The 144,179-nt window shown below is 42.4% G+C and overlaps 1 long non-coding RNA gene across 1 annotated transcript; it reads right to left on the bottom strand.

The window, feature by feature from the left end:
- Nucleotides 1–48,972: 48,972 nt before the first annotated feature.
- Nucleotides 48,973–126,034, bottom strand: LOC100584783. Its single transcript, XR_001115997.2, has 5 exons — nucleotides 125,651–126,034; nucleotides 57,310–57,487; nucleotides 54,784–54,896; nucleotides 51,907–52,164; nucleotides 48,973–49,265 (listed from the first exon to the last, which is right to left on the bottom strand). It is a non-coding gene; the product is annotated as an uncharacterized LOC100584783 (long non-coding RNA).
- Nucleotides 126,035–144,179: the final 18,145 nt, after the last annotated feature.

Below are 144,179 nucleotides of genomic sequence, written 5' to 3'. Positions count from 1 at the left end.
AGTTGGATTCCTAGGTATTTTATTCTCTTTGAAGCAATTGTGAATGGGAGTTCACTCATGATTTGGCTCTCTGTTTGTCTGTGATTGGTGTACAAGAATGCTTGTGATTTTTGTACATTGATTTTGTATCCTGAGACTTTGCTGAAGTTGCTAATCAGCTTAAGGAGATTTTGGGGTGAGACAATGGGGTTTTCTAGATATACAATCATGTCATCGGCAAACAGGGACAATTTGACTTCCTCTTTTCCTAATTGAATACCCTTTATTTCCTTCTCCTGCCTGATTGCTCTGGCCAGAACTTCCAACACTATGTTGAATAGGAGTGGTGAGAGAGGGCATCCCAGTCTTGTGCCAGTTTTCAAAGGGAATGCTTCCAGTTTTTGCCCATTCAGTATGATATTGGCTGTGGGTTTGTCATAGACAGCTCTTATTATTTAGAGATACGTTCCATCAATACCTAATTTATTGAGAGTTTTTAGCATGAAGGGTTGTTGAATTTTGTCAAAGGCCTTTTCTGCATCTGTTGAGATAATCATGTGGTTTTTGTCTTTGGTTCTGTTTATATGTTGGATTACATTTATTGATTTGCGTATGTTGAACCAGCCTTGCATCCCAGGGATGAAGCCCACTTGGTCATGGTGGATAAGCTTTTTGATGTGCTGCTGGATTCGGTTTGCCAGTATTTTATTGAGGATTTTTGCATCAATGTTCATCAAGGATATTGGTCTGAAATTCTCTTTTTTGGTTATGTCTCTGCCAGTCTTTGGTATCAAGCCGATGCTGGCCTCATAAAATGTGTTAGGGAGGATTCCCTCTTTTTCTATCGATTGAAATAGTTTCAGAAGGAATGGTACCAGTTCCTGCTTGTACCTCTGGTAGAATTCGGCTGTGAATCCGTCAGGTCCTGGACTCTTTTTGGTTGGTAAGCTATTGATTATTGCTACAATTTCAGAGCCTGTTATTGGTCTATTCAGAGATTCAACTTCTTCCTGGTTTAGTCTTGGGAGGGTATATTTGTCGAGGAATTTATCCATTTCTTCTAGATTTTCTAGTTTATTTGCGTAGAGGTGTTTGTAATATTCTCTGATGGTAGATTGTATTTCTGTGGGATCAGTGGTGATATCCCCTTTTTCATTTTTTATTGCATCTATTTGATTCTTCTCTCTTTTCTTCTTTATTAGTCTTGCTAGCGGTCTATCAATTTTGTTGATCTTTTCAAAAAACCAGCTCCTGGATTCATTAATTTTTTGAAGGGTTTTTGTGTCTCTATTTCCTTCAGTTCTGCTCTGATTTTAGTTATTTCTAGCCTTCTGCTAGCTTTTGGATGTGTTTGCTCTTGCTTTTCTAGTTCTTTTAATTGTGATGTTAGGGTGTCAATTTTGGATCTTTCCTGCTTTCTCTTGTGGGCATTTAGTGCTATAAATTTCCCTCTACACACTGCTTTGAATGTGTCCCAGAGATTCTGGTATGTTGTGTCTTTGTTCTCATTGGTTTCAAAGAACATCTTTATTTCTGCCTTCATTTCATTATGTACCCAGTAGTCACTCAGGAGCAGGTTGTTCAGTTTCCATGTAGTTGAGTGGTTTTGAGTGAGTTTCTTAATCCTGAGTTCTAGTTTGATTGCACTGTGGTCTGAGAGACAGTTTGTTATAATTTCTGTTCTTTTACATTTGCTGAGGAGAGCTTTACTTCCAACTATGTGGTCAATTTTGGAATAGGTGTGGTGTGGTGCTGAAAAAAATGTATATTCTGTTGATTTGGGGTGGAGAGTTGTGTAGATGTCTATTAGGTCCACTTTGTGCAGAGCTGAGTTCAATTCCTGGATATCCTTGTTAACTTTCTGTCTCGTTGATCTGTCTAATGTTGACAGTGGGGTGTTAACATCTCCTATTATTATTGTGTGGGAGTTTAAGTCCCTTTGTAGGTCACTCAGGACTTGCTTTATGAATCTGGGTGCTCCTGTGTTGGGTGCATATATATTTAGGATAGTTAGCTCTTCTTGTTGAATTGATCCCTTTACCATTATGTAATGGCCTTCTTTGTCTCTTTTAATCTTTGTTGGTTTAAAGTCTATTTTATCAGAGACTAGGTTTGCAACCCTGCCTTTTTTTTGTTTTCCATTTGCTTGATAGATCTTCCTCCATCCCTTTATTTTGAGTCTATGTGTGTCTCTGCAGGTGAGATGGGTTTCCTGAATACAGCACACTGATGGGTCTTGACGCCTTATCCAGTTTGCCAGTCTGTGTCTTTTAATTGGAGCATGTAGCCCATTTACATTTAAAGTTAATATTGTTATGTGTGAATCTGATCCTCTCATTATGATGTTAGTTGGTTATTTTGGTCATTAGTTGATGCAGTTTCTTCCTAGCCTCGATGGTCTTTACAATTTGGCATGTTTTTGCAGTGGCTGGTACTGGTTGTTCCTTTCCATGTTTAGTGCTTCCTTCAGGAGCTCTTTTAGGCAGGCCTGGTGGTGACAAAATCACTCAGCATTTGCTTGTCTGTAAAGTATTTTATTTCTCCTTCACTTATGAAGCTTAGTTTGGCTGGATATGAAATTCTGGGTTGAAAATTCTTTTCTTTAAGAATGTTGAATATTGGCCCCCACTCTCTTCTGGCTTGTAGAGTTTCTGCCGAGAGATCAGCTGTTAGTCTGATGGGCTTCCCTTTGTGGGTAACCCGACCTTTCTCTCTGGCCACCCTTAACATTTTTTCCTTCATTTCAACTTTCGTGAATCTGACAATTACGTGTCTTGGAGTTGCTCTTCTCGAGGAGTATCTTTGTAGCATTCTCTGTATTTCCCAAATCTGAATGTTGGCCTGCCTTGCTAGATTGGGGAAGTTCTCCTGGATAATATCTTGCAGAGTGTTTTCCAACTTGGTTCCATTCTCCCTGTCATTTTCAGGTACACCAATCAGAGGTAGGTTTGGTCTTTTCACATAGTCCCAAATTTCTTGGAGGCTTTGTTCGTTTCTTTTTATTCTTTTTTCTCTAAACTTCCCTTCTTGCTTCATTTCATTCATTTCATCTTCCATCACTGATACCCTTTCTTCCAGTTGATCGCATTGGCTCCCGAGGCTTCTGCAATCTTCGTGTAGTTCTCAAAACTTGGCTTTCAGCTCCATCAGCTCCTTTAAGCCCTTGTCTCCATTGATTATTCTAGTTATCCATTCTTCTAATTTTTTCCTCCCGCCTCGGCCTCCCAAAGTGCTGGGATTATAAGCGTGAGCCACTTTTTTTCAAAGTGTTTAACTTTTTTGCTATTGTTTTGAATTTCCTCCCATAGTTCGGAGTAGTTTGATTGTCTGAAGCCTTCTTCTCTCAACTCGTCAAAGTCATTCTCCATCCAGCTTTGTTCCGTTGCTGGTGAGGAACTGTGTTCCTTTGGAGGAGGAGAGGTGCTCTGCTTTTTAGAGTTTCCAGTTTTTCTGCTCTGTTTTTTCCCCATCTTTGTGGTTTTATCTACTTTTGGTCTTTGATGATGGTGATGTACAGATGGGTTTTGGTGTGGATGTCCTTTCTGTTTGTTAGTTTTCCTTCTACCAGACAAGCCCTCAGCTGCAGGTCTGTTGGAGTTTGCTATAGGTCCACTCCAGACCCTGTTTGTCAGCAGCGGTGGCTGCAGAACAGTGGATTTTCATGAGACCACAAATTCAGCTGTCTGATAGTTCCTCTGGAAGTTTTGTCTCAGAGGAGTACCTGGCCGAGTGAGGTGTCAGTCTGTCCCTACTGGAGGGTGCCTCCCAGTTAGGCTGCTCAGGGGTCAGGGACCCACTTTAGGAGGCAGTCTGTCCATTCTCAGATATCCAGCTGTGTGCTGGGAGAACCACTACTCTCTTCAAAGCTCTCAGACAGGGATATTTAAGTCTGCAGAGGTTCCTGCTGAATTTTTGTTTGTCTGTGCCCTGCCCCCAGAGGTAGAGCCTACAGAGGCTTGCAGGCCTCCTTGAGCTGTGGTGGGCTCCACCCAGTTCGAGCTTCCTGGCTGCTTTGTTTACCTAAGCAAGCCTGGGCAATGGCGGGCATCCCTCCTCCAGCCTCGCTGCTGCCTTGCAGTTTGATATCAGACTGCTGTGCTAGCAATCAGCGAGATTCTGTGGGCATAGGACCCTCTGAGCCAGGTGTGGGACACAATCTCCTGGTGTGCTGTTTTCCAGGCCCATTGGAAAAGCGCAGTATTGGGGTGGGACTGACCCGATTTTCCAGGTGCCGTCTGTTACCCCTTTCTTTGACTAGGAAAGGGAACTCCCTGACCCCTTGCGCTTCCCGAGTGAGGCAATACCTTGCCCTGCTTCGGCTCATGCACAGTGCACTGCACCGACTGTCCTGCACCCACTGTTTGGCACTCCCTAGTGAGATGAACCCGGTACCTCAAACGGAAATGCAGAAATCATCCGTCTTCTGTGCCACTCACGCTGGGAGCTGTAGACCGGAGCTGTTCCTATTCGGCCATCTTGGCTCTACCCCCCAAAATGTCAACTTTCACACTAGTGTGTAGACAGACCCAGCTACATGACTCATAGTGCCCAGTGCAAAATGAAAATGCAGGCCCCTTTGTTCAAATATTTTTAAGAATTCCAGGACAGTGACAGCAGAGCATTAAACCAAGGCACACTTCTGAGCATGGCTATACAGGTTGCACACCTGCAAAGCTGGATGTGTATAGGGCTGGGTAAGCCAGTACTTGCCATGTAGTCTCCGCAGTAAGAAACCACTGGGGAGCAGAAATCAGGGGGTACAATGAGTAATTTCACTTAAATCACAACTGCTCTGGAGGAGTGGGTTGGAGGGGCTGTGATAGGGAGGGATGGAAGCAGGGAGACCAGCTTGGAGGGTGTTACTGTCCTCTGAGGAAGAGGCAATGGTGGCTTGGAATGGGATCTAGTAGTGGGGCAGTGAATGGCCAGATCCATATCATTATTTGGAGTAAAGACATCAGGATTTGCTGATGGATGGGAAGGAGCTTGAGGAACAGAGAAAACCTGAGGCATCATCTAGGTTTTTGGTCTGGGTTGTTGGGTGGATGCTGATGCCATTTACTGAAACAGGAAAGACTTGGGGAGAAACAGTTTGTGAAAGAAAACACTCCTGGAATCCATATTAAATTCAACATGTGTATTAGATATCCCAGTGAGGATGGTAGGTAGGCAGTTCAGAGCAGAGGGAGTGCAAAGGACCACAGATACGATTTGTTACAGTGTATGAATAGCATAAACAGGCACTATTCAATAAGGAATGTATAAACACACAAACACACAAAGCTATGCTGTTGTGTTGAGTTCCAGCTCTGCCACTTACCAGTCATGTGCCCTTGGACACATTTCTTCACCTCTTTGCAGACATGCAATAAGAACAAGCACATGCATCCCCTCCCCTACGGCAGTTGTGGAGATTAAGTGGGACAATGTATATAATGCCTAGCACAGTATCTGGCAAGTGTGAAGGACCCTACCCACAGTTGTTATTATCAATATTAATGCAAATCAGTTTATCTGCAAGATGAGATCAGCTGTCCTGAGGATATTAGGCTTATGAAAGTTTAGTGTTCAAACAGAATAAATTAAGCTGTGCAGATAGGCAGGAAGTATTTAGAACTCTCTTCCTCCTCATCCGTATTTGACTTCATTTAAAGGTAGAATAGGTTTAGGAGACCAGATACTTGCATAAAAACTTTCCTTTGTTTTCTCTTTTATCTTCCACAAAATTGCTATAGAACACCTCTGTTGTACTTCCTCATTTTGTTTGTATATAGCCTTTTAAGGTCCTGGCTAAGAATCTAGTCTACCTGGTATATAAAAATAAATAAAATAATATCCTTAAAAGCCAGAGACAATCTTAGATCTATTAAGTAAGAGATGGCCAGAAATATCTGGGGTTTGATGTGGAGGTGCTGATTATGTTTTAAATCTCGAAGATGAAACCCAAGAAAATGAAATATGGTGAACCAGGAGGAGAGGCCAAACCTCATTCCTTAGAAAAGGGTGGAGACCTCCTGTCCTAGCCAGCTGAGGACCAGTGGTTTCACTGGGTCCTCTTACTACCCAGGCTCTGACAGCCACACATGCAAGCGTCTGCTCATCTTTAATTGCCTAAATTATAAAATTACACTAAAAAGTACAGAAAATGATAAATAAAAATTCTCCAATCAGATATTTTCTTCATATACTACTAAAAGATAAAATAAACAAACACAAATAAAATGGAAGCCCCTCCATTCAGCTCTTATCCCTAGTGGTAATCAGGTTCTAAAACTTGTGCCCCTCCTATTGAACCATGGCTTCATGTTTTTACTCTGTATGTGTGGTTCTGGAAGCAATACATAGTTTTGTATATGTTAAAACATTTACATATATATTTTTATGGTTTTATACTTACGGATTTTGTGATTTGCTTTTCTCATTCAATATCGTGTTGATAGATGTATGTCTAGCTCATTAATGGCTAGGTATTGCATTTTACAACTGTATCACAATTTATTCATTTCTCTATTGATAAATAAATAGGTTTATTTTCTTTTCTTAGTCTTCCCTCCACTCCCCTCCTCTTCCTCCCCTCCCCTCCTTTTTCTTCCTATTTTCTTCCCTCTCTCCCCGCACTTTCCTTCTTTTTCACTTGCTACAGACAATACTGGCTTTCCCACCCTGGGCATGACAGCTTGGGCACACCTGTGGTGTTCCCCCAGGGCACTGCTAGCACTGGAGTTGCAGGACAGTGGAGTAGGCTTATTTCAACATCACCAGATATCATCTTTCTGCTTTCCTACGTGGTTTCCTAGTTTGCGTCACTGCCCGTGATGTATAAAAGTTCTTTTTTCTCCTCAGTCTCACAAATACTAGGTTTTACTAGTCTGCTAAGTGAGAAAAGTAGATTCTTGTTGCTTTAATTTTATTTCTCTGATGTCTAGTAGGATGTACTTCTTTTCAGATGCTCATTTGGTTGTGTCACCCTGGTTGGGTTCTTATTTCATGCAGCCAAACGTCAGCCCTAACAGAGGCTGGCATTTTGGACCAGTGTTAACTAGCTTTCCAGGAATTGCCTTGGGAGCTCAAAATGGGAGAAAGGGGAGATGAAGATAAGAGGAGCAGGTGCCTTGAAGGACAAACTTAATCAGCTCCATAATTTTGCCCAGGGATGCTAAGAAATCTTGCAATCCCATTTCATAGTTAATTGTTCAAAAGCAAACCTAACAAATCTATGCTTCTCCAAGTTTGGATCTGTTTTACTTCTGACACGTGGATCCTTCCCACCACTCCTCTCCAGGTGATAAACTTGGAGGAACTCTCTGAGCTCGGGCATCTTGCCCAAGACTTCTAGAGAGTCAGTCTAGACTTAACGGAAACCTTTATGTAGTTCAATCCTGAAGATATTTATTCATTGCCTGCTATGAACAATACACTGTGTTCTCCATCAGGAAAGACTCATTCCCTTCACGAGCCAATTAGCAAAGTGACGAAAGAAAGGAACAGATGTGTTCGGCCCACCTCTCTCTCCTCTGGAGCTCAGAAACTTAAGAAGTGACAGTTTCTTTTCAGATCCCCAGACAGGGTTGACCCTACAGCCCTGAGTCACCAGGAAAGGTCCCAGACTCTTCAGCCTTCTGTTTCCAACACCTGGCCATGTCATTTCCTGGGATCCCCCTCAGGTGTCATCCTGCCTGTCTCTGCATCATCAGAAGAGCTCCTGCCGTCAACTTCAACCACATTTGGGTGTTAAAAAAACACAGATGGCATTGTGGTTCCAAGCTAATTGCAGCATATTTATCTGATAAGCGATTCTCATTATGTGCTTGTCAAATGATTATGGAAACAAGTAGTGGCTCCATCCTTGTGCCTGTCAGGTCTGGTTAATAAAAAATGAAAAAAAAAAGTGGAAAATTGCTAAGCTAAGAGTGGTCTTGGGACCAGAAGGCAGGAGGTAAAAAGAAAACAGCACTTCTAGGCAATTAGTTAGGATGGCTCTGGGCCCAACTCACTGTGCCTGACCAAAAAAGATTTATCTCTACCTGGGGCTTGAGGATCCCCAAATCCAGGAGGAGGAGCAGAGAAGAGCTGCCTGTCCAGTATCTGGCCTTTCTCCTCCTTGCACTTGACCCCCTCCTGCCACTGTAGTGGTAGTGAACTTCCTCACATAGACTTTGCTCTTGTGCCTTGGGGCATTGTACATGCTATTGAAAGGCTTTTGCTTTTGCTCTGGCTCCCATAGCCTCTTGGACTTCTCCAACATAGGACTCAATCTGGTCTAGGTTTTAAGAACATAGGCAGAAGACAGACCACACATGTTCAATCCCAGGTCTAACTGCAAGACTACCACTGATTAGCTGTTGCCTTACACTGATGGCCTGACCCTTCTGAGTCTCAGTTTGAATAATAATAAGACAAGAAATGATGGTAGCACTTGCTTTTGCACAGCCGTTGTGAGGTTGCAATAAAATGATGCACGTAGGGCCCTTGGCATGGTTCCTGGCTTCACATAAGCTTTCAATCTATGTTGGTTTCATCACAGCCACAGCTGTGGAACCATTTCCTCGCTGCCTGCTCATTGCTTACCTTCTTTGCTGGCTGGTAAGCTCCATGAAAGCAGAGACACTCTGCTCACAGACTATCCCAACACAGAGCACATAACAGACACTTAATGAACTTGTGTTGAGTAAGGAAACTGGTGAAAATCGCCCCTGAGAACTGGAGACACCCTCAGATTGAGAGGATGGAGCCATGAGTGACCAGCGATTCTCAAGAGGGGAAGGATGGCAGGGTGGGGGCGTGGAATTTATAGTTTATAAAATCATACTAAATATTATCATATAACTTTACATTTATGAAGTTAACATAATTTGGGAGGGCAGTACTAGCCACAGCAAAAGCAAATCTGGATAAAGTTTTGTGATTGGTGGGGCAAGGGTTAAAAAATCAAAAATTCTATCCACTTTCTTACTTTATAGATGAGGATACTCAGACTAGGAGAGGCCAACCACATTGAGCATTTCATGGCTAGTAACTGCTGGCTCTGAAACCCATCGGTTATTCATTCATCCAACAACTATTTTATTTTATTTATTTTATTTTATTATTTTATTTTATTTTATTTTATGAGACAGAGCCTCGCTCTGTCGCCCAGGCTGGAGTGCAGTGGCACAATCTTGGCTCACTGCAAGCTCTGCCTCCCGGGTTCATGCCATTCTCCTGCCTCAGCCTCCTGAGTAGCTGGGACTACAGGCGCCCGCCACCATGCCCGGGTAATTTTTGTATTTTTAGTAGAGATGGGGTTTCACCGTGTTAGCCAGGATGTTCTCAATCTCCTGACCTCGTGATTCGCCCACCTCGGCCTCCCAAAGTGCTGGGATTACAGGTGTGAGCCACCATGCCCGGCCTCATCCAACAACTATTTAGCCACATGTGCTCCAGTTTCTGTCCTCAGGAAGCCCCCATGCTAGAGGGTTAAGACCGCAACTACATTACTCCATCGGGGGAGTGGGTACAGCGTGTTCCTGGAGGGAGGCTCTGCCATCTGAACTTGAAGGGTGAGTAGCCTCCGTCCACTGGTAGAGGAGGGAGAGCACAGCAGCAGAGATTCTCTGCACAGGCACGGAATCCTAAAACAGTTGGTATGTTTGTTGAGTGAGACTCCTACAGCATTTCCTCGGGCCCACACTCTCTGGATTGTTCTGTCATGCTGTGTTTGATGCCGTGTTAGGCCAGAAGTCCTGTGAGGGCTGGGCCAGGCTTTCTATTCCTGTTTCCCTTACTGGGATGGACTAGTGCTCACATTGTTGGTGCCTGGCACCTGCTAACAGACAGAAGGCCCTAGCTCTGCCTAAGAGCTTTACTGTCATTTAGTAAATGGGGTAGGCAGGGACTGCTGAGGACAGCCTACCATGGCTCAGACGATGGATTTCAACCTTACAGAATCAGAGCTTCTATCTCCTTTGTTGTTTATTACTTTTATTTTAATATTTTCCATCGCAGCTTATTCCAAAAAGGACTTGAGACATCAATGCTTTCCCCCTAGGGTCCCACTGCAGCAGGTCAGATGATGGGATCAAAGCTTGGACCACCATTACAGATGCAGATAGTTGGTGCTATATTATCTTCCCTTCAATTCACTGTCATGGCCTAACCCATCCTTGGTACCCACCTTCAGCCCCTCTGAGTGTGGGACCTTAGCTTTGGGCTCTTTGGTTTCCTTTTACACCTCCTTTCCCCTTTTTCCCCCAACTCCTTTTCTCTGTTCCCAACCCATTTCTCATCCACCATCTCTGTCTGTGTTCTGAAAGGTCTCTCTCTGTTTAGCTTACGTTGAGATTAAAAATTTTCCTTCTGGGCTTCACGTTCATCCTCCTCTCCATTTAAGGCCAAGGTTTCTCCAGGCACATAGCAGTCCTGAAACTTTAAGGAAGCTTTCTAGTCCACTTCTGGATTCCCATCATCAATTTTTTAGGTTATGATTAACTGGTGAAGGCATTCATTTATTTATTTATTCATCAAATATTTCTCAATGATATTGTTAATTCTTTTCCAGATGGAATCTTAGAAAACAAAGGCATTACTAATAATTAAGGGATTAAAGTCTCTGGACAAGCAGAAAGTTCACAGTGAGCATAAGAGAAAAATCAGATGAGGAATTAACATCTAAATAGTCCTAAAATGCTATCATCGACTGGATAAAGAAAATGTGGCATATACACATCATGGAATACTATGAAATATTAAAAACGAATGAGATCACGTCCTTTGCAGGGACATGGATGAAGCTGGAAGCTATCATTCTCAGCAAACTAACACAGGAACAGACAACCAAACACCGCATGTTCTCACTTATAAGTAGGAGTTGAACACTGAGAACACATGGACACAGAGAGGGAAACTCAATGCACACCAGGGCCTGTCGGGATGGGGAGCAAGAGGAGGGAGAGTATTAGGACAAATACCTAATGCATGGGGGGCCTAAAACCTAGATGATGGGTTGATATGTACAGCAAACCACCAAGGCACATATATGCCTATGTAACAAACCTGCATGTTCTGCACATGTATCTCAGAACTTAAAGTAAAATAAAAATAAATAAAAATAAAATGCTATCCTCCATGTAATTTGGTTATTAATACAATCAAAGTCTTATGGAAGCAGCACCTGATCTTTGGAGAGGATAAGTGACTCTTCCAGGATCAACAGCTACCCTTTAGTTAACAGGGGTGGGAACCCCGTATCTGTGCAATTTTTCCATTAGAAGAGGTATCTACAGTTGGAAAGGCAAGGGCCCCTCATGGGCTAGAAGCAACTCATGTTGTCTTTTGAAATGGCAAAGCCACACAGGAGTGAAAGTAAACTATTTCCCTTTTGGCCTTTCCTTTTGCAGTAGGCAGAGTTCAGCGTAAAACACTACTTATAATCCTCCAACAATTTCTCACCCTTGTGTATTGATCTGACAAGGCCCTGGAGTACTTTGCCTCCCAAGGGCTCCAGGAACTGTTCTGAGCGTATCGGTAAGTGATGAAGCTGGCATCTGTCAGTCACAAACAGACCGGGAAAGGCAGGGAAATTCACAGGCAAAGAAGGAGAGAGTGGGTGGAGACAGTCCTGAGAGCAGGGGGTTCCTGGGTGCATCCTCTCCCTGACAGCCCCGAAGGAATTCTGAGCCAGTGAGGCTGTTTGTCCTTCCCTTGTTCACATCTGTGAAAAAATGCTTGCTAGCTGCAGGAGATGGAGTCCCAATCCCCTTGGGTGGAAGGCACCAGGGTCTGGTGGTCCTGTCTGGAAGGGTCTCTGTTTTGGGGAACCTGGTACTGTCAAGCACCTAGGTTTCCCAAGATTGCTGGCCCCTAGGTTCACTGGCTTCCTTCTGTGGCACCACAGCTCAGCCCCGTTCTACTTCCTCTGTCCCCTCCCAGCCCCTCCCGTCCTCAGTCCTGCTCTCTCTCAAGGTGGCACAGAGCATTGGCCTCCATCACTGTCCTATCCCTGCCACATTCAATGGCAGGGCTATGGGCCCTCCTGGTCCCAGGGGTCTTGCTTCCTGATGGAGAAACTGATGAGGGGGAAGGAGGAGTGCTCCAGAAGGTCCAGCCTGTGGTTCTGCTTTGTGATGCTCTCCCCTACCAAGTCTAGTTCCCTCTCTTCATCCTTTTAAAAGTCCTCATTCTAGGCCTGAAGGCAAAATTAGGGCTTATTTCTAGGGAGGGACAGGGAGCCCCAAACTTGTCCACGTACCAGGCACTGTGCTGGGTGCTGTACCTGAGATTCTCAGATTTTCAGACAGGATCCTCAGGAAGATGCACAGCAGCACTTGCACTATCCCCATTCTACGATGAGGATGGAAGAAGAGGTGAGGCAAACCAGGTGTCACAGCTCGTGAATGACGATGACCAGTGTTCCAGTCTCAGTCTGCCTGGGACTCAGCCTCTTTCCAAGTATCCATCCTATCTCCTCTTACCCCATATCTGGAGCCTTCCAATGAGGGGACCCCCATCTCTGAAGGGTAGGGTTTGGGGACATCTTCCCCACACTGGCCCACAGCATCCCATGCCTTCTATTATCTGCACAAGATGCTGGGGCTTGCCTGAGGCTGCAGGGCATGGGGAGCCCAGCAGGACCCTGAGCTGTTAATGGATTTTACAGCTTTATTGTCTACTATTAAGAAAAGCAATTAGCCAGGAGGCAGTGCCTAGACAAGGCTGCAATTCAGGACATGGGTAGGCTGGTTTGTATTTGTTTTCAGACCTCATTTGCCCAATGTGAGCAATTGGTACTGGGAAGCATTATGTTTGTGGAGCCGCACACCCACTCTGGTCCTCCGCTTCTCCAAAGCACAAAGGGCTTCACCTACCTCTCCTAAGCCTGTGTGCATACCAGGGGTCAGAACACAGAAAGCATGCAGGGTGGACCCGGGATGAACTGACAATTTCTGACATTTTCTGACAAAGGGCTTCTTGGAGCTACTTCTGACTTGATGATGTGCTGCATGAGTCCACGAGGCAGTGACGTTCTGGGTCTGGGAAGACCTCGGGCTCAGTGTAGGCTCAGCCCCTTGCTCACTTGTTGCCTTTGGATGCATGTGTAAAATAGTGATAATAATTAGGGAACCGGAGAGAATAGATGTACAATACCCAATACAGAGTAGCTTATAAATAATAATAGTAATTATTGTTACTATTACTATTATTTCATCTTGGAGTGGCCCAATTATCAGCCAAGGTCTAGCACACACCCTAGGAGGACAGCTGCTGAGAGGAGACAGGTGCATCCCTAGAGAGAGAGAGTTCCCAAGGAGGCATCAGACACCAGTGGGCTCCAGGGGAGCCCAGCCACAAGTCTGGGGTTCAGGGTCAAGAGTCTGCTCCAGGGCAGAGCAGGCAGAGCTGCAGAATACTTCAGCAACCCACAGCAGCAGACTTAATCTTTACTTGTGAACACCAATCCTGAGCACTCCCTTCATGCCAATTTCCCCTTCAGTTCCCAGACTCACCCCCTCAGTTAGGCACTGTTATGTTCCCATTACGCAATTGGCGACTGAGGCTCAGAGATGCCAAGTGACTTACCTGAGGTCACACAGCTTGGAAGCAGAAGATTGAGGATGCCCACCCAGGCTTGCTGGGAGAGCAGATCTGCATTTCCACATGGCAGGACCCCTTGAGACCTGGAGATGTGATTTCTCAACCTGCAGTCTTCTTTCTTATCCTAAAAGTAGCCAGCAGTTCCACAAAGTGAGGTCGGCATGTGAAACCCGTAACCATGTGCTTAATAACTCCTAGGTGGTCAGAACTGTGCCAGGTGCTGAGGGGCAGGTGACAACAGAGACTTATCCAGGTGCACACAGTGTGAGTATCTGAGGCTGGTTTGCAGCAGATAATCAGGAGAGATTTATGGCTGCCTTGCCCCTTACCCACAATCTTTACTAGCCTTCCCCTGAGGCCACCCCCAATAATAACATTTAAAACTAAGTAAAAGTTGCGGCTGGACCTGGTGGCTCATGCCTGTAATCCCAACACTTTGGGAGGCCGAGACAGGCAGATCATAAGGTCAAGAAATAGAGACCATCCTGGCCAACAATGGTGAAACCCCATCTCTTCTAAAAATACAAAAATTAGCTGGGTGTGGTGGCACATGCCTGTAATCCCAGCTACTCGAGAGGCTGAGGCAGGAGAATCGCTGGAACCCGGGAGGTGGAGGTTGCAGTGAGCCAAGATTGTGCCACTGCATTCCAGCCTGGGCAACAGAGCAAGACTCCCTCTCAAAAAAAAAAAGCTGCGTCAGGGCAAGGCTCCTAGACCCACTTTCCTTCCAGATGTAAGTCCCTCCTCATGGCCCTTGTCTAGGTTGAGTTCCCCTAGACAGACCTTGACACAAGGATATGATGCAAGTAGGCGTTTTTTTTTTTTTTTTTTTTTTCTTTTTGGAAGTGAATACAAGGAAGTAGTCATGAGGAGGGGCCCAAAGAAAGAGAAGGAAGCCAACACATGGTGCATCCATGAGCAGAGCACTGCTGTGGGCAACTAAAGCCCAATCCCATGGGGACTTCTGGGAGACCGGGCGGAATATGTCTCCGGTGTAGTCTACCCAAGGGGCGAGGAAGCTGGGGTACTTATCCACCAACTCCAATTCACATGGGTCGAGGGCCTCTCCTGGAATTCTTCACCCTCTGTACTTCTGGCCTGCCCTCTGCATAGGGTGGCCATGCTCTGAGTCCAGAGGAATCCCTCAGCCAAAGTCCCACCCCCTTGGAACAAAAAGTCTCCCATGGGGAAGACAAGCACTAATAGCACGTGGACAGGCCCCAAAGGTTTTTGTTACTGTCTGTCCTGTAGAAATGCTGGAGCTGCCATGCTGGGCTGCTAAAGAGGAAGGGTCCAGGGAGCCCAGAACCATGTCAGAGCTCCACTGTGAACAGATGTATGACCTCGGATGAGTTACTTTACTTCGCTCATCTTTAACTGCTTCATCCAGAAATGGAGTATAAAAGTACCTACATACTTAGGGGATTGAGAAGATTGAGTAAGATATTCTATATCAAGTGTCTGACTTCTGGAAGGCACTCAACAATGATAGGTATCAATATCATTTTTAACCACAAGCCAGATCATGTCATATAAGCCATAAATCACCTAAAAATTTGGAAAAGTGAGAGAGCAATGTAGCATGGGGGATTATTCTGGATGAGTGTCAAATGGAAGTTGGGCCTGGCATTGAGCTTTGAGAAGTTACAGGGTATTTTTAAAAGTATAAAATGAATATATCAACATTACAGAAAATTTGGAAGCACAGAATAGAACATCCTATGCGCCCACATCCCAGCAGTCTTCTTTACAGGCCTGGTCTTGTTTGCGTGTTCCAGATTATTGTCATGCTGAGCATCTTCTCATAGAGTTATGGGCCATTTGTATGTGTTTGGAGAAATATTGACCTATGTCCTTTACCCATTTTTAATTGGGTTGTCCTTTTCCTATTGAGCTGTAAGAGCTCTTTATATGTTTGGTTTAATGTTAATTTGCTTTTGTAAATTAATAGTGACATTGGACATTTTCCAAGCATCTATTTACTGGTTGTAATTAGTAAAAGAATTTAGATGGAAGCATGGTAGGGAGGATATCTTAGGCAGCAATGAGAACAAAGATGAAGGTGCCCAGGTGGGCATCATAAAAAGATAATTGTTCTATTATTCTTTAATTTTTTTCATTTAACACATTTGTTGCATACATTTCCTATTCCAAAAACTACATCATGTCACAAAATAGTACACATGATAAAAATAGCCTCTGCCTTCACAAAACACACAGCCTAGAGGGGCTGAGATTTATAAAGTTAAAAAAATGCGTATGGATTGGGCTATGTGCCTGACGTCCTGGAAACAAAAAGGATGCAGAGTTAGGCAGCACTGCAGAGGGACCTAGTTCAGCTAGTTCAGAGAGTGATTCACGATGGGTTTCCCAGAAACTGACCCTGAGAAGAGCTTGTGAGTGAGAGCCCTGTGTTATGAAGTCTTCTCAGGGCAACCTTGTGAGTGGGGAAGTGGGATGGTGGGTATAATGGAGAAGGGAAGGAAACGAGTAAGTGAGTGAATTCAAGCCAAATCCTTGTCAATCAACAGGGGAGCTCTGGACATAGCATAGGGCAGAGTTTTCCCGATTGAATGAGGGTGCTGAAGCAGGTACACTTCTGCACCCTTCAGCCCTGGGAACAAACATCCCCAAGCCCTTGCATTCAGACAAGGTGGCTTCTGGAAACCAGAGAGCAGACTGAGGCTGAAGAGGCTCCGGCGCTGGCTGATGAAAGTGAATACACCCAGGAAGCCAGTGTGCCAAAGACTGCCAAGAATCTGATCTAAGGAAATAGGAGCCTAAGGGTGGAGCACTGAGTGCATCTGCGACAGATGGGCAGATCAGGGAAGGCTCCTCAGAAGAAGTGACATTAAGAATGATGAGGAGCAGAAGAAGAGTCTAACAGGCAGAGGAAGGCAGGTAGGTGAAGGCCATCAAGTGGAAAGGGATCACGTTTCTCCAGAAACTGAGAGAACCATGTAGGGTGGTAGATTGGAAAGAGGCCTTAGTAAGTTTTGCTCAAGCCTTCTTGTTTTACCAAGGGAAGACAGAAGAGAAGAGGGAGGCTCAGAGAGACTGGGTAACTTGCCCAATGTCACACAGCTAGCGATGTAACAGAGAGCTCAGGGCAGACCTCAATTCTGACATGCATGACCAGTTGTGGGGAGAGCAGGATGCATGCAAGACCCCTCTGCCTAAGGGCTGTGGGGAACTGGAGAGGCAGCTCAGGGAGAGCAGAGAAACAGCATAAGCAAGAACATCCTGACCACACCCCCCGCCCCACCCCAGTGCACCCCCCATGCTTGCTGTGGTTCTTTCTTAGAGCAGAGAAGCTTCTCAAGTATATGGAAGCAACCGAACAGACACAGTTATAAATAAAGTGACAGATACCATAGCAACAGGGGAAGCAAAGTGAAATACATCATTTTATTGTAAAGGGCAAAACCTACGCTATATATACAAGCGAGCGTCTCCTTCTTCTTTCCATCGCTTTTCTGCACAAACATTTCAGACTTCACATGCAACAGGCCTGCCTCCTCAGCCAAGGCAATTCTGCTACAGAACGTATACTTGTCTTTATATGTGTCTCTATTTGTGTTCAGTTATATAAAGTTGTTCCTAAAGCTCTGTCTATAGAGATACACTTTATATTATTGATGTGTATATTTTATATCTGCAAAACACTGAGATGTAAGACATAGATTCTGTGGCAGATTATATTTTCCAAAAATGACAACAACAGTATTTTTAAGGGAAGCCAGCCCCCACGTAAAACGTCCATTTACCCTGAGGCCATCATACTAGAGAAGCCAAAGATCAGTACTCCAATCAAGAGTTCCAGCTGAGCCCAGGCTTCCAGCCATCCACACCAAGGTGTCAGACTTGGAAGTGAAATGACACTGGGTGCTCCAACCAGCACATCCACCAGCCAAGCACTTCTAAATAACCCCAGCAATGCTACAGAGAGCAAAGAATCAGCCAAGCCCTGCCCAAATTTGGGACCCATTGACTTTGTGAGACATAACGAAGTGGTTATTGCCTGAAGCCGCTTAGTTTTGGGGGAGTTACTTATACCACACTAGATAACTGGAACAGGTACCCCCATAAATATCAAGACTGCTGCCATGTGCTAAGTATCTAGCATGTGCCATAGTCTATGCTGAGACTTGACATGCACCATCTCATCTAATCCTTAAGTCAACAGCAAAAGATAAGAACAGCAACAGCAATCTCTACTTTTCAGATGAGGAGACTGAGGCTGAGAGGGTTCAGGAACTTGTCCATGGTCATGAGCAGGAACTGAGTGATCTAGATCCCCTGGCTACAGCCCTCCTTCATTACCACTGAGAAGACTACCTCATTGCTGAGGTTTGATTTCTGGGTCCTCTTAGTCTTTTTTATGTGGACTTACTTACACTTTTTTATTTTTTCAGAGAAACGAGATGCTATTATGCATACTGTTGTGTAACTTGCCATTTTCAGTTAACATATTTCTGAGTCAATACATATAGATCTATATTATCATTGTAAATGGTCACAGTGCAGTGCATCAGATAGATTTGCTCTAATGCATTTAAACAGCCCTCCTGGAGATGGATATTTAGGTTATTTAAAGGATTTTTTAACTGTTACAAATAATGTTTTAGAGAACCGCTTTGCACATATATCTTTGTGTACTGCTATAATTATTTTCCTAGAACAAATTCCTACACATCAATAAATTGAGTTCTGTAAAGATTGTGCTTAAATGCCTACAGTAGTACATATGAGCTCCTGTTTGCCCATGCCCTGGACAACATGGGAGTTTCTTCATTGTTTTTAATTTCACTGTCACCTTTTCAATGTTGGTTGAAAGTCCTGTGGAAGTTACTTTGGAGGTTAGAGTATAGACCTCATCCTTGCCTCTATGAAGTGTCAGGAAAGGCCCTAGAATGGAGTGGCATAAGCCCTGTGTCAGACAGTGCCAAGGCTGAATCTTCAACTCTGCTGCCTGCTGTTATCGTAACCATGGACAGGTCATGTGACTTTTCTGAGCCAGTTTCTTTGTCTATAAAATGGGGATAAAAATAGAACCTCCTCATAGGATTCATGTAGGATGGCACAAACAAAGCACGTAGCCTTGTACCTGACATATTGATAAATTATCATGGGATATCATTCTGTGTAAGGGGAATGCCTCTCAGCATATTAGATCACAGAGGGTCTGGAGTGCTGGAAGGAGGAAAGTAGTCTTGAGGTGTGGAAGCACACGAGGCAAGCAGCACTAGCTCATCCCCAGAGTTCCACTTTTCCTGAGGTCCCTCCACAGTCTCTGATACTATCCCTGATACTCACTAAGTTGCTGTTGAGGTCTGAGACAGCAGAATCCATAACATCACTTCATTTCACAATAGTTGGCAAATTGAGAGATTTAAAAATAAAGTTTTATTATGGAAAAGCAGGATTGAAGAATGGACATTAGCTGTGTGAACATGCCTGGGCTTCTTAATCTATCTCCCCTTGAACTGAACTTGAGAATCCCAAATTGCAAGAGCAGCATTTGACTTGGCAGGGTTCCCCGACAGAGGAACAAGATGCCCGTTGCCTCTACCCAGTCTCCCCAATTTAAATCTCTCTTCTGCCTTGGGCAGCAAACTGAGTACCTGGAGAGCAGCTGGAAGTGCATGTTTGACCCAAAAGGGGAATGCTTTTCCCTCGAACAGTTACTGAAGACCTCCTTGTCCTCCAGATCCAGTGAGATGATCAGACAGGGCCACAGCTCTCACATTTGGAGGAGGAGATCTGAAAGCACTGCCCCCATCTTTATAGGTTCCCCCAAATTCTTCTTTCTTCTTCCTCCTGGGACTGCTGGTGGAAGTTTAACCTTTTCCACAGAAGACCCAAAGTGAGGTTCCCTGAACTCTAGGCAAAAAAAATTTACTCTCTGTTATTCACTCCAGCATCTTGTCCAATGGAAAGCCCCAGATGTTCTGCACTGAGATTAAATGGTGACATAAAGACTCTGCAAGGGAGGTGACTTGGACACCTGAACCCTCTGGCACCAGCCTACCTGGGCTTGCTCCTCGGCAACTTTTCACTAGAATGGGTATACGCCCATATAGTCCACCACGTTCGTTGAAACCTAACTATCTTCTTAAATGTGTCTTACCATTTAAGAAGTCTAAATAGTTAATAAAACAACAACATCACAGTGCCAATCTCCCCTAACTGTTCCCCACCTCCACCCCACAATCAATTTAGAAAATCCTAACTCCTGTACTAGTTATTCCTAGAAAAATGATATTCCCAGGGCCTTGTTCCTAATCTAGACTATATTATCTCTGTTGTCAAAGACCAGAGGAAAATCTCAGGGATATCTTAGGGAAAGTGAAGAAACACTTGGTTTCTGGATATTGACAAGTCTAAGCCAGTTATCCAGATTCCTTAGCTGTGAGCAAAGAACTCTCCCATTAGGAGGTTAATTTTGGGGCTGTGTTAACCGTATCCCCTTATACACACTGCCTCTGCTCTCGGAAGGTGGCATCTGAGATATTTCTGTCTGCTTGTAAAGTTTGAGATATTCCTGTGGTGTGTCATACTTTTTCTTTTGCAGGCCACCTCCTAAGACTCTCTACTTTCTCATGCTGCTTTGCTTTCAGACTCTTCATGTTCATCCCTCTTGTTAGTTCTGGGGTAACCTTGGCCCACTCTGCCACAAGGAGTGTGAGCTCTGTCCAGGCTTGAGCTGCAGTGGCTGCACCCCTGCCTCCACTGTGACATCCCTTGGTTGCAGCTGCAGAAGCATCCTTAGCAGATTCCTCAGCTGGAGATGCAGGTCAGGCTTCTGAAGTTCTGAACCTACAGGCCTGGGGAGTTTTGGTGCCTCTGCCATGGCCTCATGCCCAGAGCTTTGCTTTTCCCTAGCTCTGCAGTTGTTCAGGTCTGGGTAATTGGTACGACTTCAGTAGCAGCTAAATATGCCCTCTCTCATGCATTCCCTGCAGTCATGGCATGTGCCTCCGATGGTCCACTTTCTCTTTGTTTCTAAACTCACTTCAGAATTGATTGGCTGAACTTTTAACATATTTAATCTTAAATGGATTCCTTTCCTTTTATCCTTTCTTGGCTGAAATTCTTCCTTTCGTTTTTCTTTTCATTGGCTGTCTTACTGACAAGGGAATTTGGTTTTCAAGCATCGTCTAGATTTTCTCCTGTGAGTACAGCACAGCAAAAACAATGAAGTCAAGGAGAGGGGCCTTCCAGAATCATCCATAGTTTGAACAACTCTTGACCAGATGCACCCTCCTGAATTTTGCATCCCTTCTAAAAAAGGTTCCTCCATCAGGCCAACAGGTGGCCTAAGACTTGATGTAATTTTTGATCACTTTCCAGTATTCCTATAATGATGACCTCTTCCCTAGGTCCCAATTCCATAAATTATTTTGATTTTCACCCTCAGGGCACATTTCTCTACACCATTTCTGCCTGAGCTTAATAGTGCCAGCTGCCTCAGTTTACCCCTTTCGGACCTGTGTAACCACTTGGCATGGCTATCCTGGAGTCCAAGAAATTTCCCCAATTGTGGTCTGTACCTGGAACTTCAGGAATTATATTCTAAACACTTTATTGGACCTAGAGTCCTTTTCTAAGAGTCACTCTGGTTTTCTCTCTCAGTTCTTGACTCTTTCTCTTTTTATTAGATTTATTTGGTCCTTGCTGCTTTCTATGACCTAGTAACAACAAAACCATTTATTTCCCATTGGCTCCATCTTTAAGAATGTTGGGCTCAGGTACATCTTTGCCTCCTTTCACACCTGTCCAGCTTGTCCTCTGGGACTTAACCTTCTTGGCTATCTAGACTTGACCCAGATCTCAAACACTACAAAAATCACCCGCATTTTCCCTGGGTTTTCATCACCCACATTTTTCTTTCCTGCTTGACAATAAAGAAAAATGATCATCCTCATTTTTCTTTCCTGCTTGACAATAAATCTGGTGTTTATTATCAAACAGTTGAATTCTTCTATGATTTTAGAAGGAAAGGGTCCTATACACAGAACATTTTAGTATCTTTATTGTCTATCAGATTTGTGAAACTGTTATTACATTGTCTTCTAATTCAACCTGAGACATTGACATTAACCCTATGCCTTACAGGGCTCTGCTCCTCCCTTTGTCACGGATGGATCCATCACTGGTTAGTGGGTGGAGCAACAATCTGGGACTCTGAAATCCAAATCACAGCCTGGACTAACGTATCTGTGTGAGGGTGCAACTGATTCGCAGAACATGCGTGGGGCAGCTGATTCATTTAGCCTCAGCATTTCCATTTTAAGGTCTAATCCTCATCTATTAGTGCCTCTGTCATCCATGTGGAATTTTGTAGCTTTTCCAATTTTAAGTCCTGGCTTAGAGTTCTTGCTAAGAAATATGGTAAAAGAACCATATATATATTTCCTCCCACTGCAGACTAAAAAGCCCATAAACTGAAGCTCTGCCTGCACTGAGCCAGGCCTTCCCTGAGCCTAAAAGTCTCCTCTTCTTATAAGTTGATGTTTGTCTCAGTGGTACTCCTCTAGTCAGAATCAGCCAGCAAGACTCCAGGATCAAGGTTCACCAATAGTCTTTGGCTGGTGTCATTTAACAGTCACACACAAAGCCATGGTAGAAAATGCTGCAAACCACAGGTGAAAATCCTGTAAGACCAAGGTTTTCTGAAGCACCAAAGCCTCCACCTTGGTTGTGCTAGAAACGGTGTCTCTCTGCACTATTTGGGGCTCCAAATGACAATTCCAATGACTATCCCTGAAGCTTCCACACAAATCTTTAACATGCGGAACTTTAAGAAGGATGACAGATAACACCTGTATATCCTTCGAATTTGGAATAGATCAGGAGGTGACATGCAAGAGTCAGAGAAATGAAGACAAAAATATCAGGTCTGTAAATGAACATGTGGGTTTGGAATCTGTGGCTGTGACAAACTGAGTTTCCTACTCCTTCCACTCCCATCAAAATTAACTTGGCCAGCCCAACCTTCAGGCCTTCCCACCACAGGGGCAGAGTCAGGTACTCTTCTGAATTAATCACATAGATTTGCAGAAAATGTGGGTGTCCTGAGGCTGCCAAGAAACTCAGTGGCCTCGCCCCATCTCACTCATTGGATTCTTGGCTTTCTCTCCTGAGTTTCCTCAAGGTGGAGGTGGAGGTTGAGGCTTAGGGTGGGTCAGAGAAATGCCTAAAGTAGAACTCAAAGAATGGGAGTAAATGTTCCTCCACCACCAGTCCCACGGCACTGCTGTCCTGTCTTCAATGCTCTAGTTTATGCCTGGCTAGAACTCCACTTCTGTGTTCAGAGCACTGCTGAGCCACAGTGGAATCTTCCAAACCTCCAATAAATAGTAAGTTGGGCAAGAGATAAAGACACAGAAAGAGTCCAGGAAGCATATAAAAACTTTCTGGCATACAGTCTGGACTTCTGCTCAAATGATAGCTAGCACACAGCCAGGGCTCCTTTGTCCTGCTGCATTCTGCCAGAGGGGTGCCTACACCCTAGCTCCTAAGAGTTGGTGCATCTGCCTGGAAGAACCAAGATGATAGTGGAGCCTTGGGGTGGACAGAGCATCATCCAGTACAGGGTAAGAAATCCAGAGCTCAGAACTAGGGGGAAGGACTCAAGTAGGTCTCATCAGGATGAAAATAGGGGTGGGATATGAGTGGGAGGAGAGTTTTAGAACAATGACTCAAATTTCTGCTATAGCAGACAGTATACTTCTACTGACTAGGATGGCATAGGAGTGGGTTTATTAGACTCTTCCAGAGAATTTTTGTTTGGTAGTTGAGGCAGAGGTGGAGTAAGCTGGTCAAGGTCACAGTGGCTGAGCTAGGATTTGAACGCTTGTCTCCTGACTCCGAAACTCTTGTTCATTAGTAATAGGAGGCACCTTTGGCCAAATTTGGCAAAGCCCCACTTGACCCTTCCATTTCACAGAGAGGTGCCAGGGACAGCCCTGGTCTCCTGTAATGCTTCAACATTGACTTGCAAATCTTTTTCTGCCAGACCTTGGGTGGCATACACACGTTCTTAAAGAACACGTGCATGTACACACAAATACTCCCCCATGTTTGGAGTTGGAAAGAATCCTTCTGGCATAAACTAAAAAGGAATAAACAAATATATGACATGTAACATCATCAGTAATAGAAAAACAAATTCTGATTTGTTTCTGGATTGAAGGAGAACAAAATCTTAGAACAGAACTCAAAACCGCTTGAAGAAAATGTCATAAAAACAGCATCCACCCACTGCTTGCTGCTTCCACTCTCTTCCTTTGTCAGCTCTGGCCAGATGGTATCTCTCTTGGCTCCTCTTGCCACAGCTTTCAGGCCTTGTTTTCCATTCTCTGTCAAACCCACCACCCAGTGTCCTGCAGTGTCCTCTGCCCTGGTCCTGGGAGACCGCGAGTTTTCAACCTCGACGTTGCTCTCCCCACGATGTTCCTGTGACTGACCCTCCTTGTTATTCATGTCTTAAGTTTAACTATCATACCCTCTGAGTGGACATCACTTCCTGCCCAGAAACGTGCTATGACATAGTATTCTGCAGATTTGTGTGCGTACATGGGGGAGGGGGTGGTGGTAATGTACATAAAAGAAATACTAATTCCCAGGAGCCAATGCAAACCCCTGTGTCAGGTAATTTTCCATTACTGACACCATCACTGAAATGGTGTGCAAGGGGCTGTCAGAAATGATTTTCAAGGGCGCCCTTACAGACAGTCTGTTACTCACAATGTACTGATATAGATGTGGAGCTGGATGAACATTTGTGCTCTACTAATGGATTCATTTCCACCTAGAAAGAGGCTTCATGTGGTGTGCCTCAACTATGATCCAGCTAGAGGCTTAGAAGACGTACTTAGTTTTGACCCAATGTTGGGAGGGGGAGATCATATGTTTGAGGCTGTAGCAAAACTCTAAAGGGCAATTATGGTGATGGGCTCACACTGGTAAGAGTGCATTTAACAAGGGTAATAAGGGTAACCTGATGTGCTAAATGAACACAGGCACAAAAAACCAATGGCACAAGTAGGGAGTAGGGAGGACTTGGTTTAACAGCAACCCATATGCAAAGTATTTGAAAAGTTTCAAAATTGTAGAGGTTGGAAAAAAGTTATTCAAAAATTTTTACCAATGCACATCTCCACCAGCTTTAGAACTTTTGACTGAGTAATCCACTCTTAGAATACGCTTCTAAGTAATAGATTTTTATAGAGATGTATATATAAAACTATTAAATTAGTGCAGCATTAAAGTAGTAGAAAATGGAAATAACCTTAATTTTCAATAATACAAATATTCAATGGAATATTATGCATTTATTAAATGTCACATTTGCAAAGAACATTTAATGACATAACATGATCTTTTCACTTTACAGTGCTGTCTTTCCAACTAAAGTTGTGCCTCTAATGACAACATTTTAGGCTTCATGGAGCAACTGTGGGGAAAGTTAGGGGGTAAATCACATCAGTCAGGAAATCACTTTCTTTGCCTCTGTATGAGATCATTCCCTAAACTATCCTCATGTCCCTGAAGGAAGTTAGGACAAGGAAAGGCATGTGGGAATAAATGGAGTCTTGGATCAAGCCTCTGCCAGTTGAGTAGGGTAACCTGCCTCATCTAAATATTCAGCCAACCATATCATTTCCATGGTCAGTGACCTCCAGGGGGAAAGATGTTCAGAGACATCATCTTTAATATTTATTCCTCAATTTTCCACAGTATGGAAATTGCTTTAAAAGCTAGTAGTTTGCCAGATATTATTATCTGCAGCTTACAGTTTGCATCAATCAAATGATGTACCTGTCACTCTCTCTCCGTCCGCCACCAATACCAGTGGAAATCACAGCTTCCACTTTTTCCTCCTGGTCTCTTCTGTGGTCACCTGCAGGCCTACTTATGGGAAAGGAGTTTAAGATGAAAAACTCCAATGGTGTCCTCTGATTCAACTCCAAGACACCTAGGTAAATGTTATTAAAGAAGGCATTGATCCACTAATGACAAAACACGAATGAATTTCTGGAGTAGAGTCTATAAAGATAGGCATTCAGTCCTAGGATCGTGCTTACAGTGAAAAAAAATAAGACAATTTCAAGATGAAAGAGAGAACTTTAGAGTTATCTATTTTGAGATTGGTTAAAGAACTACTGAGGAATGGTAAGAGCAGAGGTTTTGGATAAAACTAGAACTTATTTGAATCCAATCTCTACCACTCCTCAACTGTGTAACCTTAGACAAGAGCTTGATTGTTCTCTTCCTTAAATTTTTTAGTGTCATGTAAATAATAACAATGTCTACCTTCTAGTGCTTTTGGCAGAAATGAATGAGGTCATACATATAAATGTTTAGTATCATGGCCAACCTTGCTAGTGCTTAATAACTAGGAATCATTTTATCATTACAAAGAAAATTAAAGGGCCTTTAGAATCAACTAGGCTTGGGTTCAAATCCTTGTTCTGTTTATTAATTTTGTTCCAGCGTATGCAACCTACCGAATCTCCTGAACTTTGGTTTTGTAACCTAGAAAATGTGAGTAAAATACCTATTTTTTTGTAGTTCTTCTAAGGATAAACTGTGGTACATATTCAATGTATGTTTATTATCTGCCTTTCTGTGTTATTCTAATGAGAATTCAGGTACTGTGCTATCCTGTATGATATCTGCCCTCAGACCAGAACCTTTTGCTTTTCTAGGGTGCTCTTTGTTTAAATTGGACCACATTTTATTGACCCAGACTTCTGTTTTTAAGAGTGCCTGCCCATACTTGTTTTTATTGTTTGGAAAAAGTTCCAAGATAAAGTATAGTAGGAGCATTTAGGTGAATTTCCTTTAGGGTAGGAAAGAGAAAGATATTCTAGATAGAAGATTAATAATTTATTTATTTAGAAACTCATTCAGGACATTTATTAGGAAAAGCTGAAATGAGGTAAATTATGTACTCCCTAAACCTTTTTTCTTTCAGCCCAATTTTTGTAATTTTCTCGCTTCTCTTTTCCCAAGAGACACAGGTATTCTAACATGGGAAACCTGTATGTACAAGATATCATTACATTGTTACATACCCTAATTACATAAGACCTGACTCAGAGACAAAGACTTAGAAAACAGGGGTAGGCAGTAGGCTGAGCCAGACAGAATCATTAGCATATTTTTTTCAATTATAGTCATATATAAAAACTAGGTTGACCACCTATTTCTTTCTAAGATACAGCCTCAGCCTTTAGCAAACTCTTGTGGTTAAGAGCCGTCACAGAGTGGGGTCAGACAGGAAGGTCTCTGCCAGCAAAACCAGGATCTATGGCAGGAAAGACGCCAGAGGGGCTTCTTTTTCAGCACCGAGGAGAGCTCCACAGTGCCTCAGAAGGTTTTATTGTGAGGGATCTGGTTAGATGCTCCTGAGGAGACAGTAACTCATTTCAGGCTTAAAAGCTTTGGTCCTCTAGGACTGGGGGATTTTACTCCTTTTTAAAATCTATGCTATATCTTCTGATAGAGCCTTGCAAGGTTTTAGATTTAATCCACCTTCTTTGCCAGGTTGGGTCTAAGCCAAGAATAATTGTCCCCTTCAACAATCTGGGACTGTGGCTGGAGTAGAGGGAAGGACAGAGGGATCAGCTCAACAAACACCTAGAGTATGAGGCTACTTTATATCACATTGATAGTGGGTCAAAATCCCTTACATTTGCAATAATGTTTAAAATTAAGCCTTATGGACAGTTAACATATTAGTTCATATTACACTGACATTATCATTCAGTTTAAGACTCCATTCCAGTTTATTTTTCCTCTTGTTCCTCAATCTCTTCATTCCCCTTGAACGTTACAGTTACCCACCTTAATGTGTGATACATGTTCTTTAATTATGCTTGTATCCTTGCAAAAAATGTATAGCATTTTGAGTGTATATATTTTAAGTATATAAATGGTATTGTGTTGTAAATCTTGTTTTTCCTTTTATTAAACTGACTACTTCTCTACTGTGTTCTTAAGACCATCCATGTTATTGTAAGCCCATCGAGTTCATTGCTTGCTACCGATTATAATTTTGAAGCATGTATCCACTATATTATATTAGTTCATTTCCTTGGTAATACACACTAAAGTTAGATTCAGCTTCCCATTAGCAGAACACTGCCAAAATATTGATAGGTCATGTGGCAAAGGCATATCGAATCTTAATATTTCAAGGTTGCTAAATCATGATTAGGTTATAAAAACTGAAAGTATTGCTCTGAACTCACAACAACCAAGCCCATATATGCAAGACATGGGGATGGAATGTGGATTGACAGTCCAGTAGGAAAACACAGATTTCGATGGAGGGGCCTCCATTCTGCCACAGTCACAATCTTCATTTTCACTGAGTAATGCCTTTCTGCTATCCCTTGGCTGTAGAGCTATTACCACTGGAATGCCCAACTTGAACCATCCCTCTTCTGAGGAACAACATTTTTATGCCATCTCATTCATCACATTTACCAATTTCGTGTCTCATCAGAGCCTCAATTACTGGTAAAAACTAAGAAATTATTAACTTCTTATTTATTCATCTCACAAACATTTATTCAACATTGACCACGTTGAGCTCAGTGTGGGGGCTGTAAGATGAATCAGGCGTGGTCCCTTTCCTGCATGATCTGCGTAGTTTTGTTTACATAAGCCAAGTAAACAGAGACAAGAATAGAAGTGTGAACAAGCCCAGCAGGTCATAAAGTAGGGGAAGAGGTAGGAGAAAAGGTAACATTTAGGAAGGCAACCACAAGCCTCTGGTTTTCCCCCAGGAGATTCCAAATTATCGGGGGTAATGCCCATGTTAGTCTTGTTCAACAACGTGCTCCTGGTGCTGGGTACAGGCCCTGGCATTTAGTAGATGGCCAGTAAATACTTTTATAAATAGGTGAGATAAATCTTTGAAGACAATGTGGTGTTTACAAGCCAGGACAGAGAAAACAAGGAAAGGCGAGGCCACTGCAGGCAGAAAGAGTCATATTTTTAAAAGCATAAAAAAGCCCTGCAGCCCTGAAGTATCTGGGAACCTAAACATGAGATGTGAAGAAGGTAGAAACTGACGAACAATGAAGCTGAGGTGATGACTCTGTGGGCCCGGTCTCAGAGGTGTCTGTTTGCTGTGTTGAAGTGGTTATATTTTATCCTGAAGACAATGGTTATCTACAGAAAGATTTTAACTGAGAAAGAGAAAAGATCAAAGAGATATGGAAGCAGAAAGATGCTTCTTGGGTAGAAAACAGGCCAAACTCAAGACAGAAAAATATTTGGGGAGGGTCTTGTGATAGGAGCTTGATTAAAAGATGAGAGTCTTAGCTGAGCTGCAGTGGGATTTGCAGACTACTAAGGGTTGATGGGACTTTGTCCTCATGTGGTATTGAGAGATCAGGAGGGGGCTTTCAGTCATTTAATAAATATTTGATAAGTGTCTGTTCTGGTGCTGAGAACAGAGCTATCACCCTACAGACAAGCCTCCTCTTCTCATTGAGATTACTATCATGTCCAGGCTTTGGTCAGTAAACAGTAGCAGTCTGTTAAGCTCTGTGACAGGGAAGACACAGAAGCATATGAGAACAATTAACAGGGCACCCAGTCCAGTTTCTGTGTGGATAGAGTTCCTGTACAAAGCAGAACTAAATCCAAGACCCGAAAGACAGGAAAAATTAGCTGGGAGAAAAAGAATTGAGAGAAAGGAGAATGCACCCACATTTAGAGGTGAGAAAGGGTATGAAGAGCGTTTGAGAAACAGAAAGATGTTTACTATGCTGAGAGCAGCCTGTGTGAGGAGGGGTAGTGAGAGCTGAGGCTTCAAAGGCACCTGCTGTTGTTCCTGAAGGGTCTTCCTTGAAGGCAGGCTGAGAAGCTTGGGCTTGATCCTAGGAACAGTGGAAAGCCATAGGAATGTCTCTAGGAAAGGAAGGTCGTAATCAGATTTCCATTCCAGATCTATCACTCTACTCCCGTGAGAACAGTAGATGGAAGGGACTCAAGCCTGGGACAGTCCTGGGAGACTGGGGTAGTGCTCTGGGTGGCAGAGGACAGTGGTCTGGGTTAGGATCATGACAGGAGAATGTACAGAAATGGAGGGACATTTCTGCTGTGGTATCCATAAGGCCTGGTAATCCATTTGTTATAGGGAGAAAGGGAAGGGAATCAAGGGTGAGAGCCAAGTTTTGACAAGTAACTGGGTGAATAGTGGTGACTTCCTCTGAAAGGGCATGCTGGAGGAAGCCCAAGTTCTGCTGAGTGTGACTCTGCTTGCATGGATGTCTGTGTGTGTGTGTGTGTTTGTGTGTGTGTAACAGAGACACCACAGTGGTGTTTAGTTTGGCACATTTGAATTTGAGGCAATTGGATAGCCTGAATCAGGAGCTTAAGCCTGGGACCAGAGACACAGATTTGTGAGCCACTGGGATGAAGACATAGATTGACCCATGAGAGTGGATGAGCTAACTAGCATAGAGTAAGAATACAGAAATCAGCAACTAGAGAGTTGGAGATAGACTGACTCATGGCTGAACCCATCCAGCATTCTGAAATTCATGGCCTCTGACTTTGCCTTTAAATAGTTGTATTCTTGGAAAAGCCAGTAGATTTCTGGCCCCCAACCTTGATAACAGTGATGTAAAAGGGATGGGAGAAAGAACAGAAAGTATAAATGATGAGGACTATTATATTTTACAGCATTCCAAGGAAAGAGATTCAGAGATTCGCATCACTTTTTAAAGGTGTAATGGCAAGTACTGCCAGATCCAAGGTTCACATCAAAGTTTCAGATGCTCCAGTCCAGAGCATTCCACTCCCTCATGATTTTAGCTCTGGTCACTTCCTATAGATTTAGGGTTGGGAGAGGAGAGTTTGAGGAGGAATGGCTCAAAAGATATACATAGGCAAATGGTACCCGATGCAGAGCTGGGAAGAAAGTTCTTGAGAAAAGTTTACATCTTGGCTCCACTTCTTGCTTTTTCAGTATGACTCAGTTTTGGTGAGAAATGCGTGTTTTGGCTGCTCCTCAAGAACAGAGCCTGTTGTTGATGAGGACTTGGGACAGCGTGCTCTCCTTCCCGCCAAAGACCGCTGTCCTCTCTCCCCAAATCCGTCTGCTCTGGCGCAGGAAGGAACACTAAGCCCAACACGTATGTGTCAGATATGCGGCACTATGTCTGCAGCAGCCCAGCCATCTGCAGGAGGCCGGATCTGCCAGCTTGTCACCAGGCAGGGAAATCCATTTCACACTCGGTGAAAATTTTCGCATCCTCCCCCACTTACCAGTTGGAAGTTCTTCTTTCTCTGATTAAGCGTTCTGGGGGTTTATGACCGATGTAGCCCTATTTGTCAAGTGAGAGTTAAGATCTCTTGTTTCACAAAGTAGTCCCTTTGTGTGACCCTTGAGTATTTACTGAGGACAATGCACATAGGTCGAGGTGAGAAAGAAATTTTATCAGGCAGTGCTTACACCCCAGGAGGAGTTTTAAATTTAATTGTGTCTGTTTCCACTCTCAGATATTCTGGTGTAATCGGTAGGGGCTGTAGCCTAGGCATCAGGATTTTTAAAATTCTGCCCCTTCCCCAACCCAGGCAATTCTAATGTACCACAAAATTTGAAAGCCACTAGTTGAGAAAGGGCTTCTCAAAGTTTAGTTTGCATAGGCATCACCTGGGCATCTGATTTAAATAAAGATTCTGACTCAGTGGGCCTGGGGTCAGCCTGAGAGTCTTAATTTCTAATAAGCTCCCAGGTGATGCTGATACAGCTGGTCTGCAGACCACACTTTGGGTGGCAAGGCTATGAAGTAGAATATCCTTCAAACTGGAAGATAGGCCTCCTCCTTCTTTGCTCAGAGAATGAATTCAAGGCTCAGGTTAAATACCCGTTGCTTCTCAAAGACCTCCTTAGCTTCTTTTGCCATCCCCTTCCCCTCAGTAGAAGTGGCCACTCCCTTCTTTCGCCTTTACTTGAACTGGCACAAACATCTCCTGCAGCCCTTGGTCTCTGCTCCTCCCAGCCTCTGAGCCTCTTGAAGTCCAGATGTGTTCCCATTTCCTTCTGAGTCCCTGTGCAGCCAGTGCTCACAACTCTATTGAATGAATGGGTATGACTCACCAGCTCTACCTACCCGGCCTCATTTCTCTTCATAACTGTTACAGTTATTTGTTTATTTCCTATCTTCCCACACTAGAATGCAAGTCCCAAAAGGAAAATAATTTTTATTTTTTTTGTTCCCTGTTCTATCTGCAGTGGCCTGGAACGTAGTAGATGTTCAATAAGTATTTATTGAATGAATGAATGAGCATTAGACAGGCACTGAATCCAATTTAAGGTAATATCTAACCACAGATGATCAGGCACTTGTCATTTATTGGGTTGGGGAAGATGACAAGTGTAACGGGAGTGGGAAATTAGGTGGGAGGCGGGTGCAAGAGAGAGGGGAGACAAATCTATAGGAAACTGCCACGCAAGACCAAGGAGTCTAAGCTCACTTGTGCATTTTGAGAGCTGTCCACATGTTTTAGGGCCAGTTAGGGTCTAGCACCCAGATCAAGGACTGACTAGAGGGAGACCTTCATCCTCAGGGCCTGAGGAACGTTCAGATTCCTCAAGTAGACTTTGAGTGAGAACCAGAGGGGAGGTGGCAAGTTGCCTCTAACAGAATGTCATAGAAGCCATCACCAATTCATTCATTCACTTTTTTGTCCTTTCAATTAATATTTGTTGATCTCACTGGGGACCATGACTGTGTCTTGTCTGCAGACATTCAGCTGCTAGGAGAACACCTGACTATTCTACATCATTGACCTTGTCTTGCCACATGGCTCTTGTAGTGGTTTTATATAATCACACTTTGCATTAGTTATTGGTAAAAAGATAATTTTTGAATGTCCTTTCAGTTTTGTTCTTTCTGTTCCAAACTTAAAATTCACAGGACAGAGGGTTAGATATTCTCTCTGGGATCAAAAAGCTGTGGCTGGGACTTAGGGTTATATGATATAGACATGGCCACTGGGCTTTCATCTAGTATGCAGTGGTGGAGGAGAATATTTGTGAGCTACGTAGTCATCGACAGCATGGGAAATTCTCAGTTCATTCTCTCAAGGAGCTTTGAGCCTGGTGGGAAATTAATAAAGTGGAACTTACAATAAACCATGATATACCAGCCTGAGCAACATGGAGAAACCCCATCTCTACAAAAGATACAAAAATTAGCTGGGCATGGTGGTGCATGCCTGAGGTCCCAGCTACTCAGGAGGCTGAGTTGGGAGGATCACTTGAGCCCAGGAGGTTGAGGCTGCAGTGAGCCATAATTATACCGCTGCACTCCAGCCTGGACAACAGAGAGATAACCTGTCTCAAATAAAGCAAAACAAAACATTATGTATGTAACCTTATATTAAACTTACATAATTTGCACTGACCTGTTTTGTGTATTCCAGGGCGATTTTCCATTTCACTGGTACTGGGATATATCAAAGGAGCTCTGATAGATATGAGGGGTATCACCAAAATGTTCCAACTACTTAGCTTTATTTTTCCCATGGAGCCACACTGTGGAAGGAAGGATGAGTTTACCGAAGATTTCTGTCAGACTGGGAGTGAGAAGTAGGGTTGTTATAACCAGATGGACACTGAATTCAATATAAACATAGTATCAATGACTGTTATCTACTGTTGAGTTCCCTAGAAAAAAAGTGCCACAGACTAGGATTAAGTATTAATGCTTTATATTTGGAAGTTGCACACTCATGGCAGTAACACTGAGGACAAGGACAGAAAGGTAGAAAGAAGGATAGAAGCAATGCAAAGCATGCAGTAACATAATGACCATTGCATTTAATTATCTGCATGGAGGTGCAGCAGGTTGCTTAGCAGGGGATCTGCTCCTCTTGTTGGTTATCTTGGGATGATGGGTGATATGGTTTGGCTCTGTGTCCCCACCCAAATCTCATCTCAAATTGTAATCCCCATGTATTGAAGGACGGGGTGATTGGATCATGGGCACATTTTTCCCCGTGCATTCTCATGATGGTGAGTGTGTTCTCATGAGATCTGATGGTTTTATAAGTGTTTGGAAGTTCCTCCTTCATTCTTCTCTCTCACCTGCCGCCATGTAAGATGTGCTTGTTTCTCCTTCACCTTCCACCATAATTGTAAGTTTCCTGAGGCCTCCTCAGTCATGCAGAACTGTGATTCAATTAAATCCTTTTTCTTTATAAATTACTCAGTCTCAGGTATTTCTTTACTGCAGCATGAAAACAAACTAATGGGATACTGCTATAAAAATAATCTGAAAATATGGAGGTGAGTTTGGAACTGGGTAATGGCAGAGGCTGGAACAGTTTGGAGGGCTCAGAAGAAGAAAGGAAGATGTGAGAAAGTTTGGAACTTCCTAGAGACTTGTTGAATGGTTTTGACCAAAATGCTGATGGTGACAAGGACAATGAAGTCCACGCTGAGGTGACCTCAGAAGGAGATAAAGAACATTTTGGAAACTGGATTAAAGGTAACTTTTGCTATGATTTAGTAAAGAGACTAGTGGCACTTTGCCCCTGCCTTAGAGATCTGTGGAACTTTGAACATGATAGAGTTTGAAATTGGAACTTATGTTTAAAGTTGAAGCAGAGCACAAAAGTTTGGAAAAATTACAGCCTGACCATGTGATAAAAAGGAAAAAAAAACACTTTCCAAAAAGAAATTCAGGTTGGCTGCAGAAATTTGCATAAGTAATGAGGAGTCTAATGTTAACCACCAAGACAATGGGGAAAATATCCCCAGGGCACATCAGAGATCTTCACATCAGCCCCTCTCATCACAGGTCTGGAGGCCTAGGAGAGAGAAATGATTTTGTGGGCCAGGCCCAGGGCCCCCCTGCTCTGTGCAGTCTCAGAACTTGGTACCCTGCATCCCATATGCTCCACCTCCAGCCATGGCTAAAAGGGGCCATGGTACAGCTCAGGCCTTTGCTTCAGAGGGTGTAAGCCCCAAGCTTTAGCAGCTTGCAAGTGATATTGGGCCTGTGGATGAACAGAAGACAAGAGTTGAGCTTGGGAGCCTCTGCCTAGATTTCAGAAGATGTATGGAAATGCCTAGATGTCCAGGCAGAAGTCTGCTGCAGGGGCAGAGCCCTCATGAAGAATCTCTACTAGGGCAATGCAGACAGCAAATGTGGGGTTGCAACTCCCACATAGAGTCCCCACTGGGGCACTGCCTAGTGGAGCTGTGAGAAGAGGGTCACTGTCCTCCAGATCCCAGAATGGTAGATCCACTGACAGTTAACACTGTGTGCCTGGGAAAGCCACAGGCACTCAATGCCAGCTTGAGAAGGAGCTGCCCAGGGTTGTGGGAGCCCACTGCTTGCATCAGCATGCCCTGGATGTGAGACATGGAGTCAAAGAAGATCATTTCAGAGCTTTAAGATTTAATGAACGCCCTGCTGGATTTTGGACTTGCATGGGACCCTTTGTTTTGAACTAATTTATCCCATTCTGAATAGGAGCATTTATCCAATGCCTGTACCCCCATTGTATCTTGGAAGTAACCAACTTGCTTTTAATTTTACAGGCTCCTAGGTGGAAGGGACTTGCATTGTCTCAGGTGAGACTTTGGACTGTGGACTTTTGAGTTAGTGCTGAAATGAGTTAAGACTTTGGGCGACTGTTGAGAAGGCATGATTAGTTTTGAAATGATATGGTTTGGCTCTGTTTTTCCACCCAAATCTCACCTTGAATTGTAATCCCCATGTGTCGAGGGAAGGAGGTAATTGGATCATGGGGGTGGTTTCACTCAGGCTGTTCTCATGATAGTCAGTGAGTTCTCATGAGACTGGTGGTTTTATAAGAGTTTGGAAGTTCCTTCTTCATTCTTCTCTCTCGCCTGCCACCATATAAGACATGCTTGCTTCTCCTTTGCTTTCTGCCATGATTGTAAGTTTCATGAAGCCTACTCAGCCATGCATAACTGTGAGTCAATTAAACCTCTTTCTCTTTTAAAATATCCAGTCTCAGGTATTTCTTTATAGCAGTATAAAATGAACTAATACAATGGGCTTTGTAGGACAGGTCCCATTGTGGAGCAGCTTATTGTAAGGAGGATACAGGGATAATTTATTAGCTAGGCTTCCCCTGTCTTTTACCTCTGTATGGTAGATGGACTTGACAGCAATAACTTGACTTGAGCATACACTGAGAATGACCCTGTATGGCAGATGCACCTGAATGTGTGTTTGGAGTTCTGAGCTAGGCAATCCAGGTGTGGCCAACTCATATATCCAATGTTTATCTATGAGGAAATTCTGAGCCCCTGGCTCCTCCCATGGAACCTGGGCAGTACACAAGATTGAAGCCCTTTGTTTTGGGTTAAATGAAGGTTGCCAGGTGGAGGTCATTAGGGGAAAGGTGCTAAGTGAAAATGCTATATAAACTGCATGTTTTTTGCAGGCAGGTATGGTTCTCCTGCCCAGCTCACCACCACTGGACTTCTTTGCATGTCCGTTTCCTACTAGTAAAACCCTGTCTATACGCTGACTCTAGGTCTCTTCTTCACCCTCCTGAACATGGTGCCATCCCTATTGGAGTTAATAGGGTCAAATGCAACAACCTCCTACTGGATTAATATTCCCACAGTACCAGTGAATGGATAATTTAAAAAACTGTCCCAGAAAGTATAAAACAGGTTAGCACAAACTATTTAAGTTTAATATAAGGCTATATTTATCATGGCTTTTGGTAAGTTCTACTTTTGTAATTTCTTACTAGACTGAAAGCTCCTAGAGGCAAAGGGGTGAGGATTTCTCATTCTTTGGATGACTGTATAACTCACAAATATGCCTCCCACCCCCATTACTGGATGAAAGCCCTAGAAGCTAACTAACCTGCCCTTCTGAGTTTAGCACCTGGCTTCTTTAGTGGATGTTCAAAATGACAGATCCCTCCTCCTAAGGGATGGTGTCATTTCATCCAGTGTAGAAATGATGGAAGGAACCAGAACCCCATGAGTGCAACTGATCAGACTGGCTGTGTGGGAATGGCCAAAGCAGGGGTTGAGGTCTGTGCTCTCTGTGACCAGTTGACCCTCGGAACTACAATATGGCCCAAGAGGCATGTAGCCAAGAACAGCAGAAGTGGTGCATGAGATCTGATTCAGTACAAATGTTTATAAATCTTAGAGAGATTGCAGTTCCATTTCTTTACTTTATGAAGAATCAAATCTCAAAAAGGTATGCTTGTCCAAGGTCCTGAACCTTGTCAATGTCACAACTGGGATATGAATATAAGGTTTCATGAGCGTGAGTTTCATGGTTTTTTTCCCCATTGAACCAAGGGCTCTGATTACATGATGGATGAGATCTATTGTATTTCAGCAAAATAAATACCAATTATCATTTGGTAGAAGACAGTAGGACTTTATGGATAAGAGCCTGTGCTGGGAGAGGTGGGGTGGATATAAACTAAGATTAAATTCTGGCTCTGCCAATTACTTGCTTTGTAATTTTGGTGTTACGCAATCTTTGAGTTCATATTTTCTTATTGATAAGAGAGTACAATAATGGTACCAATTTCTGGGGGTTATTAAGAGTCCTGTAAAGCCTCAGACACCATCCCTGGCACATAGTAGACACTCAAGATAACTAAAAATAACTGTAGTTTAGTGATATTCTAATAGTTTTTTCTCTGAGTCAGTACCAGACTTCAATGCCTCGGTAAACCTCAAGCTCCATTATGTATATCCCTACACTCACCATCCGTCCATCTGTATATTTTGATAAATGTTCAATGATAGGGAAAAATTTTGTTTTGTTTTATTAAAGCAAGGGAATCTGCTGATGTTCTTTGTTCTATTGTTAAACACAAACAACAAATGTATTAAAAAGCCCTCTCTCCTTGATTAGTGAAAAATGTAAGCTCCAAGATCAATCAGGAAAAACAGGTTTTCAATGTCAAAGATACAGAAACAGTTCTACCCTTTCTTGTATTTTCCCATCAGCCTTAGCATACATATATGCTAAGGATAAATAAAAATATATATATGTGCTAATAATATATATATATATCTTCCTCTTTGTTTATAATATATAATATACTAAATATAATAATATATAATATAATACATATAATAATATATAATATAATACATATAATAATATATAATATAATATATGCATATCCCTCTTTGTTTATAATAAACCAGAATTAATCAGAAATGAAGTATGTGGCTCTTTGAAGAATTTATCTTGAAGTTCTCCTGGACAGAGTGGGAGGAGTGAGGAAGCAGAGAAAGGAAACAGGATTAACTCCTCAGGCAGATCCAGGGAAGCACCTTGTGGTGAGATGATATTGAGTAGATGGTTCCACAGAGACCTGCCAGTAATAGGATTGGAGGTAATCGGGATGGACAAGGCTTAGCTGGACAATCATTTGTACTGCTCCCTGGTCTGAAATTGTTCCCTGAGATGTGCTTTCTAGTTACTTGTCCAGATTTCTATGGTCTTAACTGATTGCTCCTGGGTAGAAAATAGCTTGACTTTCCCAAGTTCTGACAACCCTTAATTCGGCCTTGTTAATTCTTTTGTAGCCTGTATGGATTCCAGAGGGAGTCACACTTATCTGGCTGTTTGATTTGGTCACTGATTTCTCCAGGATGGCCAGAGAAGCTGTACTTGAGGAATTCTAATGCTGCAGAATTGCCAGAGGCAGAGACTTTTGCTTCTCATGGGTGCTTAGCCTTTGAAAACATCAAAACCATACTGACGATATCCCCAAGGGATAGGCCATCCAGGCTGTTTTGCCCACCAGAGCTGGTGGCCTAGGGATGGCTCAGACAGAAGAGCATCAGTCAGGCCTTGTTGGGACAGTATTTGGCAGCTTCCAGTAGTTATGAGTAGTCGGTTCAGTTGCCATCCTCCTCTTTCTCACTATTCACACTTGTCTTAATACATCTCCTTAAAAATACTAGAATCTTTATTTGCCAAAAAAGTAGCTATTTGATCATCTTGACTAATGAGACAAAGAAACTGCAAACTTGCCCTTGCTCCATCACTAACTAGTGAGCAAGCCTGGCTAAGTCCCTGTGCCTGTCTATGTTTGTTAGCTCATCTCTACAGTAGAAGGGATGTGAAAGTGTGGTTATAAGCACAGACTCTGGATGCTCTGGGTGCATGCCCAGCTCTGGCCTTTAGTAGCGAAGTGACCTCTGTTAGTTTCTCAATTTCAGTTTTCTAATCTGTAAAATGATCACAGTGGTATCTACCTCATAAGGTTGTTGTGAAGATTAAATGCATTTTTTGTGTAAAGTGCTTACAACAGTGTCTGGTACATGGTAAATGCAATGTAAACATTTGTTATTTTTAAAAACTGAGGATCTCTATTTAAGGTTGCTCCAGATTTAAAGGACAAGTTATTACCTTAGTAAGTATTTTTGGCTGCTCACCCAGCACGTCTTTATTTTCCCTTTTCCAAAGCCCAAAATATTCTTTGGGGAAATACCTTCGAATATTCTCCCTATATGACGATGGAATGTGATTATAGATTGCACTGGCTCTACTCTAATGCCAAGCAAATGGCTTATTAAGTAAACTTATTAAAAATAAATAAGGCGAAAATATTTAGCCAAAGCATTCTTAACAAATTTGGAAAAAAGTCGTCCCTGCACTCCTTTATCAGGTTGTTTCTGATGCACATCGTAAGCTACGCCATGTCAGAAAACGTCCCCCTTTGTTCCCATCAATAGCTTCACTTCGTTATGGTTTCAGTAAAACAAACAAACCATGAAACCAAAGTCTGGACACACAGGCTTTCTGGAGGGCATAATGATGATCTCTTTTATTCATAAAGCAATTTACAAAGATATTCCATATTCATTCACTGATTTTATTCTCACAGCAAACTTCAGGAGTCCTATTTTTACAAGAACAAATTAAGCCACTGGGAGATAAACCGAGTTCCTGGAAGCTAGTGATCTATTTCCCTGAAGGGGAGTAGTGAGGCCAGAATTTGCATCCACATCTCCTGACTCAGAGGATTGCTCTCTTTATTTTGAAACACTCATTTCGTTGGGTTTCTTGGAAACTCACCTCTTGGTCCTCCTGTTATCCCATGGCTGCTCCTCTCCAGCCCCATTGCTGGATGCTGTTCCTTTTCCTAATCTCTGAATGTTAAGGGCTCAGAACTCTGTTCTTTCTCTTCCTCCATTAGAATGTTCTTGCCACTGTCATTAGATAAGCTCCTTCAGTTCTATGGCTTGTATACTGCCTACCTACCAGCTGGTGTTATTATTGGCTGATGTATTTATTGATGGTATATTAATTAGAATATCAATTCCAAGGCAACAAAATTTTAAGGGTTCAATTCTGTACCACCAGAGTCTAAAACAGTGCCTAGAAGTAGTAGCACTCAATACATGTGTGACTAGTGAGTGAATGCATACTTTCAAATACAAAGCACTTGCTTCAAAATGTATTGTTTTTGACGCCAGCAGTGTAGACCAAGGCTTCTCAACCACAACATGGTTGTCATTTGGGGCTGGCCGATTCTCTGTTAGTGGGGGCTGCCCTGTGCTTTGTAGGATGTTTAGCAGCATCCCTGGCTTCTACCCACAATATGCCAGTAGAAACATCAGTTGCAAAATATCTCCAAAGATTGCTAAACACACCTGGGAGGGAAAAAATCACCCAGAATTGAGAATTCTTAGGCTAGTGAAAAGATCAATTTGCTAGAAATAAAAGATCAGGATTTTAGTTTCACTTGTGTGACAAGTTATTTACCCTTCTGAGCCTCAGTTTCTCCATATACATGTCAATGTTTAGAATACCTAGCCCACGATGCATTTGTGAAAATTAAATAAATTAGCGCATCCAAAAATAACCAGCATGGTGTCCAGTTCATGTTTGTTTTCCTCTTAGCTCTGGGACTGATCTGCCTCCTGTGACATGGCCTTATTATTGATTTCAAGCCCCACTTCTTCTCATGGTTTTGTCTCACTACTCTTGGCTGTTTCCAAGGTCTTAGGACTGCCCTCTTTGTTGCCAGTACCTGGGTCTTCTTACCAATTTTTTGACCATCCTCTTCTAACCTCTGGATATATCTCCATTCTGAATTCTTCATCTGGTTCTGGAAGATCCATCTCAACTATTTTCTCCAAGGCATTTTTTATACTTCAGTCATTCCTATCCTTCCCCCTTTCCAACCACCTGAGCTTAAACACGGCCATCCTTATGCCAGCAACTCACACTGCATCAACAGCTGTGGGGATGGGACAGAAATCTACGTGCCTGGGATTAATTCATGGTCTTCAACATACACAAAGACATTACCTCTCTGGGCTCTGGACGTCTCATCTCATAAATTGGAAGGTAAGATTAGTTAGCTGTTAGGTTGGAATTACCTTTCCCACTGGCCATGCAGTGGGAACCAGGCCATGCCTTCTTAGAACCAGATAATCTCTAAATCCCCTTCCCATTTTAACGATGTATGCCTAGATTTTAAACATGGGAGTGAAAAAACAGTTAAAGGAGATACAGCTTCCCACTCAGAATTATGGCTTCCTCCTCTTCCACTATTTAGTTGCTTCCTGGGGATAGTGTGACCTAATGAATAGCGTGTAGGTTTGGGGGTCCTCTGCCACTCACTAGCACTTGCAGTGTGAGCTTGGGTAGGTTAGTCAGCCTCTCTGAGTCCTCAATGTTCTTCTGTTTTCCACCAGCAGTGACTCTTACGAGGGTTTACTTGATAATGTATGGGAAGCACCAATCAACAGTATCTGGTACAAGATAGGCCTTCATTAAATGTCTTGTTCTCCTCCCTTCACCCCACAGTCTACTACATCTATTGAATCCTCATACCACCTAGTATAAAACTGTGAAACTGTCAGCTCCTTCTGGGCAAGGATTCTGTTTTATTTGACATTTACATGTAATCCATTCTATTATATTGTGTTTACACAGTTATGACTCAATTAAGCATCCATTGGGTTAAACAGACTTAATTTGGCATGTTAGAGGAAGGAAATAAAGATATTTAAAATATAGTTGAAAACAATGAAAATATAGTTGGAAATAATAATTAATACAGAAAAATCAGAATCCTAGAGAAAAAATAGCCCAGGAGTGCAATACATGGTGTTTTCAACTGGGGCTTTGCATGAGTGAGTACTGATTTGGAATAAAGACAGAGCTCAGTTTGGAGTTGAACTGATCTAGTATCTAGCAGGGTATTTAGCAAACAATAAATGCTCCAATACAAGCTACTTAATGCACCCTGTTTAATGTATTAACATGTTTGAGTCCTAATTATATCACTTAGGAGCAATTATTTACTTCTCTGAGACTTGTTTTTTTTAATCTGCAAAATAGGAATAGTAATGAAGATGAAAGGAAGGAATGTAAACAAAGAAAGTATCTCGGTCCCTGGAACACACTTTTTGTGTTATACATCATAGATATTATTGTTCCAGGGTTTCTTTTTTACCTTAAGCTAACTGACATTGGTGTTTCTGAACATAGTTAATAAATACTCCTGGATGTTAACAATCACATCACACCACACATTGGTCAACCTTTCAGACAAGCTGGAAGAAATGGTGGTTGTGGAATCAACAGTTGGGTATAAATCCTACCAGCTCTAATGCCTATAAGCTGTGCAATGTTGGGAAAATCACCTTTGCTTTCTGATCCTTTGTGTCTATCTGTGTATGGAGAAATTATGATCTAGGATCTCTTCCATTTCTAAACATCTCTACGTAGGATTAATTGACCTTAAAGGTTTGTTTCATTCTTAAGAGTGTCTGATTAGAAGATTAGGTTCTATTTTCCTGATTATTGACTAATGAAAAGAAAGTTAACCATGTGTGTTTAGGGGGAGGAATGTGTTTAGTGATGGAAAACGGTAAGGGAAGTGGAGTAACATGCTGATTATCTACTGCACCAAGTATATCTGAATCACTCTTCCTATATTTTGTATATTTCCCACAAAAACCCTGTAAGTATAGTGTTCTCAGCTCTGCTCTCCCAATAAGGAAACTAAGATTGAGTGAGACAACTTGCATAAAGTCAGAGAACGTAAAACTCTTTTCTTTCCTTCTGTGCTGCCTCTTCCTCAATCCAGACTCTCATCGACTAGGGCCTGGATTGTTCACTCAGCTGGAGTGGCTGGTCTCCAGGCCTCCTCACCTGTGACCCTCCAGTCCAGTCTCTGTGCTACTGCAAATTAGATCATTTCATGTTCCTTCAGGAACCTGGACCAGCTCTCAAGGAAAAGTCCAGGCTTCTTAGGACAGCTTACAAGATCCCATGTCATCCTCCTACCTTTCCAGCCACATCTTCACATTCAGTAAGTGTAGCTTTCGGTCTACATTTATTAAGCACCTTCTCCATTCCAGACACTTTTCTAGGCTGCCTCCATAATAGTAACATGTGTTCTTGCCCTTTCTTATATTGTAGTATAGTAGATATACTTAGTCAACTAATCTCACGAATTATTCATCTATCTATCATCTGTCTCTTTCTCTCTAAATATAATCTATCTGTATATTTTCTATCAATCTACCTAATAATAGCTAAAATTTACTAAGCACTAATGATCAAGACACTATTCTAATCACTTTAAGTGATTTTTTTCATTTTGGCCTTCCAAGAAGTCTATGAAATAGACACTTTTATTTTCATGTTCCAGATGAGAAAACTGCCTTATAGAGAGTTTAAGTGATTTGCCAGAGGTCACACAGCTAGGAAGTGTCAGGGCCAGGATCTGTGCCCAGGAAGTGGGCCTGCACTCTTAATCTCCATGCACTAATTCACAATTGTATGGTTAGAAATGGTAATAGGCACCATATAAGAAAGGTGTGAGCTATTAGCATTATACCTGATGGGGGGCTTAGAAGGGACTGTGGCATTTGAGTAAGTACATTTGAGTGGTGGTCTTCTTGACCAGCCGCCTTCATTCCCTCTGCCCCAGTATGCACACTGGCCTCCAACAGAGATGAATTTACCCCACCTCCCATATCTTTCCTGATGCTGTTTCCTCTGCTTAGGAGGCCAGCTCCCCTTCATCCGACTAACACCTGCTCATTCACTCATTTGCCAAGCAATTATTGAAACTGCTATTGTGCCAGGCCCTGCTGGAGTCTGAGTCTATGGAGATAAACAGACACAACCTGTGCCCTCTGAGGCTCACCATCTGGAAAGGAGATGGACATGCAAACAGCACAGACACCTGGAATAATGGGATGAGTGTATGAAAAGGGCGTACAAAAAGAGAAGCATAGCCTGTTTGTTCCAGAAAACATCACCACCATTTTATTCAATAATAAAAATACTGTGTATAGAAATAGTATAAAGTCTAAGGTCAGTTATAATCATTACCAGGTCAGCAATCTGAAAGCCTCCAGTGACTTTTTAAAAATGCAGTAGATTCTGTTTTCCCATTTCTTCCTCCTCCCTTTTTTTCTTCCCACCTTCCTTGCCAGGCACTATGCCCATTACTCATCTTTCAAAGTTCATCTTGAGATCCTCCTACAAAGGGCCCTTCTTGAACTATAAGAAGGCCAAAAAGGTGGAATAGGGTCCCCTTCTTTCTGCTCCCACTGTCTTCTATGAGAATAGATTATCTTCCACAGGAAGATCTGTTGTCTGCCTCCCCAATAGAGAGTAAACTCCCAGAAGGCAGAGCCTCTTTATATAGAGTTTAAAACACTGTCTGTGTACATAGTAGATGTAGGTGCTCACTAAATAATTAATTCTATATATAAATAAATTCAGGAAGAAACCACAATGGATGCTGTAGAAAGACTGATGGAGACCAAAAGGACTCAATTATACAACTCTTAAGTTCTCTTGCAGCCGTACATTCTATTAGATGTTCTAAGTTCTGTAAATTCTGTAGTTACACAAGGCAGCCTATAAGCCAAATTCCCCTTTACTTAGCACATCTCCTGTGACAGTGGGCAGCTCTGACACATCTCTCAAGACTTACATAGAATCCCTGATTTTGGCTAAGACTCTCTGTCGCCCTGGTCTTCCAAAATGTTAGAATCTCTGATTTTTAGCTGAGCTCATGGCCACTCAAAAGAGTGTCTGCATTTTCCACTCTTTCAGCCAGGTGTAGTCAATAGGAAGTTAGCAGCAGTGCTATGTGACATTTCCACTTCTGTCTTTATAGATGGAGGCCACTCCCCTTACTTACCCTCCCCTATCCCTGTTCTGCTGGCTGGAATATCCATTGAGCCATGTGGTGAAATATCCACTCAGATAAGGGCCCTGCCCAAGGGACGGTGGAGCAACGAGACAGAAGCAGCTGGAGTCTCTGGCAGCTTGGAATCCCTACCAGCCTTGGAATGCTCACCTCCAGACCTATAGGGAACAGGAACAGAAATGGTCCTCAATCTTGTTTAAGATACTGTCGTTTGGGGTCTGTGTTACATGCAACCATATCTAACCTTGATCAGTACATGGGCCTTTTATACAAACACAGATTATCAGAGGCCTATGAGACTTTAAAGTTAACCTAATCCAATATTTCTTAACATTTTTTGGAGTAAAAAAACATTTTAAAATTTGAAAGCTAACTACCCTACAATAAGATAAGATGGACATCCATAGGGGTCATGGTCCTTGTAGTTAAGCATCCCTGAGATGGTTGCAAACCCTCATTTTAACTACAAGGAAGCTAAGGTTCAGAAGGACTCTGAAATTTGCTGAGGGTCATGTGGGAAATTGGAAACAGATCAAAGACCAGGAGAACCCAGGCTCTCTTACTTCCAAGCTTTGCTTTGTCCTCGCAGAGACAATGCCTGACTTCAGAGCAGACTCCTGGTTCTACAGGCAATGCCCCAGGGAGAGCCATCTGATGGGAGTTTGAAGATATTTTGGATATCCGCGTAAATATTGATGACTTAGCCTCCTTCATTTACTCATGCATTTATTTAGTCATTTATTCATCCATCCATGTATTTAAGAAATAATTATTGTACATCTTCCAGGGCCAAGCACAGGGCTGTGCACTGTTATGATATGGTGAACAAACAGATTTTACTCCTGTCATTGTGGAGCGCACATCCAATGGATGAGTCAGACACTAAACAAGTCAAATCATAAATCAATTTACAATAACAAATTAGGGTAAATACTAAAGGAAATGAATGGAGTGGTAGCAGTGAATGATGAGATCTATTGGAATCAAGGAAGACCACTTTGTGGAGGTGACATTTAAATTGAGATGAATGATAAGAGGGAACCAGACATGTAAAGGGTAGGGGAAAGGGTGGTTCAGACTGAGGGAACCACTATGCAAAGATCCCGAGAAGGAAAGAACAAGAATATTAGAGAGCTGGGAGAAAGTTCAGTACAGTGGGGTTAAGTAACTAGAGATGAGGTTGAGGTATATACAGGCCAGCAGGAGAGCAAGCAGGTCCAAGTGGACCCCTGATGACCCCTTAACAATTTTGAGTTTTTGTCTTAACTACAATGATAAATCATTGGAAGGCTTTTCAGTCTTCTTTTCAGAGAGATATGTGATGTGGTTCTGGGTCTGTAAAAAACCACTGTAGTTGCAATGTGAAAAAGAATTGGGATGGTGATGAAAGTAGATGCAGGGAGAGCATTTAAGAGGCTGGGCATGGTGGTGGCTCATGCCTGTAATCCCAGCACCTTGGGGGGCTGAGGCAGATCACTTGAGGTCAGGAGTTCAAGACCAGCCTGGGCAACATGGTGAAACCCTGTCTCTACTAAAAATACAAAAAAGTTAGCTGGGCATTGTGTGGTGCATGTCTGTAATCCCAGCTACTTGAGAGGCTGAGCCATGAGAATCGCTTGAACCTGGTGAACCTGGGAGGTGGAGGTTGCTGTGAGCTGACATAATGCCACTGCTGGCAACAGAGTAGGACTCTTACCTCCAAAAAAAAAAAATGGCTGTAGCTGTAACCCTGTAACCCAAGTTGCTGCTGATGGGGTTGTATGGATGGATTTGAAATGTGTTTTGGGTGCAGCATGTACTTCGGCTTGGTGGGGACTGATTCTAGCATGTGAGGAAGACAGACAGAAGTGGCGAGAGCTCACAGGTCTCTTTCAAATCTTGAAGGATTCCTCTATGGGATTCTCTAGCAAAGAGAGCCCTGATTTATTCCAGTGTTGTTGGAAGAGCTTTCTCAAAAGCTACTGACCTGCTCACAGACCTTTATAGAGATGTAGAAACAAAACAACATTATACTGTAGATTGCTTGGGTAAGCCAGATTCTACTCCTAAGGAGGAGTGGAAGCTGTACCTTCAGAATAAGGCTGGAGAGGATTTCATTCACTTGCTTCTGATAAGATTGCCACAAATAACTCACTGATTTGATTTGGAGCAAAACAAGATATGTGCTGCAGTGTTTAACTTATGCTTATATGAATTGAGTGAAAAGGTAGATATTTAGACTTTAATTCAAAAAGATTTTAGAAAACACTTCCATGTAATTACTCATAATTATGTCTCTATGGCAATAACGTAGTGTTTCAGTACACAAGATAAATGACAGTTGATTATGCTTTTGTCTTTAAGCAACATGAGGGTGAACTCATAACATATTTCCAAAATCAACTATATTCCAAAATAAAATTTGGGGCAGTCTGGAAATTGTCTTGAAATATTTTTCCTGCATATTCGCTCCTTTGGAGGCTTCAGTTATGCATAAGCCAGAGTATAGACTCTCTGTCATCTCTTTTTCATTTCAGGAAAGCTGAGTCCTTTCCTGACTGAGTCCAAGGCTCCCAAGTTTGCTGGAAAATTAAAGCTCCCTCCACCCTCCCTGCCTCTCCAGCAAGATAGATGGGGAAACAGACATTGAGAACATCTAGTACCAATATGTAATATGTTAATTTATGTTAATTTTCACAACCTGCGTAGATTTTATCTTGCCTTTACTTTGGACAAAAAACACTCAGAAGTTAAAAGACCTGTGACAGGGTCCCCAACCAGTAAGTGGGGGAAAGTAGGATTGCTAAAATCTATGCTTTGTATCATAGCACTCTCATGTTGATTTTCAGGTTTAACTCACTTCTCAAGTGTTTCTCAGTTCTAAAAGGAAAAGAATACTCAACTATTTCCAGAAAGTCAAATATTCTCAGCAACACTTAGTTCTTAGATAGCTCTAATAACTTTGTGCCAGCACATGGTAGATTTGTTGGCCACAATTTTTATTCCTTTGCTCATGCCCTTTCTTAGGTGACTTTAAAGATCCCCCGCTGGAAACTGTGTATTTCCCTGCTCCTGGCTTTAGACTCACCCATGTTATCTGCTTTGGCCAATGGGATGGTAGCATTCACAAAGCAAGAAGACTTGACATGCATTGCGTGGTTATATTGTCCCTCTTGTGCTTTTACTATTACCTGAGAGGAGCTTCTTCAGAGTGGACACTGCCCCTCAGCCTGAGTTCCAGAATGAACCCAGGTGGCATAGACCTGGGTCTAACTTGCAGCAAGAAACCCAGCCCAGCTGACCCTGACCCTGAAGTGGAGCTGTCCAGCCAACATCAACCCATTCTCAATTGACCTGCAGACCCATGAGCAAGAGAATAAGTGGTTGTTACATGGATTTAAGTTTGGAGGTGGTTTCTTATACACTATTATTGGGGAAATAACTGATTGATATACCTTATGACAGTTACCTTTACTTTCTGGCTGTTCTGCTTTGTAAAATGTTTGTAACCAGCAAGCACGGCTTGAGCCCTGGCTACGTGAAAATCAATGTGAACTTCAAACTGTGCCCGTGAAAATTTTAAAGAAGATTAAAGCACCGAGTTTCTTTAACAGAGCTCACAGTCTAATGGGAAAGGAAAGGGAAAAAGATACTAAACACATGAGGTACATATAACAGTGATGGGAGAAGTTATGAAATGTAGGTTGATTATTGAACTTACTAGATTCAGGTGCCTAAATTAGAAGGTGCCATTTTCAAAAGTCAGATTTACAGGAAGACTGTAAGAGTGCTTAGGCAGACTATCTGGCCAGGATAGTCTGGTCCCTGCTTCTCTCGAAATAGTGATGCTGGAACACCCTCCTGCCACTTGCACGAGGGGAGGGCTCTGTGGCCAGCACAATACTGCAGAAGTGATGGCATGTCACTGCCAAGATTAGAGTATAAAAGTATAAAAGACACTGCAGCTTCCATTTTGGTTTTGTGCTTTCTTTTGGGCTACTTGCTGTGGGGGAAGCCAGCTGCCATGTCGCATGGACTCATGGCAGTCTGTGGAGAGGGCTAAGGCCTCCTGTAGACATCCAGTGAAGGACTGAGGCAGGTCAACAATCATGGGGCAAACTTGGAAGAAGACCTTCCAGCCTTCAGATGACTGCAGCCCTGGCAGACAGCTCGACTGTTTGCACTCCCAAACTCCTGACCACAGAAAATGAAAGAATAAAATCTGGTGTTTCAAGCCACTTAGTTTTGTGATTATTTTTATGCAACGATCGATAATGAATACAAATGGTCACGGTTTCCAAAGCCCATAGGGTGCAATACTGCCTTAACAATTTGTAATAATAACATTTAAATATAATTATACATATTTGTCAGTTTTATAGTTTATAAACAGCTTGCTCACTTATGTTCATTTAATAGAAGAGTCCATTCTTTTTTTCTCCACAATGCACTGCCTCATTTCAGGATAGCAAGATTTCCAGGTATTAACTTTTGCCTCATATTCAGCATAGCATAGTAGAACAAATGTGGTCCTTGGAGTCAAACAGACTGGGTTATCTTAACTGAGACAAATTTATACATAAGAAAACAGATTGTAAAAGGTATTTTTTAATGAGTTGTGTCAAATACATACCCCCCTCTAAAAAATACCAATAAAAATAAAGGATGTTTTAATCATCCTAGAAAGTTATCTCATGGTTCTTCTCATTTAATCCTCACTACCCTAAAGGCAACCAGTGTTCTGATTTCAATCACCATAGATTAGTTTTGCCTGTCCTTGAACTTCATATAAATGAATCATGGAGTATGTGCTCTGTCTAGCTACTTCACTCAGTACAATGTTCTTAAGATTCATTCATGTTGCTGTGGATATCAGTACTTCACAGCATTTATTGCTAATTAGCATTTCATTGAATTAACATAGTACATGCTTATACATTCTCCTATTGGTAGACATTTGGGCTGTTTCTAGATTAGAGATGTTAAATTTAGCTTTATAAACATTCTTAGACAAGTCTTTTTGTAGAAATGTCTTTTCATTTATCTTGTGTAAATACCTAGGAGTGGAACTGCTAAGTTGTAGGACTGATGTACATTTAATTTTGTGAGAAATTCCAGAGTTTTCCAAAGTCTGTCATTACATCTCCACTGCATGTATGAGGGTTTCCATTGTTTCTCATTCTAGCCCACACTTTTTTTTTTTTAATTTTAGCCATTCTAGTAGGTATGTGGTGGTATTTTACTGTGACTTTAATTTACATTTTCCTAATGACTAAAAATAGTGAGCTTTTCCTGCAACCTCAGTGCCCATTCATATATCTTTTGTGAAGTGTCTACTCAAGTCATTGGCCTATTTTTATGACATCATTTTTTTTTTTGAGATGGAGTCTCTCTCTTGTCGCCCAGGCTGGAGTGCAATGGCACGATCTCGGCTCACTGCAACCTCTGCCTCCCAGGTTCAAGCGATTCTCTGGCCTTTGCCTCCCAAGTAGCTGGGATTACAGGTGTGCGCCACCACACCTGGCTAATTTTGTATTTTTAGTAAAGACAGGGTTTCTCCACGTTGGCCCGGCTGGTCTCAAACTCCTGACCTCAGGTAATCCACCCATCTTGGCCTCTCAAAGTGCTGGGATTGCAGGCATGAGCCACTGCACCCAGCTGACATAATTTTTTAGATCATTAATTTGCAGAGATTATTTTATATTATTAATATGAGTCTTTTGTAAGATATAGGTCCTGTGAATAATTTCTCCAAGTCTATGATTTGCCCTTTCATTTTATCAACAGGAGTGTGTGTGTGTGTGTGTGTGTGTGTGTGTGGTGTGTGTGTGTGTGACTAAGAGTCTTCAATTTTAATGAAGTTCAATTTATCAGTTTTTTTCTTTTGGGTTATTTTTGTAGAGTTTCTAAGAAGTCTTTCTATCTAGAGCTTGAAAATATTCTTCCTTCTCTTAAAGAAGATTAATAGGACTGGTTTTTGCATGTATGTCCATGATCCATCTTAAATTGATTTTCATGTTTGATTAGGAAAGTGTTAGAATGTCTCTTTTCTCTCTATTTCTTGAAAGGAATTTTCTTACCCTGTTAAATTGCTAGCATGATTTTTTAAAAAATCAATTGATCTAAATGTCTAGATTTATTTGTAGATTCCCTCATCCTGTTCTATTGATTTAATTGTCCTTATGCCAATACTACACTGTATTTATTGCCATAGCTTTACAGTAAATCTAGAATTCAGACAGTATGAGTTTTCCAAATTTTCCAAGACTATTTTGTTTTTCAGGTCCTTTGCTTTTCCATATACATTTTAGAATAAATTTTCAATTTTGAAAGGACTTGTGTGACTTTTGTTACATTATGCTTTCCAAAGAATTTGTCCGTGTCGCAATTTTAACTAAGTTGTTGAATTTATTACTAAAAATATGCTTATAATATTTTTTGTCAGCTCTTTTGTGTCTTTAAAATCAGTACTGTTATACCATCTTCTACTACAGGATTTCTTTGTATTTACCTTGATTTATGTTTGCTGAGATTCTTAGGTCTATAAGCTGATATTTTTATAAAATTTGGGGCAGTCTGGAAATTGTCTTGAAATATTTTTCCTGCATATTCTTTCCTTTGGAGGCTTCAGTTATGCATAAGCCAGGCACTTGATATTATCCCATGTGCCAATGAGGCACTTTTCCTGTTTTCAAGCTTTCCTCCCATTTATTCTTCAGGTTAGATTATTTCTATTGATTTTATCTCAAGTTTATTAATCCTTTCTTTTGTCATCTCTAATATACTGTTAAGTCATTACACACATTTAATTATTATAATTTTCAGTTTTAGAATTTTTCAGATCTTTCCTTTATAAAATTGGTTTTCTAATTTGTTGAAGCCTGGTTTGTCTTCATTTTGCCCTTATCCTAAGGATTGATCCTGAATCGAGGGCTGGGTCCTTATTCCTATAGTTTGGTCCTTCTGAAGTTGGTCCTTGAGGTCTCAACTGAATACCTGAGGTGCTTAGTGAGGTCTCTACTCTGGCTGGGCTGAACTTCCAATGTGTCTCAGCTCTCCATGACCTCAGCAACTTCCCTTCAGTTTTCAGCTCTCAGCAGCTGCTCCCTGTTGGGCTTTGTGTAGTCTTGCCCTGGTGCACATGCAACGGGAACCCCCAAACATATGTCTCACCTGTGTGCCTCTTACAGCTCCTACCTCTTGGGTACTCTTTTGAACAAACATGAGGTCTGCCTCCTTGGTTTAGCAATACTCTTTCACTTGGGTCCCACTTCTCTGTATTGAAGTTGAGAGAGTGCTCTGAAGCAGAAAGCCAGGATAAATATGAGGCTCATCTTGTGTGATTCTCTTTCCTTCAGGATGATAGTCCTGTGCTGCTTGACGTCCAATGCCTGAAAATATTTGCTTCACACAATTTGTATAGGTTCATCACTGTTTGGGTCAGGAAGGGAAATTTGTATCAGTCATTTTATTGTGGCCAGAGCCAGGCTAACTTTTGATCCCTTGACCTACCATTGTCTTACTGAGTATCTTGGGCAAGTGAATTCATCTTCTGTGTTCTCAACTTGTTTATTTACAAATGGAGATTATAATACTTAGACCATAAGCTCAGTGATAATGGCTGACTTGCCTATTTTTCTCATTTCTGTATCTCCACTGCTTAACAAAATACCTAGCGTGTGGAAAGCATTCAACAAGTGTTCATTATCTAACTATATTAATTTTTTAATGTGTTCATTCATTCAAGTAATGTTAAGTGAATCTCTGTTTTACAGAGATGTTGCAAAGAATATATTAAGTGAGAACATTTGTGTAACATGTCTAACATGAAACTTGTAGTAAGGATGCAGGACATTATAGATATTTTTAAAAAACGATTGCTGAATATAGTTATATTTCCAGATCCTAGGGTCTACAGATGTGCCATTTAAGAAAAAAATGAGTAATATTTTAGGAAAAAAATGTATAGACATGCCTCCTGTTAAAACATCACTGAATAGTCTATGAATGTCACTATTGACTTAAAAGGATATGAGGTCAGCTCATCCTCAAGGTTGATCCTGCCCTGGAGCATTTGTGAGCCCTGTACTTGCAGTGTGTTAGACAGGGTATTGACTGGCTGGCTGGTTGGTTGACCAAGTGGGTATTAGGGCTTTTGTCCAGGTGGGGTGAACAGGATGGCTGAGTTTATTTAGCTGAATGTCTGCAGTAGTCCCCAAGGATGGGTGTCATTGCCTGCATTAATGAGTCTCTGCATTCAAATAGCTTGTAAACAAGCCATGATTTCTGGCCCAGCAAGAACTACAGCCACAGTGGGGACGGTGGGAGGGCACAGAGTAGGAGGAAGTCAGATTTATGAAACTCCAGGGGGGTGTTCATGCCTCTGTTCTCTGGAAATGCAATGGCCACTTGATTAAACAGTCTCTTTTATGCATTCTGCTTTGCTTCCAAAGTGCTTCTCACATCATCTGTGACCTCATTTGATCCTTACCCCTGAATGGGTAAAAGGAAGAACTATGTGTCACCATTTTACGAATAAGAAACAGAACCCAGAAGAGATCATGTGACTTGGACAAGGCCACACAGCTGGGAAGTATGAAAGCCTGGTTTGGGATCCCTGTGGCAGAGGGAAAGCAGTTTTCCATGATCTAGAAACAATGATTTTCCTTCCCTTTACCCAAAAAATGGTCATTTGAGTACGCTGTTGAAAATTGAGGAAAATACTTAAAAATACAGCAAGACTTTCTGCCTCTACACAGAATCTTAGTACTTCAGAGCTCAGTGGAGCCTTAGATATCAACAGGTCTGGCTGCCTTAGTCTATGGATGCTGAAACAGAATCTCAGGACATGAGCCACTCACTGAAGCTCAACAGTCAGTTCTTAGTACAACTGGGCCAAGGGCTCACATACCCTGATGTGCCATTACTGATTTTGCCCTCACACCATGCTGTTTTCGTAGAAGCCTCTCTGGCCTCTGGATTCACAGAATCAAAGAGAATAAGACAATGACAACTTTGGGGCTTGAGTAGAGCTCAGGCCCTGACTCCACTAAGAGGCTGTGGATCAGTTTGACAGGTCACCATCAAAGAGACCCTTTATGAAGGAGGTGTTTTAGGCACCCTCTGAGCACCACAGTTGTGCTAGTTTCTCTAACCTTAAGCCAAGTCAAGCTGTATTGATCAGAACCAGTTGGGAAATGAATTACTAAGGCTGATCTATAAAGAAATTCCATCTGGAGATGGTGCAAACTAGTGTCAGGATTTCTTATTAGGCACTCTACCCCACAAGCTAAATAAAGCAAACAAACAGACACGCACACAAAGGGCAAACTTTTTCATGGGATGAAAGTGACATTGTGGTTGGGGAATATGGGTCCATCTAATACTGTGGTAATTGACCATTTTTTAATAACCAACAAATCGATTCTCTCTAAAATGTTTCCAAGAAATGAGAATAAGAAGTGTCTGTATTAACAAAGAGAGAGGCAAATGAAATTAAGTCCCTAGCACCGCTTTTTCAGTAGTCCTAAGACGATAGTATGATTCTGTCAGCCACTGCAGTCTACAAATAATACAAAATGGTCACCTCATTTAATTAGGAGAAGGAAAGTATGTTGGGAGACAGGGAATCTTCTGAGTGAGAAAAAGCCAGCAGAGAGATCGAACCCTCAATTTCAAAAATTGCTTAGCAAAAGCAATTTCAATTGCTGCCTTTGTTATAAAAGATTAAAGGTAGTTATGTCCCAGTGTACCTCACTTAAAGCAATCAATATGTTCCTGAATAGTTATGTGCAAATCAAATTTTTGTAAATCAAATCCAATTTTAAGTGCCATCAGTGAGCTTACTGTTTCAAGGAAACCCTTTGGTGAATCCTTTCATAAGGTCTAAAACCATCCCCTAATTTATTGGATTGGTTGGCTTATATCTTTATGATGATGATAAATCAGGTCAATAGAATTTTGTCCCTCTCTCCCATATTTGGGAGAAAGGGCTTAAAAATGGAAATGAGATAAGACGATGAACACACTGTAACAACAAATGGTACCTACCATGATAGGTTAACAAATAGGGAAATCTCAGCATTTACTTCTTGTATCTTCTATGTTTGAAGCTGTAACATTGAGCACTGAAGACATGTATCTGACATTAGGACAATGAGATTCTAAATGGGAATCAAAGTAATACTTAGAGCTTTAAGAATTATCTAGTCCAAACTTCACAGCAGAAGTTTCTCTTTGCAACATTTCAGAATGATGACTATTCGGCCTCTGCTTAGACACTGCTTGAATGTGCTGTGACATTCATTTATAAACTTATTCATTAAATATTTACTGAGCATTAACTATATGGGGAACTTGGTTCTGGAGAAATGGGGAGAAAACTAGACACAGTATTTACCTTTTATAGAATTTAATCTTCCTGAGAGAACAGAAATAAAATGGTAACACAAATAATTGGTATATTCAAGTTGTGATAAACATTATGAAGACTAGATGTAGGATGCTATAAAAGTTGTCATGGAAAATTGACCTGTTGCAGTTGTGTTTAATCTAAGATCTATAGGATGAATAGGGACTGAGACAAAGAGGAGCAATTGGAGGACAGCATGTGTGGGATTGACCTTGTATTTTGAAAAGATCACTCTGCCTGCTATGAGAAAAATTGGCGAGAGCAAGGCAAGAATGGAAACTGGTAACTCTGCAGTTGGGATGAAAGATGCTGGTGATTTGGGCCAAGGAGCTAGCAGTGGCTATAGAGAGAATCAGATCACAATAATTATCAAAAGTAGAATCAATAGGACTGGGTGATTAGATATAGGGGTGGGGGTAAGGAAAAACAGACTCAGGCATGGCCTCTGAATTTCTGGATTGGGAAAATGGAGAAATCGTGATGCTATCTACTAAAACTGAGAGCACTGGAGAAAGAGCAGGTTGGGAAGAAGAGATTTGGTACATGCAATTAATTCTGGGCATGTTGATCCAGGGGTGGTATTGGTGGATATGTTTAGTAACTGAGCTTGGGACTCGATGACTTTTACCGATACGGCAGACTATCGTCATCCTGCAAGAATGCCAGCACACAGTAGCTCTCCAGCACTGGCTGGGGGTTCAAGGATACAGCTTCAATCTCTAGGGGAACAAAGTCCTAGGGGGACTTATGTATCAGGCCAGGAACCAAAACTATAACTGAAACATTGGACCAAATGACCTAGACTGGGACTGAGTGATAAGAATAGAAGCCTAGGTCATAGGAATGCAGCAGAAGCCTAGTTATTACTGTCCTCATGTCATATCTTTCATGTTTCTTGAATCATTGAGAGTAACCAGGAGATTTTTTTTTTAGAGATGGGGCCTCACTGCCCAGGTACTCTAAGCATGTGCCATCACACCCAGCTAATTTTTATTTTTTACCTTTTTGTAGAGACTGGGTCTTGCTATCTTGCCCAGGCTTGTCTCAAACTCCTGGGCTCAAATGATCACCCTGCCTTGACCTCCCAAAGTTCTGGGATTACAGGTGTGAGCCACCATACTCAGCCATCAGGAGGCTTTTTTGAATTTTGATGCCAACTAGCATTGTGGTAGAAAGCAATGCAGTATCAATCTCAGTGCTCATGTGTAAACTTCTACAAAATGTTTAAACCCCAAGCCCATTTGACCACCACAGGGAGGAATGCACAATACCAGGCCGGTGCAGCAGTTGACAGAACTTCCCACTAATGCAATATTAGGCAGCTAGTGACTTTTTCTAAAGAGACGAGAGAGGTGAACTGGGGTTGAGTTCTGTCTTTTTATCATCTCCCCAAATTTGCATGTGTTTATGCTCTGGTATGTCTTCCGTTAGCCTTAATCTCCTTCCTATGGGTTCTTGATATGCCAAGGTCTAAGTCAATGACCCCTCAGAAAGGAACCTATTAGTCCATCTCTCACAGTTGCATATGACAGAATTCCATCTAAAGGTGGCTTAAGCTGTTTGGTTGGTGTATGAGGATTCTCCAGAGAGACATAACCAGTAGGATACATGTACATATAAAATGGGGTTTATTGTGGAGAACCGGCTCATATGATTACACAGGTGAAGCCCCACAACAGGCCATCTGCAAGCCAGGGAATGAGAAAATCTAGTAGTGTGGCTTAGTCCAAGTCTGAATGCCTCAAAACAAGGGAAGCCAATAGTGCAGCCATCAATCTGAGGGTGAAGACAAGAGCTCCCAAAAGGCTTCTGGAGCAAGTCCCAGAATCCAAAGACCAAAGAACCTGGTGTCTGATGTCCACAGGAAGGAAGAGAAAAAGCCTCCAACTGGGGACAAAGAGGAGACTCTGCAAGCTGAGTGTTCCCTTTCTTATGGCTGCTTTGTTCTAGCCATGCCCCATGCAGGCAGCTGATTAGATGGTGCCCACCTACACTAAGGGCAGGTTTTCCTCTTTCAGTCCACTGACTCACATGTCAATCTCCTTTGGAAACACCCTCACAGACATACCCAGAATAATGCTCCACCAGCCAATGTGGCATCCTTCACTTCTGTGAAGCTGACACCTAATGTTACCCATCACAGTTGGGATTAGTCATAGGCTCACTTGCACAAGCTGGGCAAATGAGAGCCAGTCCTGGGACTGAATGAGTTGGAGAAAAAGTGCTTGGCTTCCTCCAGATTGCCAACATGATGGACCCAAGCCTGGTGCTGTCCACGGGCATCTTTGCTATCATGTCGGGAGGAGCCACATGACAGTGAAGAATGCGGACAAATGCAGAGACCTGGATATGGGGGTGAAGGAAAGGACAAGGAATCCATGGAGAGAGACCCATACCTGACCACATCCTCGAAGTCCTTGATTTGACTCTTTCGGAAGTAAATCTACTCTTGGTTTTCAGTTTACATAGGCCTACGTGTTCTATTTTGGGGATTGGAGATTTTGTCACTTGAAACTGAAAAACTCTGGCCGGTTATGAGCATGTGACTTGATTATCCTCACTTTAGTCCTGTGAAATGCTTGTCTGATTCCAGAGGTGGGGTTGTGCTCACATGGTCACACTGACGCTTGGAGGTGCAGAGGATGTGTGACTGTGACTGGCATTCCCAACAGAATGACATGAGATGAGAGAAAGACAATGCAAGAGAAAAGGTGCTGCTCTCAGAATTCTGGCAATAAAGGAGTATTGACCAGGCACCCTTACCTAGGCAGGGCATCCTCTATCTGCAGGAATGAGGACTTCCTAAACAGTGTGCTTCCTCCCTTGAGATTGGAGCACCATGATTCTGCAGGCTTTCTAGATCAAAGGGAACACAGGATACTACTCCCAAATTAAAGATTTTCCAGGTGCCAAAAGGCCCTTTTGGGGGGATATAAAATATGAGACAAATTATTTAGATAGATTGAAAACATCTAAGGCAGACTTTTGTGTTAGTGCTCTGATTTCCAGAAAGAAGGACCCCAAGTATATTTGCATATCCCCATTCAAAGTTCCACAACAACCTGAGCTGAGCCACAAAACCAGAGATCTGCTAGATAAATATCTGAGTTTTGCTAGACCTTCTCAGAACCCTTTTATTGGAGGCAGGATTGACTCTGCAGGCTGGTGCCTGGGCTACCTTCATATTTAGGGTGAAGGAAGTGGTCTGGTGACTGTTGCTATGGGGAAGAGAAGGAAGACAGGCTGGAAGCCAGGTAACACCTGGCAGAGCAAACAGGGAATCAGCATCTTACAGTCCAAAAACAGTTCATTTGATGCATTGGGGATCCCATCGGACTAATGATCTGCCCCACTGCAGTCCTTCTTTGTATATTGTTAACCATGAAGAATGCAAAAGATAATATTCATTGTAGAGAAGCCGACACTAAAGTTCTCCAACGTGTCATGTCTCCCTTCCTTTCTGCCACTCGTCTTTTATCACATCTTACCAGAGCTATTTCTGTCTATGGGGAGTTAGCAGGAAGATCACATATTGTACAGAGAGCAGGGTGTTAAATTTATGCAAAGGGAGGAAATGTGTTATGGCAAAAATTATTTATTGCATGGTGTCTCCCTTGAGGGTTAGTCTCTTGTTAGAGCTTTAAGGACAGCAGCTCTATATTTGTCACATGGCAGAGCCGCACTCCTGCCTGCCTCCCGCTGTCAGTGCCAAGAGCATTTATGTAAAGTCGTGATGCAAACTTGCCACCTTTAGGAGGCACGATCTGGTCCAACAAAGTGCCTTGCCTCATAGCCATTTGTGTTTTGAGTAGAGTGAGGCTTCAGCCAGTGAGAAGGAGGAAAGGCAAGAACAGAACAGTGTTAAATATCTTGAAATTGGACAAAACAAATTCATAGAACAATGGGACTTTTTATTGAGCTCTGAGGATTTTAGAAGGTGGCGTGCCATAGTGTAGCATCAAGAATCCATCAGATCTAAGACTGAGTCCTGCCATTTACTCACTGTGGGTCTCAGAAAGAGTTAGCTGGCAGCTCTGAGCCTTCGTCTTCTTGACTGGGAAATGGGAGCACTGTACTCATTTGCACTGTGTTGTGAGGAGTAAGTGAAATGAAGTGTATGCTCAGTGGTAGGTGCTAAAATAATATTAGTTTTCTCCTTCCTTTTATAAAATTAAATATCGGTCCAGTGTTTCTCCAAGAAGATCTATTCTCTGGATCATAGGGGTGGCTTTCCTTAGGACAGGGATGACAAATGCTTGGTATATATAAGCATAGCTTCCTTCTTCCTTCTTTTTATCAGACATTGCTTGTGGGATATGCCACTGGATTATGCCTCCAGATCCTCTTTAACACAGGGCTCAAGTTGGTCACTTATAAAATATCAGTTTATATATAAAACGTTTTTTACATCTGTGATCCAGATCATGTCCATAAATTTCTCTGTTGATGACTACACTCAGAATGTACAGTTTTAATGTACATTAAATGCATAGAGGGCCTCCAGGTGCTTGGAGGACACTGCATTTCTGAAAGGTGTGCCAACATATTCTTATTCTTGATTCAATTGTTGTATCACAGAATTTCTATCTTACTTTTGAACATTTACATCCCACAGCATATGCTCTTAAAAGGAGAAAGGCATCAACTCATCTCAAGCTTCTCCTACATATCCGGGGAACAGAGCTACACAGGGAGACAGTGCCTGCTTTGGAGGTTAGGAGCTGAGCTTTATAGACAGCCCATAAAGCCGAGCTTTCAGACAGCCTCTGCTGTGTGCCAGCTGTGTGACTTGGTTAAATTAATATAGTTTGCTGAGCCTCTGTGTACCCATCTGAACATTTGTACAATGGGAATAATAACACCTATCCCCAGGACTGTTGTGAGGGTTATAAGAGATGATGCCAGTAAAGGACAAAGTGTAGCCACAGACATATTCACCAGAAGTCATTATGGTTATTAATATTCATATTAACTGGAGCATATCCAAGGAAGAAAGATCCCAAGAGGCTCAATATCATGTCATAAAAGAATAGAAAAAGAATTGAAAATGAGAGAAGCTGGGGAAAACAAGGCTGTGGAGCACATGGCAGCTGTCTTCTAACGTTTCTGACACAGAGATTTGACTATGTGATTGACTGTATGGTAGTTCTTAAATATCAGCCATCCTGTCCTCGGAAGGCCCATGCCTTCCCATCGTCTGATAATCACCTGGGTCACATGACTTGCTTTGACCCAGGAAATGTGAGAGAACGTAGTGATTGCCACAATTAAGCTTTGATAACCATGTGTGGGTCCTCTATCCATTTTCTCCTTGGCCACAAAAACAATACAGAGGGTGCTTCTTCAGTGTGTGTCCTGAAATAAAGATGATCAAAGAGCAGAGCTTCTACTCACCTGCAGTGGATACATACGTGAGCAAAAAAAAAAAAAGTTTGTTATAAATCACTGAAATTTAGTGGTCATTTGTCACTGCAACATAAATTAATCAGGTTAAGACATTTTCTTTGTAACTTTACAAGGTACGATTAGTACCAATGGGTAGAAGATGAAACACTTTCCTTCAATATTAAAAAAAAAAAACTTTCAATAAAAGCCATCTAAAAACAGAGAGGCCTACCTTAGCCAGTAACGAATTACCTAAAAATTAAAATATTCAAACAAAGTTGAATAATTATTTGTGATATTGTACAAGGCTGTGACACACAGTCTTCCAAAAGTCAATAGTTGATGGTATTTGGGGAGAAATGGGTTCTGAAGTCAAACAGAAGTCTTTGTTCCAGACATATCAGAAAGTTTAATACACTAATATTTCGTATGCCTCTACAAAAAGATATGCCATATATATTTGTTTTCCAAATTTATTTGATCAGAGAACTCTCCCCACTCCTACTTTTCACCACCCTCAAAAGAACATCTTATGGAACAAATTTAACAACAACAACAACTACAAAACCACACATTTAGAAAATGTTGGCTCAACAGCTTCATGATTGTAATTGGATTTGAGCCAGATAGAAATTGACTCTTGTTACAAAACTAAGGGTTCCATGAGTTAGTCACAATTTGAGCTCTCAAGGAAGATACCAAAGATTTGCTTGCAGTATAGGAATGCTGGTTAAAATGCAAAACTCTGCATTCAGACTGAGTCTATATGAATCAGACTCCACTGCTTATTAGTTATTTTGCCTTGAAAAGATTCATCTAATCCTTCTCACTCAGGGCTTATGTTCTAAGAACTTACATCTTATTCACTCTGGAAAGTTCGTAGTTGTGTTAGTAAATATCACCTTTACTTGATCTCTTTATTTTCTACTTCTACAAATCCTACTAGTGAAACAATGGATTTTCTTATCCTACCCACTAGATTTTCTTATGCTTCCTTCGTATGCTTCATGTCTTGATTCCCTGTGTGGCATTCTTCAGACCTTCAAGTTCGTGTATTATCTCTTCAGCTGTGTCTAATCTGACAGCCAATTGATCCATTGGATATGGAATTTCAGGAACAGTTTTTAATATCTAGTCATTTAACTTCCCAATCTTTCAAAGTAATCTGGCCTTTTAAAAATATCTAATTGTCCCCTACAGTTTACTTGTTTAATAATTTTTAAAAGTTATTATTTTATCATCCCTTTGGACTGTTCTATTGTCTCAACTTCTTGGGAGCATTGGTTCACCTAATGATTGTGATCATTAAAACTCCCTGTGCTGTGTCACTTCCTCATATGTTTTGTACATTTTTATTGTTAATATATATTTAGTAAGAGTTAATTTTTCTGCCTTGCGGGACATTCATGCATTTTGGGGAGTAAATTTGTGTTTTTGAGCACTTTGTTTTGGCTCCAAAGGTACCATAAACCAGAAATTATTTTTTATATTAATTTGATAGTTTGAGATTTCTGAACTATTCACACTGTGTAGTTCAGTTTCCAAACCCAATTGCAATGAAGTGTTAGAGTTTTTATTTTCCATAGCATCCTGGATGGAGAGAGGCATTTTTTTTTTTTTGTAAATTTCCAAGGTTGGTGGTTAGAGTTTTCCTCTTTCTTTAAAATTGTTTATTTTTCTTTTTTTAAACTGATTTAATTCTTCTTATTATTATTATTAAGGCAAAGTCACACCCTGTTCCCCAGGCTGGAGTGCAGTGGCTCATTCATAGCTCACTGCAGCCTCAAACTCCTAGGCTCAAGTGATCCTCCTGACTCAGCTGTCCAGGTAGCTGAGACTACAGGTGTGTACCACTATGCCTGATTAATTTTTTAAATTTTTTGTAGAAAAGGGGTCTCACTATGTTGCCCAAGCTGGTCTCAAACTCCTGGGCTCAAGTGATCCTTCCACCTCAGCCTCCCAAAGGGCTGGGATTATAGGCATGAGCCACCACACCCAGCTTCTAATTCTATGTTCACCAAGAATTCAGGCTTGTTTTTTTGTTGTTTTTTACGGTTCCAGCTTTATGCAGTCTGGGTTCCAACTTTCCTTCTATCACAGACTTCAGACAATATCTCCTATGTCTACATGAGATTGAAATCTAGGCCTATAAATATTTGGGCTTTTTTCTGAGCCCAATACTATTCCCTACCCTTCAGTGGCCACACTATAAGATTTTATATTTTACACTGGAGCTTTTGATTCCTTCTTTGTTTCTGGTACTTGCTGATTTTCTTGACTTGAAAACCAAGCTCTGTGTATGCGTTTTTTTGTCTTTTAAATTATAACATTTTATCGACCATTTCTATTTGTATGTTGTATGTAGTAGCAGGAAGGGTTCTGGATTATTTCAGACTGCCAAGTAGCCACCACTAGAACAATGTTTATATATATATATATATAAAATATATGTTTATATATATGCACATCTCTATATATGTGTGTATATACATGTATATATGCATATATGTGTTTATATGTGTGTGTGCATATATACGTATATATGTGTATGTATATATGTATATCAGTCTTTGCTCTATAAAATTGATATAATAACTTCTACTTCATTGGTCAATGTGGAGATAAATAGTGGATCTTATGCACTCAACATAAGGGCAAGTACATATTAAGTGCTCAATAAATGTTGGACATTATTGTTTTTATTGAAATAATATATAAGCACTTAGAAAAATAATTATAAATATGTCCTAGAAAGGGACAAAAGGGGTCTGTCCTTCCAGCTAACAAATCTGGACTTTTTACATAAGGACAGTGACCTCCTGGAAAAAGTCATTCAAGGAGCTTAAAATTGCCCATTTGTCCTGGGCAACAAGGCTCCAGAGTTTCAGATCAGAGGGAAGTAGAACAAAGTTCACTTCATGACCTCTTGGGGATGCCTGTGGGCTTAGAGCTCTCCTAAGGCAGACAACCAAGGCCTTTCCTTGACCTTTGTCCCAGGATCTCACTCTGTTTTTTTTTTTTTCTTCTTTGAGATGGAGTTTTGCTCTTTTTGCCCAGGCTGGAGTGCAATGGCATGATCTTGGCTCGCTGCAACCTACACCTTCTGGGTTCAAGTGATTCTCCTGCCTCAGCCTCTCAAGTAACTGGAATTACAGGCAAATGCCACCACGCTCAGATAATTTTGTATTTTTAGTAGAGATGGGGTTTCACCATGTTGTCCAGGCTGGTCTCAAACTCCTGACGTCAGGTGATCTGTCCACCTCAGCCTCCCGAAGTGTTGGGATTACAGGTGTGAGCCACACTTGACTGCAACTCCACAGGCAGCAGTTCCACAAATGCTACTGCTACCCAGAGACAGCAGCTCCCAGAGACCCATCCTGAGCGCCCCTTCATGGTTTTACTTTAGGCGCCTGACATGCTTCTGAATTTGGGTTTTTCTGCCAGCTCTAACCTGTCCACCTTGCTGGAGTTTCAGTGACTGTTGCTGTCATTCTTCAACTCCCTGCTTATATACGTCCAGTTCCCAGTGCCTCCCACATGTGTGTAAGGAGCAACACCTATACTAAATTCCATATTTCCTAATACTTGCAGTGGCTCTACTTCCCAACCAAACCCTGGGAGGAATACCTGGCCCTCTAAGTCCCACACAAGCAGGACTCAACCTGCCTCTCCAGCCTTACTCTGAGCCATTTTCCTCTTGCTCACAATATTCCACTCTCCCTGGAACATGCCAAGTTCTTTACCAATTTAGTCATTCATGCTGATGTTTTCCTTTTCTGAACATTCTTTGGGATTGTTCCTGGAGAGCAAGAAAATGGCAGGATGAAGAAAAGAGTTTAATGCTTCACTTCATCCTTCAGATTTCAGCCTAACTGCCCCATCCTCATGGAAGTCCTTCTTAACCACCCTGTCTAAAAAAGTTTCTCCTATTTCCTATCAAAACACTATTTCTTTCCTACACTGAAGTCCATCTATACATTATTCTACTTCTGCTTGCCAGTTTCTATGCACCAGAATGTGAGATCCATGTAGACACGTGTTGTTCAGTCTTGTGCTACTGACTAGCACAGCGTCTGGCATAGATTAGATCTCTCAGTAAATATTTGTTGAGTAAATGAATAAATGAGTAGACCCAGGCCACTGAACAAGCTTTTAGAGTCACATCTTTTTGCTGTTGTCTTGGTTGTGAGGATAGAGGTGATACTGATGGTGGAACAATTGGGTAGAATTGGCTCAGAATGCTCCTCTCTGTTCTACCTTGGAGGTTTTATAGGCTCAGCTCTTAAAACAAAAAAGTTTTAATATAAAGGTCAAGGATTTAAGAGGAAGGAGCTGAATCACTCTAGATGATAGAGGCAAGATGAATTTGAAGGACATAGTAACATCTGTCAGAGGTGAGAAAGGATCCAGAGAGACTGGGTGTAGTGGGAGGAAATTGGAGAGGGAAAAAACTCTCAGAGATTCTGTGAAGGAGTTGGAAATTAGAAAAGAGAAATGTCTAACAGGGGATATATATTTCTTCTCAATTTTGCTGAGGGTTGTGCTGTATAAATTTTTTTTCATTTTGTAATTGTCAATTAATCCACATTGCTCACTAATGCTTTGGTACAAGTGGATTCTTTAGGGGTAATGGAACAGCTGTTCAAGTCTGCAGCCAGGTGGGTAATGAGATAAACTCAGAGACAGTACATGTGGGCAGTGGATTTGAAGGATGACAAATGGCTTACACTCCATAATGCTATGTACTAGGGAGAAGTTTGGAGAAATCTCACAGTGAGAGGCACAGAGACTTCTACTCTAACTTATACCAAAGAAAGCCAATTATTGAAGGCTTCCTGATGTTTTCCCAGTCTAAGCATCCTAGTTACTTCGTATCTCCAAACCAGAAGTAGCCTGGGATGTGAGAGTAAGCAGATCCCAATGGCAGGAGTAAGAACCAAGAACTCCTTTTCCTTACCAAAGTTATGGGTGCCCACAACTTCTTGATGTTCCCCAAAAGACTAATATTTCAGGGAAAGTAAAAATTTAAGCTTTGAAAATAATATGAATTTTTAGAATCCAGTTGCCATGTAAAAGGCTTAGTCTAGATTCCTGGCTGATGAAAGAACATCTGGAGAGTATGATACTTGGTAGAGATGAAGCAAGGCTTTCAACTGCATGTGAGTGAGGCCACCTTGGATCCTGTAACCCAGTGGAGCTGCCTGAGCTGATACCATGTGAAACACAAATGAACCATCCCTGCTGAGCCCAGCCTGAACTCCTGATCCATGGAAGAAGCATGAGCAAAAACAAGTTGCTGTTTTAAGCAACTAAAATAAACAAACAAAATTACATAATAATACAACAAATGTTGTAAGGCCACACATGCTTTTTTCCCTAAGCATCTTTTGCTGTTCTGAGTTCCTTCACATGCACTTGTTGTGCCATCATTTGCCTCTTGCTCTTTGATAGGAGAGCTCTGAAAAGCTTACTGAAAATTGAGCATTCTGTTCAACTGGGGCCCAGTTAATCAAGAGTTCATAGGTTCCTCCTAATAATGAGCTTGAGGAAATCGAAACAACAAAAGACCAACTCCAGAGAGTTGACCTAGATTATGGAATCAGCTTCTGGTTAGGGTCCCTCTCCTCTTTCCTCCAGAGGATAATTAGCACTCAAAGTTGTGAAGTGTTCTTCACACAAGGTTACCATGCAAGAACATTCCTCAAGACACCACAGAGGAGGTGGTTTCCAAGGAAGTCCAATTAAAAACATGTTTGGTTGTAAAAGCAGTCAGGATTTAGTCATTAAGATGCCCTCCAGCACCTATGACTTTGTCTTTCTAACGGATTTTTTATCAGGAAGATTGCGCACAGCCTCAAGGACTCCAGGTAATGAGTGGCTTTCAGGTGCAAATACTTTGAAATGATGGTTCATGCACATTCTGGGTAGAAATTTTAAGCCATTATTTAAACTATGTACACATTTGAAGGCAACCTGTGGAGGTGGTACTAATGTAGTCAGAAGAAGCTAGAATGGCCAAAATTCTTTGACATAAAAAAGCCTGCTTTTCATAGAATTAAAAAGCACGTTTACCATGGAAAGAATTTTTGACATTATTGATTCAAAAATGCCCAGGTGATCTCTGGTAGATTTTCAAACACAATGTTGAGAAGGGTTCTGAGGCAGAATCTGTGCTTAGTGGATGAGAGTGCTTTGACCCAATGACAATGCCCATCTTTGCTATAAGAGCACAAATGTTGGAATCTATTCTATGCATGTACCATATTCTATCTTGTACCAATCCTTTAATTTTACAAGTGGGGAAACTGAAGCCCAGTGTGTGGAAAAGACTTGCCAAATACCACTTGGAGAATCAGTGGGAGGGCCAGGTCTTGCCTAAAGGACACTCCTTGATTTGTTTTGTACTATTTTCCCATTCATATTTGGCATGGGGCTCAGATTTGGGAACTTACAGATGCCTATTACTCTGAGATTGATTTCCTTGGCTTTGATTGACAGCATGTTTTAAGGACCTGGGTTCAGATTGCTCAAGTCCTGGAACTCAGAGAAGACAGCCTATTCTATCTCCAATCTTGGGTAACATCTTTCTTTGTCAGAGCTTCTCTCAGGTTTTTGAAAAGGGAATTCTCTATTTGAGACTTTTTTCCTTCATCTTCAGACTTGATTGATTTCGGAGTCAATCTTTATAATTTCCAGATGAGTACAAGTGCATAAGTGTGTATGGTCAGACTCATCTCTAGATGAATTTAATATGTCACCTATAGGATTCAAACAGGCTCAAAGACTTGGAAATACTGCAGGTAGAACTGTTTTATTTCAAGTGCTCTGTTTCTTTTCCCTTGAAAGATGGGCTCAACTACTGTTGTCCCACATGGAGGGACCAGACTGAAAAAGTAAGTGGCTGTTTTGTTAGTATCTGATTTCTCAGGGACTCCAGGCAGCGTTTGGAGAAGGAAATGTTCTTACCATTTTTCTAGTCTAACCTCTAAACAACCAAGCAGATCCAATTGACATTCTACCTCTGGGCTGTTGACTCACACTCAACCTTTGGGGACCTGCTTCTCATTACAGATGGAAACACTCTTTCTGAGTAGAGAAACACCCTCAAGCTCTGACCCCACAACCTTCCTTGGGAAAAGATAATCACTCCTTTCTCTAAACTCCTTCAGCTTGCCTGGTCTCTTACACTCATTTAAACTCTTGCAACATAATGTTTTTCAGTTCTAATGCACACATTAGGGATAAAAAGATAGACAGGTAGATAGATAGATAGATAGATAGATAGATAGATAGATAGATAGACAGATAGATAGATAGAGAAAGAGAGAAGTGTGTGTAGAGATGTAGCTCTATACAGAGCATTGAAGCTATAAACTTCGTGGAGTAAAGTATCCCCAGTCATTCTCTCTTTCATTACTCTTATTTGAAGCATTTGTAGCACTGGTTTTTGTAGGCATTGTGACAAAGACTATTAAAACCGTGCCTGCTACAGAGAGTGAATAATACACAGCAGCAGGTCTACACCAATTAATACCAGCAGAGCTCCTCTGGGTAGGGATGGAGACACATGTGCTTACTTTCCTCGTTGCCACGTATGGGAGGAATCTTAGCGTCAACATCTAGATTGACTCAAGACAGCTCTGCTAACAAGAAACTGAGGCACAGATGTTCTGTTACCTGCCCCAAGTCACACACCTGTGATAAAGTCAGGACCAGATCCAGTTTGTCTGACTCTCTGCCAGAGACCTCATTCTACCTGTCCACCATCTTGACCTTCTTCTTAGGACTGGAATTTCATTACTGTGCACTGAGGGGTGAACCACAGTCGATCATTTAAAATGAATAGTTAATCATTAAGATCATATGACAGAAGGGTTGATGTTAATGTAGAATTACTAACTGTATTAGTGATTAAGATAAGAATATGAGTTAAATATTTATGGTGATGAAAAATGATTATAGTAATGAGTGGATGGCTGATATCAGCAGACAGAACTGCATTCCCCAAAGTATCCCACCAGACCTTTCTTTTTTTTTTTGAAGATGTAAAACTGTATTTATTCACAGATTGCATCTGTTATTTATTCAGATTGCATGACCATTTATACAGAAAATCCTAGGAAGACTACAGAAACTTACTAGAACTAATAAATAGATCTATCGAGGCCACAGGATAAAAGCTCAATACATAAAAATTTATCGTATTTCTATATGTGAGCAATGAGCAAAACAGCAAAAGTATAATTGAACTTATAATACATTCCTAAAATATGAACTACATGGAGATAAATTTATCAAAATTTTTGCAAAATCTATACACTGAAAAATATAAAACACTTTTTAAAAGGAACTAAAGAGATAATATATGTATATGGATTGAACATATATTAATATGTCAGTTTCCACTTAATTACCTTTTGATTAGTTTTCAATTATCATATGATTATTGATTTGGTTATAGTTAAGCTTACCATTTATATTTGTCTGATCTGTTTTATTCCACAGTTCCCCTCTTCCTGCCTTTTGTAGTGTTAATTTAATTTTATTATTATATTTTAATAATATAATTAAATTATAATATGTATATTATACATGCGCACAGTGTGTAGGTTTGTTACATATGGATACATGTGCCATGTTGGTGTGCTGCACCCATTAACTCGTCATTTACATTAGGTATATCTCCTAATACTATCCCTCCCCCCTCCCCCCACCCCAAAACTGTCCCCGGAGTGTGACGTTCCCCTTCCTGTGTCCATGTGTTCTCATTGTTCAATTCCCATCTATGAGTGAGAACATGCGGTGTTTGGTTTTTTGTCCTTGAGATAGTTTGCTGAGAATGATGGTTTCCAGTTTCATCCATGTCCCTACAAAGGACATGAACTCATCATTTTTTATGACTGCATAGTATTACATGGTGTATATGTGCCACATTTTCTTAATCCAGTCTATTGTTGTTGGATATTTGGGTTGGTTCCAAGTCTTTGCTATTGTGAATAGTGCTGCAATAAACATATGTGTGCATGTGTCTTTATAGCAGCATGATTTATAATCCTTTGGGTATATACCCAGTAATGGGATGGCTGGGTCAAATGGTATTTCTAGTTCTAGATCCCTGAGAAATCGCCACACTGACTTCCACAATGGTTGAACTAGTTGACAGTCCCACCAACAATGTAAAAGTGTTCCTAGTTTTCCACATCCTCTCCAGCACCGGTTGTTTCCTGACTTTTTGATGATGGCCATTCTAACTGGTGTGAGATGGTATCTCATTGTGGTTTTGATTTGCGTTTCTCTGATGGCCAGTGATGATGAGCATTTTTTCATGTGTTTTTTGGCTGCATAAATGTCTTCTTTTGAGAAGTGTCTGTTCATATCCTTCGCCCACTTTTTGATGGGGTTTTTTGTTTTTTTCTTGTAAATTTGTTTGAGTTCTTTGTAGATTCTGGATATTAGCCCTTTGTCAGATGAGCAGGTTGTGAAAAATTTCTCCCATTCTGTAGGTTGCCTGTTCACTCTGATGGTAGTTTCTTTTGCTGTGCAGAAGCTCTTTAGTTTAATTAGATCCCATTTGTCAATTTTGGCTTTTGTTGCTGTTGCTTTTGGTGTTTTAGACATGAAGTCCTTGCCCATGCCTATGTCCTGAATGGTATTGCCTAGGTTTCCTTCTAGGGTTTTTATGGTTTTAGGTCTGACATGTAAGTCTTTAATCCATCTTGAATTAATTTTTGTATAAGGTGTAAGGAAGGGATCCAGTTTCAGCTTTCTACATATGGCTAGCCAGTTTTCCCAGCACCATTTATTAAATAGGGAATCCTTTCCCCATTGCTTGTTTTTGTCAGGTTTGTCAAAGATCAGATAGTTGTAGATATGGGGCACTATTTCTGAGGACTCTGTTCTGTTCCATTGATCTATATCTCTGTTTTGGTACCAGTACCATGCTGTTTTGGTTACTGTAGCCTTGTAGTATAGTTTGAAGTCAGGTAGCATGATGCCTCCAGCTTTGTTCTTTTGGCTTAGGATTGACTTGGTGATGCGGGCTCTTTTTTGGTTCCATATGAACTTTAAAATAGTTTTTTCCAATTCTGTGAAGAAAGTCATTGGTAGCTTGATGGGGATGGCATTGAATCTATAAATTACCTTGGGCAGTATGGCCATTTTCACGATATTGATTCTTCCAACCCATGAGCATGGAATGTTTTTCAATTTGTTTGTATCCTCTTTTATTTCATTGAGCAGTGGTTTGTAGTTCTCCTTGAAGAGGTCCTTCACGTCCCTTGTAAGTTGGATTCCTAGGTATTTTATCCTCTTTGAAGCAATTGTGAATGGGAGTTCACTCATGATTTGGCTCTCTGTTTGTCTCTTATTGGTGTATAAGAATGCTTGTGATTTTTGTACATTGATTTTGTATCCTGAGACTTTGCTGAAGGTGCTTATCAGTTTAAGGAGATTTTGGGCTGAGACAATGGGGTTTTCTAGATATACAATCATGTCATCTGCAAACAGGGACAATTTGACTTCCTCTTTTCCTAATTGAATACCCTTTATTTCCTTCTCCTGCCTAATTGCCCTGGCCAGAACTTCCAACACTATGTTGAATAGGAGTGGTGAGAGAGGGCATCCCTGTCTTGTGCCAGTTTTCAAAGGGAATGCTTCCAGTTTTTGCCCATTCAGTATGATATTGGCTGTGGGTTTGTCATAGATGGCTCTTATTATTTTGAGATACGTCCCATCAATACCTAATTTATTGAGAGTTTTTAGCATGAAGGGTTGTTGAATTTTGTCAAAGGCCTTTTCTGCATCTGTTGAGATAATCATGTGGTTTTTGTCTTTGGTTCTGTTTATATGCTGGATTACGTTTATTGATTTGCATATGTTGAACCAGCCTTCCATCCCAGGGATGAAATGCCCGCTTGATCATAGTGGATAAACTTTTGGATGCTGCTGGATTCAGTTTGCCAGTATTTTATTGAGGATTTTTGCATCAATGTTCATCAAGGATATTGGTCTAAAATTCTCTTTTGTTGTTGTGTCTCTGCCAGGCTTTGGTATCAGGATAATGCTGGCCTCATAAAATGAGTTAGGGAGGATTCCCTCTTTTTCTATTGATTGGAACAGTTTCAGAAGGAATGGTACCAGTTCCTCCTTGTACCTCTGGTAGAATTCAGCTGTGCATCCGTCTGGTCCTGGACTTTTTTTGGTTGGTAGGCTATTAATTATTGCCTCAATTTCAGAGCCTGTTATTGGTCTATTCAGAGATTCCACTTCTTCCTGGTTTAGTCTTGGGAGGGTGTATGTGTCAAGGAATTTATCCATTTCTTCTAGATTTTCTAGTTTATTTGCATAGAGGTGTTTGTAGTATTCTCTGATGGTAGTTTTTATTTCTGTGGGATCAGTGGTGATATCCCCTTTATCATTTTTTATTGCATCTATTTGATTCTTCTCTCTTTTCTTCTTTATTAGTCTTGCTAGCGGTCTATTAATTTTGCTGATCTTTTCAAAAAACCAGCTCCTGGATTGATTAATTTTTTGAAGGGTTTTTTGTGTCTCTATTTCCTTCAGTTCTGCTCTGATTTTAGTTATTTCTTGCCTTCTGCTAGCTTTTGAATGTCTTAGCTCTTGCTTTTCTAGTTCTTTTAATTGTGATGTTAGGGTGTCAATTTTGGATCTTTCCTGCTTTCTCTTGTGGGCATTTAGTGCTATAAATTTCCCTCTACACACTGCTTTGAATGTGTCCCAGAGATTCTGGTATGTTGTGTCTTTGTTCTCGTTGGTTTCAAAGAACATCTTTATTTCTGCCTTCATTTTGTTATGTACCCAGTAGTCACTCAGGAGCAGGTTGTTCAGTTTCCATGTAGTTGAGCGGTTTTGAGTGTTTCTTAATCCTGAGTTCTACTTTGATTGCACTGTGGTCTGAGAGACAGTTTGTTATAATTTCTGTTCTTTTACATTTGCTGAGGAGTGCTTTACTTCCAACTATGTGGTCACTTTTGGAAGAGGTGTGGTATGGTGCTGAAAAGAATGTATATTCTCTTGATTTGGGGTGGAGAGTTCTGTAGATGTGTATTAGGCCCGCTTGGTGCAGAGCTGAGTTCAATTCCTGGGTATCCTTGTTAACTTTCTGTCTCATTGATCTGTCTAATGTTGACAGTGGGGTGTTAAAGTCTCCCATTATTATTGTGTGGGAGTTTAAGTCTCTTTGTAGGTCACTAAGGACTTGCTTTATGAATCTGGGTGCTCCTGTATTGGGTGCATATATATTTAGGATAGTTAGCTCTTCTTGTTGAATTGATCCCTTTACCATTATGTAATGGCCTTCTTTGTCTCTTTTGATCTTTGTTGGTTTAAAGTCTGTTTTATCAGAGACTAGGTTTGCAACCCCTGCCTTTTTTTTGTTTTCCATTTGCTTGGTAGATCTTCCTCCATCCCTTTATTTTGAGCCTATATGTGTCTCTGCAAGTGAGATGGCTTTCCTGAATACAGCACACTGATGGGTCTTGACTCTTTATCCAATTTGCCAGTCTGTGTCTTTTAATTGGAGCATTTAGCCCATTTACATTTAAAGTTAATATTGTTATGTGTGAATTTGGTCCTGTCATTATGGTGTTAGCTGGTTATTTTGCTCGTTAGTTGATGCAGTTTCTTCCTAGCCTTGATGGTCTTTATATTTTGGCATGTTTTTGCAGTGGCTGGTACCGGTTGTTCCTTTCCATGTTTAGTGCTTCCTTCAGGAGCTCTTTTAGGGCAGGCCCCCACCAGACCTTTCGTAGTAAAGAGGTTCTGTGGTCAAATACATTTGAGAAATATTCCAAGTCCCCCTTGGGAATTCACAGAAGTCACAAACTTACTAAAGGCTGTTAGAAATTCTGCAGCAAACAATCTATATTTTTCTATATTTTTATTTAGATAACCCCCTCTCAAACCATCTTGGGGTGTATCACTTGTTAAAACTCAGTGAATGTGTTTGTAAAACAAACTTTGTAATAAATAATAGACAATAAGTTGTGAGCCCACACTAAATATATATGCCAAAATAATCCAGGGCTTTCAGGGACTCTGCAGCTGTGGGTTTTAAACTATGTTCATGAGGTCCTAAAGAGAATATCACTGAGGGAGAGGGGAAGAGTGAACAGCCTGGGCTGTCAGCCCTTTCATCTGCTTCGTCCACAAAGGTGCAGCTTTTCTCTGCTTTGGACATTCATCTATGTCTTCAGCAAATGTCTACTGAACATCCGCCATGTGCCAGCCCTGTTCAAGGCACGTGGGATAAATCAGCTTTATGTAGAACGGGGAAGAGAAACAATAGAAAATAAACAGGATAAATAAGAAAATTGCATTATACGTTCACAGATGATAAGCGCTGCAAAAAAGGAGAGAAAAAGAAACAGAATAAGGGGGACTACGAGGGCCAGAGGAAGGGCAGAGTGGCTGCCATATAAGTAGGGATTGAGGAAATCTTATTAGAAGGTGATGCCTGCACAGAGGATTGGAGGAGGTGAGAGAATTAGCTCTGCTCACATCTGAGAGAAGAGCTTCCTTGGTGGACAGAGCAGCCAATGCAAAGGCCACAAGGCAAGGCAGATTATTGAGGAGAGATGTATCAGAGAGGCCAGAGGGGCCAGCTTTCAGGATAAGGGCACGTTTATATTTTGATGGGAGATCGGGAGCATTGAAAAAGAATGAGGATGTAGAAGACAACAGGGGTGGCTTATTTATTGCAACAGGAGATGTATCAGTCAGAATGTAACCAGCAAAACAGAAATTATTTATTTTTCATAGAGGGAATTTAATGTGGGCATTTAATTACACAATGATGGAAGAATTGAGGAATACAGGACTGTGATGAACAACGGCAAAGGACACTCCCAACCTCAGGCTGGAGGGATGAAGGGGACAGGCAGTGTAATGGGGAATGGGCTGGGATTGCCTTGCAAAACGAGAAGCACAGAGGATCTTTCTGAAAACAGCTTGAACCAGAAGAGCAGCAGCTTCCGCCAGAGACATCCATTGAGGCTCCTCTCTCCCTCTAGCCTTTCAGTCTCCTTCCAGAGGCTCCTACTGGCCAAACTCTGCCTGGTGAAACAACGCCTGCAAGGGTAAGCCCTTCTCCAGTGGTGCATAATGGTTATTCCAGTTATCTTTGGCTGTCTAACAAACTACCCTACAATCCTGTGGCTTAAAACCTGTTGCCAGTGAGGCTGTGGATAAAAGGGAATGCTCATACACTGCTGGTGGGAATGTAAATTAGTTCAGCCACTGTGGAAAGCAGTGTGGTGATATCTCAAAGAACTTAAAAGAGAACTACCATTTGACACAGCAATCCCATTATTGGGAATATACCCCCAAAATAAAAATCATTCTACAATAAAGAAAGGCATATGCACACATGTGTTCATCTCAGCACTGTTCACAATAGCAAAGACATGGAATCAACATAGATGCCCATCAGTGGTGGACTGAATAAAGAAAATGTGGTCCACATACACCATGGGATACTATATAGCCATTAAAAAGATGAGATCATGGTCTTTGGAGCAATGTAGTTGGAGCTGGAAGCCATTATCCTAAGTGAACTAATGCAAGAGCAGAAAACTAAATACTGCATGTTCTCACTTACAAGTGGAGCTAAACATTGAGTACAGATGACACAAAAAAGGAAACAAAAGACACTGGGGCCTATTTGAAGGTAGAGGGAAGGAGGAAGGTGAGGATCAAAAAACCATCAACTGGTTATTATCCTTATTACCTGGGTGATGAAACAATATGTACCACAAACCCCCGTGGTGTGCAATTTATCTATAGAACCAACCTGCCCATTTACCCCTGAAACTAAAAGTTAAAAAAAAAAAAACACTATAAAAACACAAAACCTTCTGTATCTGCTCATTATTCTACTACTAGGGTAGGGCTCCATTACCACTGCTTGTTGGCGCCTCAGCAGGCCTCAGCTGGGACGGCTCACAGGGCCCCCTGGAGGAGCCACCTCTGAGGCCACTCACTCATGTGGCTGGTGGATTGCTGCTGAATGTTGGCTGGGAGCTCAGCTAGCACTGTTGGCCTGGGGACCTTGGTTCTCCTTGTCACTGGGTTCCTGGATTTTCCTCCATGAGGCCCCTCCCGGTGGCTAGCTTGGACTTTCTCACAGCATGGAGGTCTCAGGGTAGATAGACTTCTCACATGGCAGTTGGATTTCAACATGGTGAAAACAGAAATGCCAGGTCTTCTTAAGGCTCATTTCTATAATTTGCATGGTATATCATCCACTGCGGTCTATAGGCTAAAGTGAGTCAAGGGCCAGCCCAGATTCAGAGGGAGAGTATGATTCACTAGGGAGACAACAAGGTAACATTTACCACACAAGAGAGGGGCAAGGAAGGGACTTGATGTCAAACAGTTTTAGGGCCGGGATGATATATTCCTTTCGCTCCTTTACATTCATTTCTATCAGATGATAGCTTTGTTCTCTCACGTTAGGTGGAAACATGATCTGTTATTAAAAAGAGAATATTCTCCCCTTCTCCCTAGCAAGGGGAGACACAAATTTCCATCGTCACCACATCCTTCTCAAGACTAGGATCTCCCCCAGGTCTGGATCAGACTCTTCCTGGTCTGGGACCTAGGAACTAGGTTGTAAAGTTAGGCAACAACAACTGTCTTCAACAAAATAGTAGGGGAATTAAAAAGAAAAGCATATCCATTGCTTGTTATACATAAAACAAAGATATCCCCAGCTACTGAGGCTTCTGTTTGAGGTTATGGTTGATACCTGTAATTTCTTCTTTCAGCTCCACCATTCTTGCCCTCAGTCAGCATTTTGGTTTTTATTTGTTTGGTTCTTCTATTTTCTGGGAGTAGGGGATGGTGTCTGAGTCTTCAGCAAGCCTTCCTTTATTCGGTTGCTATAGTTTTGCACTGACTTTTACTGTTAGATATGAAAGTTCTAAGAGATGCCCCAATGAATCCCCTGGTAAAAGGCATAACCCTCCCCTCTCCAATTTTGTAACAAACACCCAAACTCCCCTTGGTAATCAGGATCACTATGGGCTCACTATATCCATCCAGTATAGTGAGCCCCTTCTTGGCCTGTTGGTTTAGTGGAAAGAGGAGACCCAACTTAACCTGGAGCACTGTGAACTTCCAGGTTAAACTAACCAGTGTTGTGTCCCCTGGGAGAAGTGTCCTCTCCTGGGAATAAAGAATTCTAGACCAGCAGAGACCAAGGTTGAGCAGACATGACAAAAAGACCTGGTAAGTAGGTCATATAATTACTAGTGAGAGGGCCCATTCCCAACTCTATCCCGTGATTCTTAGACTGATGTTTTCTGATTATAGTCAAAATAGGATCAATTATTCATCACTGGATGGAAGCAAATACCTCATCTCTGGGAGAATTACAAAGATTAATGCCATCGATGATGACTTGAAAAAACAGAGAGGAGGGGGTAATTTATATCACAACTCCTCATATTTTTACCTGATTTAAGAAGCAGGATCTTCCTTGAGAATAACTTCAGGTTATCATAAACTTGATCATATGCCTTAGTAAGACACTTATGTGAGACCTTCGGAGGATAAACCTCACTTCTATTTCCAAGAATTGAATCATTCAGGGATTAAGCAAGAAAGAAGGTGAGTTTATATATTTGCAACAGTAGGAATTTTTAAACCACTTTTGGAAGGTATGGTTGACACACAAAAACTATAGATATTTAATGTATGCAACTTGATGTGCTTGGAAATGAGCATGTAACCATGAAGCTGTCACCACAACACCACCATAAACTTATCCATCACCTCCAGACGTTTCCTCCACACCTCTTTGTTTTGTTTGTCTTTCCCTTTTGTGGTAGGAACACAATATAAGATCTACCCTCTTAGCAAATTTCTAACTGTACAATACAGTGTTGTCAATCATACGCTCTATGTTGTGCAGTAGATCTCTAGAACTTATTTATCTTGCATGGCTGATGCAGGGAATTATTTACACATCTGATGGGTGATGTGAGAAGACAAACAAGTGATCTGAGGTAACTCAGAGATGAGAAGCCATTGCTACCCCCAGACTCGGGGATTGAGGGCAGAAATGCTGGATGCCCTGGGCTAGGGCAACTCAGCAGCCGTTAGAGCCACTGGGAGATGGAGCAGTGTGGGCTGGAGCACAGGAAGTTCAGGGAAAAGCTGGATCCACCTGGCTTCTCGCTTCTCCTGCCCTTCCACCTCCTGTTGTGCCTCCCTTTGGCTAGATTACCAGGAAGCCAGCCAAGGTGGGACCCTGAAAAGCAGTCTCAAGGGATGGCCTCCTCTGTGTAGAGAACATCACAGCAGAATGGCAAAAACAGAATGTGAGGACTGACGGGTCCAGGAGCAGCTCCGGTGGGAAGGCAGACTGGTGGGGCAGGTGCCCATGTGTGGGTGGGTAAGGTTGCAGTGACTGTTGAGGCAACTGGGATGCGAGCTGGGGTGCGAGCTAGGGTGCGGGGGTATGGCAGGAGATGCATGGAAGGTTTTTTTTTTTTTCCTAACCTCACTATTCTGAGTGAAGTAGGGAGCAATGCTGTCCACTGGGAACCAAGAGTGGGGTGAAAGTGCTGGGGCTTGTCGGGCAAAAAGGTGAGGCTGGTTGCCTAGGAGAAGTGAAATGAAAAGTCCAGAAGTTTACAGCAGATACCCAGCAGCAGTGAAAAGCCACCTGAGGTGCTAAGGTTTGAGGTCATAGATTTAAATGAGACCAGTCAATGTGGCTGTGGGTTTGTCTCCCACCAGACCACACTGGGTGCTGGGGAGGAATAGAATGGCAGCTAAATTTTACTAGAGTTAGAGTTTTTCTAAGTGAGTACAATGGAGAGAGAGAGAGGAGAGAAAAGGAGACCTAAAATTATGCAAAAGGGATTATAGTGATTGTGGAATTTCCCTGGGAAAAGGAGGGAGGAGAGGACATTAATGGGGTAGGGAATGGCTTTAAATGCAAGAGTTCCTACTGCCAAAGCATCGCTGCAGTTGGGGCACAGGCAGGAAAGAGCCGGTGGTCAGATGCCGGAATGCATGACATTAAGAACATGGGGGAGTGAAGTTCTAGGGTATGATGGTGGGTGCAAGAGGCTGAGGTCAGGTATAGGACAAGATCAGAGGAAAAGCATTTGGAGGAGAGGCTTTGGGGCTCAAAGGCAGTTTCCAAAACTACCTCTGTTAGATGTCTTTTGTTTCTGTCCCCCATTTCAGTCTCTACACCCTGGGTTTTGTGTGTTGCAATGAGCCTGACTGTGCTCTCAGGGCACATGGGTCAGGTGGAGCTGCTTCCAGACTCAGGGAACAGGAGATTTGGACCACGTTGCATGCCTGTCTTTCCCCCAGCCTCTCTGAACCCTCCGCTTCCTCAGGCCTTTCATGTTCAAGCTGAGTCCTGCTCAGGTCCTTCGAGGCACTCAGCCTTTCTCACGAGGTGCCCTCTCGCACCTCCAACCTCTAGGAAGGCAGCACCCCATCGGAGCTTCTCCTGGGAACAAGTTGCCATCCACAGGCAGGTCCACAGGTGGGACCGCAAGCAGCTTCTGGCCCTGTGCATGGTGAAGGGAGAGTAGACATCTTGAAGGGGCCCTGCTGAAGCTGGATGATGCCTGTGAGATCAACAAGAGCTGGGCTTTCCTTGATGAGTGTCAAGAAATAGGAACAAAAAAGGTGACATGAAAATTTCTAGACCTTAGTTTTCCACAAAGACATGGTTCTTGAATTTGTAGTTATTGGATATTGGGTTTCTATTGCAATGCAAGCACATCTAGTGTCTCTTCCCAACTAGCTTTTAAAGTCAGCAATAGTTTACAGGATCTTTTTCTGGTGATAAAGGAAGAGTTTTGTAAAAAATAAAAATCAGGGGTCTTCTGCATAGCAGGTACTGTTCTGTGCACTGTGGTCCTGAAGGAGGCCAACTTATGCCCTGCTCTCGGGACTTTTAAATTCAGATGTGGGTAGGAGCGGATGAGAATGAAATACAATAAGCAAGTATGTAAATAAATATACAAGAAAAATTTAGTAAGTGCTATGAACACAATTAGCGATAGATTAGAGATGGCTAAGTCTGGGCCTGGTGTCACCATACAGGCTGGGAGGGCCTCTCTAAGCACCCCATCTGAGACCTAAAGAGAAGAAAGAGCCAGGTGAAGACTCAGGGGAACTGCATTGCAGGCAAACGGAGCATCAAAGTCAAAAACCACCAGAAGGCAATAAACATGGCACATCCCAGGAAGAGAAAGCCCGGCAAGTGACTGTTGCTGAGTGAGCAAGTGATGAGCTCTGGAGGAAGTCAGCCAGGCCATGCAAGACACTGTCAGTCAAAGTGAGGATTTATGCTTCATTTGGTCAGCAGCAGGGTTTAGAGCTAACCAGGAGTGCAGGAGGAGGCATGAGGGGACTCAGACTCATTTCCTTGGGTCTTCCAGATTCTGAGCCTCATTTCTTTACTTTCTGTCTTGCTAAGTAACACGATAGAATGAATCAGCTTCTCCACCAAGTAATTACTGCACTTTGAGTTTTGAATCTCAAAGAGGTGAGCTCAGGGCTCAGGGGGCTATGGGGACAAACCAGCATTCTACTGCATTTCCCTGCACAATGGATGTGCATGGTAAAGTGGTCTGTTGACAAGTACTTCCATAAAAATAATAAAAAATAGCCAATTCCATTTTTTTTTTTTTTTTTTGAGATGGAGTCTTGCTCTGTCACCCAGGCTGGCGTGCAGTGGCACAATCTCGGCTCACTGCAATCTCCACCTCCCGGGTTCACGCCATTCTCCTGCCTCAGCCTCCCGAGTAGCTGGGACTACAAGCGCCCGCCACCACACCTGGCTAATTTTTTGTATTTTTAGTAAAGATGGGGTTTCACCGTGTTAGCCAGGATGGTCTCAATCTCCTGACCTCGTGATCCACCCGCCTCGGCCTCCCAAAGTGCTGGGATTACTACAGGCATGAGCCACCGTACCCGGCCCAGCCAACTCCATTTTTACAAACCTGTGCAGTTCGCAAAATGTTTTACCATTAATTCCTGCACGTGACCTTCATGTGATCCCTCCGAGTGGGGTGAACATACGTTTTATTCCTCTCTGACCTTGAATAAGTCATGGGCCTTCTCTGGGCTTCCATTCCGTCAATTGTAATTTGAGAATTATAGCCCAGTTGCAAAATCGTCTGTATAGTATCTGGTATACAGTAGGAACTCAACAAATACTTGTTGACTCAAAAACTCTTAAAATTGAAGTATTCTCTGAATCTAAACCTTGGTATCACTAGTGTGTGATTATAGTATACGTTTAATTCTGACATTTCCTTTTTTCAATAATAAAAAATATAAATGGATTACATGTTTGCCGTTTCCTCCAATTTCCTAAGTCAAACTTCATAATTTGGACAGAGTTTGAAGGAGATTTGCAACTGTAAGGGGCAGGGTAACATTTGCAGTATGTGAAACTAATTGCCTTTGGTTTGCTTTGCCTTTTCTTGCTCTGAAGACTGGCTTCTGTTTAGCAGATCTTTGCTAACATCAAAATTGCTTGCATTTTCCTGGGGCTGGGTGACCAAACCTCTCTAGAGCTTTGAAATGACAAGCTGACAAGCTCCCCTGGGACTTCCACCCAGAATGTAATGCCCAGAATTTGACATGACCATGACTCTGAGCAGGTAGATTGTGTGTTACTTCAGCGTTGCTTGCTAGCAGCTCAGCAGGCCCAGCATGGGAGAAACCAGTGCTTCCCTGGGATCTCAGAGTCACCCCAGCCTGCAGAGCCCAGGGACCCCAAGCCTGCAAACGTGGGCCCATGCCCTTATCCACCACAACTGACCGGCCACCAATTACATTCTACATGTAAAAGGATTTTACATCCCTTCTGTCCTTCCCAGCTCCATGACTTTGCCTCATAACTAAAGAGGAACATCCCAAGAGCCCCTGATTTCCTAATTTCTCTTTACCCTCACCATAACCCAACTAAGTCATCCTTTTCTTGCCATCAAAGGGATTTTTCAAAAACATTAATTGGCTGCTCCTGGCTCCTGCCTACTGTCAAGATAGAGTTTACCCTCTGTCATGATGGGCCCCTGTCACCCCTCCAACCTTTTCTTTTCCCAGTCCCTGGTGCTCTCTAAAGTAGATATTGTGGTCTGTTTGTCTAGTTGTCTTTCTCCCTTCTTCTGAAAAATATCCAAATTCTTTTCAGAGGACCACCCTCCCCCACTCTCAGTCACTGTGATTTAGGTGATACCAACTCCATCTGTGCCTTCAGAGCAGTCCTGGCCAATTGAAATAGTGCATCCCTCTGGCTGCAGAGATTGGTTCAGAAAAGTCAAAGTGCACAAACCAGAGCCAATTAGAGATCATTCCACAAACCCTGCCAGTGAAGTTGAGTCTTATCTTGAACCTAAGAAAATGGGATATGAGTGCAGCTAGAGGCCACAACACGGAGAGACAGTGCTTGAGAGCGAGACCAGTGGGAAAGAAAGGAGAGCCACAGAGAGGCAGATTCTTGCAGCTCTGCTTGTGAACCTGGACCAACTTATCCCCATGCTTGTCAACTGCATGGGCCAAAACATTACTTCCCTCTGCTCTTGGTGCCATTGGGGCTGGGTTTCTCTCACTTGCACCAGAATGAGTCATAACTCTCTTCTTATGTTTCAGTGCTACTGAGTTCTGGCAACGCCCCGTGGGCTTCATGCTCATCCATGCTTTTGTCATGCCCATTTCCTGCACAAATAAAGCCTTTACAGAGCTTATTCTCAGGTGTCTCTCAAGCATCACCTGTGTAAGTTCAGTAGGCATTTTATATGTATTTGTTAAAGCTATGAATGCATGAGCAAATGATCTTGTGAGTGAGTGATATTTTCAGAATGTAGGATTGCCTTAGCAGTCCTATACCTGAGAAGAGATGGCTTGATTGTCTTGCCCAACTATTACTTGGGGTGTGTGTTAATAGTAGTAATATCACACTATCGAGTGGAAGTTTTCTGTTATCCTGGAACTGGGTACTAGAACTCAATGCTGAGGCGGGGGGTGGGGGGCAGGGGGCGCGCAGTGGGTGAAGAGAGAGAGAGAGAATAGTTTATCTATAGAAAACCAAAAATAATGGCAAGGTCAATGAAGAGACAATGCCTCCAACAATTACTGAGACACAGCTGAGCTGGCTATGCTGCATCCCCTGTCCTCCCATCCCCCTCCAGCCGATAGAAGTAGAAGACTAGCACATCAAGGGAAGTTTCCCAGGGAAGCATAGTTGAAATGCAGTGTACACAGCAAGAGATGAGTCTCTGAGTCCCAAAGCCAAAAGAAAGCAACTCCATGAGAATCTCTCACAGAAGTTACAGGTGACTGGCCAATCAAAATGGTGCATCCTAGGTATCACATTCCAAGGTTGGATCTCAGCTTTTGTAGTGACCTGCTGATTTGCTTGGGCAAGTAGGGGATTAGTTTGCTGAGGTGCCAAATGACTCCTACATCTCAGCAGCTCACAACAATAGATAATTTCTAGCTTACATTACAATTGGCTGCTGGTTGGCAGTGGCTTTAATCTAATGCACTTCAATGGTAGCTCTACTTCACATGTCTCCTCCTACCAGAAGCTTGCAGATGCAGCTCCCCACTCCTTACATGCAATTCCTCATGAGAGGGAAGCAAAGAGAGTTGTTGAAAATGCATATCTGAAGCTCCTTTTTTGGAAGAAGCAGAGGCCAGTGACAACCAAGCAAGGGGCTTGGCAGCACTGGTTAGAGGCTGTCTTAGCTCAGGCAGCCGTAACAAAATACCATAGACTAGGTGGCTTCAACAACAGACACTTACTTTCTCACAGCTCCGAAGGCTGGATGCCCAAGACCAGAGTTCAGCAGCGTTCAGTTCCAAGTGCGGGCTCTCTTCCTGGATTGTAGATGGCTGTTTTCTTGCTACGTCCTCACATAGCTTTTTCTTAGCATGTGTATGTGTGTGGGGGCCAAGAGAGACAGAGAGAGAGAGAGAGACAGAGAAAGCACTTTGGTCTGTCTTCCTTTTTTATAAAAACTCTAATCCCATCATTCTCTGAAGGCTCCACCTCCACAAACCATCTCTGTGGGGGTTAGGGCTTCATGGAGTACACCAAAAATTGGCCCATTACAGAGGTGTTTTCCTCTCCTCCATCCCTTTTCTATGAGAGGAGGGGACACAGAAGAGAAAAGAGAAGAGGAATAAAAGTGCACACCCTCCAGCTTCCTCACACCAAGGCCCTAAGGTACACATAAGCTTGGAGCTGCAGGTCAGGGAAGAAGCGAGGGTAGCATTTGGAAGGAGATTGGCAGCTTCAATTGGACTTTATTCCTGATGTGGCAGGAGAGTGATGGAGTCTTCCTAAGACGCCGCCAAGGGACAAGATGGGGAATTCAACAAAGCAGAAGTCTAGGCAGTGATTAGAGAAAAATAAGTCTGTTTTAGTTCTTTGTCTAGGTTAGAATATTCTCAGACTGAAAATGATAAAGCACCTTCACGTGCTTCACTGCTCACGAAGTACGTCCACATGTATGGTCTACCCTGAGCTGCATGTGTATACAATTTGTTAGGCAGTTTGTTTCTTTTTATTGCTGAGAATGACTGCATTGCTTATGCACTTATGCATATGGTACACAAACTATGCACCATAGTTTGTTTATTCATTCACTAGTTGAAGTACATTTGACTCATTTTTAGTTTTTGGTAATTATGGATAAAACTGCCATAAATATTTGTGTACAGCTTTTCTGTAAACATGCATCTTTCTTTTTCTTGGGTAAATAGGAATAGGATTGCTGGGTCATATTGTAAGTGAAGTTTAATTTATAAAAAATTGCCAAACTGTTTTCCAAAATGCTTGTTATTTTGCATTCCACAAGCAATGCATAAAATTTTTAGTTGCTTTGTATCCTTGCTAGTCCTTGATATTATCATTTTGAGCCATTCCAATAGGTGGGTATAGTATCAATTTCATTTCCATACACAAAATATCTGTGCAAAATTTATTTATAACGGCAGCAATTTTAAGAACAGAGAAGAGAAGGAGAAATAATTTAATTTGGCAATAATTTAGAGGAAAATCAGAAATAAAGCTTATTCCCTCTGATCAAATGGAAAAACACTTTAGTAAATGCCTAATGAAGACTTATTATGCCTATATATTTTGAAGTGTGCTTGGGTCAGACAGAGGTTTACAGACTGGATGATTACTTAAATTTATTTAAGAAATGTTTATTTTTTTTTCCTGACCCTTATGGAGATACCAAAATAAGTAGATATTTGGTGCTTTCCCTGAAGAGTTCCCAGTCAAATGGAGAAGACAGTCATTCCTACATACGTTGCTACCCAGCATGCCAATAGCCAGGATACAGGTGCGTAACAAGGTTCAGGGTAAATAGAGGGGAAATAGCACTTAAGCTTTCCTGGATGAGTAAGAAAATATTTCATAGAAGAGCTAGAACTTGAGATGAGACTCGATGAATAAATAGAAAGTTTTCTAAAGGACAAGAAATAGATGGTATAGGCAGAAGAAATAGCACACACAGGCATCAAGAGATGAGAGAGACTAGAATTCTTGGGTGGTACAGGCAGTTTGGGCTTTCTGGAGCCTGAAGTTTGAAGATAGCAAACGTAGAAGATGAGAAAGGGAAGGAAATCAGAAACAAGTGACAAACATCCTTTAATCACATGCTGCATAGCTTGGACTTTAACATGAAGTTGAAGAGAACCACAAGAAGGGGCATGGTACAACCAGATATTCATTCCTCTTAGAAAGATCATTCCAGCATTACAGTGAAAAGTTGGTTGGAGATGAGAAAGAGTAGCTGTTAAAAGACCACGTATCAATCTATTGTAACTGTATAGGTGAGAGAGAATGGGGGGCTGACACGAGGCTGGCATTAGGACCAGAAGGAAAAGCATGGATTCAAGAGAACTTTGGGAAATAGGATTACCCCAACATTGATGAGTAATTCAGTGTGGAGTGCAAAGGAGAGGGAGGAGTTCAAGACTTAGGGTTTGACTTAGCCCAGAAGAGGGGGTGTAATCTTGTCGCCTTCACGTATGCTGAGTAGGACATGGATGTGAAGCAGACAGGTGGGCTGCTCAGACAGTTGCATATGGAAATTTCTAGGTCAGGAAAGAAGTCTGGTGAAAGAGACACACTGAGAAGTTATCAATAAGAAGGGGGCAGTTGTAGCCATGACATGGTAGAGATCATTGGGGAGGGCTGTGGATCAAGCAGATCAGAGTTGAGCACAGATCTTCTGGAGAGGCACATTTATGGGACAGGCTGAGCCTGGGCAGACAATGTACTAATGACTGGAAGAATCTTTGAAACTTGCAGGTTGAGCCATATTCACTCTCAGCCTTTGCCTTCATGGCTAAATTGTCATCTCTGTGGCCTGTTGTTCTCCAGCTAACATGACCTGGCAGATGGAAGTAATAGTAAAAAGAATATAAATACTGATTACGGAGACACTGGATGGAGCTGCACAACTTATTTAGTGGAGTTTTAGGGTGAGTTGTCTAGTCTTTCTGGGTCCTAGTTTTTGCATGCACAACATGGGGGTAATTACACCTACCTTGCAGAGTGATTTCGAGCACTGAATAAGAGAGACCTTGTGGGTTGTATTACTCCACTTTCATAATGCTATAAAGAACTGCCTAAGATATTAGGTAATTTATAAAGGAAAGAGGTTTAATTGACTTACAGTTCAGCATGGCTGGGGAGGCCTTAGGAAGTTTGCAGTTATGACAGAAGGTGAAGGGGAAGCAAGGCACCTTCTTCACAAGGCGGCAGGAAGGAGAAGTGCCAAGTGAAGGGGGAAGCGTCCCTTATACAACCATCAGATCTTGTGAGAACTCACTATCACGGGAACAGCATGGGGGAAACTGCCTCCACGATTCAATTTTCTCCACCTGGTCTTGACATGTGGGGATTATGGGGATTACAATTCAAGATGAGATTTGGGTGGGAACACAAAACCTAATCATATCATGGGCAAAACACAAAAACTGTGCTAAGTAAATAATTATCCTTTGGTCTTTTTCCCCACTGGCAGCACCAGCCAGAATAAACAGAGGAAGCCGAGATTCTTTTCAGGGAACCCACTTCATTAGATTAAAATAATGAATAATGAATAATGAAGAGAGGGCAGAAGGGACCAGGGAAACAGGAAGGGAAGGATGCAAGAAGAAAGGAAACAGTGTCTGGCAATTTTCATTGCACGGATCTAATTTAACCGGTCTGTCAATTTCTTTAACTACCCTCAATGCTCCCCATGTCAATGTATAATGAACAGAGCTTTGCTGTGGGCTGGAAGGACCAGAATTCAAGTCTCAATCCTGCACTAGTGAGGGTAATGTGCGACCCTTAAGCAAGTGATTACACTCTCTGACCTCAAGTTTCCATACTTACATCCTTGGATGTTTCTTCCCTCTTAGGTTTTTGTGCAAATTGAATGAGGAAATACATGTTCAAGTGCTTTGCAAAGACAGATAAAAATGTAAGGGATTAATTATAATTTCTATACTATCACCATTACCATTTTGGACTTTGATTCCAATTCCTTCTTCCTTTGTCTTCTGGGATGCTCCCTGCTTTGCCCAGAAAAACTCATTCATTAGACACTGAGGATAATTCCCCTATGGCCAAAGGATGTGCAGCTTCCAGATCAGCTAAATTAGAAACGTTTAAATTTTTCATCTATTCCCTTGTCTGCTCTTTGGTCAATAGCTTATTCTGACAACTTCATTACCTTCTAATTACTCTAAGTTCCTTTGCTCATTTTCTGTGTGTGATAAAAAACCTGCCCAAGAAAGAAATTTGGCACGCCAAATCACTTGACTCATGACTGACAACCAAACCATTCACTTGAAGGGGATTTTCTTTTTCTTCATCCAGAATATATTTGCAAAAGCACTTCTGCTGCCTTGCTTGAAGACTGCCAGCCACATCTCCTTTTCTGCACACTTCACCTTCCACTGCCAGATGTGAGCAATAAGATGTATCTTCTTCTCTCTCAGAAGAGCTGATTTATCCTTTGCCTAGAAATCTTTGAGCAGCCATTCAAGAAGCTATATCAGATGTGCCTTAATCTTTGTATTACTCATTTCTTAAAGGAATCTTAATCTATTGGGCTTTAATTATATGTCCTTAGAAAGTGCTAGCCTTTCCTTAGGAAGACACTTTATTCTTACAGTTTAATCAGCACTTTCACTCTCATTTTCTTATGAGGCTGTACATAGAAAATTGGAGGTAGAGAGAGTTTAGAGGTCACTCAGCCTGCAATGGTGCCCGAGCCTGACAGTTCATGCCCATCCCAGGGCTTCCTGTTCAAAACACATATTCGTAGTTGATTCTAAGCCAAGCCTGGAACTCTGGCAAGTGTGTGTTTATAAAGCCACACAGATGATCCTAATGAAGAGCCAGCTGAGGAACCATATACCCAGTGAATGGATTTCCACACTAAGATGGCTTTAGGGCAAAAGGAAAGAGCAGAGAATTTGGAATTTCAGGGACATGAGCTCCATTCAACTACTGCAACCTCTTCATATCAATTGAACATCTTGGGCCAAGTTCCCTAACCTTTGTGACCTTAATTTCTTAACATGATGATATAGAGAAGATTTTTGAGGCTTAACATGAAAAAACATATATAAGGCACCTAGCATAGGACCAGCCACCTGGTAGGTATATGTTCTCTTTCACTTCTCTAGAATCCCTATTATTTTCAGTATTATACAGTCTAATAAAAATTGTTCTTTTATTCTTACTAATGCTTCCTTGGTTACGCTAATGCAGTCCCTAATGTAATCCTCACAGCATGATTATGAAGGTAGTACTATTATTATCTCCAATTTACAGATGAAAAAAATATATAGTTAAATTACAGGAAGTCCTACAACTCAAGTGGTGGTGGTGCTGGAATTTGAATCTGGAGGGCCCAACTCTAAAGCCCACTCCTTCAAACATTCCCATCTAACATTTCATGCTTTTATTCAATTCTTTCTATACTTTCAGGACCAGGCTGGATGAGGCAGGCAAGGAACTGAGTACTACATTTAAGGAGGCCCTCACTCTTAATTGCAGGATGGGCACTTGCAGGATGCTGGGAGTGAGGTCTCCCTTAAATTGTGTGTCCTAGGAGCCCCGAACAGGCCCTGGTGGAATCCACTGGGGAAGAGGAAATAGCTGGGGAAACCTTTGAGACACACCAGCTGTCTTCCTTCCCAAGAGCATGCAGAGTGGGGACATTTATTCCCTCAGGTACTAAAGGTCCTAAAGGGGCTGAGGGAAAACCAGACTCCCAAGAGTTCTAAGGAACATCCGGGCTCTGGCCTCCACTTCCCTACCCCTCAGGATGGAGCAAACTAGGAGGAGGAGGTAGTCAGGGCTGCTGCTGAATGAATTAACTCACCTTTCCGCCTCTCCACCCTCCCCAACCCCAACACACACAAACACACACAATCACACACACATACATACACACACACTGGACCAAGATATAGCTCTTTTATTTGCTTGGAAATAATGGTCCTTCCCCAACTTATGCTGACTGAGTCTCAAAACTGGGGAGAGGATGGAAGGGAAACTGAGGCAAGATAGAACTTCAGCTAGGGGCACATTGGTTTAGTTGTGCACAGAGGACAGTGATGAGGGTGAGAGTCAGGACTTGTATTCATTTATTCATTATTTTGAGACACAGTCTCACTCTGTCGCCCAGGTTGGAGTGCAATGGTGTGATCTCAGCTCTCTGTAACCTCTGCCTCCCAGGTTCAAGCGAATCTCCTGCCTCAGGCTCCCAAGTACCTGGAATTACAGGTGAACGCCACCACACCTGGCTAATTTTTGTATTTTGAGTACAAAATACCTCAAACTCCTGACATCAAGTGATCTGCCCACCTCCCAAAATGCTGGGATTACAGATGTGAGCCACCACACCCAGCCAAGACTTATAATTTCTTACCTCAATATGACCGAGAGCTGTCATATGCAAGGGGCAGCACTTTGAAACTCCAAAACGACCTTGTGAGAACAGCACTATTCATAATATTTTACAGATGGTAAAAACTGAGAATCAGAGGAAAGACCTGTTTAGAACTGGAAGGGCAGGGGTAGAAAAGGAGTACTACCGGCCAGGTGCTGTGGCTCACGCCTGTAACCCAGCACTTTGGGAGGCCGAGGCGGGTGGATCATGAGGTCAGGAGTTTGAGACCAGCCTGGCTAACATGGTGAAACCCTGTCTCTACTAAAAATACAAAAATTAGCCAGGCATGGTGGTGCATGCCTATAATCCCAGCTACTTGGGAGACAGGCAGGAGAATTGCTTGAACCTGGGAGAAGGGGGTTGCAGTGAGCCGAGGTCATGCCATTGCACTCCAGCCTGGGCAACAGAGCAAGACTCTGTAGTGCAAAAAAAAAAGAAAAAAGAAAGGAAGAAAGGAAGAAAGAAAGAGAAGAAAGAAGGAAAGAAAGAGAAGGAAAGAAAGAAAAGGAGTACTACTATGTATATGTACTTCCATGATATTTAGTCTTGTTTAATTATCACAGGAAACCTGGGAGTTAGGCAGAAATATATTCTTTACACAGATACGGATGAGTACTTTCACTTAAGGAGATTGTCAAACTTGCTCAGTGTTTCAGAGGAACCAGATTCAAACCACATTAGTTTTACTCCAAAGCTGTGCTGTTTTTCCTGTAGTAGCATGTAGGTTTCGGCTTCCGGCTAAAGTTCAGTGGCTCGTGGGTGCCCTGTGTTGAGGAGAATCCTGAGATGATGTTGGGTTGATCAGTGAATTCTGCCATGGGTTGGTAGACAAAGAGACATGCATGCCACAACCGTCCCTGCACCACAGTGCTCTCCAGGAAGTGAACCTGACCCCATGGATCAGGAAAGCATAGGTCCTGAACATGGACAAAGCGTCCTCTGGAAAATAATTCCACACTTTGGTCGTTATTCCTCACTGCCTCATTTAATCCTTCCCACAAACTTTGTCTTAGGCATTTCTGCAGCTGCTGCACCTACCACCAAAAAAGATGTGATACATTTCACTGAATTCATGACGCTGATACATTTACCTGAACTGACTGCATAGTGGAAGAGATGACAAGGACTTTGTCTCATTTCACAGACGAAGAAACCAAGGCAGAATGTCACAGAGCTAGCCTGTAGTGAAACCATGACTCACACCCAGAACTGTGATCTCCATTTGGTATTCTTGGCATTAAAGCTCTCTGAGGGAGAAAGAAGGAAGGAAGGAGGAAGGGACAGTTGTTCTAGGAGGTAGGCGGTGATGAAAAGAAATCGCCTCAGGTCTGTTTGTTCACACTTCCTGCCAAATAAAGGCTGTGTCTCTCAGCAGGTAAACAACTAAACAAACTGCCTCTGGCAGGCCCAGGATGGAGATATCAGCATCAGAAGAGGGCCTTGCTGAGATCTTATTCTTCTGGAGGGTCACAGGAGGGGTAGAATTCATGGAAATAAAACTTCTGAGTTACTAAGAGAAGCCATCCTGAGGCATGGGCACGAGGGCTAAATGTCTTTTCAGAGAAGCTGACATCCTTTAGCTTTATTCTCTCCTCTCTTTTCACCTCCCTTCTCCTCTCTTCTGCTTCTGGATGCATGGTCCTGAACACGTTTTTAATTCTTCAAGGAGAGAAACTTAAAAGTTAGCATCCCTAAGAGGCAGGCAATGCAAGGTCAACTTCATACTATGGTGTAAATGACTAACAGAAACAACTTATCTCTGAAGCTTTTTGTTTCATATTTTGAGAGCAAAAATCTGTACAGAGCATTGTGCTGAGCACCTGCCATCCACAAGGAATTTACAGCTACAGGGAGCCTGCAATGGTTACATTCTGTTCCTCTATGTGCTCTCACAGCCCTTTTCATTGAGCTGTGAAAGTCTCACATTTTACAGTCCCATTGCTGTGCCCATTGCTGGGAGATATATAGGTGTGGCCCTCTTCTACCTGGAGCTCACAGTCTCACATGGGAGAGACTGAAGGAAAAAAGCATCATCATCCAGTGGGAGAGAGAAATTAAATCCAGGGAGTATGAAGAGGGTAGGACGGGTGAGTGAACCTGACTGGAGGAGGCAGGAGGGCTTCAGGGAGAAGACCCCTGATAGAGATTTTAAAGGACAAGAATAAGATGGATGTAGGCAAAGAAGAAGGAGTAGAACATCTGAAATTGAGAACCACCCATGTGAAGATATGAGCCTTTTAAAAATCAGATCACAAAGCTAGTCAGTGACATACCAAAGCTGTAAACTTAGATCTGTTTAACCCCAATACCAATTCAGTGGAGACCACTCTCCCTGGAGAGGTAGAAGTGGGGAGATGGTGGGAACTGGGGTGGTATTTCTTGGAGCTTCTTATTGAACGAACTGGTGAAAAGGGAGAGTTCCCTGATTTCCTTCGCAGGATGTGCAACAGGGGTGTGGCTTGCCTGCTTGTTTGCCCTGCAGCTCAAACTCCTAGGAGAAGTGTACAGACAGGCAGGCAGGTGCAGAGGCTGAGGTGAGCACTTTTGGGCTCCTGCCCCGTGGCAATGTCAAGAGGTGGGTGCCTGCGACTACTGAAGCCCAAGTGGGTGTGTGCTACAAAGCTCTTTCAGATTTGCCATCTGCAGAAAGCTTGTGTGTTAATCAGCTCAATGGACCCTCTGCCTTATCCCAAGGGCAGAGAGGCCAGTGTGACAGCCTTCTGTATCCTGAGCTCTTGCCCAGTGTCCTGAAAGAATCGGATCATACATGGGCTTGAGGGATGAGTGCAAAGTTTTATTGAGTGGTGGAGGTGGCTCTCAGCAAGATGGATGGGGAGCTGGAAGGGGGGATGGAGTGGGAAGGTGGTCTTCTCCTGGATTTGGGTCACCCAGCAGCCAGACTGTCCTCTGACTGCCCCCAGCTGAACTCCCCTTGGTGTCCAGTCGTCCCTCCTTTCTTTCCCTCCTGCATCTTTCCACCATTGCTGGTCTGCTGGTCTGCTCGTCTGCTGATCTGCTGGTCTCAATGTTCAGCCACTTGTGTGTATGCCTACTAAGGTCTCAGGTTTATATGGGGGCAGCAGGGGGAGAATGGCAGGCCAAATGCAACTTCCTGGGCACAAAAACAGAAATGCCTGTCCTCATTTAGGGCAGTGGGTCTTCAGGCTTGAAGGTTGGGCCTTTGTTGGGTAAATGCCCTCTTCTACCCAGTATTTCCCTGTCTCCTGTTTGTATCGCTGGCACCCCACCCCCAACCCAGCCACATGACCTTGGGCAAGGCACATGACCTTCATCTCTGTAGAACCTTTTTCCCATCAAGGAAAGGAGGTATTTCATCTCTGTGATGCTGATGTGGCTGCATGCTGGGGTGAGTGCAGCAGCATTAGTTCCCTCGTGGTCTCTGCCATAGAACAAACCACTGCCCAGCCATTGCCCAGTGACTGACTGAGAAGCTCTCTGTGTGGGCAGCAGGGGGCTGGAAGTTTTGAGCTCTTGGTATGAGAGATGCAAGCTGTTCTGCAGGGCTCTGTGCTTTCTCTATGACCAATGTTTTTGAACTTCAGTGTTCACTCATTGCCTTGGGGTCATAGATGGTCATGACAGGATGGGGTCTTCAGGGATCTCTGCACTGTCCTCTCCCTGTTATTAGCATGGAATCCGAGGCTTGTGGAGGGAGAGCCCCCAGGCCACTGCTGAGACAGGGCCAGAAGCTTCATCCCCTGATCCCTGTGGCTTGCTTCCCATCACCTCTTACTGTCTTAGGGGAGTCATAGATAAAGCTCTTTGGCTGTAAGCAATGTCTCTGGAGGCTCATCAAGCAGCAGAGAAGAAATAGCTTCAGCAACTAATTTTTGTCTGAAAAGAGGAAAACAATAAATACCTTAAGAGAGAAATAAACTTGGAGGCTTGGTGAAGAAAAAAATTAAAGAAAAACTGCCAATTGCTGGCAAGAAAAATGAAGAAAGCATGTAAACACTGGAAAGAGTAGGTGAGGAAAATAAAACAACAAAATGAAGAGCTGTTTATTCAAGAATTCCTGTGACTGTGACCAGGTCAATCATCTCCTCAAAAACCACCCATAGCTCCCCAGCACCTGGAGGATAGGAGTAGAAACTTGGAATCTTTGAGTTAGAAGCATGTCTAGTTGGTACATATGTGGCTCAATCCATATTGTTTAATTTTAAAATATTGGGGTTTTTATTTTTGGTGGGGGCAGGGAGACAGTCTCATTCTGTTGCCCAGGCTGGAGTGCAATGGTGTGATCTCAGCTCATTGCAACCTCTGCCTCCTGGTTTCAAGCGATTCTCCTGCCTCAGCCTCCAGAGTAGCTGGGATTATAGGTGCACATCACCATGCCCAGCTAATTTTATATTTTTAGAAGTGACAGGGTTTCACCATGTTAGCCAGTCTGGTCTCAAACTCCCAACCTCAGGTTATTTGCCAGCCTTGGCCTACCAAAGAGCTGAGATTATAGGTGTGACCCACCACGCCCAGCCAAAAATATTTTTTTGAGTGCCCAAAGAAATACATATTGTACAAAAATATAAATACTAGTGTGTCCAGAATTGGTGGGTTCTTGGTCTCACTGACTTCAAGAATGAAGCCGCAGACCCTTGCAGTAAGTGTTACAGCTCTTAAGGTGGCACGTCTGGAGTTGTTCATTCCTTCTGATGTTCAGATGTGTTCGGAGTTTCTTCCTTCTGGTGGGTTTGTGGTCTCGCTGGCTCAGGAGTGAAGCTGCAGACCTTTGCGGTGAGTGTTACAGCTCTTAAGGCGGCACGTCTGGAGTTGTTCGTTCCTCCCGGTGGGCTTGTGGTCTCGCTGGCTTCAGGAGTGAAGCCACAGACCTTCGCGGTGAGTGTTACAGCTCATAAAAGCAGTGTGGACCCAAAGAGTGAGCAGTAGCAAGATTTATTGCAAAGAATGAAAGAACAAAGCTTCCACAGTGTGGAAGGGGACCCGAGCGGGTTGCCGCTGCTGGCTCGGGCAGCCTGCTTTTATTCTTTTATCTGGCCCCACCCACATCCTGCTGATTGGTAGAGCCAAGTGGTCTGTTCTGACAGGGTGCTGATTGGTGCATTTACCATCCCTGAGCTAGACATAAAAGTTCTCCATGTCCCCATCAGATCAGTTAGATACAGAGTATCGACACACAGGTTCTCCAAGGCCCCACCAGAGCAGCTAGATACAGAGTGTCGATTGGTGCATTCACAGACCCTGAGCTAGACACAGGGTGCTGATTGGTGTATTTACAATCCCTGAGCTAGACATAAAAGTTCTCCACATCTCCACCAGACTCAGGAGCCTAGCTGGCTTCACCTAGTGGATCCTGCACCAGGGCTGCAGGTGGAGCTGCCTGCCAGTCCCACGCTTGCACTCCTCAGCCCTTGGGTGGTCGATGGGACTGGGCGCCGTAGAGCAGGGGGCGGTGCTCGTCGGGGAGGCTCGGGCCGCACAGGAGCCCATGGAGGGGGTGGGAGGCTCAGGCATGGTGGGCTGCAGGTCCCGAGCCCTGCCCCACAGAAAGGCAGCTAAGGTCCAGTGAGAAATTGAGTGCAGTGCCAGTGGGTCGGCACTGCTGGGGAACCCAGTACACCCTCCACAGCCGCTGGCCCGGGGGTGCCAAGCCCCTCATTGCCCAGGGTCGACAGGGCTGGCCGTCTGCTCTGAGGGACCCACCAAGCCCACACCCACCCGGAACTCCAGTTGGCCTGCAAGTGCTGTGCGCAGCCCCGGTTCCCGCTTGCACCTCTCCCTCCACACTCCCTGCAAGCTGAGGGAGCTGGCTTCTGCCTTGGCCAGCCCCGAAAGGGGCTCCCACAGTGCAGCAGTGGGCTGAAGGGCTCAAATGCTGCCAAAGTGGGAACCCAGGCAGAGGAGGTGCCGAGGTGAGCGAGGGCTGTGAGGACTGCCAGCACACTGTCACCTCTCAATCCCCCCTCTAAACAGGACACCCCAACTGCTGTTGGGAATTTGGCCAATGACCACTCTAGCTACTTCCTGCTGGATAGGGGCAAAAAAGGGGCCCTGCAGTTGTAGTGTCCTTCAGAGGGGAATTCTCTAGGCCAGGGGAAGTGCCAGCGGGTCGGTCCAGGGGTCCTCATTAGAAGTTGTTAGTTGAACTCATTTGGGGTTCCATTTGTAAGACCATTTGTAGCTTGATGGCCTCGATTCTAGAGGAAACAAATTTGACAAGAAGGTTAAAAATACAGGGCCCAAAGGCGAGTAACAGCAAGATGGCTGCCACAGGACCTAGAAAGGGGAGAAGCCATGTTGCCCAACTCCAGAGGTTGGTATAAGAATTTGAAAGGCATTGTCTGATTTCAGAAGACTTTTCCTATAAATGCCGGGTGGCATCTCGTACTATCCCTGACTGGTTAGTGTAAAAACAACACTCTTCCCCTAAGAAGGTGCAGAGTCCTCCTTTCTCAGCAGTGAGGAGGTCTAGGCCTCAGCAGTTTTGGAGAGTCATTGCTGCCAAAGAGTCTATTTGGGATTGTAAAGTAAGGATAGATTTTGTTATTTCTTGTAAACTGTCTGAGAGGCAGATATGGGTTGAAGATCCACATAAATAGAATATGCCTTGGCTGGGTAGATAGAAATTTACCCTGGCTTTTAAAGGAATGGGATATGCTGTTTTTTTCTTTACAAGTTCCATCTCTCTTTCTCTCTTCGACTTCTTCTTTGTCTCTTCCTCTCTCTTTCTTTCACTTCCTGTCTCTCTTTCCTTTCTGCTGCCTCTGCCCACTGCTTATGCTGCTGTTCTCCCCTCTCCTTCCCATTTTGATGGCTTTGTCAGTGTAAGATTCCCACCTCTTTGTGTTTTTGCATTGCGTGACTGGGCGGGCATTTTTTGCCCTTCCAAATTGTCCTTCCAATGCCCAGACTCTAGGGTTGATTCCCTCCTCAAGTAGGGGACAACAAATGGGTAACTTGTTCTCCATATTCATGTGGATAATAGCTCCAGCCTTGGCTAATATATCCCTCCCTAATAAGGGTGTGGGACTTTCAGGCATAACAAGAAAGGCATGTGAAAAGAGCAAAGTCTCCCAATTACAACTGAGGAAGTGGGAGAAATACCTGGTTACAGGCTGTCCCAAGATTCCTCGGATGGTAACGGACCTTGAGGACAGTCATCCAGGACAGGAGATTAACACTGAGAAGGCTGCGCCAGTGTCCAGGAGGAAGTCAATTTCCTGGCCCTCAATAGGTAAACATACCCAGGGCTCAGTGAGGGTGATGACATGAGCTGGCGCTTGCCCCGGGCACCCTCAGTCCTGTTGTTGGATCATCTGGTTGGGGGCTTCTGACCCAGGGACCCTTCGTCCTCTGGGGCAGCGCACCTTCCAGTGATTGCCTTGGCATAGTGGACACGGATGAGGGGGCAGCTTGTTTCTCATTGGACAATCTTTTTTAAAGTGTCCTAGTAAACCACACTGATAACAAGCCCTACCAGGTGATTGTCCTGCTTCATTTTCTGTCCTCTCTGAACCACCAAGGTTTGTTTGTCTGAGGGCCATGACTAAGGCTGCGGCCTTTCTCTGATCTCGCTTTTTCTTTTGGGCCTCTTCCTCTTGGTCCCTATTATAGAACACCAAGGTTGCCAGGTTTAATAATGTCTCTAGATTTTGTTCAGGGCCCAGGGCTTGCTTTTGGAGCTTTCTCCTGATATCTGCAGATGATTGGGTAATAAACTTATCTTTTAGAATCAATTGGCCCTCGAGTGATTCGGGTGACAGGGGAGTATATTTTCTTAAGGCCTCTCGTAGCCGCTTAAGGAAGGCAGAAGGATTTTTCTTCTTTTCCCTTATGGTGGACATCATGAGCTTTTTTCTAATTCTCCTTAGTCCTTCTAGAACACAGGTCAACAGATGTTTACGACTCCAGTCCCCATGATCTGAGTCAAGGTCCCAGTGGGAATCCATACTGGGGATGGCTTGCTGACCAGTAGGGAATTTGTCCCTTTCTTCAGCTGTCATTCTATCATTTACTTGACTAAGATACCAGGTATCTCCAAACTCTCGGGCTGCAGCTAAAGCCTCATTCTTTTCATTAAAGGCCAGGGTTTGACCTAACAGTAGCATGACATCTCTCCAAGTGAGGTCAAAGGTTTGCCCTAGACCCTGTAGGACATCTATGTACCTATCATCAGGATCATCTGAAAACTTCCCCAGGTCTGCCTTGATCTGTTTTAAATCAGAGAGGGAGAAGGGGACATGTACCTGGGTTGGGCCAAATTCCCCTCCCCCTACAGCTTGAAGGGGACATAACCGATAGCCTGGGGCTTTTTGTGGACCTTTGGAGATTTCTTTGCTTATTTCCTTCTGGGCAGGGGAGATTAGAGGAGGATTATCATTAATAGGAAGGGGAGCTATAGGGAGGCTAGGATATGGGGCTAAGCTGAGGGGTCCTCCTGTGGGATGCAAACTGCAAGCTTTTCATAGTTGTGTATTCTCCCTCAATGAAAAGAAAGCTTGGAAATTAGGTATTTCACTCCGTTTGCCTTCCCTCTTACAGAAAAGATCAAGCTGCAGGATAGTATTGTAATTTGTACTTCCCTCAGGTGGCCATTTTTCCCCATCAGAGAGAGAATATCGGGGCCAAGCCATAGTGCAGAAAAAAATGAGCCACCTCTTTTTCAGAGTTTGTGGGTCAAATTGGTCCCAATGGCTTAGGATGCATTTTAAGGGTGAGCCTGTTGATGCCTGAGTGTTTCCCATCTGAAAGACAAAACCACCCGTGGTTTTGGTTTGTTTTGTTTCTCCCCCTGCCCAAGAACCCGCAACAGTCCCTGGACCCTGCTGATCGGAATAGTTGCACTCACCGACGCAGCAGCAGAAACAACCCCTGCCCAAGAACCCACAACAGTCCCTGGACCCTGCTGATCGGAATAGTTGCGCTCACCGATGCAGCAACAGAAACACTAGTTTTCCTCCCAGACCACATGGAGGATTGAGAAAGGTCGGATTTAGTGGTCCTTACTGACACATTCTTGAAAACCTGCACCCTTGCCAGTCCTCCTAGACCACAAGGAAGACCGACCAAGAAAAATCGGATTTAGTGGCCCTTACTGATGCATTTTCAAAAACCTGTTAGAGTCCTAAGCATTCTCTTGTTAGTATTGGGACTTTACCCCTTTCCTATCAAGATGTTATGCCCCCAAAATGAAGTGGAGGGCCATACCCCGAGGGAGGGAAGGGATCTTCAGGGTTGGAAGAGTGACACCTTCTGTCCTCACTTATATGAATAGGAAGGATACAATTTCTGAGGCTCCCCATATCCTAGCTTCAGGAATGGCTTTTGTTAGGCCTATTAGTCTGAGGAGGGATTCTAAAATTCCAGGTAGTCCCCACTATGATGGGGCTTTGGGCAAAAATTGTGTCTTTCTGATTGGTGAGCCCAGGTGCCTAAAGAAGGCAAGAAAGTCCTGGAGTTTATACTAGAAATCATTCTTACAGGAGAAACTAGAAAAGCATCAGAGACAGGTAGCAATTTTTAGAAGCGGGTCTAACCTCAGAGAAGAGAGGCAAGAGGAAGTTTGTCTGGCAGGCATTAGGACCCCGGAGGCAAGGGTCAGGATAGATAGGATAGATGGGTGAGTCTCGCTTGGGTGACATGCTTTTGAGAGTTCCGCTCATGGCCTCAGGGTCAACCAACATGTCAGGACCCCAGAGCTGTATGGCTTTCCCCTCTGTCGACCCTCAGCTCAGCCCAGAAGTACAGGAAAAGTGGAAGCTGGTTCTAGGCAAACCAATGGTCCCAACTTCGAAGAGTCAGGGGTTGTTAGAGAGCCCTTTCCCAGAAAGCCTGACACCCGTGTCTTTAGTCTGGCAGCTGCGCTAGTCACTTTTAACTGGCCAACAGGTGCCTGGCATTTAGCCCCTGAATTCTAAGGAAAGATAGGACATAATAGCAAATGAAAGGGGTCCGATGGTACTCACTGCTTGGCGATAGGTGATGGTCTCACCGCTCAGCTATAGGTGATGGTCTCACCGCTCGGTGATAGGTGATGGTCTCACCGCTTGGCGATAGGTGAAAGTCCCTTTGTGGTCGCCAAAATGTGTCCAGAATTGGTGGGTTCTTGGTCTCACTGACTTCAAGAATGAAGCTGCGGACCCTCGCGGTGAGTGTTACAGCTCTTAAGGTGGCGCATCTGGAGTTGTTCGTTCCTTCTGATATTTGGATGTGTTCGGAGTTTCTTCCTTCTGGTGGGCTCGTGGTCTCGCTGGCTTCAGGAGTGAAGCCGCAGACCTTCGTGTTGAGTGTTACAGCTCGTAAAAGCAGTGTGGACCCGAAGAGTGAGCAGTAGCAAGATTTATTGCAAAGAGCGAAAGAACAAAGCTTCCACAGTGTGGAAGGCCGAGCAGGTTGCCGCTGCTGGCTCGGGCAGCCTGCTTTTATTCTCTTATCTGGCCCCACCCACGCCCTGCTGATTGGTAGAACCGAGTGGTCTGTTCTGACAGGGCGCTGATTGGTGCGTTTACCATCCCTGAGCTAGACATAAAAGTTCTCCACATCCCCATCAGATCAGTTAGATACAGAGTATCGACACAAAGGTTCCCCAAGGCCCCACCAGAGCAGCTAGATACAGAGTGTCGATTGGTGCATTCACAGACCCTGAACTAGACACAGGGCGCTGATTGGTGTATTTACAATCCTTGAGCTAGACATAAACGTTCTCCAAAGCCCCACCAGAGCAGCTAGATACAGAGTGTCAATTGGTGCATTCACAGACCCTGAGCTAGACACAGGGTGCTGATTGGTGCATTTACAATCCCTGAGCTAGATCTAAAGGTTCTCCACATCTCCACCAGACTCAGGAGCCCACCCAGTGGATCCTGCACTGGGGCTGCAGGTGGAGCTGCCTGCCAGTCCCGCGCCATGCGCTTGCACTCCTCAGCCCTTGGGTGGTCAATGGGACTGGGTGCTGTAGAGCAGGGGGCGGTGCTTGTCGGGGAGGCTTGGGCCGCACAGGAGCCCGTGGAGGGGGTGGGAGGCTGAGGCATGGCAGGCTGCAGGTCTCAAGCCCTGCCCTGTGGGAAGGCAGCTAAGGTCTGGTGAGAAATCGAGCACAGTGCCGGTGGGTTGGCACTGCTGGGGGACCCAGTACACCCTCTGCAGCTGCTGGCCCGGGTGCCAAGACCCTCATTGCCTGGGGCCGGCAGGGCCGGCCATCTGCTCTGAGAGAGGGGCCCACCAAGCCCAGACCCACCCGGAACTCCAGTTGGCCTGCAAGCACTGCGCACAGGCCCGGTTCCTGCTCACGCCTCTCCCTCCACACTCCCTGCAAGCTGAGGGAGCCGGCTTCCACCTTGGCCAGCCCAGAAAGGGGCTCCCACAGTGCAGCGGTGGGCTGAAGGGCTCAAGTGCCGCCAAAGTGGGAGCCCAGGCAGAGGAGGCGCCGAGGCGAGCGAAGGCTGTGAGGACTGCCAGCACACTGTCACCTCTCACTAGGATTAAGATGGTGAATAGGAGGCAGGACTAGCTTGCAGCTCCTGCTCCAGTGCACAGAGCAGCATGTGGAGACTCACATCATGAACTTTTGCCCCAAGAACTACACAGGGACAAACCAGCAAAGCTGAGAGAATCCACAGACCCTTTGAAGGAACTGGATCACTGCTGCAGTCTCCCTGAGATGCCAAAAAACTGTGAGTCTGCTTGCTTTCTCAGTGGAGTAATCATGGACTCAGCCCTGGTCACTGGCTGCCTGGAAATAGACTCAGTGCTGTTAGTGGGGCACAGTGGGAGTGAGACCAGCCTCTGGGACTGCAGGTTGCATGGCAGAGGGGTGAGACCTGTGACTGCCAGCTTCTCCCCCCACTCTCCTGGCAACCTGTATAAGTCAGCAGAGACAGCCATAATTCCCCTGGGAATATAACTCCACTGGACTTGGAACCACATCCCCACCCCCCAAAGCAGCTGCAGCAAAACCTGTCCAAGGAGAGGCTAAGCTCAGACATGCCTATCCTTCTCTGCATCTAGTGGTCTTTCTTTACCTGCCCTGGTAGCCAAAGACAAAGGTCATAATCTCCTGGGAGCTCTATGGCCCTGCCCAATGGCTGAGAAACCTGAATACTTAACTAGGTATCGGAGGCAAGTTTGCATCTTCCCTATAGGACCTCAACTGATGTGCCTTGGAAAGCGCCACCTCCTGGTTGGAGGCCAGCCAAGACAAAAGCAGCACACTCAACAAAAATACAACCAAGGACCCTCACAGAGTCCACTTTACTCCTCTCCTACCTCCACTGGAGCAGGTGCTAGTATCCACGGCTGCAAGATTTGAAGATGGATCACATCACAGGACTCTTTGCAGACACTTCGCAATACCAGCCTGGAGCCCGGTAGCTCCACTGGGTGGCTAGACGCAGAAGAGCAAAAACTATCACTACGGTTTGGCTCCCAGGAAGCCTCATTCCTAGGGTAAGGGGTAGAACACCACATCTAAGGGAGCACTCCACAGGACAAAAGAATCTGAACAGCAGCCCTTGAATTCTAGGTCTTCCCTCTGACATAGTCTACCCAAATGAGAAGGAACTAAAAAAAAAAAAAAATTGGTAATATGACAAAACAAGATTCTTCAACACCCTAGAAAGATCATACCAGCTCATCAGCAATGGATCCAAGCCAAGATGAATTCTCTGAATTGCCAGAAAGATAATTCAGAAGGTCAATTTTTAAAAAAATTTAAGTTCTAGGATATATGTGAAGGACGTGCAGGTTTGTTACATAGGTAAATGTGTGCCATGGTGGTTTGCTGTACCTATCAACCCATCACCTAGGTATTAAGCCCCTCAATGCATTAGCTATTTATTCTGAGGCTCTCCCACCCCCTAGCCCCTGGACAGGCCCCAGTGTGTGTTATTTCCCTCCCTGTGTCCATGTGTTCTCATTGCTCAGCTCCCGCTTACAAATGAGAACATGCAGTGTTTGGTTTTCTGTTCCTGTGTTAGTTTGCTGAGGATAATGGTTTCCAGCTTCATCCATATAGAAGATCAACTATTAAGCTAACCAAAGACCAGAGAAAGGTGAAGTCCAGCTTAAATAAATCAAAAGCATAACAGGATATAAAAGGAAAATTCTTCAGTGAAATAGATAGCATAAATAAAAAACAATCACAACTTCTGGAAATCAAGGACACACTTAGAGAAATGCAAAATGCACTGGAAAGTCTCAGCAATAAAATCAAACAAGCAGAAAAAAAACCTCAGAGCTTGAAGACAAGGCTTTCTAATTAGCCCAATCCATCAAAGACAAAGAAAAAAAATTTTTAAAATAAACAACACCTCCAAGAAGTTTGGGACTATATTAAACGTGTTCCTGAGGAAGAAGTGAAATCTAAAAGTTTGGAAAACATACTTGAGGGAATAATCAAGGAAAACTTCCCCAGCCATGCTAGAGATCTAGATATACAAATACAAGAAGCTCAAAGAACACCTGACCTGGGGAATTCATCACAAAAAGATCATCACTGAGGCACATAGTCATCAGGTTATCTAAAGTCAAGAGAAAGGAAAGAATCTTAAGAGGTAGGAAGCAAAAGCATCAAGTAACCTCTAAAGGAAAACCTATCAGATTAACAGCGAATTTCTCAGAAAAAATGCTACAAACTAGAAGGTATTGGGGTGTTATTTTTAACCTCCTTAAACAAAACAATGATCAGCCAAGAATTCTGTATCCAGCAAAACTAAGCTTCATAAATGAAGGAAAGATACAGTCCTTTTCAGACAGACAAACAAATGCTGAGAGAATTTGCCACTACCAAGCCAGCACTACAAGAACTGCTAAAAGGAGCTCTAAATCTTGAAACAAATCCTTGAAATCCTAGAACCTTCTTAAAGCATAAATCTCACAGGACCTATATAACAATAACCCAATGGAAAATTAACAAGGTATTCAGATATACAACAAATACATGATGAACAGAATAGTACCCCACATTTCAAAATTAACATTGAATGTATATGGCCTAAATGCTCCACGTAAATGGATATGGCAGAATGGATAAGAATTCACCAACCAAATTTCTGCTGTCTTCAGGAGACTTACCTGACACAAAAGGATTCACATTAACTTAAGGTAAAGGGGTAAAAGAAGATATTGAATGCAAATGGACATCAAAAGTGAGCAGGAGTAGCTATTCTTATATCAGGCAAAACAAACTTTAAAGCAACAGCAGTTAAAAAAGACAAAGACATTATATAATGATAAAAAGCCTAGTCCAACAGGAAAATATCACAATTCTAAATATATATGCAACTAACACTAGAGCTCCCAAATTTATAAAATAATTACTACTAGACCTAATAAATGAGATAGATGGCAACACAATAACAGCAGGGGACTTTGATACTTCACTGACAGCACTAGACAGGTCATCCAGACAGAAAGTCAACAACAAAACAAATGGACTTAAATCATACCCTACAACAAATGGACTTAACAGATATTTACAGAACATTCTGCCTAACAACCTCAGAATATACTTACTCATCAGCACATGGAACATTCAAGATGGACCATATGATAGGCCACAAAACAAGTCTCAGTAAACTTAAGAAAATTGAAATTATATCAAGTACTGTCTCAGACCACAGCAGAATAAAACTGGAAATCAACTCCAAAAAGAACTTCAAAACCATGCACACTTGGAAATTAAATAACCTGCTCCTGAATGATCATTGGGTCAACAACGAAATCAAAATGAAAATTAAAAAATTATTTGAACTGAAAGATAATAGTGACACAACCTATCAAGACTTCTGGGATACAGCAAAAGTGGTGCTAAAAGGAAAGTTCATAGCATTAAATGCCTATATCAAAAAGTCTGAAAGAGCACAAATAGACAATATAAGGTCACGCTTCATGAAACTGGGGAAACAAGAACAATCCAAACCCAAACCCAGCAGAAGAAAAGAAATAACAAAGATCAGAGCAGAACTAAATGAAATTGAAACAATAAAAACAATACGAAAGATAAACAAAATAATGGTTCTTTGAAAAGAAACAAAATTGATAGACCATTAGTAAGATTGAAAAAAAGAAGAGAGGAGATCCAAATAAGCTCAATTAGAAATAAAAAGGGAGATATGACAACTGATACATTAGAAATACAAAAGATTATTCAAGGCTACTATGAACACCTTTGCGTGCATAAACTAGAAAACCTAGGAGAGATGGATAAATTCCTGGAAATATACAACCTTCCTAGATTAAACCAGGAGGATATAGAATCTCTGAACAGACCAATAACAAGCAGCAGGACTGAAACAGCAATTTAAAAATTGCCAACAAAAAAAGTCCAGGACCAGATGGATTCACAGCTGAATTCTATCAGACATTCAAAGAAGAATTGGTACCAACCCTATTGACACTATCCCAAGAGATAGAGAAAGAGGGAATCCTCCCTAAATCACTCTATGAAGCCAGAATCACCCTAATACCAAAACCAGGGAAGGACACAACAAAAATAGAAAACCATAGACCAATATCCCTGATGAATATAGAGACAAAAATACAAGTGAACTGAATCCAACAGCATATCAAAAAGATAATCCACCATGATCAAGTGGGTTTCATACCAGGAATGAAGGGATAGTTTAACATACATAAGTCAATAAATGTGATAAACCACATAGAATTAAAAACAAATCACATGACCGTCTCAGTAGATGATGAAAAAGTGTTTGACAAAATTCAGCATCCCTTTATGATTAAAACTCTCAGCAAAATCAGCATTGAAGGGACATACCTTAAGGTAATGAAAGCCATCTATGACAAACGCACAGCCAACAGTATACTGAATGGGGAAAGTTGAAAGAATTCCCCATGAACACTGGAACAAAACAAGGACACCCACTTTTTTTTTTTTTTTTTTTTTTTTTTTGAGACGGAGTCTGGCTCTGTCACCCAGGCTGGAGTGCAGTGGCGCGATCTTGGCTCGCTGCAAGCTCCGCCTCCCGGGTTCACGCCATTCTCCTGCCTCAGCCTCTCCGAGTAGCTGGGACTACAGGTGCCCGCCACCACGCCCGGCTAATTTTTTGTATTTTTAGTAGAGACGGGGTTTCACCATGGTCTAGATCTCCTGACCTCGTGATCTGCCCGCCTTGGCCTCCCAAAGTGCTGGGATTACAAGCGTGAGCCACCGCACCCGGCCAAGGACACCCACTTTCAACACATCTGTTCAACAAAATATGGGAAGTCCTAGTCAAAGCAATCAGACAAAAGAAAGAAAGGGCATCCAAAACAGTAAAGAGGAAGTCAAACTGTCACTGTTTTCTGATAATATGATCATATACCTAGAAACCCCTAAAGTCTCATCCAAAAGGCTCCTAGAACTGGTAAATGAATTCAGCAGTTTCAGGATACAAAATTAATATACACAAATCAGTAGTTCTGCTATACACCAACAGCAACCAAGCTGAGAATCAAATCAAGAACTCAACCCCTTTCACAATAGCTTCAAAAAAAAAAAAAAAGAAAGAAAATACTTGGGAATAAACCGAACCAAACCTAACCTAATAGACCTCTATAAGGAAAACTGCAAAACACTGCTGAAAGAAATCAGAGATGACACAAATGGAAACACATCCCAAGCTCATGGATAGGTAGAATCAATATTGTGAAAATGACCATAGTGCCAAAAGCAATCTACATATTCAGTGCAATTCCCATCAAAATACCACCATCATTCTTCATAGAACTAGAAAAAACAGTCCTAAAATTCATAGGGAATGAAAAAAGATCCTGTATAGCCAAAGCAAGACTAAGCAAAAGAAGAAATCTGGAGGCATCACATTACCTGACTTCTAACCATACTCTAAGGCCATAGTCACTGAAACTCATGGTACTAGTGTAAAAATAGGTACACAGACCAGGGGAACAGAACAGAGAATCAAGAAATAAAGCCAAATACTTACAGCCAACTGATTTTCAACAAAGCAAACAAAAGCATAAAGTGGGGAAAGGACACCCTGTTTAACAAATGGTGCTGGGATAATTGGCAAGCCACATGTAGAAGAATGAAATTGAATTCTCATCTCTCACCTTGTACAAAAATCAACTCAAGATGGATGAGAGACTTAGATCCAAGACCTGAAGACATAAAGATTATAGAAGATAACATCTGAAAAACTCTTCTAGACTTTGGCTTAGGCAAAGACTTCATGACCAAGAACCCAAAAGCAAACGCAATAAAAGCAAATATAAATAGTTTAATTAAACTAAAAAGCTTCTGCACAGTAAAAGAAATAATCAGCAGAGGTAACAGACAATCCACAGAGTGGGAGAAAATCTTCACAATCTATACATCCAACAAAGGACTAATATCCAGAATCTATAAAGAACTCAAACAAATCATCAAGAAAAAAAATCAAAAATTGACTAAGAACATCAATAGACAATTCTCAAAAGAAGATAAACAAATGGCCAACTAATTTTCAGGGAAATGGAAATCAAATCCACAATGCAATACCACCTCACTCCTGCAAGAATGGCCATCATCAAAAAAATCAAAAAATAATAGATGTTAGTATGGATGCAGTGAAAAGAGAACACTTTTACACTGCTGATGGGAATGTAAACGAATACAACCTCTAAGGAAAACAATGTGGAGATTCCTTAAAGAACTGAAAGTAGATCTACCATTTGATCCAGCAATACCACTACTAGGTATCTACCCAAAGGAAAAGAAGTCATTATACAAAAAAGATACTGGCACACACAAGTTTATAACAGCACAGTTTGCAATTGCAAAAATATGGAACCAGGCTAAATGCCCATTAATCAATGAGTGGCTAAACAAAATGTGATATATATATAACAACTGTGGAGAAGCACCTGAACCCAGCTGATATATATATCTACAAGAAATTCTACTCAGCTATAAAAAGGAACAAAACAATGGCATTCACAGCAACCTGGATGGAATTGGAGACTATTATTCTTAGTGAAATAAGTCAGGAATGGAAAATCAATCATCAAATGTTCTCACTTATATGTGGGAGTTAAGCTATGAGACACCAAGGCATAAGAATGATACATTGGACTCCGGGGACTCAGGAGAAAGGGTGGGAAATGGCAAAGGATAAAAGACTACATATTGGATACAATGTACATTTCTCGGGTGATGGTTGCACCAATATCTCAGAAATCACCACTAAAGAACTTATTCATGTAACCAAACATCACCTGTTCCCCAAAACCTACTGAAATAAAAATTTTTTTAAAAAAACAAATACTAGTGAAGGTAAAATTTAAATCTGCCTTCACCATCATCCAAGACATCCTCTTCCCCCAAAGTAGCTACTATTAACAGTCTGATGTGACACTTTCTTTAAAAAATTCAATGTTTTGAGAAGTGTCTGTTCATGTCCTTTGCCCACCTTTTGATGGGGTTGTTTGTTTTTTTCTTGTAAATTTGTTTGATTTCATTGTAGATTCTGGATATTAGCCCTTTGTCAGATGAGTAGGTTGCAAAAATTTTCTCCCATTCTGTAGGTTGCCTGTTCACTCTGATGGTAATTTCTTTTGCTGTGCAGAAGCTCTTTAGTTTAATTAGATCCCATTTGTCAATTTTGGCTTTTGTTGCCATTGCTTTTGGTGTTTTAGACATGAAGTCCTTGCCCATGCCTATGTCCTGAATGGTATTGCCTAGGTTTTCTTGTAGGATTTTAATGGTTTTAGGTCTAACATTTAAGTCTTTAATCCATCTTGCATTAATTTTTGTATAAGGTGTAAGGAAGGGATCCAGTTTCCGCTTTCTACATATGGCTAGCCAGTTTTCCCAGCATCATTTATTAAATAGGGAATCCTTTCCCCATTTCTTGTTTTTGTCAGGTTTGTCAAAGATCAGATAGTTGTAGATATGCAGCATCATTTCTGAGGGCTCTGTTCTGATCCATTGATCTATATCTCTGTTGTGGTACCAGTACCATGCTGTTTTGGTTACTGTAGCCTTATAGTATAGTTTGAAGTCAGGTAGCGTGATGCCTCCAGCTTTGTTCTTTTGGCTTAGGATTGACTTGGTGATGCGGGCTCTTTTTTGGTTCCATACGAACTTTAAAGTAGTTTATTGCGGCACTATTCACAATAGCAAAGAGTTGGAACCAACCCAAATGTCCAACAACGATAGACTGGATTAAGAAAATGTGGCACATATACACCATGGAATACTATGCAGCCATAAAAAATGATGAGTTCGTGTCCTTTGTAGGGACATGGATGAAACTGGAAAACATCATTCTCAGTAAACTATCGCAAGGACAAAAAACCAAACACCGCATGTTCTCACTCATAGGTGGGAATTGAACAATGAGAACTCATGGACACAGGAAGGGGAACATCACATTCCAGGGACTGCTGTGGGGTGGGGGGAGGGGGGAGGGACAGCATTAGGAGATATACCTAATGCTAAATGACGAGTTAATGGGTGCAGGAAATCAACATGGCACATGGATACATATGTAACAAACCTGCACATTGTGCACATGTACCCTAAAACCTAAAGTATAATAAAAAAAAATTCAATGTATTTACAAATATTATATTTGAAATGATTTCCAAAGATTGTATTATTCAAATTTATCTCTGATTTATTTATTTATTTATTTTTATTTATTTTATTTTACTGTTTGAGGCAGGGTCTTGCTTTGTTGCCCAGGCTGTAGTGCAGTGATTCAATCAGGGCTCACTGCAGACTCATTCTCCTGGAATCAAATGATCCTCTCATATCCTCCTCCCAAGTAGGTGGGACAACAGGCACTTGCTACCATTCCCAACTAATTATTTACTTATTTATTTACTTATTTTGTACAGAAATCTAGAGTCTCACTATGTTGCCTGGGTAGGTCTTGAACTCTTGGACTTGAGCCATCCTCAGACCTCGGCCTCCCAAAGTGCAGTAATTATAAGCATGAGCCACCATGCCCGGTCTATTTTGTTTTTTATATAATAATATATATTTAGTGGTTATTCTATCTTAATAAATAGAAGTCTGTCTCATTCTTTGTAAACTGTTACATAAAATAAATGCAACTTAGTATAAAAAGGAGGTAGGCAAAATTTATGTGACTCCTTTCCTTTTAATTAATATCTATGTTGTTTTCAACATTTTACCGTTACAAATATTGAAATGGTTATTATTGAAGATCTAAATTTATGCTCATGGGTGGTTATTTCTGTAGGACAGATTCCTATAAATAAAGTTGCGTATGCATTTCTAATTTTGATACTCTGACAGTGGAAAAATAAAAGCTAATTATCACTGAGCACTCACGATGGGCCAGGTGCTATTCTCTGCATTTTCCATGGATTATCATATTTAATTTCAAAATAACTCTATAATATAGGCACTGTTATTGATGAGAAAAATAGAGCAAAGAGAGGTTCAGTAACTTGCCTAAAGTCACACAGGGCAGGATGCAATCCCAGGTGGTGTGGCTTCATAGCCCATGTTTCTACCAGTTTGAATTTCTTGTCACTTAATGAGAATATCCATTTTTAAGCAATGTATGCACCAATGGATTTAAACAGCTAGAATTTTATTTATTTTTTACCTTAGTACAAATTGTATCTTTTGATTTCCATGTATGTGCCCTTGATATCTTGTGGGAGTGAGAATTTTTTCATATTTATTAGCCCTTTACATAACTCAGATTAATTGTCCTCTTATATTCTATGCCTATTTTTCATGAATATTTTTAATAATTGATCACAAGTAGTTCTTGTATATTTTGATTGTTGATCATTTGTTATATATCTATTGCTATATTTTTCTTACTCTGTCACTTTTCTTTGAATTTATGTTTTCTCCCACAAAAAAAGATATTAAAAATTTTATAATCAAATATGCAAGTCTTTTGTTTATGGTGTCAAGAATTTTAAAACTTCTGTAGGACAATGTTTCCAACTTAAGGTAAGAAAACTATTTTTCTATATTTATTATAATGCTTTCTAAATTTTGTTTTTAAAAAGTTTAATAAATCTTTATATTATTCTTAAATATATGGTGAATTTAAAAGATAACTTTTTCAATGGTTATTAAATTGTCAAAACTATTTCTTAAACTGTTACTTCTTTTCTAATTGATTTGAAGTGAAACTCTTATCACAAATTCTCAAATACCACAGATTGAATTCTGGACTCTCTTTTTTGTTCTTTTAATTGATTTGGCCAGTCTTTGGATAATGCCAGGTTTTGAGCAAAATTAATTCCTATATCTCTAGAATGTGATGATTTTACTTGTGATAAGACAAGTTGATCTTATTGTATTTCTTATTTGAAATACTCTTAGCTATTTCTGCTAATTTATACTCTTGGCAAATTTAGAATGAGATTGTTGAGCTCTATTTTTAAAAATGGGATTTTGATTATAACCTCTGTTTTGTAGAGCAGGAGACAGATCAGAAAGAGGAAGGCGCTTGCTCAAGGTCATGTGTGTAAATAATTTCCTTCTAGGGCAGGCATCCTGTCTTGACCAGAGTCATGACCCTAAGGACCTCATCCATATCCCTCTCCTCTGAGACCTCGTATCTTCTCTACCCCTGTCCAATGGGCAAACAGCAATGGACCCTTCAAGGTCTTGCCCAAGCCCTACCTCTTCCTTGATTGCACTCATGCAGCACATGTGCCCCAAGTCCAGTTTGGTGTCCGTCTTCTGTGCCTCCACAGCACCCAACATCCCCCCAAACACCACATTTTCCACCCTATACTTCCATGGACTGCTTCTGTGTCTGCAAGAGTGGGTATAATCTGGAGGCGGGGTCTGGTCTCTTCTTCTCATTTTCTGTTCACTTGTGGCAGTTTGAAACATAGAAGTCTTGCATTCTGAAACAACTGTGGAGAAGCACCTGAACCCAGCTGATGGAGGTCAAATTCTACTTTAAATCCATCTTTGGGGGGTCATTGGCAGGTAGATGATGGTGATACATTTTGAAAACTGAAGGTCCTTTGTCAAATCACAAATTTCGGTAGGTACTTGTTTGCTCACAAATATTCCAACTTGTCTCTTTCCTGGCATGTGGAAGAATTGCTGTTCCTTGCCATGTTGAAGTTAGGCCTGGCAATATGCTCTGCTTTAACCAACTAAATAGGAGCAAAAATGGTATGTGTCCCTTCCAGGTGACACTTTTAAAAGCCAGTGTATGGGCCACAGGTTCTCTTTGCTCTGCCCAAGTGATCATGGAAGCATGAGTTGAGATGGAGCCTCCATTGGCACAGTTCCCTGACTGACCAAGATGAATAGATCACTCTGCCCACCATGATGTTCATGTAGCAAAGCAGTGTGCTTGCTGTCAAGCCACTTGGATCTGGGGATTGCTATCAAAGTGTAGTCTAGCCTGTCCTGACAGAAACTAGGTAATTCCATTGGTCAATGCAGATTCTCTTTTATTAGGAACGTGGGGAGCTTTAAGGATCATTCTGGTGCCAACAGCCTCTTGGTTCCTTTAAACACACTTCTTCAAAGATACTTGACTCAGATTTTCTTATACTTTAAATAATTTTTATTTCCTTTATATGCTGCTTGTCCTGAAGCCAAAAGAAGCTCTTTAAAATCAAAGCAGAACATTGTTGATTATAAAGAAATCTTCAGGGAATGTGTCATAGAGAATCATAAGTTTGGTTTTACACAAAATGCAAATTGCATTAAATTCATTCTCTAACGTTCAGCCAGAATGTCTAGTTAGTTGATTCCTTAATCCATCACAGGTATTAAGGGCCCTGCCATATGCCCTACCCAAGGGGTAAGTAGGGGAGGAGGGTAGTCCTGTGTTCAAGGAGGTCACATGATAGTTGTAGGCAGTTTTTAAGCAATGCTGATGGACAAAATGTTAAGGCTGTAGTAGAGATTATGTGCAAAGTCATATGGAACACAGAGGAAGGTGAAACAGCCTTATTGAGAGAAATATGTCATAGAACAGGAGGCATTTAAGTTAAATTTTGAAGAATTTGCAGAGGTTCAGTAAAGTGTCCAAGAAGGAGATGCACATTCCAGGCAATAATATCAAAATGTATAAAAACATGAGAGTACATGGTTACACCCTCAAACCAATGCTAGCCAATGTATCATGCATACAACCAACTTCCTCTAAGGTCCAGCAGGTAACATGCATAGGTGAAACAAGACAAACAAACATGCTACACCTAGGAATGATGGGACAGTGATGAACTGGCAGCACGAGTCCTGTCTGGACGATGAGCAGTCATTTCTCAGCTCCAGGTCATTTCTGCCCAATCCTAGTCCAACATTCCCAGACCTTCCCTATTCCCTTTTTTAGACAAGCCATAAATCCAGATTTCCATGGAAAATCTTCTGATTTATACTTTGTGAATAGAACAAAACTTGTTCACAGGACCAGGGCTGATACTGAAAATATTTAGCAGTTAGTATGGCAGGAGCCCTGAAAAATCAGATGTACACTGAACATAATCAACAAGTATGGTCTTTGCAATGAATCTTGGCTGAAATTATTTCTTCATGGGACACATTGGCCAACCCTTGGCCACCAGTTTGTGAGCCCTGATCCCAAATAGAAAGAGGAGGAACAAGCAGAAGGAGTGGGAGGGTTGTGAGAAGAAGGCTAGAATCTGGCCGCAGTGGATTTTAAATATACCATGTCAGTTGGCTTTTTCTTTGTAACAAAACACTCCCGAAATGTAATAGCTTAAAGCAACCATTTATTTAGCTCATGATTCCTGTAGGGCAGCAGTTGGGCTGGGCTGACTCACTCATACATCTGTCATGTCCCACTTAAACCATGCCCCAAAGAGTTAAAGAAACCAGTAACGAACAAAAATTCTTGAGTTTACAGGATGGAAGATAAAAAGAAAAGAGAAAAGAAAGAAACAACTTGCTGAAATGCTGAAACTCCCTCCTCTTGTAAGAGAACAAAATTAGCTGAAATCAGTTAGAACCAATACAGCCCCTGAAGTCTGCGCAGAACAAGCTTGCTGACATCCCAGCCTGAAATTCCACCACATGTTTCATACTAACTCCCCCTGAATCTGCACATAACCCATGAGATAGCGTGAAGAGATAACTGCTCATGCCCAAGGACTTTCCATACCTCCTCTTTGCTTCCACCAATCACCTGCTAATCTCAGAATCCACCCCCTAAACCTTTTCTAGTCAAATTACAGACTTCAAGCCAGCAAAAGAAGACAGATTTGAGCTGGATTCCTATCTCCTTGTTAGTCAACTTGCAATAAAAAGCTTTTCTTTTCTCAGAATCTGGTGTCATAGTATTGGCTTCTAGCACATTGACCAGTGAACCCCTTTTCCTTGGGACTCCACCAGCTGTCAGGGCTGGTGATCTAGAGGGGCCTCAGTTAAGGTACTTGTCTCTTGTCTATATGGTCTGTCATCCTCCAACCAGCTAGTCTAGCTTCATTAACATGTCACAGGGTTCCAACAGCAGCAAGAGAAAATAATCACTATTGCCCAGTGCTTTTCAGTTCTCTCTTGTGTCACAATGGCTAACATCACAGGCAAGTCACATGGCTGAGCCCAGAGGTAGAAGGGGAGATATGGTGGGGGAAAAGGGACAAAGAAATCAAGGAAGAGCAAGAGTTTGTGACCATGTTTGCCTTCTACCACATTTGCTATTAAGATTGCACAAAGAGACTGGGCGCAGTGGCTCACACCTGTAATCCCAGCACTTTGGGAGGCCGAGGTAGGTGGATCACCTGAGGTCAGGAGTTCGAGACCAGCCTGACCAACATGGTGAAACCCCACCTCTATTAAAAATACAAAATTAGCTGGGCGTGGTAGTGAGCACCTGTAATCTCAGCTACTGGGGAGGCTGAGGTAGGAGAATCGCTTGAACCTGGAAGGCAGACGTTTCAGTGAGCCGAGATCACACCGTTGCACTCCAGCCTGGGCAACAAGAGTGAAAATCGGTCTCAAAAAAAAAAAAAAAAAGATTGCACAAAGGGTTGAATTATCAAATCAGACTCATAAGAATTAGAGCCCTTATTCAGTATCAAACTTTACTAATAATACAAAAAAGCTATTCTGCTTTTATGCAACATGCAGATGAAGCGTGAGAAGTCTGGGACCACCAATGCTGCATCTTGGGTCCTTTTGCATCACATTAGAATGTGCCCTGATGTATAACACATGGGGCTTCTAAGTGATGCATACCGTTCATCACTGACCCAAAGGGAACTTTTGAGCATGAAATAAATCCATTTTATACTCAAATACCCAAAACTGACACTTTCTAGCAGGCCATGCCCCGGAAATCTATACTTTTCAGGTTTGTTTACCACACCAATTTATCAAGTATATCCTGCTGAAAGAATTCTATTGATAAGGACTCTCTTATTATCATCCAATCAGTAAAAACCATCAGAAATTTGAATAGAATCTTTCCACATTTGACCAGGATAACTCCTTTTTTCCCCTTATTTCTGCTTCTCCTCTTCTTCCTCCTTCTCTTCTTTCTCTTGTTATTCCTCCTCCTCCTCCTTTGCTTCCTTTTTCTTTCCTTTCTTCTTTTTCTTTCTTTTTCTCTTTCTTTCTTCTTTCTCTTTTTCTTTCTTCTTTCTCTCTTTATTCTTTCTTTCTCTCTTTTTCTTTCTTTTTTTCTTTCTCTCTTTCTCTCTTTTTCTTTCTTCTTTCCTTTTTCTTCTTCCTCCTCCTCCTGCTTCCTACTCTCCCTCTCATTCTTCTTCATAATCTCTCCTTGAAATTACCCAGCTTAAAAAGGATAGTTAACAGATCAGCTGCTAATCTTTTTCTTCCCAACCATACTTTGAATTTTCACCTTTAATATTAACTTCTGTAACAAAACATCCAAATATTTGGAGCCATGTATTTTCTCCCTTCACCATGTGTATGTGTGCATGCTATGCTTATACACAAGCGTGGGGATTACTTATCATTTACGGATAAGGAACTATGCATTTAGATGTATTTAATTTCTGTGGAGCCAGAATTCCATCTCCAGAAAGAATCTTATTTCATAAAGTAATCTGATTTCTGCATAAAGTATCAGGTAACTGTGGAATGGTCTTCCCTGACAGGAGAAATGGGATCTGTTAGAGAGGAAAAAGGTAACTTGTTATTTGAACTAGAAGTTCCATAATGGGTTTCAGAAGAAATTCCAAAATATTCTAGGCCCAGTGTACCCTTATCTTGGAAGTCTCACTTGCATTATCAATACAAATGAACAGGATTATTGCTAAGATTTCTTCCAAAACTAACATTTATTTGATGAGGTTTCTGGTAGTTTAACAGGAAGTGCCAAATACATGTTTAGGAAGAGTGGAATGAACTCTGACTTATTTGGATGTGTCTGATGCCCTATGCAGAACATGTTGTCTCTAGAATTCTTGTGTAAAATTATATCTTGAACACTGGGAGCATACACTCCCTCACATGGCCTGGAGAATTCCAGAAAGCTACACTGTGATCAAAAGATGGCAGGATATCAAGGTCATTTGAAAGCTACAGGTTCTTCTTTTTTTCAACTGCCTGCTACTTATCCTAGTAAAATGCGAAGATGTGTGGGTGCATGATATTCTGAACACATCAAAAATAAAGTGGAAGTGGACAGTCAACCTAAAACAGTAAAAAAGTGGCTCTATACAGGTTCTGAAGCATCAAGTAAAGAATAGCTACCATGCAAATCAAACAAAGCCAAGGTCAGTATTTTACAGAAAGAGACAAATGAGTCTATACTTTCCAAAATGGAAGTATTCACCGGTGTACAATAAAGGCCAAAGCTGCAGGATCCTTAGAGATCCTTAGAGAGGCCAGTGCTTCCTACAGAGTGGTACATGGGGTTGATACATGAGTTTATGATGTTATGGTACACAAATAAACTTTTTATTTTCATAATTATGTATTATTTTAATGAGTGCAGTAAATACCTTTTTTTTTGTTTTGGGGAGTTTTTTCTTTATTTTCAAGTTTTTACTAGCCACCATTCAATCTGTCTTCCATTAGCACCTTGTTCTCCCTATTGGGGAATCTCCCATTTTGTATCCTCCTGAGGACCTTGGCCACCTACAGAAGTCAAAGGAACCAGATTTTCATCATCCTCACACCTGTCCCAAGGTAGGTAGGCAGGGTGCAAGTGTGACTTGAGCTTGGCCAACCAGATACTGTCCCCATGATTTTGAATTCTGAGCAGATAGATGACATGGTGACATGGATGTCCATCTGATAGCCACATTCATTGTGATGACAGTGGTGTGGCAGTGGTGCTTCGCAGAGACCAGTCATCCCAGTTTCATACAGTGGTTCTGCTGTCTGGTCAACCAGGACTACTTCAATCCCTACTGTCTTCAAGCCTTCTAGCCTCCTAAAGTTACCTGAGCCCTGAGAATCTCTCCAAAAAGATCTCACTCTGCTTAAGATTGCTGGAAGATTTTCAATTGCTTTCAACCAAGGACCCTCTGACTGATACAGTGTTAATTAGAAAACATGTAATTAGCAAATCAAAACTATAATTTTATGGATATTTTTCTTTCATAAATGGCAAAGTCTTAAAAGAGGGTTGATTTAAATTAAGTGGAAAGAAAAGCTTTAAAAGAACAGTGGAAGCCAAGATGGCCGAATAGGAACAGCTCCAGTCTACAGCTCCCAGCTGAGTGACACAGAAGATGGGTGATTTCTGCATTTCCATTTGAGGTACCGGGTTCATCTCACTAGGGAGTGCCAAACAGTGGGTACAGGACAGGTGGTGCAGCGCACTGTGCGCGAGCCGAAGCAGAGCGAGGCATTGCCTCACTCAGGAAGTGCAAGGGGTCAGGGAGTTCCCTTTCCTAGTCAAAGAAAGGGGTAACAGATGGCACCTGGAAAATCGGGTCAGTCCCACCCTAATACTGCACTTTTCCAACGGGCCTGGTAAACGGCACACCAGGAGATTGTGTCCTGCACCTGGCTCAGAGGGTCCTATGCCCACGGAGTCTCGCTGATTGCTAGCACAGCAGTCTGAGATCAAACTGCAAGGCAGCAGCGAGGCTGGAGGAGGGGCGCACACCATTGCCCAGGCTTGCTTAGGTAAACAAAGCAGCCAGGAAGCTCGAACTGGGTGGAGCCCACCACAGCTCAAGGAGGACTGCCTGCCTCTGTAGGCTCCACCTCTGGGGGCAGGGCACAGACAAAAATTCAGCAGGAACCTCTGCAGACTTAAATGTCCCTGTCTGAGAGCTTTGAAGAGAGTAGTGGTTCTCCCAGCACGCAGCTGGATATCTGAGAACAGACAGACTGCCTCCTAAAGTGGGTCCTTGACCCCCGAGCAGCCTAACTGGGAGGCACCCCCCAGTAGGGACAGACTGACACCTCACTTGACTAGGTACTCCTCTGAGACAAAACTTCCAGAGGAACTATCAGACAGCTGAATTTGTGGTCTCATGAAAATCCACTGTTCTGCAGCCACCGCTGCTGACACTCAGCCAAACAGGGTCTGGAGTGGACCTCTAGCAAACTCCAACAGACCTGCAGCTGAGGGTCCTGTCTGGTAGAAGGAAAACTAACAAACAGAAAGGACATCTGCACCAAAACCCATCTGTACATCACCATCATCAAAGACCAAAAGTAGAAAAAACCACAAAGATGGGGAAAAAACAGAGCAGAAAAACTGGAAACTCTAAAAAGCAGAGCACCTCTCCTCCTCCAAAGGAACGCAGTTCCTCACCAGCAACGGAACAAAGCTGGATGGAGAATGACTTTGACGAGTTGAGAGAAGAAGGCTTCAGACAATCAAACTACTCCGAGCTACAGGAGGAAATTCAAAACAATAGCAAAGAAGTTAAAAACTTTGAAAAAAAGTTAGATGAATGGATAACTAGAATAACCAATGAAGAGAAGGGCTTAAAGGAGCTGATGGAGCTGAAAGCCAAGTTTCAAGAACTACGTGAAGACTGCAGAAGCCTCGGTAGCCAATGCGATCAACTGGAAGAAAGGGTATCAGTGATGGAAGATGAAATGAATGAAATGAAGCCAGAAGAGAAGTTTAGAGAAAAAAGAATAAAAAGAAATGAACAAAGCCTCCAAGAAATTTGGGACTATGTGAAAAGACCAAACCTACGTCTGATTGGTGTACCTGAAAATGATGGGGAGAATGGAACCAAGTTGGAAAACACTCTGCAAGATATTATCCAGCAGAACTTCCCCAATCTAGCAAGGCAGGCCAACATTCAGATTCGGGAAATACAGAGAACGCCACAAAGATACTCCTCGAGAAGAGCAACTCCAAGACACGTAATTGTCAGATTCACCAAAGTTGAAATGAAGGAAAAAATGTTAAGGGCGGCCAGAGAGAAAGGTCGGGTTACCCACAAAGGGAAGCCGATCAGACTAAAAGCGGATGTCTCGGCAGAAACTCTACAAGCCAGAAGAGAGTGGGGGATGATATTCAACATTCTTAAAGAAAAGAATTTTCAACCCAGAATTTCATATCCAGCCAAACTAAGCTTCATAAGTGAAGGAGAAATAAAATACTTTGCAGACAAGCAAATGCTGAGTGATTTTGTCACCACCAGTCCTGCCCTAAAAGAGCTCCTGAAGGAAGCACTAAACATGGAAAGGAACAACCGGTACCAGCCACTGCAAAAACATGCCAAATTGTAAAGACCATCGAGGCTAGGAAGAAACTGCATCAACTAACGAGCAAAATAACCAACTAACATCATAATGACAGGATCAAATTCACACATAACAATATTAACTTTAAATGTAAATGGGCTAAATGTTCCAATTAAAAGACACAGACTGGAAAACTGGATAAGGAGTCAAGACCCATCAGTGTGCTATATTCAGGAAACCCATCTAACGTGCAGAGACACACATAGACTCAAAATAAATGGATGGAGGAAGATCTACCAAGCAAATGGAAAACAAAAAATGGCAGGGGTTGCAATCCTAGTCTCTGATAAAATAGACTTTAATCCAACAAAGATCAAAAGAGACAAAGAAGGCCATTGCATAATGGTAAAGGGATCAATTCAACAAGAAGAGCTAACTATCCTAAATATATATGCACCCAACACAGGAGCACCCAGATTCATAAAGCAAGTCCTGAGTGACCTACAAAGGGACTTAAACTCCCACACCATAATAATGGGAGATTTTAACACTCCACTGTCAACATTAGACAGATCAATGAGACAGAAAGTTAACAAGGATATCCAGGAATTGAACTCAGCTCTGCACAAAGTGGACCTAATAGACATCTACACAACTCTCCACCCCAAATCAACAGAATATACATTTTTTTCAGCACCACACCACACCTATTCCAAAATTGACCACATAGTTGGAAGTAAAGCTCTCCTCAGCAAATGTAAAAGAACAGAAATTATAACAAACTGTCTCTCAGACCACAGTGCAATCAAACTAGAACTCAGGATTAAGAAACTCACTCAAAACCACTCAACTACATGGAAACTGAACAACCTGCTCCTGAGTGACTACTGGGTACATAATGAAATGAAGGAAGAAATAAAGATGTTCTTTGAAACCAATGAGAACAAAGACACAACATACCAGAATCTCTGGGACACATTCAAAGCAGTGTGTAGAGGGAAATTTATAGCACTAAATGCCCACAAGAGAAAGCAGGAAGGATCCAAAATTGACACCCTAACATCGCAATTAAAAGAACTAGAAAAGCAAGAGCAAACACATTCAAAAGCTAGCAGAAGGCTAGAAATAACTAAAATCAGAGCAGAACTGAAGGAAATAGAAACACAAAAAACCCTTCAAAAAATTAATGAATCCAGGAGCTGGTTTTTGGAAAAGATCAACAAAATTGATAGACTGCTAGCAAGACTAATAAAGAAGAAAAGAGAGAAGAATCAAATAGATGCAATAAAAAATGAAAAAGGGGATATCACCACCGATCCCACAGAAATACAATATACCATCAGAGAATTCTACAAACGCAAATAAACTAGAAAATCTAGAAGAAATGGATAAATTCGTTGACAAATACACCCTCCCAAGACTAAACCAGGAAGAAGTGGAATCTCTGAATAGACCAATAACAGGCTCTGAAATTGTGGCAATAATCAATAGCTTACCAACCAAAAAGAGCCCAGGACCTGATGGATTCACAGCTGAATTCTACCAGAGGTACAAGGAGGAACTGGTACCATTCCTTCTGAAACTATTCCAATTGATAGAAAAAGAGGGAATCCTCCCTAACACATTTTATGAGGCCAGCATCGTCCTGATACCAAAGCCTGGCAGAGACATAACCAAAAAAGAGAATTTCAGACCAATACCCTTAATGAACATTGATGCAAAAATCCTCAATAAAATACGGACAAACCAAATCCAGCAGCACATCAAAAAGCTTATCCACCATGATCAAGTGGGCTTCATCCCTGGGATGCAAGGCTGGTTCAACATACGCAAATCAATAAATGTAATCCAGCATATAAACAGAACCAAAGACAAAAACCACATGATTATCTCAATAGATTCAGAAAAGGCCTTTGACAAAATTCAACAACCTTCATGCTAAAAACTCTCAATAAATTAGGTATTGATGGGATGTATCTCAAAATAATAAGAGCCATCTATGACAAACCCACAGCCAATATCATACTGAATGGGCAAAAACTGGAAGCATTCCCTTTGAAAACTGGCACAAGACAGGGATGCTCTCTCTCACCACTCCTATTCAACATAGTGCTGGAAGTTCTGGCCAGAGCAATCAGGCAGGAGAAGGAAATAAAGGGTATTCAATTAGGAAAAGAGGAAGTCAAACTGTCCCTGTTTGCAGATGACATGATTGTATATCTAGAAAACCCCATTGTCTCAGCCCAAAATCTCCTTAAGCTGATAAGCAACTTCAGCAAAGTCTCAGGATACAAAATCAATGTACAAAAATCACAAGCATTCTTATACACCAATCACAGACAAACAGAGAGCCAAATCATGAGTGAACTCCCATTCACAATTGCTTCAAAGAGAATAAAATACCTAGGAATCCAACTTACAAGGGATGTGAAGGACCTCTTCAAGGAGAACTACAAACCACTGCTCAATGAAATAAAAGAGGATACAAACAAATGGAAGAACATTCCATGCTCATAGGTTAGAAGAATCAATATCATGAAAATGGCCATACTGCCCAAGGTCATTTATAGATTCAATGCCATCACCATCAAGCTACCAATGACTTTCTTCACAGAATTGGAAAAAACTACTTTAAAGTTCATATGGAACCAAAAAAGAGCCCGCATGGCCAAGTCAATCCTAAGCCAAAAGAACAAAGCTGTAGGCATCAAGCTACCTGACTTCAAACTACACTACAAGGCTACAGTAACCAAAACAGCATGGTACTGGTACCACAACAGAGACATAGATCAATGGAACAGAACAGAGCCCTCAGAAATAATGCCACATATCTACAACTATCTGATCTTTGACAAACCTGACAAAAACAAGAAATGGGGAAAGGATTCCCTATTTAATAAATGGTGCTGGGAAAACTGGCTAGCCATATGTAGAAAGCTGAAACTGGATCCCTTCTTTACACCTTAAACAAAAATTAATTCAAGATGGATTAAAGACTTAAATGTTAGACCTAAAACCATAAAAGCCCTAGAAGAAAACCTAGGCAATACCATTCAGGACATAGGCATGGGCAAGGACTTCATGTCTAAAACACCAAAAGCAATGGCAACAAAAGCCAAAATTGACAAATGGAATCTAATTAAACTAAAGAGCTTCTGCACAGCAAAAGAAACTACCATCAGAGTGAACAGGCAACCTACAGAATGGGAGAAAATTTTTGCAACCTACTCATCTGACAAAGGGCTAATATCCAGAATCTACAATGAACTCAAACAAATTTACAAGAAAAAAACAACCCCATCAAAAAGTGGGCAAAGGACATGAACAGACACTTCTCAAAAGAAGACATTTATGCAGCCAAAAAACACATGAAAAAATGCTCATCATCCCTGGCCATCAGAGAAATGCAAATCAAAACCACAATGAGATACTGTCTCACATCAGTTAGAATGGCCATCATTAAAAAGTCAGGAAACAACAGGTGCTGGAGAAGATGTGGAGAAATAGGAACAGTTTTACAGTGTTGGTGGGACTGTCAACTAGTTCAACCATTGTGGAAGTCAGTGTGGTGATTCCTCAGGGATCTAGAACTAGAAATACCATTTGACCCAGCCATCCCATCACTGGGTATATACTCAAAGGACTATAAATCATGCTGCTATAAAGACACATGCACACGTATGTTTATTGTGACACTATTCACAGTAGCAGACTTGGAACCAACCCAAATGTCCAACAACAACGATAGACTGGATTAAGAAAATGTGGCACATATACACCATGGAATACTATGCAGCCATAAAAAATGATGAGTTCATGTCCTTTGTAGGTACATGGATGAAACTGGAAAACATCATTCTCAGTAAACTATCGCAAGAACAAAAAACCAAACACTGCATGTTCTCACTCAGAGGTGGGAATTGAACAATGAGAACTCATGGACACAGGATGGGGAACATCACACTCCGGGGACTGTTGTGGGGTGGGGGGAGGCGGGAGGGACAGCATTAGGAGATATACCTAATCCTAAATGACGAGTTAATGGGTGCAACAAACCAACATGGCACATGGATACATATGTAACAAACCTGCACATTGTGCACATGTACCCCAAAACCTAAAGTATAATAATAAAATTTTTAAAAAAAAGGGAACAGTGGTGTGTGATTACAAGAAAACAGTGATTATTAGGAAGACAGTGAATTGGCTCAAATCCCCTCATTTTACAGAAAACGAATGTGGGTCCTAGGGAGGCTAACAGACACCAGAAAGTCCCCAGTAGCTCAGCTGCAGACCCTACCCAGCTTCAGGTCCCCTGACTCCATATAGGTCTCACAATGTACCCACATGTGAGGGACAGAGCCCAGCTCCCACACTAAGGGTGCTGCCCCATCACACAGCTGGGATCATCTTGGGTTCTAAATTCACAGAGGTCTAGGTCAGCAGCCAGAGCTTTCATCCTTAATCACTTTTTTAAAAAGCCTTCTTTTTTTCTGTTTATTTTATTTTACTTTATTTTATTTTATTTTTTGTCTTCAAACTTGGTATTGACAAGCCTGAGAGCACGGAGCACATGTACCACAAATATTCTGTTTTTCATTGAGTCATTCACTGCTGAGGAATAATACTCCCTCCCCACAGAGAAGTTCTAAACAGATTGTGATAGTTTTATTCCTCAAGAAACCTCACACTCCAGCCCATCAATAACCCCCTTGAAAGCAATAAACTTCTGTGAAAACACCCAGAACCCCTTGACCTATGGCTCAGTGGGAGAACTGTTGTTTTTCTGAAGCCATCTCATCAGCATGACTCAGGAGTGCAGTAATTAGTCTGACCAGGGAATAAAGTCCTGTTTCCCTTACATTTAAAAATCAACTCTTGAAATAATTTTCCACAAGAAGCCAACAGAGACCTATCCCTTTATATTAACTACCAACTGAAGCATTCCTTGGAGGCATTTCTCCATCCTGGTCCATGCCAATTACAGCATCGTAACCTAGAATGAAGTGAAAATTGTCCATGTGGGAGACAGGGCTCTGTAGTGGAAAGGAGAAGAGATCCGAGTGAGATAATCCTGGGTTCTAACCTTAGTCTTGCGGCTGAGTGGTGCTTGGGGGGACAGTTGGACAGAGGAAGGCATCCCAGGCAGAGGGAAGAACACAAATGGAGCCATGGAACACAAAACCATGTTGGGAGATGAGTGAACTTCAGGAAGGGGGATGTGTCTGGAAAGCAGGGCATGAGGGGTGTCTGGAGGCAGGAGACTGGGGCTGCAATTGATATTAGGGAGACAAGATTTTATCTGGGAGGCTGTGTGGGGTATGAAGAGAGCACTGTTGTGCAATCAGACAGATCTGTGTTGGAGGTCTAGCTCTGCTACTTTCCAGCTGTGAAACTGGGATAACAAAGCTTCCTTCGTAGAGTTACTTTGTGATTTAGAGCTATTGCGTGCAAAGACTGTGGCACCATGCCTGGCTCAGAAACATTTTTTCATAAATAGTTGCTTCTTTGAGGAACTGAGTGGCCATTGAACGTATCCATTGTGGTGTTGAAAGATCTTCTCACCAGTGCATGGAGCATAGATTTACAGAAAACACCTTAAAAGGCAAACCGTTCGAGGTCATTGCACTTTACTGGGTGAGGAAGAGCCTGGGGCAGAGCAGTGGATGGGGGCACAGTTGGTACAGGGAGGAGGGGCAGATGCAAGAGGTATTTGTTAAGTCAAAGGTACGGGTCCTGGCATTGATTGTACATGGTAAGGACAGCATTGGCGACTGGCGGGGGGTGGGGCGCGGGTTAGGAGTAGTAAGAGTTGAGGATGCTTGCCAGGTTTTGCATGAATAATGGGTCCGTAGTGCAGCCCCGAACAAAGATGTAGAATGTGACCAGGTGTGATGGCTTGTGCCTATAAACTCAGCACTTTGGAAGGCTGAGGCAGGAGGATTGCCTCATCCCAGGAGTTTAAGACCAGCCTGGGCAACATAGTGAAACCCCATCTCTACCAAAAACAAATTAGGCAGACATGGTGGTGCATGCCTGTAGTCCCAGCTGCTTGGGAGACTGAGGTGGGAGGATCACTTGAGCCCAGGAGGCAGAGGTTGCAGTGAGCCACTGCACTCCAGCCTGGGTGACAGGGTGATACCCAGTCTCAAAAAAAAAAAAAAAATGTAGAATGTCAGAAAAGAAGAAACAGTTGTTGTAGGGAGAGGTTGATTCTCAGGTAGAACCTAAGCCAAAGCCAGAACCAGAAGGAAAAAATATAATTAAATTCCTGGGTTATTTACCTACATTCAGTTGAAAATTCATTTTTTTTTAATATACAGAGGCAAAACATCATAATGAAAGAACACTGAACTTGGATTCCCAAGACCAGGCATGCGAACTTTGTCTACCTCCTAACTACTGTGTAATTTGGGGAAAATTGCTAAGCCCGTCTGAGCTTCAGTTTTCTAGTCTGTAAAGTAGGGACAATGACAATCAGTCCTGCCGCCCCCATCAGCTGAAGCATAGTGTGCAATGTGCAGGACTTCTCACCAATCACAGGCTTGTCCTCAGGGTCTCGGTCCCTAGTGCACAGACCATTCAAACATGGGGCCCTTCCTGTGGTACCTCTCAATGCTGTGATTCTGAGGGTCGTGGATGCTCCTGTGTTCTGAGAAAGCGGGCACAGAGTTCCACATTCTCCTGGATGCCTTCCATGACAGGGCTCGCTGAGAGATTCGGGAGCGGGGACAGAACGCTCCTTTGTGGGAACACACAACACTCCCTGCCATCTGCCTGACGCAGGGAGAAAAGAAGACAATGTTCTGTCCTCAGCAGAAACTGGCGCTATCGGAAAGAGATGGAACAACAAGATCTGTTCCATTTCAAGCCCAAGAGAGTGACCACTGATAGCTGTCCTCAGGCTTCATTGAGGACTGGATGAGAGGGAATGTGGAAGAAAATTTTAGTAGGAAGGAAATAAATATGGAGGCTTGGGGGGAGAGAAGGAAGGGAGGGAGGGAGGGAGACATGGCTGGAGGAAGAGAGGAAGGAAGGAGTGGGAGGAAGGGAGGCAGGAAAGGAAGGAGAAGCGAGAAAGAAGCCTAACATTTCTTGAGCTGATCCAATGCATTAGGTAAGGTGCCAAGCTTTTTCATGCCCTCTATCATGTAATTCCCACAACAACTCTTATTTTACAGGTAAGTAAAAGTTATGAGGCTGAGGCCAAGAATGGTCAAGTGCTTTACCCAAGGTTAAATCAATTTTCTGAGCCACAGCCTGTCTTTTCCACTGAAACATGCCGCTTCCCCTTCTGATCCTCTATGTACTCAGAGTGTGAGTGAAGTCCTGGAGGAACTGCAAAGTTAGGCACCATGAAGAGGAGCACAGCGTCCCATTAGAAACGCGGGATACCCCATGCTTTTCTGGGCCAGTCTCCCCTGTTGGTCTGCTGTACTCAGTTCTGGGCTATGCCTAAAAGGAGAGAGGAGCCCTGAAAACCTGACAGCCAGAGCGGGGCAGGCAGGGTGGTGATGGGTTTCCAAATCAAGTCCTATGACTGAAGAGGCTGGGAGCACTTGGCTGTAGAAGTGACCACCAGTAAGGAGAGGCAGCTGTCTTGAGCCAGTGAGCCAGTTCCTGTCCTTAAGTGCGGATGGATGTGATCACAGTTCCAGAGGCCTGAGCTCAGAGAGCTGCAACTTTTGTTTCTCATGGAGCTGGGCAACCTTCTTCCAGACCAATAGTTTGGTTCATTTCCTCTTCTTTTTTTTTTTCTTTTTGAGATGGAGTTTTGATCTTGTTGCCCAGGCTGGAGTGTGATGGTGTGATCTTGGCTCACTGCAGCCTCCGCCTCCTGGGTTCAAGCAATTATCCAGCCTCAGCCTCCCAAGTAGCTGGGATTACAGGCACCCACCACCACACCTGGCTAAGTTTTGTATTTTTAGTAGAGACAGTGTTTCACCATGTTGGCCAGCTGGTATCGAACTCCTGACCTCAGGTGATCCACCAGCCTTGGCCTCCCAAAGTGCTAGGATTACAGGAGTGAGCCACTGTACCCAACCAAAGGATTGCTGCTGCTTGTTTTCGAAGTGTTATTTAAAAATTTGTACAGTGTTTGTTTAGAGAGACTGAGAGCTCTGAGGGGCATTTGATGACCAAGAGGCCTGGTTTCATTATGCCGAGACCTAGTGAGTCTCTTCTGGACTCAAATGTGTGCAAAACTAAGTCAAGGCAATCTGGAAACCAGCCGTAGTTATTCATGCTTGTCCCTCACTGTGATCACATTATTAAAGCTCTTTCTTCACTCACATGGGGTAAACTCCCCACCCTCGAGGAGTTCTGATTAGTAAATGGACCTCCATCTCCTTGTATTCTTAGTGATCAAAACCTAGATGGTCTCCAAGACAAGTACTAGTGGCCCACCCTTAATCCAGTTGCACCTGCTCATGCTCTAGAGTTCAGCTCAGCTGGCATCTCTTCGAGGCACCATTCTTGGCTCTCTTGGTCAGGTGAGGTTCTCCTTGTTGCTTCCATAACACCATCCCTCAATGTGTTCCTTCCTTGTATTGCAGTGATGTTTAGATGTGCCTGCCTCCCTCACAAGACTTAGAGATACATATTATTACCACCATCACCCCCAGTTAAGAGGCAAGACTGTTGGGGCTCAGAGAAATTAAGTCACTTCTCTAAGGTCACAGAGCTAGTGTGTAATAGAGCTAAGATTTAAATCTACCTCACCTCGGTTTCACTCCAAAGCTTGTAATTATTTTTTCATTTCAAACTCTTTCTACAACAAATAGATTTCTAAAGTGCCTCTACAGAAAATGCGTTTTCTCTAAAATGAACCCCAAACTGGACACTTGTGAGTGCCCCCAAGGGTCTTGAGGTGATGGACTAGTCTGCCTTTCAAAGACAATGATCTTACAATTTACAAGTTTGCCTCTCAATTAACTGAGCACTGTGGCTCTTTATTTAATGTTATTTCTACATAATCTAATTTCGGCTGCAGGTTAATGGACCCATCCAGAGTTACTGCTAGTTCAGTTTCAAGCGAATTCAGCAGCATTCCCAGATTGTTGGTTGTTAATGGGATCACCCAGCTGTTTTTACTTCCTCCCGATCCTTCTCGAGGTGACTACAGATGAGAAGACAAAAACGGACGAGGTAGGACTCACTTTTAGATCACTGGGACTACTGAGCTCTCCCTCTGCTGGCTTCCTGGCCACATTGGGTTCCAGCACCTAGAAAACCGCCTGGTCATAGCCAGAGCCAGCATGGCCCGCACTATTATTCATCCAAACACATTGACTGAGCACCCAGTGTGCCCAAGGCACTATTCTGGTGCAGCTGGAGACACAGAGATGGATCCAGCATGGTGTGAAGGAAAAATATAAATCAGTTGGGTTAAATCACTAAAATCACTAAAACTGAGCTGTGGTTTCCTTACATGCAGTGTTCATCATCAATATGTCTATCTTCAATTGTTTGTTTATTCATGTAATGTTGACTGAGAATCTGCATGCACCAGATATTTTTCTGAGGATACCTGGGTGATTCCAATCTTGTAGGTTTATGGTCTCATAAGGAATATAGACAAATTAATAAGCAGCAAATAGTTCAGGGTGATTGGTCAACAACAGGGAAGTATGAGAGACCATGAGAACACAAAGGAACCATTCCTCTTCAGGACTAAGAGGTCAGGCAAATCTGCCTAGAGGATTTTACGGTTTAGTTCTGAGTTTGCCCTGAATATGAACAGAGGCCAGCCAGAACATGAATAGCAGTCTCCCAGAGGTGGGAGAGGAGAAAACTTTTAGTCAAAAGGAACAACATGAGCAGATATGCAGGATGAGAAAAAGTCAGTCATCTTGGGAAAGTATGATGATGAATATGTTTTGAGTGGAGTTCAAGTAAGGATAATAGTGAAGAGGGAGGGGTCTAGAGAAGAGGAGCATGTATGAGACATAAAGGGTCTTGAAAACCTGGAAAAGGAGATGGATTAGACTTCAACTTGTAGAGAGCAGAGAGTGGAGTTTCCCAGAGATGTGTGAGGAGCAAATGTGGTCTTTCTGCAAATCACCCAACTGTTCTATGTAGACTTGATTTGGGCCTGGAAAAATTAGAGTCTGGGGCAACTGGACCACAATTGTGGCCAGGACTATTGAGGAAACAATTAAAGAGGGAGATAAGAGGGACCAATTTGAAGGAAAGTTGGGAGTAAGTGCCAGCAGAACTTGGTAGACATGAAATGAGTTCATGTAACTGCAAGCATTAGGCTTTTAGAAAACTACAAAGTAGAAAAGCAAATGCAGTTCACTTAAAGCCTAGATTTCCACATTGTATGAATTAATGACACCTAAATTAATGATGTTTTTCTATATTGGGATACTAGATCAAAGTCATTTTACTCAAGATTTTATAAATGTAATAGTATTTGAAGAAGAAAGAGTTTGGAAGAATCAAAGCCACAAGATGGCTTTGATTATAGGCTTTGGGGTGAATCAGGGTATGGTAGGTCATGGGACACTTCCCCAGATGATGACAGACAAGGTAATGAGTGGCCTTCACTTTAATGAGGGCCAGAGCTTCATTTTCAAAGGGTTATTCAATTAGCCTTCACTGATGGCATATTTAATTTGCTTTAGAAAGGGAAAAAATGGTTTCTCAAAGGCATGGGGACACAAAGTTCGATGGTCTTTTCCATGATACTCCACTCGTGACATCGCCTCAGAGCTGGAGATTAGCCACAGGAGGCAGAATGCCTTACAGATTTTTTAAAGCATGAAAAGTCTTCATTCTGGAACAGGTGATGTTTCACGTTTTCTGAAAATCACATCCCAGGTTTTGTGCTCCAAATGTGTAAGCAGAAGTGGAAGAACACACTGTCTGTAGGCAGGCCAGCATGGCTGGAAACACCTGCTTTCACCTAAGCCAGCTGCACAAGTTTGGGGAAAATAACTTAGTCTTTCTAGTATGTTGCTTTATCTGTGAAATGAGGCTGAGGATGACAGCTCACCTTGCAGGGCAACTGTAAAGCTCAAATTGGAGCATTCCTTCCTCACTTCCCTGATGCTGAGTTTTGTTTTCTGCACAAGATGAGGAGGATAAATCCTGACTTGCCTGCCTTGCAGGTTGCTGAGAGCTCAAGGGACACTGAAGGCTTAGAGTAAAAAATGTGTTTGTGTGACATCACAAGACAGATTGGCAGCAGAGTCGAAGCTAAGATCAAGGTGTTTAAACATTCCATACCCTCTCCATTGTGCCAGGCTAATTAATGCCCAAGTCCCCAAGACACAAGGGGATGTGTTTCAGGGGTAGCAACTCTCTGGCTTTCCCTTTTGTGCCCTTAGCTAGTTCAGGAATAATTGGAAAGTGAGCCCAGAACCCTCATACTCAAACCCTCATGTACAATCCTTGATTCTGAATCCCAACCTCTTCTCCAACTCCAAGCTCCCCTTGGTGAATCTCCCTTCCAACCTCTCCTCAGCAGCTTCCTCCTCTGGGCCCATGTTGCTCTAGGCACCTACCCTCACAAGGGCCTTTGTCATACCTGGATCTGAGGGACCCATGTGAACACTGTCTGCTCCCCTTCAAATGAATGCCTGGAGGGCAGGACTACAGATACAGGACTCCTATCTGTAATCCCTCCTGACACTCAGCTCCTGTCCAGCACTGCAGGCACTCAACGGCCAGCACTGTAGGCACTCAGTAGAGCTGCCAGAATTAAATATGTCAAAAGAAACTTGAGTTCCAGATTGTTCACTTGACTAACTTAAAATATATTTTATTTGGAAAAGGTAGGAAGGACGTAATTAATGGTCTCTGCCATCATCCAGGCTGAGCTGATGCTGTGATTTGAAAGGGGACTCTTCCTAGATTGCTTACATCCACATTACCCCAACAGTTCTTCCATTCTTCTGGTGCCCAGATCTGGGTCATCAGGAGAGGGTTGATGAAGAGAAAGCACAGGAAGTAAGTCAAACATTGACAGCTTAACCTTAATTCTTTAAAATATCCTCAGCAATAAGGTTGAGGATGGGGGTGTTTAATGAAGGCTAGCTAGGGGACAAGCATGTTTGTTTTAAAGATTAAGTGATAATCTTAATAATTCAATGATAATTAAGTATATGAGGCACACAGCAATTCACCTTAGGATATAGTAGATGCCCAAGTAGATGTTACCATATCTCACCTTCATTTTTCAGGTACTTTTACCTGGTTATAGCTACCATATTCCCAGAATAATGCAGAGGTCTCTTCCTTTAATTCTCAGTATAAAAAACCTCTCTCCATTCTAAATCTTCTTTACCTAGAATTCTAGAATTCTCAGACTTAGTTCAATATAGCCATCCTGTTTTTAGAGCTTTAGAGAGAGTACAGACCAGGTGTGAGTCATTCCATCTTGTGACTTAGTGTGTCTTAGAGTCTGAGTCATAAAACCACAAAGGCACAGAACATTTGGATGGGAAACCAAAGGGAGAAAAAATTAAAGTTTCTCTTGGCACACAAATAATCTTGAATCAAATTTGTAACAGAATGTTGAAACTGGAGGCTCATGGTAAGCCTCATGATAAGCACCAGGAGGTAAGAGATGAGAGATTCAAATCCAGGTCTCCACATACGGAATTTACGAAGGAAATCTCAGAGCACCTACCCAAGCAGTAGGCGCCTCTTCCTCATTGTGTTTTTTTTTTTTTCTTTTCTTTTCCTTTTTTTTTTTTTTTTTTTTTTTTTTTTGAGACATAGTCTCACTCTGTTGCCCAGGCTGGAGTGCAGTGGTGCGACCTGGACTCACTGCAACCTTCATCTCCCGGGTTCAAGCGATTCTCCTGCCTTAGCATCCCAAGTAGCTGGGATTACAGGCATGTGCCACCACACCCAGCTAATTTCTGTATTTTTGGTAGAGACGGGATTTCACCATGTTGGACAGGCTGGTCTCAAACTCCTGACCTCAAGTGATCCGCCCGCCTTGGCCTCCCAAAGTGCTGGGATTAGAGGTGTGAGCCATCGTACCCAGCCCTTGTTGTGGTTTTAAAGAGTGTTAAGGGAATGAAAGAAGGAAAATTGCTGAGGAGATTTCCTCAGAGATGCAATTGTATTTACGGGTGTCACCTCAAGTGTGGTGAGTCTTCCATGGGGTCACACCAAGAGCTTTGGAATGTGTTCCCTGCAACTGAGATCTAACGGCTAACCAGGAAATGCAGTGGGTGGAGGAGGGCTGATGTGCCATTTTGGGGGTAAAACCCAGGGCACCTGCTGCATGGGGATCCATTGTTTTTTGGAACAAGGAACATGGGAATGTTTTCCATGAGTCAGTATGGGACTGAGATGGGTTGAGAGAAAGCCAGGATGGGGACATTCCAATTAATAGGGCTGCCCCAAGTAGGGGTGGGATCCATCATGAACAACCTGGATTCCTAGAATCTGAGGGAGGAGGTGAAGCATCCACCCAAGACAAGTTGCTTCCATCTAGGTTGGGGGAACGTCAGGGGAGTCCCAGTGGTAGGATTCATGAAGCGCTCAAGAATACCCAGGCCTCCACCAGGTCCTCGGGTGCTAGGGTTGCTGATGATGGTGGTATTTGCAAGGGACTTGTGCTGTTCTCTTACCTCTTCTCCCTCTCCTCCAATCCTCAAGGGGTCATAAGGTGCTGAGAAGCTGGGGTTCAGGGGACTGTAGAAACAAAAACTGAGAAACGGAGAAGCCAAGCCCCAAGTCTCCACCATTCCCTCCACAGGCTTTTAGCCTAAAGACACCTGATGTGGGGAAAGGAGGAAGACTCACTATCAAATCTGGTTGAGATATAGGGCTAATATCTTTGAGCACTCAATTACTGAATCAAGGCAGTGGTGGAGACTTAAAATGACTGTAGAACCACCAGTTACCTGAGTCACCAGACAAGTCATGGACTTGCCTTACTTTCATCCAGGGGCAGGAGAGGGTTGAATACATATTAAATAGATGGCAGGAGAACGCAATAAGGATGCATTTTAATCACTCTGCAAGCTGTGCTTTTTCAACCTGCATTTTATAAAACCTTGTCAAGCATCTCTTTCAAGCTCCAGGGAACAAAAATTACTTAGGAATAAGAAATGGTAAATGGATATCAGTTGTACAATATCCCTCATCATTCACTTAGAATGTGCAAAACATCCCTTGCATTTTCTCTATTTAGTGAGTGTCCTGGTCCCCATTTTTTAAAGTCATGTGAGAGATACTTGTCAGAATCTTTACGGTCACCTTGTTATCAGCACCCTCATACCCTCCTGTTAGGAACTTTCATTGTTACCCTGGGATTCTCATCCAAGAAGGTGTTTAGGAACAGAGTCCTCAGAATTGGGTACAGTAGGGTGAGGAAGTTATGGCTTTCCATTGACCACCTTCATCCTGTGCCATTTTAAAGGACTCTGAGCTCTGTAAAATGCTGTAATGTAACCTGGATTAGCTAAAACCTCTTGGGTTGCCCCAGTGTATATACTTCAGTCTGTTCTCAATATGTAAGCATCAAAACACAAACCGACATACTCACAAACACACACATACACATTCTCAAAACTACCCCCTCTCTGCCACATCATACATCAACTCCTAAAACCTGGAAGAGAGAGGTAGATTTCTTCAAAAATATTCTTCCTGAAGGCTATTTAAGGTTACAAAGAATGGAAATAAATCACATATATCAATACCCAAATTTCTGAATTTCTCCCTTAAGCATTTTTTCCCTCAAATTTCCCTTCCCTAAAGCAGCTGTCCTCTCTCTCTCTCCTCACCCTATTGTCTGAAACCCTTGTCCCTACTCCATATCTCAACCATTTACATACCCTGTACCTCGATTAGCCGAACAAAGCCCACCCTTTAGTCAGATTCTGAGCAGCTGCCCCTGCGGGGGCCCCGGCCCACTGAAATCTCTCAGGCAAGCCCAGGTACATCTGGATGGTGGGTGGGGTAGAAGGTGGGGTGATCATGAGGACCAACCTGGCTTAGTTGCTTTTGACGTCTGCCTCTTTCTAGGACACTGGCTTGTCTTTGCCCCTGCAACCCTATTCTGGTACTGGCCAGTGGGCTAATGCTACAGAAGGATGACTTCCTGCTCCCTGTGAAGGGGGCCTTCACATGTGTGGAGGCTCTGAGAGGAAAAGAGTGAACAGGACAGATTCCCTGGAACTTGGAATTTGCAGGCAAATTATTTTGTCATAGTACCTGCTCAAGAAATGTTAGCTTCCTCATCTTCCTTTTCTGGAAGCAAAATATTGCCAGTAACTTTACCAATTTAAGAAAGTGAGAATTTTCTTAGCTCCTCAAACACTGGCCTTGCTAACAACCCCATGTTTTCTCTTCCATCCATCTTCCATGCCTCACTGAAACACCGAATACACCTGACTGCCCACAATCAAGTGTCTGAACATGCAAAAACTCATGAAGTCTGGCAACTTATTTTTAATTTGTACATTGCCTTCAAAAATTACATACAGCTTGGCACACTCAAAAGTCATGCTCCTTTGCCCTCAACTGCAGAATCAGGACTAAATGATAAATTAAAGCCAGTGTGTGTGTGTGTGTGTGTGTGTGTGTGTGTGTATGTTTCCATTCCACAAGTGCGTCCCAGTTTGGATCAATTAAGTTGTATTTTATTACTAATGGAAATCTGAGTAAAATGTGAGAAGAGGGTATCTGTCTTTCAGGACTTCAAAGGTAATATAAAAAAGCAAGCAAATGAAATATCCATATCCATTTTAAAGCACCAAGACATTAAGAGTCCTATCATTGTTTCTGACAGCCAGGCCAGGACGAAGGAGAAGGCACACATTTCACAACTCTGGGAATGCTTCAAACAAAACAAAGACAGCCTTTCCAAAGAAGAGGCTAAGACTGTGTGAGGAATAGGGAGGAGTTTAAACAGCTAAGCCCAAGGAACAGGCAGGGGGGCAAAAGCTAGATCTGAAGGGAATTTACAGTGAAGCCATTAGACCCAGGTGGCAAATGGGAGTTGGGACCAGGAGAGCATCCCCAAGTCAATGCCATCAGGGGGGTCTGGGTGGACTCATGCATGGCAGGCAGCAAAGATATCAGAGGAGGATGAATTTGGCTACACTTCTTGGCTCCCAGATTTCCCTATTGCCTATTCCAGACTCCTCTACCTCTTTGGACCTGCAGGCAGAGATCACAAACCTAGGCAGAGCTGGCTGGGATGACCCAGGACTCCCCATGTGGAATGCAATCAAATCAGCTGTGCCTTATAGGACATGGGAATGAAAATTTTACATATTACTGGAAACTCAATCCTGAAACAGTGCTATTCTCCTGTCTCCTCCTCAAGAAAACTTTCCTGACTCCCCATTAACCAATGGTTGAAGTCCAAACTACATAATTTGACTTTCCATTGATCTAAATCGTATACATCTTTCCGTCCATTCATTCACTAATAAACACCTATCAGTCACCTGTTATATACAAGGCATTAGGAATAAACATTGAATGAAACACAGTGCCTACTCTCAAGAAGTTCATGGCCACCCCTCAAATAAATGACAATCTGACCCAAATTCTTTTCCTGGCCTAACTTCCACCACATGTATGTGAACAGTTCATTCCGGGCCAACAGGTGCACTCATGTTATCCCAATCTGTTGGTTAAAGTTCTGGAGGCAGGTAAATGTTGGCTTAAAACCCATTTCCCTTGCTTTCTAGTAAGTTTCTAAATCTTTCTGTACCTTAGTTGTCTTACAAGGTTGAAGTAAGGGTTAAATAATTTAGAGTGGAACTCATACTGAGTGCTCTTGCAGAGCAGTTTTTACTATTACTGTTGTTGCTGTTGTTCATTCTCCTCTCTAAGCCTTGTTTGCAGCCAGCTCTCAGGTGAAAGGGCCTGAACCCCTGCTCTGCCCACACCCTTCCCAGGCCTTGCAAGGCCAGCTTGCTCCTCCAGTAACCACTCCCTCTGCTTGAATCGCTCATGACACCTGGGACCTGGACTATTGTCAGGGGATCACAGGTGTGGGATTCTGTTTCCTGCATGGAATGTAAACTCTGGGATGATAAGAAGTCTTAAAATTATGTAGATCCTCCAATGGAAAACCCAGGATGCTATGACCTATGAAATTTGGGACTTGCTGTGAAATAAACCAGCAAATGTGATGTTTCCTAGAATTACAACCTCATGGTGTTTGTCTGCTTTGGCTCATAAATTCCCTGGAGATAAATCCTGCATGCATGCATTGCCCAACATTTTAGTCTTTCCAGCTCATGTCTTGTCTGAGGCAGAATGGGGAGAGTGCAATGGTTTAGGATAAGTACTGATCCATCATCCCTAGAGGTGAAGAGAGCTAATAAAGTAAGAGGTTGTTGTAACTCTTCTAACACAAAGGAACCCATTATTATTATTATCTATATGAAAAATTATTTTCATCTCTCTGTCTACAGTACCTAGCATGGCATAAAGTAGGTTCTCAGTAAATGTTTTTTTGCATTTCGAATAAATGATTGACTCTCAGCTTTGAGAGTGTTCCGTCAAACAAATTTTCTTTCTTAAAGAGTAATAAGCAATTTTTTTGCTTCCTAAATTAATCATAGATGTGTATAAATCAACAGACAATAAGTGGAAAGCAGCAAATGGCAATAAAACACTCTATTAAATTGAGCTTCTGTAGCAGACGCTGTGGGTTGCCAACAACAATTCTCCTCCCTCTTCTTTGTCCCTAGCAGACCCCCCTTCTTCCAACGACAGGAATGAAGATACTGGGCCCTTACTCTCCAGCTTGCCTATGTGAATCTGTTTGAGCCAATGAGACATAAAGAGAAGTTTCCCATGTTTGGAGGAGACTTCTAGAAAATATTCCTCCTCACTCCATGATAAAAATAGATTAAACACACACACACACACACACACACACACACACACACACACACACACACAAAGCCAAAGCACTTGTGCCTCCCTTTTGCTTTTGCCATGGCTATCTTGGGACCATGTATGGCGATATGATTTAATGCCAGGAAAGACAGCTCCAAGATAGGAGAATACTTGAGTCCTTGATGACATTGTCAAGATGCTCAGTCAGTACTGGCTGAGTCAGTACTGGGACAACCTGCTTCTGGGCAGCTTATTGTTGAAAAAAAAAAAGCACATAAAACACTATTGTTTAAGTCATGTTTATTTGGCTGTTCTGTTACTGTTAACTGACAGCGTCCTACCTGACAAATTGCATAGTGAGCTGGCTGTTGCTTTTGCCTTCCTGTGAGACCATGCTGTATACATGCACCTGCTGCAGAGCTTTGGGCAATGTTCAGAATTTTTCATGAGTCTGCATTATTACCTGTGCGATGCCCACGGATTGAGCCCATGCTCTTATTTTCCAGTGAGACAAAGAGGGAGACATGGACTCTTGCACTGGGCCTGAAGAGACTGAATGCTATCTCAGCTACTTTCTATCAGGTTAGTGCAAAAATAATCATGGTTTTTGCCATTGCTTTCAATGGCAACGACTGCAACTACTTTTGCACCAACCTAATAGCTGTAAAAATGTATTAGTCAGCTCGGGCTGCCACAACAAAACACCTAGACTGCATGATTGAGACAACAGAGATGTATTTCTTACAGTCTTGAAGGTTAAGATCAAGCTGCCAGCCAATTCACTTCCCCAGTGAGGGCTCTCTTTCTGGCATGCAGACAGATGGCTGCCTTCTTACTATGTCCTCACAAAGTAGAGAGAGGGCAAGCAAGCCCTCTACTTTCTCTTCTCATAAGGACCACTAATCCAATCATGAGGGCCCCACCCTTACCACTTCTTCTAAGCCTGTTAATCTCCCAGAGGCCTCATCTCCAGAAACCATCAACATATGAATAGGCCTTCAACATATGAATCTGGGGGGACAAGTCTCACCCCACATTGGGAAATTATTTCCTATGGATGACTCAGCTCATGGCGGTGGCCTTGGGAAAATATTTAACAGCCTGAACCCTCAATCTCCTCATCTGTAATATGAAGCATGGTAGCAGGACTTGCCCCCAGCTTGCTCCAAAACTAATGAGATAACACATGTAGTGCACCAAGCATGGTGCCTGGCACATGGTGAGAGCTGGATCACTGTGCACTACAGTTTCTGTTCCCCACCTGTGGAGATGTGAGGCAGCTGAACAATTTTAGCTGCTTTGAGACTGACCAGCTCTTGTTATCCCTTGGAGGACGGTAAGGAATGCCCACCTGGGCCCACCAGCAAGGGAGCAGTGTGCCTCCTCAGACAGGCTGGAGGATTACGGATAGAAGTGAAACACAACATACAAACCACCACTGGAAGAACCTACCCTAATCCAAATCCTCTAATCTTGTTTTCCTGGTGTGATTCCTGGACACTAAGAAATGACTTAGAACTCAAGCCAGTATTGTATCATGGCCAAGTCCACCTACTCTGTCCTCCTCCACACATTTGTCCCAGCTAATCCTCGTGCCTGGAGAACCATTTTCTGCTCTCTGGGTAGACTCCTGCTTCCTCCTCAAGGTGCAGCCCGGCCATCCTCTCCCAGAAGCCTCTGTGGACCCTCCTCATTTCCCATTCATCTCTGGGCCGGGCATTCATTTTCTATTCCATAGACTCTCTGCTGGCCCCATCACAGAGTTGTTCACATATTTGTTTTTTTTCTCCAATAAAGTACATCCTCAGAACCAACTGTATTCCTTACATATTTTGTGTAGTAACTAAACCTCGGCTGAATGATAACATACCCATAAAAAAGTAGAATAAACTTAGTAAATAAACATTGTTCTATGCAGTTGTGTGCTTGATCTATGAAATAAGGTTATTTGTTTTTGTTCTTTAAGATAAACCCAACGTATTTGTGGCCTCCACCATAATTTCTTTTCTGGACATCTTTTATTTTATTGCTGTAGAAGAGAATAGGCTGGTAACACCTTAGTTGAGTGAAGTCATGCAAAGAAACAAATAAAACATATGTTTAGAAATTGAAAAAGCACTATTAATAATTCATGAAAGTAGAAAGCATAATAGTAATTTAGAAGTGAATGATGATAAAGGCATTATGCATTAAAACTTGAGTAATGCAACTTAAAGAATACTTAGAGGGAAATACATTGTCTTAAATGTGTATATCGGAAAAAAAGTTAAACCATAAAAAGTTACATATTTAACTCAAAAGCTAGGAAAAAATAGAATTAACTGAATGACACTTAAAAACAAAATCAAAAAGCAGTTAAATAGAAAATAAGAACATCATAAAGATGTTTATTTTTAAAAAGGTAGTTCACTGAAAAACAGCTCTCTGATAACATTGCTCAAGAAAAAAAAGACGAGTCAAACTACTAAGAACAGCAAAGAAAATATAACTGAAGCTTCAGGAAAAATTTTAACAACCATTAAACAATGCTGCAAATAGTATTATGACAATAATTTTGATAACTTGAAGGAAATTCATATTTTCAGAAAAATTAAAATTAATAAAATTGACTCAACAAAAATAGAAACGCTGAATTGAACAGTAAATTAAGTTGGTAGTCAACAATCTGCTCACCCCCAAAAAGCAACAGCATAAGATAATTTCACAGGCAAATTTTACCAAACCTTCTTGGAATAAACAATTGCTATCTTATGCAAGGTTTTCTAGAAACTAGAAAAAGGTACACTAGCTGTGGGTAAGGGTCAAAAGCCAAAAACACCTCTCTTTCCCAATAGACAAATTTGGCTGAGTATTAATCCTGGGCAACAGAGAAAGGTGGAATGTCAGCGCTGTTCCAGGCAACATAATGTATGGTTAGAAAAAAATTAGAAAGCTCTGTGGTGGTTAAGTTGTATCATTCCTAGGAGGATTGTGGACAGACCATACATACCTGGTAGGAAGCTAGAACTCTGACCTTCCTGTGTGCAGCCACTTGGTAATTGGGCACGTCCCTTGTGGGGATCTAGAGACTGTGTTCATGCAGCTGTTTCAGCTATACTGGATCTTATTTTAGGTGGGGGATTTAAGACATGATGGCTCTGAAATCCACTTGTGTGGTCTTTTTCCCTTGCACCTGAGCTGTCATTTGTGTGATCTGAGATTAGACAATAGACTGCTGTGTGAGCTGCTACAAGGACTATCACCAAAAAGGGGTGCCTGCATCCTTCTGTGTATCATGGTGCCAGGTGTGACCTACTCAGATCTAGAATCTAAATGTCTGGTTGAAACTAAGACCATTGCTGTGGGTATTGTAAGATCTAAGTTATGAGGCTAGTGTAAACAATACCAAACGAATGAGGATAATAGTAGGAAAATATATTGGCACTATCATTTGAACAAAGAGGTAAATATCCTAATATTAACCAATGCATTCCAGCAAGGTATTTAAATACACACACACACACACACACACACACACACAATGGAAGAATGCTTCAATATTAGAAAAATCCATTAATCAAATTACCACATTGATGGATTAAAGAGTAAAATCATGTGACAAATGCTGTTAACCCACCATTACAACTGTTTTCACATTAAGTTCTGACCATTTTTCCAATTTGCCATATACATCAATGAAACAGAAAAGAGATCCTAAAAAGAAATCCACGCATATACATCAACTTGAAAAATAAAGTGAAATTACTAATCAGTGGGCAAGAAAGGATTATGCAATTAATGGTGTTCAGCAATTGAGTAACTATATGCAAATTAATAAAATTAGATCTCTACCTCACATTATTACATCCCTTCCTTACACACAAGCAAGTTTAAAGCAAAACTTATAACTTGCAAAAATAATATAAAAATATTGTGATATCTGGATTGGGTAGGATTTCTTTAATGGGCCAAAAGGGCACAGTTTATAGAAAATACCAATGAACAATATTTGTGTCACAGGTAAAAATTTTTGTTCAACATAAAAACCATAAACAGAAGTTAAAGCCGGGCACAGTGGCTCACGCCTGTAATCCTAGCATTTTGGGAGGCCAAGGCAGGCTGATCACCTGAGGTCAGGAGTTCGAGACCAGCCTGGCCAACATGGCAAAACCCCGTCTCTACTAAAAATAAAAAAATTACCCGGGCATCGTGGCACGTGCCTGTAGTCCCAGCTACATGGGAGGCTGAGGAAGGAGAATCGCTTGAACTGAGGAGACGGAAGTTGCAGTGAGCCGAGATCACGCCACTGCACTCCAGCCTGGGCAATAAAGAAAGGCTCCGTCTCAGGAAAAAAAAAAAAATAGTTAAGAGACATACCAAAAGAGAAAATTTAACAAATGTAATGGACAAAAGGTTAATGTCCAGAACAAATGAGTAATTTACAAATCACAAAGAAAAAAATAACTAAGTGGAAAAAAAAAGAATAGGCAAGTCTTTGAAAAACAGATAAAATGGCCAATAAATATTAAAAAGAAAAACCTGAAAAAAAGATGCTCAAAGTCACCAGTTCTACAGTAAATACAAATAAATCCCACAATGAGATACCATTTCATTTTACAGTAGGTGAGAGTATGTATTGGTATAATCCTTTGCAATAAGTGGTAAACTGGTATAAGTACTTTGCAATATGTAGTAAAGTTGAAAATCCACACAACTAGTTGCCAAGTCTCTACACCTAGAAATATACCACAAAGAAACTCTTACACATGACCACAGGGACACATGTTCAAATACTTATTGTAAACTTTGTAACAAAAATTACAACCAATATTCTTACCAATAAAAGAATATTTAAGCTGTGTTCTATTTATGCTCATGAAATACTACTTATTAGTTAAAATGAGGAAACTAGGGTTACAGGTATCAGTATTGACAGATATGGAAAACATGATGTCATTTGAAAAATACTTTGTGACAAAATGCAACATACAGAATATTACCATTTAAGTAAGTCTCAAAAACTCATAAGGCAATCTAGGTGGAAATATGCACATGGAGTGCAATGTTTAAAGTAAGCCCAGGAAATTTCATCCTTAATTGCACATTGGTAGCAGTATCTGTCCCCAAGGAGCAGCATTGGAATTAGAAGCCTTAAGAAGGAACCTCAACCCCATCTTTGATGTTTCACATTTTAAAATGTTCTAAGCTAAAGAGGAAAAAATATTAACCTATGTTAATTCTGGGTGGCGAGTATATGACTGTTTGCCGCATCAATATGTAACTGAAGAACCAGTTCAATTTGTCAGTAACAAAATGGTGAGTTGTTTTTCAGTTGCAATGGATCCCCAGGTTGCAAGTCAGTGACCTGAGCATGTCCAGAGGAAGCCAGTGCACTCCCCGACCCCCACCAAGTCAGCCACAATGACAAAATCAACCACGTGCAGAGCCTAAGTACTTGGATCAAGGATCAGAGACCAAGTCAAGAAGTGAGGGGTACTCTGCTTTGTTGCAGTACTAACTTAAAAGCCAAGGACCTAGCACTACCTCTGCATGACCCAATCAGATCACACCTCATTGCATTTTCCTGTCACTCATTGTTACTCTCTGCCTATAAAATCTGCCCCCAGACTCCAGCTCCAGGAGATAGATTTGAGTGCTGCCTCCTGTCTCTTTGCCAGTCTGCTTGCAATCAAGCCTTTCTTTTCTCAAAAGCTGGTACCATAGTATTCACTTCTATGCATATCATCAGACAGCAAGCCCATTGCTCAGTAACAAATACATTCTATAATGTACTGAACATTGGAAATTTCCTAAAAGAGAAATAATATAATAAAATGCCCATTTCTCCTATTTGCTATATCTCCCCATGACAACCTGGATGAAGTCCAAGCAACATAATGAGAGGTTGGAACAAGGCAACAAGACTCTATCTACTGAACCCTGTCTCCTTCTCCTTGCCTCACACTTAACCCTCAGGCCACAGGGAGCTCCCTGTTGCTGTCTCACATGTACACACACATGTTCATACCCACATATGCATGTACACATATACACACAAACACACCCACTCAAACATGCAGCCCTACTTCTTGACTCCAAGCCTTTGTCCGTGTCGTTTCTTCTGTATAAATTATTCTTGTCACTATCTGTCAGTTAATTCCTAGTCATCTTTTAAGAACACTCTCGGTGGCCACTTCGTCTGGAAGTCTCTCTTGGCTCCTGGAGCAGGTTCCTCTTTGCTCCCATAATAATGCGTCCCTGTCTCTATGGCTGCACCAATGCACTGTCCTTCTACTATGTTGCTGGTCTCTGTCACCCAATAGACTGCTAACCCCTTAAGTGCAGTGGATGAGTCTTATCTGACTTTTATTGTTTTCAGCACCTGGAATAGTGCTGGGCACTTAATGAGTGATATGATTTGTCTGTGTCCCCACCCAAATCTCACCTTGAATTGTAAAAATCCACACGTGTCAAGGGTGGGGCCAGCTGGAGATAATTGAATCATGGAGGCTCTTCCCCCATATTGTTTTCATAGTAGTGAATAAGTTTCACAAGATTTAATGGTTTTATAAATGGGAGTTCCCCTGCACATGCTCTCTCTTGCCTTCCACCATGTAAGATGTGACTTTGCTCCTCATTCACCTTCTGCCATGATTGTGAGGCTTCCCCAGCCATGTGAAACTGAGTCAATTAAACCTCTTTTGTTTATAAATTACCCAGTCTCATGTATGTCTTTACGAGCAGCATGAGAACAGAATACAATGGGCATCCATTAGGTATCCTTGATTGAAGAGTGGACCTACTACATATGGACAGCCAGGAAAAGTTTATTCAGTAAATACCTAGAGATGTACATTTTTTCCTGAAGTACATGACAGGGGTCTTACTTTTATACTTGCATTTGGACAATTCTTTCCTGTGGTTCACAGACAGAGTATTGGATTTGTGGAGAGACTGAGTTCTAACCTGCCTTCTCCCCATTACTGACTATAGGAGAAATATGGTTTGGCTTTGTGTCCCTACCCAAATCTCATCTCAAATTGTAATCCCCACATGTCAAGGGAGGGACCTGGTGGGAGGTAACTGGATCATGGGGGCGGTTTCCCCCATGCTGTTCTTCTGATAGTGAGTGAGTTCTCATGAGATCTGATGGTTTCTCAGGGGCTCTTTCCCCTTCACTTTCTTCACTCTCTCTCTCACCTGCTGCTGTGTAAGACATGCCTGCTTGCCCTTCCACCATGATTGTAAGTTTCCTGAGGCCTCTCCAGCCATGCAGAAATATGAGTCAATTAAATCTCTTTTCTTTATAAATTACCCAGCCTTGGGT

Source organism: Nomascus leucogenys, chromosome 16, assembly GCF_006542625.1.
Source record: "Nomascus leucogenys isolate Asia chromosome 16, Asia_NLE_v1, whole genome shotgun sequence".
NCBI lineage: Eukaryota > Metazoa > Chordata > Mammalia > Primates > Hylobatidae > Nomascus > Nomascus leucogenys.
This window is presented reverse-complemented; position numbering and strand designations above follow the sequence as displayed.